Raw genomic sequence first — 144,179 nt, forward strand, 5'->3', positions numbered from 1 at the left:
ATTAATTTCTTGGTCTTCAAAATGTATGGTTTTTTTTAATTCCAAATTCACAGTACTAACATGTAGACTAGATAAAGGAAAATTATTAATTAAATTTGCAATTTTTAAGGGGTGTATGAAAAAATAATTAATAACTCTAGGGTTATGCCAAATAATCAATTAATATAATTAAGGCCAAATGATTATTTCCCATCTAAGGTTTGGTGTAAATTTAATTTTTCATGTGGTAATTATTGAAAATCTAAATATTCATCTTTCTGTTAAGTTTTATTGTTATTGTCAAGGATAATTGTTATTTAATAAAAATATTTTAAAAATTATAAATTTATTACATTTTACTCTATCAGACTTTAAAACTAACAATTTTATCCCACCTTCTCTTACCCAAGGTTTGAAAAATTAAAATTTCCCTTTTAGAGTTTTTGCAGCAGTTGTCGGTAGTTGAAGATGACGGTGTTTTCCCTCCCTCTTGACTTCTCTCTCAGTCGCACTCTATTTTCAGCCATCTTTTCCCCTCACCAACGGTGCGACGAAGAGACTCAAATTTTTGTCTCTTTGTTGCATTGTCAATAGGGGGTGAAGACGGCCAATGATGGTCAGAAATAGACCTCGGTTGAAAGAGAAACCAATAGGGAGGGAGAATATCGTCGTCGTTGTCGTCTCCAACCGTCAATAATTATTGCAAAAACCCAAGGGGTAATGTAAGTTTTTCAAAATTTTTGATAAGGTTGACTTTGTTAATTTTTAAACTTAGGGTGAAAATGTGATAAAATTTTAGTTTTTAAAGTATTTTTATTAAATAACAATTTTACCATTGATATTAATAATAAAATTTAACAAAAAGGTAAATATTTGAATTTTTGATAATTAATAGGTGAGAAGTTGTATTCATACTAAACCTTAAGTGGGAAATAGTCATTTGGACTATAATTAAATACAATATTATGGTATTGTGGTTTTGGAGGTTTACTTTGGCCCTGGTTGGACTTGAAGAGTACATATGTATAAGCATGAGATTTTTAGACGAAATGAGGGTGAATTTTCGATGTTCATTCAATATGTTTGAAAGTTTAGTTTATAAACCCTAAATCATAACACTAAAATTTTTGAAATAATATCCCAAATAATGGTGAAACTTCAAAATCGACACGTTTTTTCAATTACTTATAAATTTGAGGTGTATACGATTTTAATCAATGTTTTAAAAGTTATAAAATATAACCAAACATATCACATAATTAAAAATTTTTTGTCATCTCTAGCATCCAAACACTTAACAAAACCCTAATATATTGCATTATGTAGCTCTCAATTTCAACAATCTCATTATCAAAATCTATCAATTTAAAACATATTGTAAGCTCCATAATCTATAACAAAACTCTAAATGTTTTTTGAATCTAAAATATCATTAAGATATAACAGCAACGTTACTTATATAACCACTAATATAATTATAAATAATTTCTCTCTCATCCACTAAATGATATACATTCAATGATAAATGTGAAATTTTTTGAGTAAAAATTTGTAGATTATTGATAAAAATATGATTTAGGAGAGAGAGAGTTGGGGACTATTTGTGGAAGAAAATGTAAATTTGACATGAAGAAGAAAAATTTTGGTTAGTAGGCATGGTTTTATAAAGAGGTTAAAATGTGATTTTCTATATAAGTATGTTGGTAAAATTACGCATAGAGATAAATAATATTTTTCAATAGATAAATGAGAGAATTTAAAAAAATATCATTTACCTTCTGGGCGTAATTTTATCTATTAAAATTATATTTTACTAAGTAATATTTAATCATATGATAACATATTATTTGAATATCTAATTTTGTATTTAAAATTATATATATAACATTACTCAAAATTTTTTATACAATACTTAACATTATATGAAGACATGGCCATTTAATCATTTGTTTATACTATTTACTGAAGTTGGTATTTATTTATTTAAACAAAGGGAGACAAAGTTTATATATAAAATTAATAAAATTATATGTAAAAATATACCAATTTATAACAAATTAGTTTTATTATTAAAAATTACTTCACTAATTTATATTTTATTATTTACATTATTTTGTTTAATTTATAAGTAAAAAAAATTTTGATAATATTTTATTATCAATAGTGATATGATAAGTAATATAAGAGATAATTTACCATATTTATCTTACATATTAAAAGATTATTAAAGATAATTTTGATTTTATTATAACTATATTCTTCTTTATTAAATTTTGTAGGATAAAAATAATTTTTATTTTTAATTAATATAATAAATAATACAAAATATATTTTAAAATAATTATATCTAAGGTTATTTAAGTAAAATAATATATTAATATTTTTTTATTATGTTCAATCAAATATAATAATGATTTATATCTACCCATTTTATTAAATTTTATCATAATAATTTATATATAATAATTTCAAGATAACCTATCTTTAAAATATTTTTTCAATTTTAATAACTAAACATCCCTTAAGGGGTGTTTGATTTGGTAATGTTTTATTACCAAAATAGAAAAATTACCTTAAAGATAGATTACTTAAAAGATTACTAGGTATAAATGATTACTGTGTTTGATAAAATTTGGTAGGTATAAATAATTATTGTGTTTGATTAAAGATAATAAAAAATTACTAAAAAATTATTTTACTTAAATGCTCTTAAATATAATTATTTTTAAATTGTTTGTCATATTAATTAAAAATAAATTTATTTTTATCTCAAAAAATTAATAAATAATAATATAATTATAATAAAATCAAGATTACTTTGATAATCTTTAGATAACTAAGGTGAAAGTGATAATCAGATTATCATCTATATTACCTATTACGTCAGTATTGATAATTGAAGATTACCGTAATATTTTATTACTGATAAATCAAATAAAAAAATAAAAAATAAATTATCAAAATAATCTTTAAAAACTGTAACTAAACTACCTTTTAATGTTATTAAATATTGATTTGATAATTTTGGAAATTGCTTTTAAATTCTATACCCCAAGTTGGACCTCATGATTGGGCCAGACTGATATGCCAACGCTTCCCACAGTGGAACAATTATGTGGCCTAACGAAAGACCATACACCGTATCTGCGTGTCATTTGTTTTTCCACGTATTCGGATAAAGCTTCCTCTGCCACCGCCCCCTCTCTTTCTCTTTTCTCTCTCAAACTCTCCCCAACTTTCCTCTCCAAGTTCCCGCTAACCAAACAGCTACAGTGCTACTGATTTTCTCTCTGTTTCATGGCAGTTAAATTACATCATCAGTCCTTCGTTTCTTCCTGGTATTCTCACTTCCTAATTATTTTTAATCCTAATTTCCGTTTATAATTCAGCTTTCTGTCTTCGTTTTTGAATTAATAAGTGAAGTTAGTTGAGTATCGCGTTATGAATTGCTTTTGAAATTCTAATTTTAACTATTAACGATTCACTGTTATTGATTATTTGGAGAGGAATAGTAATAATTTTTTTTCCTGAATTTTCTTTTCTTTTTTTTATTTGAAAAACAATGGGAACATATTATAGTGAATTTAGTGTTTTCTAGAAAATAATTGTTGATTACAATGCTGAACACGTTTTCTATGTTTGTAATACTGAAAAGGTGTTTGAAAAATGGTACCTAACAGCTTGTACTTACTATTCTATTTCTTTTCCGTGACTTTCACACTAGACAAACAGGAGTGTGTTCTTTATAGTGGCTGTTATTTTTATGTAAACCTTGTGAATCAATTCAATATTACAGATTGCTTGTCCGTTGATCATTTTATATGTTGCCTGTAAGCATGTTGTTGTGGTTATAATAGAAAGAAAAAGGCCTTATTCTTTAGTCCTAGTTTGGTGGAAACAAGGTTATGCGAGGGACGTTATGAACATACACGTTGACTAATGGCTTATTTTAGTTATAGAATGGATTAGGGAAACCTAATGAAGGAAATAGAGAAAGAAATAACATGTTATGATGCAAGCTATAAAAGCCCATTGAAGTAGTCTTATAAGACTAAATTGTTTGCTTAAATCCTAGGACTGAGACCACTCTTAATCATAGCTTAATCTTGAAATTGTATTCGCAGTTCGTCAAATCCATGGCTTTCACGAATTTCGATCAGAAAATGTATTTCCTGTAGAAGAGGAGCTGGGTTGGATTACCCGTTTAGTAATTGTGGCAATGCTAGGAAGAGAAACTTTCGGAGACTTTCTATCTTAGAGAAAGGAAATTACAGTCGTAATCACCATTTGGTGGGTTCTAGGAAGAATTTTGTGAACTATTGTAAATCAGGAAAAGCGGGAGATTTCTTGCCCCTTGCATCTTCAGATGACAGTGTAACTGTCAATGGGAGTCCTCAAGCAACTACCAGTACCAATGTTGAGGAAATGAGGGTCAAACTAAAACAATCACTGCAGGGCAAAGATTACTGTGATGGACTTGTTGAATCTTTGCATGATGCAGCCAGAGTCTTCGAGTTGGCTATAAAAGAACAGGGCTCACTGTCCAACTTGGCTTGGCTATCAACAGCTTGGCTGGGTGTAGATCGGAATGCATGGATAAAAACACTCTCTTATCAGGTTTTTCTATAAACTTTTGATACTTATTGTTTCGAATACATTAGGTTTTGGTGCTTCAGAGACAAGCATGCACTGTGTCACATAGTTACTATGTATTATCTACTGATTGTTGGCTATATTTTTTCATTTCATCTCCACAAAGCAGCACATTTTGTTATATGTTTGTCTTAAATAATCCATATGTTGTAATTGAAAGCGTTCAAGTGTTACATCACTTTGTGACTTCCCTGGTAGGGTTTTTTTTTGGAAAAAAAGCATTGCCATTTGGCTGTATTTGTTTATTTGTTTTTCTTGTGGGAAGATATGATTTTCATGTTCTTGTTTTTAGATGACAAAACCTTACCTCAATGTCTCGTATCTGTTATTATGCCATTGATTTGTATGTGGGTCCTAAATTGTAAGAATTTTTTATTCATATTTCTTCTGTTAATTGTTTAGTCTATTACTGTTTGTCTTTGATGTTTTTGTGTCTTGATGCTAGCACTTGGGAAAAAAAAGTGTTTTTTGTTTGGTTATATTTGATTTTGTTTTGTTAGAAAAGAGAAAAAAACTAAGAAAATCTACATTATTCTTTCATGATTTTGAGTCTGACCACATAATCCTTTAAAAGTTTCATACATCTTATATGTTTAATTAGGTGCACTGTAATAGAACTTTAACACTATTATTTATTTATCTATTTTGCTTGTCTTTTTATTCTGCTGTTGGGAATTGATTGTTGATTCTTTGCGCCAATTGACAAGTTAAGGTTTTAACTTATCCATTATTTGCTTTATATGGTTGCAAACATCATAAAATTTATGGAGTTGCATGAATTTCCAGGCTTCTGTATATTCATTATTGCAAGCTGCAAGTGAGATTTCATCCCGGGGTGATGATAGAGACAGGGATATATACGTTTTTGTCCAAAGAAGGTAGTGAATCAATTGTATATGAGGCCATCAGTCCTCATATGTTATTGGCATTTAACATATCAGCCTCTTGTCGGGTTTAGTCTTTTCTCTGTCCAAAACTTTTTCATCATTTATCAGAAACTCTCCTAACAAGAGCTTTTGCTTACTGGCACTTAGTGAGCTCCCTCCTTTTAATGACACAAGAATATGACATGTGTTTCTCTATTTGAATACTGATTCTTATACATATTTTACGTCATTATTACCATTAATTCTTTGTCTTTCTAGGCTCAGTTGTTAGGAAGTTTGATTACGAAGTTTTAGAATTTTGTAATGAGCATCACTGGCATTCACTTTTCATTATCCTAACCCTGGCAGAAACTTGCACTGTGTTAGTCAATGGGACTATCAATTATTTTGTGCACTTATGGGCTATGTTTGTCCCTTTTTTACTTTAAAGTAAAATCCAATTGTAATGTTGATTTTTGTGTTTCTATTTGCTTCTAATTTTATATCATTTGTAGTGTGAGATCCAATTAGTCATTTGATCTGATCAGTTTGATTTTACCATTGCACTACTGCAGCTTATTCCGACAATCTGCTCCTTTAGAGAGCTTAATTAGGGATAAACTGTCGACCAAGCAACCTGAAGCTTATGAGTGGTTTTGGTCTGAGCAAATTCCAGTGGTGGTGGCATCCTTTGTGAATTTTTTTGAAGAGGACCAGTGTTTCACTGCTGCTACTGCTCTGTGCGTTTCTACTTTCATGCTACTTCTTGTTGAAGTTTATAAATTCACTGATGATTGAAAGTTTTTGTGGTAATAATTTTGCTATTATAAATTTGAATTCAGGACTGGGAAAGGCTTGTCCTTGGGATTGGGAAATGCCAGCGACATTTCACTCCTTATGCTTGCATTAACTTGCATTGTTGCAATCTTAAAACTTGGTCCGACCAAAGTTTCTTGCTCTCAGTTCTATTCCATGATCCCAGATATAACTGGTAGATTGATGGACATGTTGATTGATATCATTCCCTTACGCGAAGCTTATTATCTTGTAAAGGATACTGGTCTCGATAGAGAATTTCTTGTCCATTTTGGTCCTCGAGCTTCAACATGTAGAGTGAAAGATGATCGGGGTTCCGAAGAGGTTATTTTTTGGATTGATCTTATACAAAAGCAACTTCAACAAGCTATAGATAGGGAGAAAATATGGTCTAGACTAATGACATCCGAAAGAATTGAGGTTAGTGATATGCTTTTAGAGACCATATGTGTGTTTGTCAACCTTTCAAAACTCAAATGGTGGCTTATTAAATGAAAATTTTGAACTAGGATTTGTTTGATACTAATAATCTCCTAGGACAACATAAGTGTTAGACCTCAATCTAACGTCCTTGAAACATAATTTACTGTAACGAGGAGACTTACTGATTGTCAAAATAATCACTAACATATGTTGTTAGTCATCTTGAAGGAATAATGATTAGGATGTATAGGGAAGAAGAAAAGGGAAAAATAGTAGCAGATAAATAAAGAAGTGTTGTAGCCCCATTCATTCTCTTTTTGTTTTAGGGGTGGATTTGAATTGAGCCAGTTGAGCTCGAATAGGCGTGCAGCTTGATTCAAACTGAATTCAAGTTGGAGTTTCAATTTGGTAGTTCAATTTGAATCTCCCTTTAACGATACTAGTCATCTTGTTGATAATACTATTCATCCTGCTGGCCATGTTATTTATCCTGTTGGGAATACTATTTATCTTGCCAATGACCCCTAACGACATCTTCAACCAGTTCGAATGAGCTCGAGCTCAAACTTGAAGTGGTCATTTAGGATTCAAGCAAAACTCGAGTCAACCCATATTTGAGCTCGGCTTGATTCGACTCGACTCATATTCAACTCTAATTTGTTCACGCATATCAATTTTAATAAAATTCTAGTAAAAAATGTGCATATGTACCATAATGCTTAAATTTGCATACAATCTTTGGATGTTCGCCACCCATTACTTTTCTTCCACTAGTTATATCTCTAAGCTTTGTATATTCTGGTAGGCCTGACTAGGAAAAGAGAACCTAAAAATGTTCTAGAATTGGAAATGGAAACAGAATGTTTCTCCTACGTCCTTTTATTATTTAAATCTTCTTACACCACATGGAAAAGTTAACATAAAAATTACTTTTAAAAAGAAATGGTTAAAATGATAAAATGGCTGGTGACTATGCTGAATTCCTGTACACTTTTGCATGGATCTACTATCAATGCCTTAAATGTGTGGAACCTGTTATCAGGTTTTGGAGAGAGATTTGGCAATATTTGGATTCTTTATTGCCTTAGGTAGAAGTACACAATCCTTTCTATCTGTAAATGGATTTGATGTCATAGACGATCCTCTTGAAGGCTTCATTAGGTAACTTTTGGTATATCACAATTTTTGTTTTCTTTCATGTGTATTGTTGCGTTATATGGTTTTTGTTGGTACTTATTGTCTGGTTCCTTGATGTAGGTACCTTATTGGAGGCAGTGTGTTATACTATCCTCAACTTTCATCAATAAGTTCTTATCAATTGTATGTGGAGGTCAGCATGTATGGTTATTCCCATATCATGAACATGCTTTATGCCAAATTATGGCGACTCATTCTGCTTTTCAATCAACAGGTAGTTTGTGAAGAGCTAGATTGGCTTCCTTTCTATCCTGGTAATACTGGCACCCCAAGACGGTCCCATGGCCACAAAAGTAAACGAGATGGTCCCCCTAATGCTGAAGTTATCCCCCAAGTGTTAGATGTTTGTTCTCACTGGATGCAGAGCTTTATTAAATACAGTAAATGGCTGGAGAACCCTATAAATGTTAAGGCAGCAAAATTCTTGTCTAGAGGGTAATTATGCTTACGGTTCACTATTTATAGAACAATGCAGGATCAAATATAAATAAAGTGATTTTAACAATCTTCTTTCTTTAATGTCTAGGCATAACAAGTTGACGGACTGCATGAAAGAACTTGGCATGTCAAGGTAAGTTGATTTTTCTTCAAAATAATTCTCTCTTTCACTTTCTCTTGTATAGACATAGAATCACTATTTCTTTCAGGGATATGATACTGAGTCAATAATATATCATCTGCATGTGTGAACTGGTCAATTTGATATTGGTTACGCATCAATATTTTACAACTTGGTAGATACTTGAAGAGCTTTAAGAATGCTTTACTAGTTTGGGGGTGGTTGAATTTAACTGCTATGAAAGAGGCAATATGCTGAGAGTTAGAGGAGAGTCCTAGGAAGATTCTAAGAGGCAATGTTGTTCAATAGACACACTTCATTTTGAATTTCATGAACCATTTTTCATTGTGGTGATCTCTTTCTTCTTCTTCTTTTCCCCAAGAGTTCTTATTGTTATTGTTCATTAATTTGCACTCTGTAGTATGGAAAATCTAGTAACTCCCTCTTTTTAAATAAGTGTCGCAATTATAGGAACTTTATGCTTTTTTAATTGTTAGTGCTTTCAGACAATCCTTACTCAGAAAATGTCATGCAGAAGTGAGGTGACAGAGAGAACTGAATCTGGAACTCATCAACCTGCTGAGAAAGATTCAGATTCTTTTGATAAGGTTTTGATCTTTTCCCTTAACAAATATTTTCTTTTGAAAATCTACCATATTTTATAATGACTATGCTGATGTGAAATTCAGAACTTTGTTATGTCTCTTCTGGCTAAAATTTAGCAAGGGATTTCAAAATGTCAATACTAGCTTTCTTGCTGATCAATTAGTCATGAACTGTGCATTATAACCTACTCTTTAAAATAATTCTTGAAATATAGCTTAACTGTTGTGAATTAGCCTAATTGTTTAATCAGATGATGTGTTGCCAAACTATTTGAGGAAATTTTTTTTTCATACATTGTAAATACGAACGTCGCTGATTTGTTGAAATTGTAATTGGAACTTTGGTGTGGTTTTAGGTTTTTATATTGCTTCAATAAATTGATCTGCAGAAATTCTGGATACTTTATGTTAGGAATATAAATAGTCATAAGCAGTTCTGGTAGTAAATACTTATAATTTTTTTTTGTTGGGTAAGAATATGATGCTTATGTTGTAATGTATTGGAAAATACAACTGGAAAAGCACTACCTGCTCTAACTGGGTAGAAGTTGATTGTTGGTTTCTGTATTGATGGTCATACAGGATATACCAGTAGGTAATAAAATCCTTCACAAGCTGACCATCATTGTTTAGCATTTATGCTCGTAGTATCTTCTTTCATCCTTATTTTATACATTTTTTCATGTGCTTTTGCAGATTTTTAGGACCATTTGATGCCATTTTCTCTTTATTATGTGAACTAAGGGTTCACTAGGTTTTGTGACTAGGCATACATTAATTTCCATCTGGAAACAAAATCTTGTTTAAACACTCCGAAATTGAAAGGTCTTGATCAGAAAGTAAGCTACATGAACTGCTGTGTTGGGCTGCTATACCGTATGATGGATTTAATATTATAATAAAGTACTAGTTAATGAACTTTTATCAGTTTTATTTATTTACATATATTTTGATATTAAAATTTGCGTATTGCAATGTGCTATATATTGATAGCCTTTCATGGGGTGTTTAACCTGCATATTTGGGATTATCAATCCTATCATTAGTCCCTCTGCCATGCCTTATATAATTATGTGGTGTTATTTACATTAAATTTTAGGCATTGGAGAGTGTTGAAGAAGCTTTGATGAGACTCGAAAAATTGCTTCAAGAATTGCATTTGGCAAGTTCTACATCTGGAAAAGAGCAGTTGCAAGCTGCTTGTTCTGACCTTGAGAAAATAAGAAAACTTAAGAAAGAGACTGAGTTCCTAGAAGCATCTTTCAGGGCGAAAGCAGCTTCTCTCAAGCAGGTATTAATCACCATTTTTATTTTGCAATCATGCGCCCAAAAACATTATTTATTGGTTTATTTTTCCAGTTGAGACATTCATTTTCTCTTAAAAGTCAATATTAGTTGTACTTCAACAGCAGTCTGTAATCTGTCTATTACATTTATTGCTTTCAGTAGCATGATTTCATCGAATAAATTGCTAATCATATACCTGAAGACCAAGAACCTACTAGGTCCAATACATCCTCTTTAGAAACTTGATGTTGCTATTAATAGTTTGGTTGCTCATGTGACTTTTCCTACACTTTTCAAACTGTGATTCTAAAGACAATTGTCCTCATATCCAAAATTTTAATGCTTCATCCTAATAATTAAGAAAAAATAAAGAGAAAATAGTTTTTCACAAATTTTTCATGGTCATTTATGTGCATTCAATATCTTTTATGAAAAATGACAATATTTCTTATTGCCATTGTTACACTGGTCATCCAGGGAGATGATGACAGTGATTCCCAGTCTTCTATTAGCGGACAGAAAATATACTTGAAGGGCAAAAAGGGAAGTATTAACGTAATTCCGGATAGGGCCAAGAGGTTTGAAGTTTCTGCAGTTGCCAATGTGATTCAATCTTCCTGTTTTGGCCATTGTTTTTATGCCATACTGAACTGCTAATTCTTCTACCTTTTTTATTTTCAGTGAATCTCATGGATTCTGGAGCTTCTTTTTACGCCCTCGCACCAGGAAGCCTGAGCCTAAGTTATCCGTTGTTGATGAATATGTATGATCAGTCTCCTTAACAAGTCATTTAGCATTATTCTCTTTGCAATAATTTTTTCAGTATCATATTATATACTTTTGTAATTATTTTCAAAAGTCTGTTGCCAATTGGATTAGCAGAAATCTTGAAATTCTTGTGTCAGAGCCTCCTAATTGCGGCCTGCATCAATATATAGATCTATCATGAAAAGCAACACCATTGATCTCTTTGTCTGATCTGTGTTGTTGTGGATCCTAGATTATGGATGAAGCTTTCCTATATTGCTACTGTCCATCAAATTCTTAATGTCAACTATCTGCTCAAGTATTAGAATTGATTGTTATTGACTTGCCATTTATCTTAATGTTTTTCATTCGGCCTTTGGAGGTTACTTGCAAATGTTCAGTTCTGCTTTTATTGAATAGGAAACATAATATATATTTGTCTCCAGATATCCTATAATCATCATAGTCTAGATATTGTTAGAGCCTCTTTCCTGATATGTAGTCGTTGAGTCCAAATTCTACATTGTGGATTGACTAATCACTTCAGTTGAAGTTGAGAGAAGCTCTTTTCACATGTAATTTTCTCGGATAAGTCAACAATATATACTTAAGGAAGCCTAGTACTAACTGTACATTGCTTTGGAGTGCTTTAATGAAGTTTTATCAGCTAAAGAAAATTTTCTTCAGTTCATGGCATAATGAATGTTGATGCTGTAGAGAAAACTTTGTTTAATTTTATTTGGTTTGTGAACATTGGTTTATGAAATTCAAATATCATTTTTCTGTTAATATCTGGTGAGCTTTGTTATGAAAATAGCTGGACTGGCTAGTCTGTGCAGGGTAATGAATATATTGATCTGACAACTTCAAACAAAGGTGTTGCAAACTCAGAGTCCAACGAAATTTACCGCTTTGAGGTTCTAAGAAATGAGCTCATAGAACTTAAGAAAAGAGTTCAAAGAAGTGCTGATCAGTCAGAAAATGAGGTATATCCCATAAATTTGAGAAATAAGATTTTTTATACATTGAATTGGTTTTAGTTATATTATTAGAGATGTCACTTTGAACACTATACATTATGAGAAAAGCAAGGAGCTTTTTCTTGTAATATTACACTGTGTTAACATTCATATTATTTTTCAAATTAGCAATATTCTAACATTTTTTTTTATGCATTTCCGTTAATAATAGTCCTTTTGTGAACTTTAAAGAGATTTGACCTAATGGAATATATGCATCACTTATGGTGTCTCTTCTATTTTGATTGAATATTCCTATATGCCAATTAGTTTTGTAAGTTCATTTATGAATTTGCACCTGATAAACAATAAGTTTCAGTTTCACATAATCCTAAAATCCATACACCATGTCACACCTCTTGGGATATTCTACCGATTAATTTATTTGCAATTATATTAATATCATTTATGATTTCCCCCATTATTTGTCTTTCTCAGATAAGCAATTTTTCTCCTTGGCATCTTGGTCTCCCCAATTCTCTGTAGCAGTTGTAACTTAATGAAACCCTTAGGATTTAAATGAGTTATGAGATTGTTAGTCTGCTTCCCTTATTAAGTATAAAGCAATGTGCTCTGATATTCACTAAGACTGGTAGGGAAATATATGATCACTACCAAATTCCTAAGTCTGAAGCATGTGCAGGATCTGGTGATTTATACGGACATAAACTTAGGAGATATATGTACCAAATTGTTGTTTTTTTCCAGTAAGTCATTGTTGTCTTGACACCTAGGTAATGCCCTCTTGATTTGGCCTTAGGCACTGCTATCATTTAAGGAGGGCATATCATCCAAGCAAAAGTTCTGTTACCTTATTTAAAAAAAGTCTGTTAGTGTGAAGGGTAAGAGAAATGCGTATGTACTTTTGACTTAATATTTTTATGATTTTGGCAACCTACTCTAACTACCTAATTATAATTTTTCCCTTTGTAGGATATCAAGATTATGAATGATGGTGCTAACCACACTACTGATGAAGCTAGAGACACTCAATCAGTCCAGGTTGAGAAGAATGAAAATATCATTGAAAAATCAATTGACAAACTAAAAGAAACTAGCACGGTATGCATAACATACGAATTTCTACCTATCAAAAGATGATTGTTGTCTGATAGTGATATTGTGGTTTTAGCTTTTAAAACTGAAATAGATAATCGTGCTAAATGCATTGGGGAACTGGACTATGAAAAGAAGAGGTGGAAACTCTGAAAACCATTTGTTGACACCCCATAATTTTCATGCCCATTAACGCATCCATCAATGCAAATATTGTGCTTGTTCCATCTTTTAGGAACCCTGAGATGAGTGTTTGCTTTTATTAAGCTTTATTCCTTTGGTGAGGAGATCATTGAGAATTGAGCCTTAACCTATCCACATATGGGCACTTTATTTGATGTTTTGTGTTGATTATTCATCAAGTTGATCTCTGAATTTAGAGTTTTCTGGGTCTTAACCTTCAGCGTCTATTCTTAGATGTGTCTGCTGTGAATCAATGAGCAGGATATCTGGCAAGGAACTCAGCTTCTGGCTATTGATGTTGCTGCTGCGACAGGGTTGCTTAGGAGGGCACTGGTTGGAGATGAATTGACAGAGAAAGAAAAGCAAGCTCTCCGGCGAACTCTCACTGACTTAGCTTCTGTAGTACCTATCGGTGTTTTAATGCTTCTGCCGGTAAAATTCATATTCTCATTATTTTTCTTCTGCTTATAATCATTCTTTGTCCTCAAATTCTCTTTAGTTGCTGTGTCATGATTCATTATTCTAAATCTTAACCCTGGTTATTTGAGTTTACTATTCTCTTCATATTTAAGCAAACAAAAGGACCATATTAACCCATTAATGTGATTACAATTTATCAATGTTTTTAAAACTGGAGCGGTGATCAAATCGGTTGTCTCACTGATTTTTGGTTTGATTTGTTTAACTGGAGAATCAACCGGTTCAGTTTATTATCAAATTATAATGAATAGATTTTGCTTAAAAATTTGTAAAAAATAAAATCAATCAAGATACTCACACCTACGAAAATTAGAACATATCCGTTTTAAGGAGTAACAATTATTCATTTGATTTTAATGAAACAAGTAAAATAAAAAAGTCTCAATTTTATAATACAAAAAAAAAAATATAATTCTATAAATTATTGTCTATAGAAGATATTTTAATAGATATGAGATTTTTTTCTTCTTTTTTATTTTATTTTTCCTTAGAAACCTTTAAAAATTCATCCAATCTAATAAAAAATAATCAAATTACTAAAAAATAATTAAAATTCAAAATTTTGGTCAAACTTGGTCAAATTCGGTTTTTGACCGGTTCAACTGGTCAAACCCAGTTTTGACCGGATTTGATCGAGTCAATTAAAAAAATAGTATTTTTATATCAACCGGACCGGACTTGGAGCCAGTTCTCGGTTCAACAGGTTGAATCGGCCAGTTCTCGGTTCAACAGGTTGAACCGGCCAATCCGATCCGGTTTTAAAATCATTACAATTTATGTGTTAAATTACGGTTCTTTTACCTATCTGCTTGGGTTCTCAAACGAAGTTCTTAGATCTTAATAATTTGGGATGTTGAACTGTCTAATATTGCTTTAAACACCTCATGAAAGGCAGATTTAGACAAGTTTCATTCTGGTGGGTCTTTAGGTTCTTGATGATTATACTTATTTAGAATTAGCTTATCTAAATGCCACACACCACATCCTGCCCTTTTGGTCTATTAACTTTTGTTACATGGCTGTAATAGGGCCTGTTGTACAGTTCCTTAATTGATGGGTACTTTAGTTTCTTAATGCTAAAGCATTAAAATAGTATACAAAAATGAATTTATGTATAAAGTTCTAATTTAGTTGTGTGCCAATCTATGCAAAAAATGTATAATCGAGGAAACTCTATTTTTACTTTACAGTCTCTTAACCATTGATCATTATGACATAATCTGAAGGAAACCTTTGTGCCTCAGGTTACTGCAGTTGGTCACGCAGCCATGTTGGCTGCTATTCAGAGATATGTGCCAGCTCTGGTATGCATTTTCGCCATGGCAGCTCTTTTGTTGAAATTCTTTGAAACTTCATGTCCATACATCACAAAGCCATTTGTGTTGTTCAAACAGATACCTTCCACATATGGACCAGAAAGGTTGGATCTCCTGAGGCAGCTTGAGAAAGTTAAGGAAATGGAAACCAGGGAAGTGGACCCCGATGAAAATGTATGAGAAGCACTGGCGCAGTTTGTTGCAATACATCCCTAAAATTGAATCAAACCCAATACGAGGTAATTTTTCTACCTAGGTGAAATTGCTTTGTTTTAAATTCCATGGGTAATAGGTAAAAATAGAGAAGCTCATTCCATTTATAGTCACCAATGGCTGTAGTCTGGGGGAGCATTAGCAGGAGTGCCTGGCTCACAATTGAACGAGGGGTGACTGTTGCTCCTGAACCTTCCTGTTTTCATTTCTCATCTGTTTGATTGCATCTGAAATGAAATGATTGTTGAGGGGCTCAGCTCCGAGCATTGTGTAGATTCTTAATTTCCTTTTAGAGAGTAGAATGCTATAAAATTTATGTGAGGGAAATGATAGATCGTACATCTTTGAAGTTATATCTTCATTCCACCAACGGTCGTTGTTGAAGATTAGGATATCTGCTCCAATCCATTCTTTTGGAAAACCAGTTGTAACTTGTAGACCCTAATGGTCCTTGGAACTTCATGAGATGAGTTCTGCAGTGGGCGACTGATGAGGACTAGGAAAGGTAGTCTGTAATATTACTGTCATATCATATTCATGATGCATATAGAGAAAGCCCTTATGATTAGTTATGGGTTTTCCATTTTCTTCATATGTTGTAGACTTGTTGGGAACTGCTTGTGCAGGCATGCATATGAAGGACTCCCATTGGTCTCTTCCAATGCCATTTCCACTTGGTTCCTAAAGATCACTGGCATTGAACCTAGAATTTGAAGGAAGAAAGCAAATAGAATATTTAGAGATGATCAAAAGAGGAAGATGAATTGCATTTTCTGCCTATGAACACAATTTGAATCCAGCACAGGAAATGATATTTAATCATCCGTGGCAGAATTTTCAGTTCACAGGAGCCCTATTATGATTCAAAGTAATTTGCTTGATAGAGATACCAACCAAAACATGACCTTTTTGTATACCAAAAGGTCATGTTTGAACTGAATGGAAAGGAAAACCAAAGCAGGCAAAATATTAGGGTCTTCCAGCATGATTACAGTTCAGTTTTACTAGGAAGTTTTTGTACAGGAGATGTTTCATCTGATTGCCACAGCTTTCAACAGGCATCCTATGAACACAAACATTAACATTTCTACCGACGATGCAGTGATTGCTTCAACTTCAACTGCTCCAGGAATGACAAACAAACCATTAATCAGCAACAACACAACTTTTCAGAGTCTGAATCTTTCCTCTACAATGCCATTGGCAAGCCTTCCTTGCCTTTCAAAAACTACCGGGGATTGTGAACGAAGCACATTGTCCACACAAAACCGTGTCTCACCATCTCAACTTCCTCACATTCTGGCCATCACCTCTGGACTCTGCTAGCCTCGACTTCAAAATGCTCCCAGACACCATAGGAGGCCGCTCATGAGCCACATTGCCTTGATCTTGTGAAAGACGTGTTGGACTAGCATATACTCTGGAAGTTCCCATCTGAGAAATGGATGAAAACTGGTCCCTAAGACCTTTTGCTGATTTAAACCCGTGTAATTCATCTCCATAACCTTTTACTTGGGCTTGCTTCCCTGGTTCAGCCGGTCTTCCCCACTGTAAGTCATCTCCTGAATTTTGGAGCCTTTCAGCTTGGATTCCCCAATCAACTCCATCTGATATGCTCCGCTGCAATGAAGTGTTCCTTCTAGGTGCTTTGCCAGAGGTAGACTTCCTCCCCTTGATTGCCTCTTCGTCAAATGGAGGCAGTCTTGTATCATGAGTAGCTCCAGGATCATAAGCCCACTTGTAGCTCTTATTATTATCCATATTTAATTCAATGGAATGTAGATCACTTTCAGCCGAGTCTTCTTCACACTCTACTCCATCGTCTACTTCTCCATCATCCTCATTTTCTTCATTCTGATGAGAACCGAAATGGGTTCTGCTTAAATAGGCTGCAATCTCCTCATTGGTTGGTTGGTTTACAGAAAGACGCCCTTTTTCTTTTACCTTTTTGGTTCCTGTAAAAGCTTCAAGTTGATCCCTCATTTTATCAATGGCAGCATTCTTTTCTTCAAGTTGATAATTAGCCCCTGCGAGTTTCATTTGAGCTCTCTCTTCACGCAATACATCAGCTAACTGCATCATTTCCCTTTCTATCTCAACCTCTTCATGAACTACAGCAGATTCTCCCTTAAGTTCTTCCACTTCAGATTGATCATCACCAATGCCTTTGGCTATCTTGTCACATACTTGTTCAATAAACACTCTTGCCTTCTTCTCACTCTCAAGTTCTTTCACTGCCTTAAGAAATGATGCTTTAGTCTCAGCCAGCTCTTTGCCTAGCTTCTTGTTCAAGCTTTCAAACCGTCTCCTCAACTTCCTTTCTACCTCAAGTTCCCCCACAATAGACTCAATAGCGGCCTCAACCACTTCCTGCTCCTTGCTTTTCCATGTTGCCTTTTCTTCAGCAAAACACCTTATTAGATGGTTTATCTCATTCTGGTTGGAGCGCTGTTCCTGGATAACCTGATTAACTTGGAAGCGTGCTCTTTCTAGCTCGGCATGTAAGGCTGAGATAAGGGACATGCTTGAAGAAGGCTGATCTTCTCGACCACACATGCGGTTAATAATTTTGAGTAGCTCTTTAGATGTCATCAACGCATTGCTAGCATCCTTCAAACGGTTCTTAACTCCAACAGTTGATCCATTAGGAGTCTGGGCTGGAGATCTTGTCTCAATCTGCTTCATTCAACAAAGAGATTAGAACACTTATCCATACGTAAGTTTCCAAATAAAAGGTAGACAAGATCTGCTTAGCTCACATTTCAGAATATAACTTTAAATTTTAGAACTCTACAATCTAAGTTTAATCCTCGAAAAAATAACATTCAAGAGCTAAATATCATCCTTTCAAAGACACAGTTACCTCCATCAAACTGGCATTGCTAACAGAATCCAATGCTCTCCCATTGTGTTCCATAAATCTAAGTATTTGAGAAACGGATGACCCTCTTTGATGGCGACTACCCATTCCAGATCGATCTATCCTCTACAAAAACACAATTAATTTCACAAAATCAATAACCTCGATCCAACACCCCATTGACAGCAAAAGACAACAATAACAAACATAATTCTGTTGCATCCCATTGTACTGTGACTGGCCCCTGCAATTCCAACCATTTGACTGATTTTATGTTAATAGAAACCAAGGTTTATTTGACATATATCATCAACTTAAATAACCACACAAACCATACCCAATTACTCTTCCCATAACAAAAACAACCACCTATGTAGATCCAAAAGATCATTGGTGTTCTGTCAAATCTACAGTAGAAAACATGACCTTAATATAGCACAGAATTGACAATATCACTATGAGATTATTTTATTTGATGTCAACATCAAGGATTTGAGATTTTAAAACTTTTGAAAGAGTTTGTCATGTTAAAGAAATCAAACCACCCCCATCAAATCTTCAGTGAGATGACAATCCAAATCACTATGAAATTAAACTACTTTCTTTCCAATATCACCTAAACCCAGAAAAACTAAAACTTTAAAAACCCAACCAAACAAAAATTTAAAAGCAAACCCACCTCAGAAACTGGACTATGAGAAGGATCCGACAAATGCGGAGGCAAAGAACCCGAATGCAAAGACCTCGCCGCTGCCCTTTCTTTCTCTCTCGCTCTCGCCTCTCTTCTCAATCTCCTCTCATCAAACTCACCACCGCCATTCTCTTTGATTTTCGGCGACGGCATCTCGTTCATTTCCCACAAAGTAGCCGCCAACTTCCTCACGGAGACCTGCTGCTGCAACTGCTGTTTCCCTTTTCCGCCGCCGCTGCCGCTTCCACTTTCACCGTTCGAGTCAATGGTGCGTAATGCGGGCTTGGAAGAAAACTTCCGCATCAGTCTCCATGCGGGCACTGGTGTACTGGATCCCCCCCTTTTCCCAATCAGAATCGCGCGCTTAGATCGATTATTCTGAACGATTGATGATGAAGTCGAGGAAAGCGAAGATGAAGAGCCACGTTTTCGGATTTTCCCAGGAAGAAAATTTGAGTTGTTTTGTCTTAACATTATTGAAACTTAGATCTAAAACGCGACGCAAACATGAAGAAGAAAGAGGTGGACAAAATTAATGAGTGAATTGGAAAAGGCATGATTTTTCGTTGTGCGGAGAAGACTAGAGGTTAAAGAAGGGGGACAAGAAAAATGAGGAAATTGAGGTGAATCGAGAAGGGTTTGATGGCTTCCACTAGTCACAGGTACAGACTGTACACTGTGTAAAGAAAAGAGTAAAGAGAGTAGGAGGAGTATGGGAATCAGAGATGGTCGAGATCATGTGAGATTAACACGTGGCTTTTTGTTATTTGTTCAACTGTTCAAAGCAAGGATTTTTTTTTTTTTTGGTTAAGCAAAAGAAAATTCAAAGCAATGATTTGGTAAATGCCTTTCAAATGATTAATACATAAGTAAGATGTTATGGGCTTCGGCATTTATTATCGAATTAATAAAAAATTATCTTAAATTAATGTTCTTGAATATCAATAAACATAAATTAATAATATGTTTGGACAAATTAGGATAATTATTATCTTCAGTTGATATTAATAAAAAATTAAAAATATTTAAATAAAATATTATTTCGTTATTATTAAATAAAAATAATAATTATTTATACACAAAAATTTTACTAAACATAATAATAATTTATATATAATAATTTTTGAATTAATATATTTTTGTGTTAATATTTCATTTGTATTAATAAAAAATTATATGAACTAAATACATTAAAAATATCTGAAATATTTGTGTCTAGTAGATTTATGCGTTGATCAATCCACACAGATTTGTGCATCACACAGACTTTGGCTGATGAATTTGACGGTCAGTCTTCGATTGATTGACGATTCATCCTTTTTTGGTAAATTGGAGGGCACGTTGGTATGAGAGGTTGGTTAGAGAATGATTGCTAAAGAATAAAAGAAAAAATTAAACCTTAGGGGGGAAATTGTTACTTTTCAAAAGTTGGGTGAGAGACTTAGTAGTTTTTAAATCTAGGAAATAATGTAATAAATTTTTGGTTTTTTTTTAATAATTTTATCTAAATGACATTTTTACCTTTAACTTTATTAGTAAATTTTAACAAAATGATAAGTATTTGAGTTTTTAAAAGTTAGTGAGTATGAGTTTGGATTTTTACCAAACCTTGGGTGGGAATAAGTGTCCGGTTTGATGCAATTTAAGAGATTTTTTTAACTAAATTAAAAAAACGGTTTAAAAATTTTTCAAACCAAACCAAAACATTTTAGGTTTCAAACCAAACAAAACTGAAAAAATACGATTTAGTCCTGTTTAGATTATGATTTAAACCATAATTATCAGTATCTTACGATATAATATACATATTATGTCTTACGATATGATACGATACAGATAGAAAATGATAAGTATCATAAAATATATTAAATTAATATGATACAGTAAACATATTATATGATATAATATGTATCTTGCGTTACAATACATATTTCCTATACGAATTGATACTTTTTTTTAGAGAAAATGAATGCATTAGGGGTATATATAAAAAAAATTTTAAATATTAAAAGTGTTTGTGATGTTTTTCAAAATAATGATGTCTCAATTATAATATTTTATTAATAGTTTATTATTTTAATTTTCAAAATGTATATCATATAATCTAATACAGGATATGGTAAATTGAGTTTTTGATATATTATATGATACACAATTTGACTATTATGGTTTGAATATTTTAAAATTATATATATCATTTAATAAAATTATTTGAATTATAATTTTCTAAAACACAATATACTCGTATAAAATAAATATACAATATATAGATACAGAAAATAACAAAATAAATATTAAAAACAAGTTGTGCACATAATTGTTTATTAGAAAATTTTGTCAAACATATATATATACACTTTTTTAAATATGGGTTACAGGTTGATTTGAGTTAAAAATTGCTCAAACCATAACCTGAACTAAAAAAAAAAAAAAAATAGCGTAGAAAATTTTAATCCAAACCAAACTATTTTATAAACTAAATCAAATCAAACTATAATTTTTAAACGGTTTGATTCAGTTTTACAGTTTGAATTGAATTATGCACAACCCTAGTGGATAGGGGGGAAAAATTACAGCAATCAAAGTTGGGGGGTTTAGAGGAGAAATAGGAGAAGGATAGGGCTGAACTAGACCAAAACGCACTTCTCTTAATTTGTGGTGAGACTTCGTTAGATCAATGGATCGTCAAGGCTTGGTGGACGAGATCAGGTGGAGAAGGGCCAAGTTTGTTGGAGGGTGGTGGCAGTAGTGCGGCAGTTCCATTCCATTTCCATATATTAAACTATTTGTTTACATGATATAAATAAATAATATCAAGGTCAAGGGCTAGCAGTTGTTAGGCTATTCTATTCTGTTCTATGTATGTTCAGCAATCACAACTGTCATTTTAATATATATTATTTATTATTTAATTAATAAACTAAACAATCAATAATATATATAAAATGTGCATCAATAAGTTGTGATTGTTGAACCATACAAATTCTTACAAATAGAATATTATTTATTATTTAATTAATAAACTAAATAATAAATCATTCATATTAAATTTGCATTAATACCAGTCAAATGGCCCGTGGAGATGGTTGTTTATTAGGTAACAAAAAACCTTATTTGAATTGAATTGTCACATTAACATTGAACCAATCACATTAAGTAGGATAAATCAATGAATTTCATCTAAGTTAAACTAGTCATATTACAATCGAATCAATCAGATCGAGTATAACAAACTTTGGATTCAATGATTGATCTTATAACTACTAAACTAAATAAATTAAGAGTTTAATATTAATATATTGTCAGAGAAAATTTAAACTCATGCTCTCTTACATATAAAATTTCCCTTTTTATCATTTACACTACCATTTGGATAATAATATATATTATTTAATTAAAGTGAATATTATTTATTATTTAATCTATAAATTCAAAATTTAAACTAAATGTTGATTTGATCATGTATCAACAAAATTGATCCTGGTCATGATCAAACGATATTGATCCCTACTACCTGCATGGAGAGAAAAGATGGAACCCACTTGAATAAAAGAAAAGAAAATCAATTATTTGATTTGATTTCTCTATTCGTTTTCTTTCAACCTGTCCTGTTTGTTTCAAAGCAAGATTGTTCACGAACTTATAAATGAAAACTAAAGATTCAGATATTTAACATTAGGGTTTTAGACAAACAAGCTTAATATATTTTCAAATAATGTTTTTTAAATAAACATATATATAAGCTATGCTTTAGTAAGTTGGTTTTAGTATTTATTATTTTATTACCAAACATTATATTATACTATTTGGAATTATATAAATCACTTTATGCTATACATTATTTTTGTGTCAAACAAAATTTAACAATATTCTTTCATCTTTGTTTATACCAATAATTAGAGGTGTCAATGGGTCAGGTCAGACTAACTTTAATGTGGCTCCTCAGATTTAAGACTTACACAATTGTAAGCTTTTGAGGGGGGCCTTGAAAAGTACATAAAGGCCATAACCCTGGCCTTAAACATGTTAGCCCGTTAATTTAAATAAAAAATAATTTTTTGTATTGTAAATATTAATTAATTAATTTTTTAAATAAGTATGTATTAGTAATGGATCCGGCTTTGCCTGCTATAGTACCGAGCCAGCCCATTTGCCATGTTTACCAACAATGAAGGAGACATCGATTGGTTCACTCACAACATCGGCTTCATCTTCGATGCAACTTCTCCTTTCAAAGCCCTTCTCCTTTTTCTTGAGCTAACTCATCTTCTTCATTTGTATATATAGATCCACATATATGTATGTTTGGTTTCCGGGAAAATTTTGCAACTGCAACACATGTTTTATGGGAAATCTATCACGTTTGGAGGTGATAAAAAGATTGTGTATAGCAATGCAAGCACTCTTGGAAATTTATGTTTGACGCAGGCGTTGGCGGATTATGCAACTTTAATTATTGATTTGAAAAATAATTTGTCCACAACCGATTCTCTAGTTATGGTTTTTAAAGATTTTAAATTGGAAATTAGATTTTATCTATTCAATATGGTTAGCTCACTTATAAAAAAAGGGGATAACTCGAACAAAATTTTTCCTTTTAAAAAAAAAATCAGATAACATAAATTTATTTCTTAATTTTATAGATTTACTTAATTTTTGTATGCCTATATAAAAATTCATTTTTATTTCTTTAAAGAGGGAAAAAGAAAATTTTATAAATATATTATTCAATTTATTCCTTATTGACAAAATTATTATATTTTGAAATTGAATGTGGATTAGATAATGCTGGCATAATGAATTTAAGAATTGAGGAAGAAGGGTGTTGAATTTAACTTTGACCATTGACTGGGATCGCAGATGTGTAAAACACTCAATGATCCGACGACTTGAAATTGACACGTTTGGCGAAGTTGTACGGTGCAGCTAATTTACTATAATTACAGCGGAAGCGCCACGTGTTTTGATCTAGGCGATGATTCTGATCCTTTTCCGATCTAGACGATGATTATGATCCTGATGGTCTCGCAGAATGGACTTTGTGGGTACAAAAGATTTTTCACTTTCTCCGGGTCTCTAATTCTAGGCTTCATTCAGCCTTCCACTATTACGTGGCACCTGCACTTTATCTTTAATCCAATAATATTGGTCCGTGTTTGAATTTAATTTTAAATTTGCAAGTCCTAACCCAATTGAATGGCATGGGTCTCAGAGTAGTAATTTGAATGATAAAAATAGTTTGAATGAGAATAAGGATTTATTCAATAAATCACTAAATTTGAAATTTTATTTATTCGATTTAATTGGTTAGAGAGTGTATTTCTAGTTTCTGAATAGAGATATACCAATGGAGAAATTTCTACAAATATGTATTCGATGTTGAGCCCAACCCAGTTTGATTACCACTCAATTTGGTGACCATGTGGGTATCTATATATCTAACTTTTCATTTTCCATTTTTGTAGTTGTTATGTTTTAAGGCATAATAATTTTGTATTGAAATTGAACAGAAAGTTCGAGAGGGTTTTAATTAGATTTGGAAGCAATATCATCTTCTCTAATGACTTAAGAGATCCTTAGAGGCGTCAATTGGGCACAGGTTGGCTTGGCTCAAAGTCTGGAAAAAACTCAACACGGAAGGGTTTGATCTGTTATTGCAGTAGGCGGGCCCAACCCATGGGCTATTAGGAGTAGGTCAGATTGTGAGCCTAGACAAAAGATCTATAGATTGATCTATTACTGTTGACGATTTAAGAAAACATAATTTAAAAAAAAATTTAATTAAAAAATACTTTTTAAAAAAATTAATAGGTTGGCTCGTAGACTTGACCAATTACTATAGAGTCTAACCCTACTTTATGTATATAAGGTCGGACTGTGAATCTCATACTTCCATCAAACCAACCTAACTTATAAGGTTCGCTATTGTACAAGTCTTAGACCCAACCTGATCCATTGTCACCTCTACTTGGAGTGATGGACAGTGTGAATCAATTTCATCTCTCTCTTTCTCTTTCATTCAACCAAATCATGTGTTCTTCTCTCTTATTCTAAATTATTGATGATTTTCAGGGCTATCAAGAATTTTTCCAGTAGCATATTTGCCATTGTTGTCCAACAAGGTCTGTAGATAAATCACATGGATTTTGCTCTCATATATTTTTATCAATCTCCTGAAATTGATTTTATTTTATAATTTAAAAGAATTTACTCTTTGTATAAGAAATAAATTAATTTCCTTTTTTTTTTTCATATTTTGTGAGTAAACCACTATCCATACATACATGTCAAACTCATTTTTATTTTTTGGATCAACCAACCTTTTTTATTATTTTAAAAAACAGAAAATTCATAAAAGAGTACACTTTCTAATGTTAGAATTATGTTTGGGCAAAGGACTTTTTCCCACCCAAGTTTTCACTTAATCTCAAAATGACACCGGTATAGTTTAAAAATTCAAACCCCTATCTATAGATACTTTGTCGTCCAGAAGCAATCCTCCTGTCATTCCAATCACCAACGATTCACTAGATTTGTTGGTTGGAAAAGATTTTCAAATCTTAAGAGAGAAATAATAAGTTTTTAAAATTTAATTTTAAAGAAAAATTGTTAGTTTTCTAAACTATAATAGTAAAATAATATAGTTTTTTAGAGTTTTAAAGTTTAGTGATAAAATGATGATTTTATCTTCGTCTCTAATAAAAAATTTTAATAAAAATTAGTTTACAGATGAATATTTGGATTTTTAAACTATTACAGATATCCTTTTGAGATTAAACTAAAACTTGGATGGAAAATAGTCCTTTGCCCATTATGTTTCTTAATCTGAGGCTCTGTCACAAACGTGCACAATGAAGTGGGACACCTGAGAAATGGCCAGTCCACTTAAGATGCAGGACACTTTGTGTTTAAACAAGAACTATAATACGAAAAAGGTTCCATTGTCTCTTAATCGTCCAATTACACGGTCTCTAACTAAAGCATATAACAATTATAAATTGAAAAGATTGGCCCTGTAGCTTATAAATTGAAGCTCCCAGAAGATTATAAATTTCATCTTGTGTTCCATGTCTCTTGGCTTAAGAAGAAGATTAGAGTTTATGTAGGAGTTTATGATTGGGCTATTGGGTCTCTCACTGTTATTCCTCGCGCCATTCTTGAAAGGAGGAGAAGAAAGAATAGAGAAGAAGTCTTGGTCCACTGGCAAGGCCTTTCTCCATCGGATGCAACTTGGGAGAATCTCCAAGACCTATAAATTTGATTTCCTGGATTCTTCCTTGAGGGACAAGGAAGTGTTTTAGAGGGGAGGAATGTCATGTACGTGCGCAATGGTTAGTCCACTTAAGAGGGGAGGAAAACATAAGAGCTACAATAAGAAAAGAGATCCATTTTCTATTGATCGTCCGAGTACATTGTCTCTAACTAAAGCACATAACAGGCTCACCATGTAGACCTGAGATTTTCAACAAGTGAAGATGCAAAATGGCTTCAGGATGTGAGGAAAACAAAAGTCAAGATTATTGCAAATTGGATCTCTCAATATTTCATGACTTAGCCCATCCTTAGAGACAAACATAAACCTTAATTGGAGAGTTAATTTGGGCCTGTTTGGGCCTTTTTGATTTGCAATAGAAAGAAAGCACAAAGTGATTGATATGATCTAACTGATTTCTTAATTGGAGAGTTAGAAGTCTTAATTATTCTTTGGATTATTATCAAAAGTGACTCAAAATTATAAAATTTGAAGTAAATGATAGCCAAATAAAGAGGTAGCCCATCCACCTAACAAACTTGAAAGAGTGATTAATTTAATTACAAGCTTAAAAGGTACTAATGTTAGCAGATTAGGGAGCATGAAAGATATTGATATCAAGTGTTAGGCTAGAAGTTAGGCATGAATGAGACAGTCCAATAATTCTAGACTATAGGAAAGTGGGTTTGTGGATTGTGATTATTGAGTTATTATTTGGACAAATCTAGTCAAAGCATCTGCCTCCTCCCTCATAATTTCATGATTTAAGCACTTATCCCATTTTAAAATATAATTTAAAAAAAAAAAAAAGAAGAAGAATGGTAAGCCAATGGTATGCTTTCAGAAACGTGACAAGATTGGCTATTTACCTAGCAAAATGAAATGACCGTCCTCCACAATCACCGCCAAAACCCTATACCTCAACCACCACGTGTCAACAACCCAATATTTTTATTCTGATTGTGGACTCCTCCTCCCACGCATGCCTGACGCTCTGATTGATTTGATTTTGATTGATTTCATGAGGTTTCACAGCCAACTGCCAGAAAAACAGTAGACGTGGCCTCTTCCTGATTTAAATATACAAATATGTGGCCTTGCTTGGAAACTGGATTGTTTGTGATACTCAGACACATGCCTTGGGGAATTGTTATTTAGTTGTATTAGGCTTGTTTTATGGACTATGAGCGACAATGCCAGAAATTTGGTGAATGATGAACTGTAGAAGGCCAGATATGGGGAGATCTGCTGTCTATTATCTGTCAGAATTCAGATTTTGCTGTGTGTTTTGGTAAAAATTCTTCTTCCAGTATTATCTACCATCAAACTCAGATTTAAACAAAGTTAAAATTCACAGCATTATTATTATTATTATTATTATTGTTGTTGTTGTCAAGTCTAGGATTTCGGCTCTGAAAGTATATCTAATTTTAATTTTATTATCATAAATAGCATATGGCTCAGAGGAGAGATGTAATTCCGATACAAGGAACCTCTGGAAAGAAGCATTTATACAGTAAAAGCTTGAAAGCGATGAGCGACTGGTACTTGTGACCAAAGTGCACTTTAATTTCCTCCATAACTCAACACAGGTACTTAATTTTCCTTGCATTTAATGGTTTACCTATCTTAATCAAAGCAATCACAAGCATTGTCTCCCTTCAAAATTTCTACTTTTTTAGGGTTTTATTCCTTTAATTGATTTTATTTTTTAGGGATCAAACTCATATATTTTCTGACAAAATTGTTATTCAACCTAAATTTGATCGGTTCAAATTGATACTTTTGATATAAAACTAAAAAGTAATACTTTGTATATCTATTTTAATTATATAAATGAATATAAATTTATATATATCATTACATAATTGAGTGTTTTAATTCAAAGTCGTTCAATCATATAATAATACACATAAAATATATATTCATTTATGTACTCAAAATAAGTATGTATAGTTTTTTTTAAACTAAAAACATAACAAAACTTATTAAAGAGAGTTTAAAATATCATTACTAGATTCCAATCCCAAAAGTAATATCACTTAATTTTGAGTAGGTTTAATTAAGATTTTTGAACAAGTTTTATAGGAATTTTGATCACACCATATAATTTCACTACTTATTAAAACAATAAAATTATGTATACCTAATTTTAAATATCTAATTAGATATATTATTATACTATTAAATTATTTTAAATTAAGAATAAAATAACACTCAATCATATAATAATACTATTTAAGTACCTCATTAAATACTCAAAACTGGATAAATATAACATTGTTTTTACTCGAAATTTTAAGCTTGAATAAAAAAAACAATAAAAGAAAATAATATTTATCATCATTATAATTTAGCTAATTCAACTATAAATAAATACAATTATTGTAAGAGTTTATAGTTAAAAACCCTTCTCTAAAATTGTTTTACCTCTTATATTAAGTGATACAAACTTCGTGATAAAAATTTCTTACATAGGATATTTGCGTGAGATCTATATATTAATAATTATTATTATTATAATAATAAAATTATGTACATATATATTTGATGTAAAATTAGGTTATAAAAATATTTTATCATCATATAATTAAATACTTTTAAATTAAAAATAAAAAAATATTAAATTTATTTTATATAAAAATAATATTAATTCAATTATTTTTCATAATTGAACACATCATGTTTAGTTGGTAGATTGTTGGATAGCGGAAAAAGAATTTTATATATAAAAGTAGCAGCTATATATATTGAATCAAAATTTTATACGTCGGGATTCCAAAAAGTTTTGGTCGATTTGTAGTAATATTATTACTTTTTTGGTCGACCTAAATTAATTTGGCATATAAAATTGTGCATCATCAATGCCCGTGTAACCAGACATAGCTTGTATTCTTTAAGTACAGATCTTTGTTTTTTTTTTTTTTTTTTGAATTATGTATCATTGTTATTACCCGTTTCTGCTAGTAAATACAAATTTGACAAAACTTTTCTGTATTGAAAAAAAAAAAATCATAATTCTTCCTTTTTTTTTAAACAATATGCTAAGCAAAAGTCTAAATAATGCATTATCAAATCAAACAATCAACTAATAGGGCGAAAAATAAAAATATAAGAATTTACTTAAAAGACTTAAATTGAGAAAACTCTAAACTTTAATTAGCACTTTAGCAAATCTCTCTCTCTCTCTCAACTTTTTAATGAATTCACGAACAACAAAATTTATATTTGCAATAAAATACTGTTTCATTTGATGAAACACCTATAAAAGATGAAACAAAAATATTTTTAATTGAACCAACTAAAATGCTTATGTAATGACTAATAAATAGTTAATAGAACGATTTCATTCTAAATTGTTACAACACCTGAAATACCTATTCACCTCACCGAAATACCTGTTTTGATATTGAAACTTTCGATTTTTCATCTAGAACATCTCTTTCTAAATTTAGGTTACTATATCTAATAATCTCTACATAGACACGAATTTACAAATACAAACTTCAATCTTCAACATAATTTTGCACCTTCTACAAACCCTCTACGAGCATATCTCAACATGGAATATCAGTCGGGTTCCAACAATGCTTGAACTTGCTAATAAACAAAAGCTTGGCGAGCATATCATATGTATTGTCTAAAGTACTAATCATAGTGTCTTTATAGTTCTTATAGAAAGCAGACAATAAACACAACAATAAAAGCGCCTGATCTTCAATCTTAATTTTCACATCAATTTTACTCAATTATGTAATAATAGAAGAAACTCAGCTAGATGTGAATTTAGTGATGTACTTTCTAACATCCACAAAGTGAAGAGATGTTGCTTTAACTGTAACTTGGTGATTGAGAGATTTCTTTTAGTATTTATCTTCCAATTTCATCCATGCTCTTGCAACAGGCTTTTCCTCCATAACTTCTCTAAGCAAGTTTATACACAAAACCAACTAAATCGACAGAAGAGCTCATTCATCTATATCACCCCATTCATCATTGTTCATATTCTCAGGTTGCTTTGCTTTCCCAATGCAATGCCTTCGTGGTACTGTTCTTGATCAATACTGCCATAATTCGAACATGCCAAATTGCAAAGCTAGTTGTACCATCAAACTTCTCAATTTTTAACCCTAATTAATGATGTTGAAATAAACACAATTAGAGCCTTGCTCTGATAACACTTGTTATACGAAATTCCCAAGTAAATCATAATGAAACCAAACAACCACAAATAGGGTAAGAAAAAAAAAAAAAACAAGAATTTATATGAAAAAATCTAAATTTTTGAACTGCAAAATTTATATATGCAATGTAACGATCATTCCATTTGAGGAATGGTCATTTGGATGAAACAAACCCGTTTCAAACTAAAACAATCAAAACATATGCTTGTGGAATAACAATAAGCAACTCGTTGAGCAATCTCGTTTTGACTTGTTATAATGCTTGAACGCTTCTTCTTCTGAAACACATGTTGCAGAATTCAAGTCACCATATTTAACTAGGAAAAAAAAAAGTAATACTATGTGTACCTATTTTGGATACATAAATATATAAATACTCATATGTATCATTACATGATTAAGTGTTATTTCATCTTTAATTAAAAATTATTTAATCATATAATGATATATATATATATGTGTGTGTGTGTGTGTGTGTGTGTGTGTGTGTACACATTTGTATATTCAGAGTGAATACACATAATTTTATTGAAAAAAGAAAAAACGCACACTCTAAAAAGGACTACGCATATGTGTGTATACACAAACATTGCCATATAATTAGTTTATACAATATTATATCTTTGTTTATACTTGATTATTGAAAGATATATTACTTTGTAATACATTGGTTATTTTTTAAATATAAACTTTCACTTATTAATATCTTAACATTTTAATGTGAATCTACGAGTTGAATGATCTAAAGAAATCACTAAAATTTCAAGTTGAGGCTATCCATTGATGATATTATTTTAATCGTATAATAACATTACCTAACACCCTTATTTTATTTTCCTCGAAAACAGATGTGTAATGACGATAAGATATGTATAAATTTAATTGATTGCGAATAGAGAGCGGTGGACTTTAGTGAAAAAAAGTCTCAGAAAATTGGACTCACTCACGTAGTTACAAGCTTAGCCAGGTGGGTTTTGCTTGGGAACTGAGGAAAAACCAAATATAGAAATAAATTAATTTTTGTTCATTTATTTATCTCACCAACTTTCCATATTAATCTCATGACGTTGTCTTTTTTCCCAAAATACATTTGAAAAAAAAAAAGGCTCCACGAATTGGATGGCAGATGGATCAAGATTCCTCTCTCCAACCCGGTTTAGTTTAGTTTTCTTTACAGTCAAGGATTCTCTTACTTGGCCAAACAAGTATCTTTCAGAAAGTTTTAGAAAATTTCAGGTTTTGAATTTACACATGTATAAAATATATTTTATATTATTTTATAGATGTTTTAGTCGTTTTTATCAATTCGACCCTGCTCCCAAGGGTTTGAAAGAGTAAGAAAATAGTAAGATTCCAAACATAATCGCAAGTATTTGAATTCTATAAAAAAAATGTTTAAAATTTTTTTATTATATTTTAATATTAAACTTTTGGTACAGTAGTTGTGAGGATAAATCCGACTCATCAAGAAAAAAATGATATATATTATCACATATCATTATTAATATATAAATTATTTTAAATAATCATATTGAACCCATATAACCATTTTTCCCCTATAATTTTTTTATAAAAACTAATTTATCATTTTACTAATATACTACTATGAATGATGACATAATGGATTTAGGGTTGGCGGTATTCATGATGCAATTTTTAAATTTTGAGGGTATATTTAATTGAAAAAAATATGAAAGTTGAAATAAATTTGGGAATCTTCAGGGTTTGAGAAGAAAGGTTTGGGAAGGCTTTGGACCGTTGGATCGAAGGTGTTAGATGAGTCGAGTCAATGAATCTATGGCTTAGATGGATTGCAGGGTGGTGCACATGATATCCATAATTAAGCTTTTTGTATGATGGAAGCAAAATTGTACCTGCCTGCAAATTAAGAAGTCTTGGGTGGAACACAGGCATTTATAACTTGAACATAGTCATCTTTTTCTTCGTTTTTTGCCTTGGGTGGAATATGGACAATTGTTGAACTTAGACACAAGGGCTTTTGAATCTTTGAAAAAAAAGGGAAAGAAAATGGGTTAAATTAAAACTGTAACAAAAAACTTATATGCATCTATCAAGGACAAAGGAAGTTGCCCTGGATAGTTTGATACGAAAATTGAGAGACATTTTGTATAAAAAGGTGTAAATTTAAATCTCATTTGATAATATTTAAATATTAAAATTTTAATTTATTTGATTCAATAATTTTAATTAATAAAACAAATATGGCCTTATTATTTATTTCGTGGGTCTTAAAAGATAAATTATTTTACAAATTTGAAGTGATTAAGAGTTTGTTTCGGACATGGAAAAGATAAGAGTGAGATGTCAGAATGAAAGTTGTCTGTTTTTGAGGAATGATGCAAGAACAACCTCCATTATATATGTAAGATTAACAACTACTCCAACCTTTTGTAGGGCTGAAAAGGGTGTCTGAATCTACCTGGTAATTAAGGTGGGTTTTGTCTGAAGCTACCAGAAACAGACGTTTTTCAATGAATAAATAAAACATGACATGAAGATTGATGAAGAAGGAGAGGAAAAGAAGAAGAGGAATATATAAATATAAAATGAAGTGAGAAGCAAACACCCAGAGAAAGAGAGAGAAAGAGAAATGTGAGGAGAAGATTGAAACACGTACGACTTAATAAAAAGAACAAAAAAAGGGCCAAATTAAAGGGTTTCTAATTCGACAAGGAAAATCTTATCTGATGGTTGTGGTTATTGGAAAATGAAAGCAATCAATGGGTCGTTTAAATTATAAAAAAAAGAGATTTTATATCAAAAAAATATAAATTTAAATTCTTTTTAATAATATATAAAAATCAAACTTTTTATTTATCTGATTCAATAGTTATAAAGTTAGTTATTCAATTCAGAATTTATTCTACTCAAACGGATTTCTGTATTTAAAAAGAAAAAGGCAAGGAAAGTATATGGTTTTATTTCAGAGCTTCCAGTGGTTTCATTGTTCTCCCTTTTTAAAACCAGGAATGGCCAAACATCAATAATGCTGTCATGCACGAGACTCTTATACTATTCTCTCTTCTCTTCTATTCACATCTATTTACACGGTTTAACTAATAATTCATTCAATGTGTACCCATCTAATTTCAATTTGGCCAAACGACTATTTCCCACCCAAGGTATGCTGTAATGACAAGTTTCCCCCCTTTAACTATGGAAATACCAAACACCCACCCATGGCCAGTTAAATTTAACAGAACCCTAACGCCTGAAAATTTTATCTCCTTTTGCCCCCCTAAAGTTTGAAAACAAAAATTTCCCCCCAGCCTAAGTTTAAGAAAATGGCAGTTTCACCCTAGGGTTTGGTTTTGAAATCTCCGGCGACCTCTCCGGCTCCGTTGCCGACGGCTTCTCCCTCCCGAAGAATCCTCTCCTTCCGGTGATCGGTTTCCTCCCATTTGGAGGCCCGATCGTCGCCGGAAAAGCGGTGGGAGACGAAGAACTTCGTCTTCGTCTGGGAAGACGAAGAACTTCGTCTGGGAAGACGAAGAACTTCGTCTTCCCCGACGAAGTTCTTCGTCTCCCACCGCTTTTCCGGCGACGATCGGGCCTCCAAATGGGAGGAAACCGATCACCGGAAGGAGAGGATTCTTCGGGAGGGAGAAGCCGTCGGCAACGGAGCCGGAGAGGTCGCCGGAGATTTCAAAACCAAACCCTAGGGTGAAACTGCCATTTTCTTAAACTTAGGCTGGGGGGAAATTTTTGTTTTCAAACTTTAGGGGGGCAAAAGGAAATTATATTTTAGTTTATTTTTTAATATTATAGAGAAAATGACAATTTTACCCTTAACCCCGTTACTTTTAACTGGCCATGGGTGGGTGTTTGGTATTTCCATAGTTAAAGGGGGGAAACTTGTCATTACAGCATACCTTGGGTGGGAAATAGTCGTTTGGCCTTTCAATTTACCTAATGACCTAAATTAAAAGCAAATTCTTAAATGAAGGGACTTGAGTTTGAGACTCACCAATAACATATCAAAATAAAATCTTTGATAAATTTAATATAGTGATCGTAGATTGATTATTAGATTAAAAATTTTATTTATTTGATGTAATTAATTTAATCTCAAAATACTCATCCAATTCAAATAAGGTTGGTTAAATTTATATAAAGAACACTCCTTGGAAATATTCCTAACACACCCACTTGTTCTTTTATATGACCTTTCTCTCAAGGAGATAAATAAGTTATCTTGATCGCATGCCTCTAAATATTTACCCTAGCATTAATTTTCAAACTGGTGTTTCCAAAGAAAGAAGGGAGAGGAATGAGTAAAATTTTTTTAATTGTCGGATAAATGTCAGAAACCTTTGAAATCTGGTTGATTTGTGAATACTAAATTCTAACGTCATACGTTAAGAGATTTTGTCTTGTAAAAGAAGTGTTCACATTTAAAAAAAAAAAGTTGCCATAAAAAGAAATTACCCAATTGGTTAACAAAAGAAGAAGAGCAAGAGAAACCCACATGTAAGTTGTTAATTTATTTACCTGATTGGTGAATAAACGAAGTCTGAACAGCCTAAAAGAGAGCACAGCCGTTGGATGCAAAGTGTCAGTTTAGACCCCCTCGATCTATCTGTTTGTCAATCTATAGTAACATGGCCTGTTTCTTTCTACTTTTTCTAATCTCCATTGGATCCACATCTATTTAATTATATTGGGTCATTAAAATTTTCGTTATGCTATAACACCATATTATTCAATTTTAAAATAATTAGTTTAATTTTTTTCCTATGAAAGATCGCTCTTAAATAAAAAATTTAGTTGGATTAATTTGATATAATAAAGTGTTATAATATAACAAAATCTTAAATTAATTAATATAATAATTACGAATCTCCGTCATTTTATCATAAAATTTATTTGTTTGATAAAATCAAGTTAATTTCTTAATCTAAAAAAATAATTAATTTTTTAATAATTTTTTATAAGATTTTATAAATATAAAAAAACTCAAATTCACCTAAAAATTTTAATATTTTACTAATTTTATTAATATTTATTAAAAAATTAATTATTATTATTCAACTCTCTCTTTCTCTCTCAAGATTCTTACATATTTTCCCTAAATTAAGTAAAATTATTTACTAAAGTGAGATAATTTATTTATTTAATATCTTCAAAATCTTGAAATACATGAAATGAAATTACACTGAAAATAATGATTGATTTTTTCATCACGCAAAACCTTAAAGGACTCTCGTACTTACAATTCTTCTTACCTCTCATTCGGTCATATCTCTTCTCTTTGCTTCATCAAGTATCCCAACCCTTTCTTCATCTAAACCATATTCATCACTCTTTGCCAGTTTATTTTCCTTCTCACTTTCTCGCCTTCCAAATATGTCCATTAACCATTTCCCCACTGACTTACAAGAAACCTCCTGGACTTCTCCCCAACAACAACAACAACAACAACAATCCTTAAATATGGAGCCAACCCATTATCACAACTCCTCTTCAAACCAACAACAACAATTCAGTTATTGGCCTTCTCATCAACAATTCTTCCTCCACCGCCATTATCCCACTATGTTTCCTCCCCACTTCCATTATCAAGCTTTGAACTTTAATCTTAACCAGGAGGGGCAGGATGAGGCAAATGCCCCCGCTGACACCAGCCGAGATCATGAGGCTGAGGTTGAAAAAGAACCCATGTTTGAGAAACCCTTAACTCCCAGCGACGTGGGGAAGCTCAACCGTCTGGTGATACCCAAACAGCACGCAGAGAAATACTTCCCACTCGGCGGCGGCGGCGACTCGGGGGACAAAGGATTATTACTGAGCTTTGAAGATGAGTCCGGGAAGTGCTGGAGATTTCGGTACTCTTATTGGAACAGTAGCCAGAGCTACGTGTTGACGAAAGGGTGGAGCCGATACGTGAAGGAGAAAGGATTAGATGCTGGCGATATAATTCTTTTCGAGCGCCATAGAACAGACGGCGAAAGGTTGTTTATAGGGTGGAGACGCCGCGGCGCTACGGTGGCTTCAGACAGTCATAGTGGCAGTGGCTGTGGTAATGGTGGCGGCGATGGCGGTGGGTGGAGCAGAGGGTTGTATTTAGGCTCACCACATCCTTATCGTCCTGCTCAACCCCATGGAGTCACTGTGCCACACCAACCTGACTGTCTTCATGCAGGTCTGTATTTCTTATTATTATTCTCCTTTATTCCAATTTTAGCTTTTATGTTACTCTGATGACGAGGAGGGTAGGTTCAAATTTTTTTGATGATATTTTGAGATTAAAGTAAAACAGTGACTGTGGACCGTCACTGTACTGAAGATTTTACCTTGTTAGTGTACTTATTTGTATTTACATGCACGCATTGTGCCATTTTAGGGACCGTGGCTCAGAACCCAGCTGGGAATTCGAAGACTTTGAGGCTGTTTGGGGTGAACATGGAATGCCAGCTTGATGGTTTCAAGCCGCTGATGTCGAGCCATGGTCAAGCTCATGGTTACAGCAACCAGCAGCAGTTCAATTACTCTCAGGTTTTTTCTTCAAACCGTCGTAATTACATGGTAGGCAGCTAAAATTTTATTTAATTTTTTTTATCAAGGCAAAGTTTAAATGTTAAGAGTGATAAGGTTGTTTCTTCTAACGAAACAGTGAGTTTAATAAAATATGAGGGCCAGATTGTAATTAAGATTAGGTAGTTTCCTTGATTCTTAAAATCCACGTTTTTGTTGTTTGATAATTACCCTGGGATAGAAATTTGAGAAAGAAAATAAAATTAATGAAATAATACTATTATTGTTATCATGTAATAGGATCTCACTTTGTCCCAAGGATGTCAACCAGATGATGAGAAATCGCCAAGGATAAGATCTGGGGGATGTGACGTTCAGGATTTGACTTAAATTCAAACCCCACTTGGGAGATCAAGAAATTTATAAATATTTTATCAGAAGAAGAAAAACCCAGAAAAAATCATAAAAAAATTTATAAAAAAAACCTGATTATGAGGATGGGTGGGGTCACATACCCCAGAAGATGATGGGATGATGAGAAGAGAAAGAGAGGAATCTATTTGGAACTGTTGAGATTCTGCCTGAAGATTTTTCCCATAGAAATTTGATGAGGGGTGGAGGTAGTGGGGTGGTGATGGGCGGTGGTGGTGGTGGGTAGGCTTTGAATTGATGGGACTACAAGCCCATTCCTTTCTTTTTCTTTGTTTCTCTTTCTTTGTAATTTTCAATAGTGAGAGGAAGAAGGCATTAAAGGTTTTGAAAAAGAGAAAGCAAACTTACTTTTTCTAATTTCTTTCATCATCATCACCATCATCATCATATATTTCTTTTTTTTATTGTCATTCTTGTTAGTCAGAATAAAAATGGCTCAACTTTTCACTCCATTCTATAAGTGATTTGGTTCTACTTTGAATTAAGGTGTAAAAAGTAAAATTTTAAAATATAGAAAAAAGTGATATTTATTGACCCAACCACAACATCCTCTTTGAAAGAGAATTTAAAGGCACTAACAAAGTGATAAACTCAAATTAACGGATAGTCAATGTTACACAAAGAGCAAACCTAAAAGTTGCAACATAAAGAATGACTTGATAGCCATTGGTCAAATCCAGTCAAGCTACTCCAAAATCACCTCTCATTCTCTCATCTTTTTTATTACCGAAGAATCTATGTTCACTTAAGTGATTAATCTAACCAAATACAATTAGTGGACGTTTAATTTGGATAACAAAATTTGATAAGTATAAATAATTATTATGTTTAATTAAAGATAATAAAAAAATACTAATATATCATTTTATTTAAATATCTTTAAATATAATTATTTTAAAATATTTTTTATATTACTTATTATATTAATTAAAAATGAGATTATTTTTATTTTAAAATATAATAAATAAGAATATTTTTATAACAAAAATAATATTATACGTATTTATTTTAGATATACAAATATATACACTTATAAGTGTTATTATATGATTGAATGTTATTTTATCGTAAATTTAAAATCACTCAGTTATGTAATAACACACATAAGTATATATATATATATATATATATATATATATATATATATATATATATTTATGTACCTAAAATAAATATACATAATTTTATTGATAAATAAAATCAAGATTCTCTAAGTAATCTTTTAACATTTAAGATAAAAATTATCATTTATATTACTTATTATATCACTATCACTACTAATAATAGAAGATTATCATAATATTTTAATACTAACGAACTAAATAAAATAATATAAATAATAAATGATAAATTCCCAAGGTAATATTTGTTTATGACCCTTAAAGTTTATTTCATTTTCTCAAGTGAGATCACTTGCAATGAAGTATATTCTTCATAAAGTATCATAAACACCCTTAAAAATGTTAAACACCTCTCTACAAAATTTGAAAAACACTCCAATGAGGTATTCAATGCTCTCTTGACAAAATAGATGCGGTAAATAAACCTGATAAATTATGTAAAAGGCCTCCCTTCCTATGGTTTAAACTTATCCTTAAGAGTGAACGTCAAGGATAATTACCTAATAAAATGAAAACTAATACCTTGGCAATGGCTTGTGTAAGGGACAACGGGAAACCCCCTTATCTTATATCCCTAATCCAAAGTTTTGAATATGATATCACAAGAACGCCAAACTTAAGATTTTACAAAAATCATTAATGCTAACATAAATTGCAAAATAAAATGGCAGACTTGTAGTACAAAAACATAGATGATGGTGAAATGTTGCAAGTCTAAAGTTAGGTTTTCGATACTAAATGGGTAACCCTAAGAACAAAAAATAAGAAAGTGATTCAAACCATATAGAATCATGAAGTCTAAAGCATATCAGCAGCCAAGAACAGTTAATCCAACTTTGAGTTTTGTCATAACTCAATTATAGCATTACATGAAAAATCAATCTTAAGAGCATATGCATTGTATTTGATTAGTGGGGGCAACAAAACTGAACTTCTAATCAGAGCAAGAAAATCATCCAAGAGACCAGTTTGGACATGGATATCCCAACAAACATCACACAACCAGATATATTGATAGGGCCTCAAAGTCTCAGACCAGAAATGAGATCCAAAATCCTAACCATTGGTTCATTCAAAGTTCTGTATTCTGAAATCTAGCTAAGTGCTTAACCCACCAGGTGAACTATTCTGGATGCTATTTCCATGCAGAGCATTGAAACACACTGACCAGTAATTGATACAAATAGAAAATAACGGAATCAGACACAATTGGAACAATTTACAGCTTAGGGCACATGGATGGTGTTTACGTATTTGATAGAAATTTCATATTGTTAAATTCAAATCAACATCTTGCCCTTCTAAATGACAATATCTATCAGTGGCCAATGCTAGATGTGACCCATCAATGATTAATATTAATGAATGATGCAGCACACCAACTAACAAAAGTTTGGCAATTCGTGAACTAAAACAAAACAATTACTAATCATTTTGGGTAGGATAGTGGCTACAGGCTTTAGCATGTGCGAACATGTTATATATACCTCTCAAGTGAATTAACAGCAAACAATATAGGCAGATGAATAGTGACAAAATGTGCAGATTTTATACACTACCTGTATGAATAATCAAACACAGTCCCAAGTGATTATCGTGGCCCATATTGTTTCAATCAAGAGACTCGTCCGTTGACCTTTGCTGCTGATGGCTCTAATGTTTAGTGACTCTGCTAGTGGGAGGTCCCCGAACATGTGTTATCATTGGCATTACTATGGTGACCAATCAAAGCATTGAGGGGCTCCTCCTTTGTAATGTATTTGTCCTGTGCAAATAATTCAATCATGCATGACTCAGTACAGTAAAAATCTAGAAAAGCCATGTGAGTACATCTTTATCCCACTTGCCTTTTTGTCTTGTCAGTCCAGCTGCCCTTTCGAAATTGGAGCTAATTGTTCAGCCTTACCTTCACCTCCTGCACCTGTCAAGGAAAAAGGAACTCTTTTCCCTAACTCTAATCAACTCAGGAGCCAAAAAGAATAAATGATGTTCATATGTGCCTTAGCACTGTTAAAATCCAATTGATATTAAGAAAAAGGCTCGACATCATTGAGATAGTCACAGAAAAGTGAAAAGCGATGTTAGTAGAACCTCACTTTGGTAAAAGCTGGCTTGATATCTTAAAGAAACCAAAACTGTTCCAAATCCGAAAAGGCATATCTGTAGGGGTAACACCAAATAACCACTAAAAATCCAATTGATATTGAGAAAATATATTTATTATCTTGAGTCCTTGTACAAAAGGCTCCCTGGCAATTTGCAACAAAATGTACAATTTATCATGCAAACAGATTTTAGTTTCATGTTCCTTGGATTACCTAAAAGCAAGGCACAAGTGCTAGAAAGACTCCAAGAAAGTACCAGTCATGAGGCAGATGCTGGTATTTGGAAAACCCACCAATGCAACGATATATCCCTACAATATTGTATCTCCAGTAATAGAGTTCTCCCTTGAAATAGTAAGAGCTACTTTGTTAAAAAAGCAGAAATGCAATTTGTGCAAGCAAGTTAGCAGTCAATAGTAAGAGTCAACTCCTAATTTTGAGGCCTTAAGCTCCATGCTTCACCCTTACATCTGACGACACATGTTCAGCCACATATATTTCTACAAAACCTAGAAATCATCTCAATAGATGATTCAATCTTAAACAGGTAGTTTTACAGAAAAGACCAGGACTACCAAATTCCAGAAAATGCTGTGAAGAGAACAAAAAGATATTAAACTGAGAGAATCAGTGAGACAACTCCAGCCATTAAATGTTGTGGGATTATCCAAGTCTGACTCTATTCCAATAATTAAAGAAAAAGCTGATTAGAAGCACTCAGCACACAAGCTTAAATTATATCTTCCCATATTATGCCCATATAATTGCAACTTTAGTTATACAACTCTAGCAAAATAAGAAAATGTAGAGAATCACCACTTTTTTTAATTTTCACCATTAAAGTTCAGAATTTGTCTCCTGAATGCTCCGCTATTTCCATCAGTATTAGTCTGTTTAGCAGAAAGAGCAACAACCATTAGAATAAGGAGAGAAAGAGAGATTAAATGATAATTAGATACCTCAAAAGTAATGCTTACATCAGCTTCTGAAAAGAGTTGAAGATAAGAATTCCACACCATTAACAGCAATCTCACTATTTAAAAAAATTTATTGCTCATTTTCCCCAACATAAATCTTTAACTCATGTTGCAATCAACCAGTGCCATTAAACTATAGTTGACATGATACAACTATTTGACAACGAAGTTCCATGAAGTAATTTTGGTCCCTGATTTAAAAAAAAAAACCTAATAATACAGAACAGAGGTGATAACTGCCAATAAGCCAAAAATTACTTGTGTGAAACATAAATATCAAGGACAGTATAAGGAATGGAAAAAATAGAATCCAGAAGAAATTATAAGAAAAAATTCAATCATATTCATATACAGCAGAGTAGAACCCTCAAATTGGCAGGATTACACTGGTAAATTCCAGCACCCAGAAGCAGGAAATTGTTAATTTGTTCTCAATAGTACATTGCTGGAGTGATACTCGCATATACTGCCAAGTGAAGAATAGTTGAGTTTTTGGGATATCGCCTTCTTGCTGAGTTTAGCATTCTCCTTCGCCATGTCTTACTGGATCCCTTCTTGATACCCTGCTATGAAACTGTTGGGAGCATCATTATATGTGGAAGCTTCTGTAATGTAGATTCAATGAGAAGCTGGCCTGAATTTCTCCATTCCTCCTCCAGCAGCCACCGCTAATAATTTTATACCAGCAAACATTGTCCAACAAAGCTCTGGACAAATTGCACAGAGCAAAACAGTCCATCCAGCAATGGTCATTATTTAACAGGGATAAAGACTTCTGTTATATTTCCAGTATGATGCAAGTATGACAGCCAAACACCATATTTAAGCCACAAACCTTAAAAAGACACAAAAATGTATATCGAATTGACCTGCATTTCCATTTGACTAGCATTTACGAAATTCCCTCCATAAAAATCCCTTTATGCTACTGAAAACACCTACCTTAAACTCCCATGAGAAACTATTCTGAACACCCATTTTCAAGTACATCCGCTACCAAAAATTTAAAAGCCAGATTTATACGTCACAAGTTTATATAATTTCAGTATAAAATAAATAGATTAATGCTTAATTGAGCAAAAAGATACAACAAAAACCAAAATTTTAGTTGAAAGATGATTAAAAATCATTTTAAATTTTCTGATAATGTGTGTACCTAGAAAAATGGGTGCACACAGTGTTTTCAAGAGTGAAAATAGTCTCATCCACAGAAAAAGGCTTTTGCCTTGAGTCAATGGCCTATGCCAATCAACTACAGATCAAAAAGCTTAAGCAACTCCATGATCTCTGTACAGTATTGTCAACGCATGCGCCTGAGAAAACTCATAGAAGGCTAAGGATTACAAGTTTTGTTGTTAGAAAGGAATATAAACAATGCTTTAAAATTCTTAATGGTCGTGCAAGCCTAGTTTTCAACCCACCGAACAAAATCCAAAATTAGTTGATATCTGCAACTTTTCTTCCATTCTCAAAACTGACCAATGATCATATCCCCTTGTAAAATTAATTCAAAGCAGCAAACAACTCACACATATCCTTAGAATCATTTATACCAATTAATATGATTATTACTAACTAGCCTCTACATGACGAATCAAACACTTATATTGTAGACAGGTGAGAGCACATAACTGGATAATGAGTGGAAACTTATGTTATTCTTTCAAATCTTTATTTTATTCTTCTTCTAGGAAATTTTAACAGAGTTTTGTCTTTAAAACAAGCAAAATTCTTCAAAGAAGCACATAAATGGTCAATTTCCTATATTTTTCAGGGTCAAGTATATATGAAGTGCACATGAAGTTAATATTCAAGCATTTAAATACAACCTTATACAGACTGGGGTAATATGGACACCGGGTACAGTTGTTAGCAACTAAATATAATCTACCTAATATAATTGCTAAGAAAATAAATAAAGGGTGTGCTTGTAATGCTTCTTCAGAAGCACTAAGAATTGTTCTTTTTTTTTTTTTTTTGAAAACCACCTATGAAGTGCTTTTCTATCAAATACTTGCAGCGCCTTTCTTAGCTATAACCAGATTTTGAAGAAAAGAGCTCATCAAATGATTCTTCAAAAAGCACTTAAAAAAACACATCTATAACTATTAAACAGTACAAATTCACCATAAATCATAAGAAAACACTAATTAGGTTACTTGTAAACTTCGTTAGTTTAATGGCGAAACTTCTCACCTATAAAGGTGGTTTTCTAAGGCTTTTGCTTTTTTATGTCTAAAATGTTTTATAGAAAATCACTTATCAAATGTTTCTCCAAAGACCATCCCACTCAAACATCAAAATTAACAGAAAAAACCACAAAACACTTTTAAAATGGTGTTGGAACCGCACTCAAAAACACTATAAACTATAAAAGACGAATAGTTAAATACTTGAACTTAGCATATATGAGATAGAAATTGCTCAACAAGATCTTCAACCACAGATGGTTCTTTTTCTTTAGTCGCAATTTTGCCACCATTAGCTCTATTAACATCACTCTCGTCATCCTTACAATCATTTGGGTGAAAATAAGGACCAATATCTCGTACCCAGCTTGCAGCATAAAGCCTTGAGGCCTCCTTCAACACCTAAACAAAAAAATTCTCATCTGGGTTAAACTTATTTTAAGCACATGTTCTGAAAAAAGATGAAAAAAAAGTAGTGAATTCAAAAGAGGAGTTATTACCGCCTAGAAAAAGCTAGTTTCAAGTCAATTTGCGAAGATTTTTAATGTGAGAGGGTCGGGAACTGAAGAGGGAAACACAATTTCTTTCGAGTCATAGCGAATGTAATCGTACACTTTTTTAAACACTACTTTCACCTTCATTCTCTCTGCAATTATTGACCTGGACAAATTGACAGACACTTGGAAGGCATTCATAAAAATTACCATAACCTATAACTTGAAAAGCATTTTTAAAAAAGCGAATTCAGTATCGATTAGTGCGACTTCGAAAGTGAGAAATGACAACTTTTAGAAGTGCCTTGGATGCCCATTGTTTTGTTGTGCTCTAACATTCACTGATGAATAAGAATTGGAATCGTTTTCTGTATGATACAACACAGTCTGGCAACGGTCATTAAAGAACTGGGGAAAAGCTGCATTTCAATGTGGGTTTTTAAATAAAAAGGGATGTGGTTGTGTAAGATTTACCATTATTTTTCGTTATAAAAATAAGTTGGTGGTGATGAAACTACACGAAAAAACAGCTGAGGGGTGAGGAATCAGGTGAACTAAAAGAGGATCTTCTTTTGAAAAAATCCATGCACAAATAAATGTACGAACATTTCTTCGGTGCTCCACTCTTTTATATTTTTTTGGAATCTCTTAATGTTTTCTATCTGTAAAATCTTCTTTTCTTCTCAAATCGTTAATCTGTTTTTTGAATATAATTGAGGTTGCATCAATTAGTTTCAAAACATTCGATCTTGCGAATGGTGAAAGGAGCTAGTCACCAAGAGCTCAAACGTGCGCTAATATAGATAGTTCAGGAGGCGAAGAATAGGCGGCAACGATTACTCAAAGAGTTGATCTACAAACTTAAGAACCTCATCGGTGGATTCAGCATGCAACAATCAAAGATAATGTCCAAACAGAAATGGGTGGATCTAACTGAGGAGGAAGACCCTGCTTCGAGAGCTGATAAGTGGAATTCCTGGAAGTCGTTCGACAAGTTGGAATTTCTAAGGTCTAGTGTAGAAGAGTTCGATGGGAGACAATAAAGATAATTAGGTTAAAATTGCAACGTTACAAATGGATAGTAAAGCCATTCAATGGCATTAAGAATTGATTAATTAAGGCTAAGCAATACCATGGGAAGAGAATGTGCAACTCATGGGTGCTCAGTTTGGAGTTCATGCATACGATGATCCTCCTCTGATTTGAGAAACTCAGAGGCAGGTAGGATGTCTGTAAGACCGCTTAGATTCATTTGATGAGTGGTATCCCAGAGCTAGGATCCGGTAGGACGAAGCTAAGAGGGAAATTATATTAAATCAGTAAAAATGTTTATTTTTTTTATTCTTAAATAAAAATACCTAATTTTTCTATTTTTAAGTAAAAGTGCCTTAAATATTTTTTAAAATATCAAAATTATCTTTCATGATATTTATATAAACTTTCTCACTTACTCTTATTATACACACTTCTCATATCACTCAAATACTCACTTTCATTCTTATTTTTTCTCAATATCAATTACTATAGATTTGTTTGAAAGAAAAAAATTCGTATTTTTAAATTCAAATTAAAAAAAGTCAATTCATAAAAAAAAATATTTATACGAATCTTAACTCAAAACTTAATTTTATTTGTTAAATATAATTTGTATATCATGTAAATAGAGTATTTGAATATTAGATAATAGTTTAGGGGTTAAATAAAATGTTAGATAAATACGGAGAGTATTTTGATATTACACATTATATAAAGGATTTAAATAACATGTTAAGAATATATAGGTATATTTTGATACAAGACAACATACAAAGGTATTAAATGAAGTATTAGATAATTATGAGGGTCAAATAAATGTTATAAAAATATGATGGGTATTTTAATATTAATCATTGTAAGAGCATTATAAATGAAATGTTAGGAATAAATAGATGTATTTTGATATGAAATAACATACAAGAGTATTAAATGAAATGTTAGGTAATTGTAAGGGGTAAAATGCAATATTAAAAAATATTGAGAGTATTTTGATATTACATTATATATGAAAGATTTAAATAATATGTTAAGAATAAATAGATGTATTTTGATACAAGATAACATACATGAGTGTTAAATGAAAGGTTAGATAATTATAAAAGGTTAAAAAATTTTTAGAAAATATATATTGGTATTTTGATATTACATAATATATGAAAGATTTAAATAACATGTTAAGAATAGATAAATGTATTTTAATACAAAACAATATACGAGGGTATTAAATGAAAGGCTAGATAAGTATAGAGGGCTAAATGAAATGTTACAAAAATATAGGAGGTATGTTGATATTAAACATTGTAAGAACGTTTTAAATGAAATGTTAAGAATAAATCGATATATTTTGATACAAGATAACATACAAGAGTGTAAAATAAAATGTTAGATAATTATAGATGGTTAAATGAAATATTAGAAAAATATGAGGGGTATTTTGATATTAAACATTGTAAGAACATTTTAAATGAAATATTAAGAATAAATATATGTATTTTGATACAAGATAACATACAAAGGTATTAAATAAAATGTTAGATCATTATAGAGTGTTAAATGAAATATTAGAAAAATATATGGGGTATTTTGATATTAGACATTATAAAAACGTTTTAAATGAAATGTTAGTAATAGATAGATGCATTTTGATACAAGATAACATACAAAAGTATTAAAAATGTTAAATAATTATAGGGGTTAAATGAAATATTAGAAAAATATGAGAAATATTTTGATATTAATCATTGTACGATTGTTTTAAATAGATATTGCAGATATTTAGTTATAAATGATTATTTTTTTCCAAAATTTGTCATTGTAGGATTGATGATTAAAATATACGGTTATGCATCGGTTCGTTATCAAGGAGAATGGATTCAAGGTGATAACAACACAATGAAATATATTAGAGGATCTAAACTATTAATTAAAATTTTTTGTGAAACAACATTTGAGGGATTTACTCAGCCTTTGAAGGAGTTTTGTGGTCTTGATCTAACGAAAAACTACCTTTAACTATTAATAAAGTCAAGAAAACTTGAGCTCGACTACCCCATACAGATCCAAAATGATGAAGATGTCTAGGGTCTTATTGATATGTCTCAATATTTATAAAAATGTATTCCTGTTTTTATTACATGTATCTCAATTGAAGGACAAGAGGAAGAAAAAAAAGAAGAAGATGAAGCAGAAATTAGTGGAGTGAAAAAAAATATGATTTGGAAAACTTGATTGATTTCAATAATGACCCATTGTACATTACAAACTCATGAGCTCATGGAGAGAAAGATAAGGGTCCCGACTGGGGTAACTTTGATGAAAATGACATATCTGATATTCCTTTTAAAGAGATAGAGCCTAGTATAAGCCATCTGTTACTGAGAGTATGAACAATTTGCAGCTTAAATGGTCTATTTTGGATGGTGAAAATTATTCTGAGTTATTTTTTGATAATATCCCAACTGATCCATTTAGGTGACTTCTTGATTTTTCTCCACAACCATCAATATCATTAGGTGATATATCCTAAAATGACAAAAATCGAAAAAACGGAACTGAAATTCAAATTCTATATGTTGAAATATCCTAGAATATCGACAATTAAAAAATTATTCGAAAATCTGAAAAATACGAGTTAATATATTCTAAAACAACAAAAATTGAAAAAAAAAACTAAATTTTGAATTTTATACGTTGAAATATCTTAGAGTGTCAACAATTAAAAAATCTGAAAAATACAAATCAATATATTATAAAACAACAAAAATCAAAAAGACATAACTGAAATTTGAATTCTATACGTTAAAATATCCTAGAATGTCAACAATTGAAAAATCGTTCGAAAATCTAAAAAATACGAGTCGATATATCCTAAAACGGTGAAATTTAAAAAAAACGAAACTGAAATTCGAAAATACAAGTCGATATATCCTATAAACGAAAAAACCGAAATATCGATAAAAAATTTTGTTATTACATCATAAAATATGTCTAAAAATGCACAAAAATGAAAAAATTGAATGTCAAATTCAAAAACTATATCTCAAAAAATCCTAAAACAGAAAAAATGGATATAAAATTCAAAAATTACACATCGAAAAACCGTAGATGTGAAAAATATCAATTTACCCCCTAAACAAATTTCTATTATAAACAAGTCCAATATTTATCTCTTGCCCCCTCAATAATTTTCTAATCTCTTACAACCCCAGTAGTGTAAAAAAAGTCAATTTCCCCCCAACCCATGGTTTTCAAGGCATCAGCCCACTGTTTCATATAAAATTTTCATAAGGCCTCCAGTGGACTATCCCTTACCCCTGGTCCCTAGAAGTTTGAAAAAACTAACTTTTCCCTTAACCCACGATCGATCTATCTTGACCGTGGGAGAATTCATTTGGTTCGTGGGTTCCACTGTTCCCACGGACCAAGCGCCGATGGCTTCTAACCCATTTTCAAGCCAAAAAATCATCGTTCCTACCCTCAGTTTTAACACAAATCAAATTTATAAAGTTTATAACACAAAACCCCTCAAGAAATTCAACAAAAATAACTAAGAATCAAAACATTTTATGCATGGTTCAAAATCGAAACCCTAAAGTTTTAAACCTCAAAATTGCCCTCAAATCTTAATAATATAAATAATAAATTAATTCAAACAAGAGTAGAGAAGATATACTAACCTTCTTTACTATTTTTTATCATCGAAAAATACGAAAATCGATAAAAATCTCTTTGCCTATGGAACGCCGGTGGGATGACCTTGGGAAAGGCAAAATTCTTTGAATTTGAACAGTAAAACCGTGGGAAAATAACATGGGTTAAATGAAAATTTTTTTGTTTATATATAGGGGTAGTTTCATTATTTCACAAAAAAGGCATTTTTGCTTAACCTTAATTGTTTTGGGTAATTTCATTTAAACCCCCTTAATTTAACACATTTAATATAATTTCCCAAGCTAAGATCCTAAAGTTGTATCCTACGTAAGTGCCTAAATTCATATATGAAAACTCAAAATTATTTCAACAGTACTAAACGATATTGCTTAAATCAAGGTTTTATAAGGTATGATATCTTATTATTTTTAATACTATTAATTAAAAAGATATTGCATCTAATCTAATGAATAAATATTATACACCTATTATGTTGATTTAATTGCACATGATAGAATTAATAATTTAAATTTATCAGTCCTAATATAAGTAAAGTATTATATCACAATATTCAATATAAAATTGAATGTGTCTCCGTCCTAAGTCCTGTAGGGGTCTCATACACCTTCATGTGTCATCACAAGCCTTTCACGTGCATTCATGTGTCACCATAAATTCTTCACACGTTTTACTTGCCCTTTTATGTTATTTTACATGTTTTTGCGCACACCACTATAAATCCTTCACATATTGTCACATTGCCTAAAAAATCTATTGACTCCTCATCATAGATAGTTGATGCACCTCCTAAATATCTTTACGCACTAATACGTGTCAGTTCAGTCTCCTAGGTATGTTTAGGTTGTTTTCACTTTCTGGGTCAACTTGTAGGGTAGGGTATGCCCAATCTGATTAAGACATGCAAAATTGGATGAACCCTTACTATTGAAATCTAACTCATTGACAACCACACTGCTCATGCTCACTCTCATGACTTCCTCTTCAATTCAATAGTCGATTAGCTATTAAGGTGGATGGGAAAAAGACATGAGCACATGGCTCATGCTAGCGGTGGCTCAAACGACACCACCGTCTTATATTTTCGCAGCAAAATTATTGCAGATTTGGAAAGTTGCTACCAATGACAAATCATGGCTCAATCAAGCCAAAAATCCATATTTTTTTTTACAAAATTCGATTCACCCAGAATGAATTTCTATATGTAATTCGTATAATTTCATGTTATTATTCCTTAATTTTAAGTTTGATTTCTTAATTAAAAACTCTAAATTTGAAATTAAATTTCAAACCCTAATTGGATTTTCAACCCAACCTAATTTTAGAATTTTTAATCTTGATTTCAATTCTAAATTTTCATATTTTATAATTTAATACATTTACCTGTGATAACACATATAAGATTTATTTTACATAAACTAAATAAAATCAATCAGAGATAATTTTAGAATCTACACATAGGATTTATAATATTAAATTAAAAATTTTAGGATCATAAGAATACATGAAACGTCATGCAATCTAAATTCTTCGAACTACTGAAATTACCTTTATTGATGTGACATGTCTTTTACACTTAAAATCTTGCTGAATGATAACTTTCAATAAATAAAACTATACTATATAAGTTTCGAAAGAGGGACCTAAATAATATATTATTAAAATTATTAAACCTCATCAAATGTTTAATAAACCTTAAGATACACTAATACTATTTACTTATATCATTACTTTTAAATTTATTGAGTTTAACTTAAATTTATCTATAAATTATTATTAGCCAATTCAATCATCCAATTTTATTAAATCAAAATTATAATTAATATTAACTCATGTCAAAAAATTTTCTAACAATTACTTACTTCTTCCCTTTTTCATATCTTAGATGAAGCTATTGGAGGACTGTCAGACTTCTTATTTTTATGTTACAAATGATCGGCTCTGCTATAAATTTTACTCTTTTCAAATTTTTATATTGCAGGACACATTGGATACAGCTTATGTGTCATGAAAATGCAATTTTAATTAAATTAAACATCCAAGAAAAGGCTTGTAATTTTGGGGCTGATGCATATATTATTTGATCAGGAAATGGTTTATGGAATTATGACATATTTGAGTCTGTTTGGAAAATGCATGGTGTAGGATAATGTATCATGCAAACCTCTCTTAAATGAGAAAGATTCAATTGCAAGCTGCATTTAGCTTATAGAACAAAATCAACAGCTGTCTTATCATTTGAGGCGCTTCCTCTGTGCCTTTTCCCAATGACTTTCTTCAGAATGATTGAATCTGTGGATACTGATGAAGATTCCTACTGTGTTTCAACAGGATAAATGATTGAATCTGTGGATACTGATGAAGATTCCTATTGTGTTTCAACAGCATTGTTATCCAAGTAAGAGATGGCTACCGCAGCATGGAGAGCTGCTCCAATGGGAAGAACATCTTCATCAATAACCAAGTAGGGTGAATGCAATCGGTTAACCCCTTCGATCATTTCATTCTTTGTTCCAATACCGAAAAATGCAGCTGCCATCTTCTCTGAATAGAAGCTGAAATCTTCTGCTGCCATTGCCATTGGAACTAAATGCACATTTGATTCTCCAAGCAAAGACTCCCCAACCCTCTTTGCATGTTCATACAATACTTCATCATTAACAAGTGCTGGATACGGCCTCATTTTTTCTTCCAGGAAATCTATTGTAGCATCGCATCGATGAACTGCTGCTTGAGCTTCTATTATCTGTTATTTTAACAAAAGAAATTACCGTAAACTTTTCCAAATTCAACATCAACATTATCTAGAAAGTATGCAGAAAGTTTTATCTTTTACCTCTTTGATTCTTTGCTGAAGGTCAATGAAACCTTCCGTAGTCATGCTCCGAAAAGAGCCTCCAAATCTGACAATCTGTGGGATTACATTTAGCGCTTCACCGGCCTCAATGAACCCCAAAGAGATGACCTATATACAGGATTACATTAAAACGGATCCATCTCAACTTTTTGTAAGAAGCTTGTTAAAGTTTTACCCTGGCAACAAGAGGATCCGTCTCTCGAGAAATTATCTGTTGAAGAGCAAGGATGGCAGAAGATGTAGCAACAACTGGGTCTCTAGTATGTTGAGGCCCTGCAGCATGTCCACCTTTTCCTTTAATAACGGCTATAAACCTCCCAGAAGCAGCAAGAATAGGGCCTGTTCTTGAACCGATTTCTCCCGTGGGCATTTCCGGTGATATATGTAACCCAAAAATGCCCTGAAACTTGTCAAAACCACCCTCTTTTAACATGTGGTATGCTCCGCCATAGCCCTCTTCTGCAGGTTGGAAGACAAGCTTAACTGTCCCCTTTGAAATGAAAATCCATAGAACAAACAAATGCAAAGAGATTAGATTTATATAATTCCTAATTACGAATTTAATTGTTAATTACCTTTAATTTGTGTCTCCTGTACTGAAGTAATTTAGCTGCTCCAAGTAGCATTGTGGTATGAACATCGTGGCCACAAGCATGCATCTTACCCTTGTGCTTGCTTTTATGCTCCCACTCCACCAATTCCTTCAAATATCAAATGTGACATATACAAATATTACATCGCTATTGCCTATAATAATAATTAAAAAAAAAATCTTACTTGAAGCATCAAGAAATGTGAATAATTGTATATTTTATTAATTAGCAATAATACAATATATAAAACTATAGTACATTCCAATGAAGAATTCTAATCCTACAAAAAAGGAATACATAGATCACATCATAATAAAGAATACAAAAAAATAATAATAATAATTATCCTATTAACAAATATAAATCAACTAATTATTTAACATTCCCCCACAATTGTAGCGGGAGTTCATGGAGTTTTAAATAGAGACATAATAAATGGAAGTGTTCGCGAGACAATCCTTTGGTGAAAAAAAAAAACAAGTTGAGAGATCGTAAGAAAAAGTCGAAGATGAATAACCCTCGAACAACCAACGCATGAATAAAGCGAAGATCCATTTTGATATTGTTGAATGAGAGTATAAAACATAAGATTGGTGGTCATATGAAGAACAGACTGATTGTCACAAGGGAGTAACGGAGAGAAGTGTAAAGGAATGTTGAGCTCGTGCAGTTGATAACAAACCCATCTAATATCAACAACTACATGAACAAGGACATGATATTTAGATTTTGCACAAGACTAGGGCATAACAACTTGCTTTTTGACAGTCCACAAAACAAGGTTCAACTAAAAATAACATAATTGTCAATGATAGATCACCGAGTGGAGGTATTAACAACCTACTTAGCATTACAATAGGTTAGGAGATATAGGCCAAAGTCCCGATAAAAAGTGAGTGAATAAGATAAGATGCCTTTAATATACCAAAATATGCGCTTAATAGCTCACATATCTCAATGAGTAGATGCAGACAGATGTTCAACAACCTGATTCACAACATGCACGCCATCAGATCTAGTAAGAGTAAGATATTTAAGACTACTAATCATGCCACGGTAGCGAGTGGCATCATGAAATTAATCCTCATCAGTGGATTGTAATGTCTTGGTGGAGATAAAATAGAAGGCATAAGGAGCAAAAGTGTCTAATTGGAATCATCATATGAAATCCACCATGTAGTGACACTAAGAGTAGTACAAGATGTTGGGTTGTGAATAACTTTCATGCCAAAGAAAAACCAAGTGAACCCAAGTCCCAAAAAACAAAGGCAAAATAACAAGTAAAGACACTCTGTAATAAGTGATGAATCAAAACTAGTAGTATCCTTATCTTCCACATAAACAAACATCACAACAGAAATGATGTATAACAAATGAACAATAAGGAGTCAAATAAGGTATTCACAAACTCATAATCAAGCCAAAAGGAATACAATTAATTGTACCGTGCACGAGGAGCCTATTTAAGGTTATAGATGGCCTTAATGAGACAACAGACATGGATAGCCAACTTAGGTTAGAGAAATTGGGAGGTTGTTCCATAAACATTTCTTTTGTCAAATATCCTTAAAGAAAAACATTTTTCATATCAAGTTAACATAAAGACCAACCTTATATGGTGGCAAGAGCAAGAATGGTACAAATGGTGGTCGACTTGACAATAAGATTGAAAGTGTCCCCATAATCTGTATTAGGCTATTGATGAAAACCCTTGGCAATTATACGAGTCTTGTACCTTTCAACAAACCCATCATCTCAACAACTAATCTAGTATACCTAGCGATAGCCAATTGGATTGTGTTGATAAGTTGATAGAACAAAGACCCAAATGTTATTCCACATGAAAATATCATACTTTTCACACACTATCTAATGCCAATGAGGAAAAGATTGTGTCATTGGTCAACTTATGCAATACAAGATCTAAAGTCTCAAAAGTAAGAGCATGGGGAAACACATAAGGCAAGAAGGCTATGGTAGCATTGATACTATGAAACTTTGGATGGAGTAGTGGTGTCTCAAATTGATTTGATACAAAGTTCCCCAACGAAGGTCAAGTAACTAATGGTCAGATAAGGGAATTAGTGGAGTCTGATAGATGCTATAAGCTTAGTGTGGACTGTGGAGAACGATCAAAGGAGAAGACAATGGAGTAAACAGTGGTGGAATAGGAGAACCACTAAATTTTGACACAACCTATGTTAGAAGATATTTGAATATATTTCAAATATATATTTTCTTATGTTAGAATTTATCCTAAATATATTATTTCCTAGATTAGCAAACATTCTAAATATATGTTTTTCATTTTTACATTATTGTATTTCTTTATATAAAATCTATGATAGATACAAATCATGCATCATTCAGATAAATGAATATATCAAAAATACAATTTATTCATATTTTATCAACTTATAAGCTTTGGAAGGATTGTATTAAAAGGTAGAGAAGGAGAATTGGACAATCATGGACCAAAAGCATTAGACAACTGAATAGTCATTGACAAAACTGACAAGGAGCCAAAGTCCAAATGATCTACCAAGGAGGGATCAATAGTAGTATACTTGAGAAAAGTGGTCTCATGAAACACCACATGGCAAGAGATGTAAACACGACCAGTGGGGACATTAAGGCAACGATATACACAATGAGAGACAACAAACCCCAAAAAAATATAGGAACCCAACTAAGGGTAGTGGGCAACTTGTGTGCGATAATCAAAGTTAGTAAGGGATAACAAGCACAACAAAAGGTTTGTAAAAAACCATTATCAAGAGGATGGCAAAGAAGAATCTCAGTCAGACTCATTATTGAGAAACGATATGGATAACCTATTAATATAAAAACAATAGTAGAAAAGGCTTTAACCTAATAAGATGGTGTCATCATTTATTCATCTTTGTCAGTGTATCAACGACGGTTGTGTCACTAACATTCATACCAAGGTCAACTGATCATAATAGGTACCACACTCTCTCATTGTATTTAGACTGTGATATTATGTTTGTGAATATGTTTTATTACTTTGGTTTGTTAGAATGTAATATAATGTTCATATCAGAGTCTTCGTCATTCTCTTGTATAAAAATTTGATGTTCATCTAATTACCTATTTATAAAAGAGCTTGGCAATTCTCTTGTCACCCAAAAAACAAGATTCATTATTCTCTTTGATATACATTGAATAGAAGTACATTAGTGCATTGTATGTTTTACAGAATCAACTTTTGATCATAAACCTTATGATGGATGATGAGTTGACTTGAATATCCTCAAATGGATTTGTATATGGAATTAGATTGTTGAAAAACAGGTCAGTTAGAAAAATGATAATGAATCAAATTAAGAGAAAGCTAATGCAAAGTTTTTAATAAACATTCGAAAGAGACACTGCCCTGGTTAGCCTCAGCCCCTACTATAGTATTCATTGTCTCAGCTTCTAACAACATTTGGAATATTATTATTATAGGGAAGATTCTCATATATTTCATTTGTAAGGTCATCTTGATAAACTCGATCAGTGATCATTATTCTTAATTAAGTAATGCACAATTAGTTAATGTGATACAGAACCATGAATGGTTTAAATAAAGAATCTAATGTCAAACCAAATTGATAAAACTTCAAATTTTCTATTTAAATAGAAGTTTTATGACTTACCATTCTTGATTAGAGTCATGAATCTTTAGGTGTTGATTTAATGTTAAGTACGTAGGAAAATATGGCCAAGGATAGCTCGAAATTGAATTCCAAACGTCGTGCACGACCATACCACGTTAGGTCACAACCGTGCATAACAAGAAGGAAATTTGAGTTTGAACAAGTGTACACCTATACACTCAAATGTGTATGCCCATATGTTTGTCCCCTTGAACATAGAACTACCGATGAACAAATGTACAATAGGAATGTATGACCCTTCATAACCTAACATTAGTTCATCAACGTCATGCACATTTGTACACTAGATCATATACAGTCATACATGGTGGAATGGAATTATGTGGTTAACCCCTAAGGTTATATAGTGAAGAGAAAACATTATGAATAGTAAATGATAGGATATATAGTCGTAAACTCGTAAAAGGTATGCCTATTCATTGAGTAATATGACATGTACGCCCGTTATGCCTCAAGCATGAGCATACCTAAGAAATGATGTGATACGCCCATACATGAGCATGAGCATGCTTATTCATTATCATGCATAAAGGAAAAAGGCATGCCCGTGACGAAGTTATGGATGATCATACACTACATGATTTTGAATGAATTCTAAAAGAGAATTAAAGTCCGTTGAGGTGTTGAGTGGTGCCCTAGAGATAGAGAAATGAATTGAGCACATAGAATCAATAGATGAACCCAAGTAGAAATAAAAAGAATTAGATTGATAACTGAGATAGTTCTGAGTAATTGAGTATCGATAGTGATTAAAAAATCATGAGGAACTTGAGATGAGCCGATAAGTACATGACATAAAGTTATGAGATTATGAACTAACTTGAGGAAGTACTCGTGACCTACACACTCCCATAGATAGGGTATGATATAATCTTTCTATTGGTGTCTTTAGAGAGAGAATTGTCAAGACTACGTGACTGTCGATTGACTAATGACTTATCAAAACACCGATAGTTTAACGATTGGGGTCCATAGATTGAAATGTCAAGTCTACAAGTTTGTCGATTGGCAAGAGATAGGATAACCAAAATGAGAGAAAGAGCATTATAGATTGGTCACTTGAGTGGGCACAGATTTCCCTCCTTTAGTTGAGATCCAATCAGCCTTATACATGGAACAAAGATAGAACCTAAGATCAAAAAGGAAAGGGATAGATTTGACTGATTGATTGTAGAATAGATTACTCATATTTACTGAATGTTTTTCACTCAATCTTTTCCTTTTGATTTTGCAAATGAGAGATGTAGAGGTGACGGTGACAAGGCGGCTAGTCAATAATAGACATGACAGATGGACTCATTACGATTATTAATATTGATTCTATGACTATTATTATAATTATGATTATGATAGAGATCTATTAGTACAAACATTTCTTATGTTTTTTATTTGAATTGGATTTTTGATGCTTCGATTCAGATACTATAATATTATGGTCAATAATATTTGAGGTTATTCAGTTTATTTTGATAGTTATGTATGATGAGTTTCTATTTTAAGAATTGTTGTGTGAACTTGATCAAGAAATTGTAGCACTTGACCCTAAGTGATAGGACTTTCGGGGTGGGGTGTTACAATGAAATAATACACAAATGAAGCTTTTGATTAATGTTATGGTTGTTTCTGACTTTGCCCTAATGTTTATTAATGTTGTAAAGTGTTCAAGTGAAGTCAAGGACAAACATGTCATTGTTAATTTGTTGCAAGAGAAAATCAATGAGATTAGTCATCAAAATGTGGTTCAAGACATTACTGATAATAATAAAAACTGAAAAGGTGTTGGTGAAATCATTGAAGACATATTTCAACATATTTATTGGACTCCATGTGCAGTTTATACTATTAATTTAGCTTTGAAGATCATTTTTTCAACTAAAAATATGGAAGCTAATCACGAGACATATGATGAATATCATTAGATCACTGAAGTTCATGAAGATGTCATGCAAATCAAGAATTTTATATTGAACCATTCAATATGTTTACGGTGTACAACCAATTTAGTCCTTTGAAAATACCCTTCAGTCACTGCCACTCACTTTGCTTTCATTGTTATCATGCGTAAAAGATCTAAGCTAATTATATGTGCTTTAAATTCAAAGGTTTTAAGTGAACAATGAGAACTATACAAGGAAGAGAACAAGACAAAAAAAGATTTGTTTGTGAGAAGGTATTAGATAAGGATTGGTAAAAAAAGGTCAATTACATTTTTACTTTCACCACATTGATTTATTATATGATTCTAGTGTGTGATACAAAATAAATCATGTCTTTATTTAGTTTATGAGTTATGGGATTTAATGATTGAAAAAGTGAAATTAATTATTTATGAACATTTAGGAAAGTTATCAAATGATATTTCCTTTTTCCATTCAGTGGTCTATCGTATTCTTTATTACCGTTGGGTAAAAAGTAATACTCCACTTCATTGTCTAACCCATTCATGAAACCCAAGGTAAATTTCTAATTGAATTATCTATATCTTCCATACCTATTTTACACATTACTTTTTTAAATTGGTTATTAATTTGTAATCTTTTCGACATCTATACCTTTTGAAAGTTGCGAAAAATGGCTTCAAGGAGGGGAAGGTTGGGTGTTTCCTCATATGAACAGTGAAGTATCCATTGAGAGAAACAAATGTTTTAAAAGAATCTTTTCTTAAGATAAGCATGCTAATGCATTTGATGAGTACACTAAGATTTTCCTCAAAAGTGGGCCATTTGAGGATTCTAACTCTATTGGTGCTAGATAAAATACAATGAAATCTAGGAAGTGGTGGACCTTCTTTGGTACAAATGTTCTATTGCTTCAATAGTTGGCTCTTATAGTGTTTAGATAACATAGTCCATCCTCTTGTTGTGAAAATACTTTGAATACTTATATCTTTGTTCATTAAATTAGAATTAATATATTAATTGCAAATGTAGAGGACTTGGTTTTTGTTCATAACAATCTCAATCTTTTGCCAAGGGTCACTCTAAGTATTAATAATAAGATGTGAAATATTGGTGGAGTTGATTTTGGGAGTATGGAAGATGATGGAATTCTCAAGTTAGTCAACTTTGTATTAGATGATCTAGAATTGAACTCTGTATTTTCCAACAAAGATGTTAATGAGATTATAGAAAAGGAAAATGATTAAAAAGAATAAACATAATAAATATTGCATTATGTCTTCTACTTTTTGAATATATCATGTTTGTATGAACCATAATTTTGAAAGTTGGAAACAATGATTTTTATGAGAAATGTTGAGCTTTATATTTTTACGCAATAAAATTATATATATAAACAATAATGTATTATTATATGATATTATTTTACTTTTAATTTTTAACTATTCAATCGTTGTTAATAATGATTTAAGCCGAATATTTATTCACCCAAATTTGATATATTTCTCATATGATATGACACACTCAAATTTATGCTACATGTTTTTATACAAACACTTTGGTATTTGCATATATATATAAAAAAAAAAGGCATGTATTTTAAATATTTACCTGTTTCTCCATGTTTTTCATATGTTTTTTATTAAAATATGTTTCAACACGTTTCTGCGATACCTAGTGACCCACCTACTCCCAAAGACTAAAGATTAAAGAGCTCACGGAAAGAACGAGAGAAAGTGAAAGTTTCAAACCTGAATAGGAAGAGCATCCATGTCAGCTCTTAGACCGAACCACGGCTCCAACCCTGACCCAATCGACGCCACGATGCCAGTCTTGGCCACCGGCCACCTGTACTCAATTCCAAGTGAGTCAAGCTCCGATCTTACCAATTCACTCGTCTTTACCTCTTCGAAAGCTAGCTCTGGGTACTCGTGTATTCGCCTCCTAATCCTCTTCAACCACTCGAAGAACTCCGGTTCGCTCGCTGAGTTTAACAATTCCCGAGTCAGTGAACTCAGCTGCTCCGATCCGGTCCGAGTTGGAGTCGCCATAGCGTACCGTTCTGTGGCATGGTATATAACGAGCGTAGATGCAATGATCAGAATACAGAGAAAAGACATGATGGATTGGCACAGCACGAAGAGACTGGGAGATGCTTCCTTGGTTTTTAATTCATGTGGAGTTCGGTGCCTACAGGTGAAAAGTTTGACTTTTGCGATTTGGCCTATTTAGCTTAAAATCACCATTTCCCTGTAATATTTATGGGACAAAAAAACAAGTGCTTCCAAGGATTTCAGGGAGTGTCATTTTGAACAGATTTTGAAAGGTAATTTTTTATTATTAATATTATTTTATTTAATTGATAAATAATTTGACAAATAAGTAATATAAAAGATACATTAATTATTACCTATATTTTAGGTATCAAAAGATTAAATAATAATATATATAATTTTATGTTTTTTTTTTCTAATAAATAATTATTTAAACTAAACACACTCTAAACAATATACAATATTAAATAAAAAAGAGTAACCATATTAAATAGAAAAGAGTTATAATATAATTAATATTAATTAATATTAATTAGTATATAATTGAATGTTTATTAATTAAATATAAAATAGACCGGAAGATTATTTCTCACCAAAATTTTAACCTAATTTCAAAAAAATATTAATAGTAGTTCAAAATTCAAACACTTATTCATAAACTAATTTTTATTAAAAAAATTTAATTAAAAATAAAGATAAAATTATCATTTTATCACTAAACCTAAAACCTGAAAATCTATATTATTTTTCTCATTTTCTTTATAGGGTTTGAAAATCTTTCCAACCAACTAATCCTACAAAAGGATGACATCCGGATAAGAGATGCTTGCTTGGTTTTTAATTCGTGTGAAATTTGGTCAGAGGAGAAATGTTTGACTTTTGCGATTTGGCCTATTAAGCTAAAAATCACCATTTCCCTCCAATATTTATGAAAAAAAAACAAAGGTGCTTTCAAGGATTTCACTTCAGAAATTGGCATTTTTGACATATATTGAAAGGGTGAACCCATGTTACCCTATTTTTTATTATTAATATTATTTTATTATTTTAGTAAACAATACAGTTGATTGCCACTTTTGTATTAAACATTAAAAAATTATTAAAATAATTTTAATTTTATTATAAATTTATCTTTATTTATTAATTTTTTAAAAATAAAATATTATATTTTTCATTAATATAATAAATATTATAAGAAATACTTTATAATAATATTTTAATAATCTTTTATTACATCTAATTAAATATAATAATTACTTATATCTATTAATTTTTATTAAATATAATAATAATTTATATTTAATAATTTTTTAAATAATTTATTATTAAAAATAATATTTTATTTTTTATAATAAAAGATTATTCAAATAAAATCAAACATATAATAAATGACATATAATATTAAATAGAAAAGAAAAGGGTAACAATGTAAAATAGAAAAGACTAATGTTATTACTAATACTAATTTAAATACTCATGTTGGTATAGTTATATAATTAGATTATTATGAATTAAATATAAAATATTTTCTCTTCTCTTTCATGTCGTGCCATTGTTTACTTACTCAAGTATCGTGGCTTTGTCTAATTTGCGGTTCTACGAAAGCCATGACAAAATATGACGTTTTAAATTAAAAAACGAAGGCAAATGGCGATATAACTAGGAATGTTGTTCTAAGTTTTGTTTAGCTACTAAAGACCATTAGGCGAATAATGTATTATATCGTATAATAAAAAATTAATTTTTTATATCATATCGTAGTTTTTAAAAAATAAAATAATTACAAAAATAATAAAAACTCTAATTAATACGTCATCATTTTAAAAATAATTACAAAAACTCTTAAACCTTTAATATGTCTCATATACACCTTTATTATATTATTATTTTCTTTAATAAATGTATTGATTCATATCGATAATAGATATCGTATCATAATATACATATCATATCGTACGATACATAATTTGATATACCTTATGATACATATCGTCTTTTATTTGTATTGTATCGTATCATAAGATATATATCATGTATTATAAGATATTGATAAATATGAACTAGAGATAAAAATAATACTATTTATGGAATTTTGTATGGAAGAGACAAATCTAATAAAACAGAAGAGATAATGTAAGGTTGTTTGATCAATTTTATAGCGAATTATTTGTATACTGTGGTGGGACAAACTATCCTCTCTGCAAGTTTTTATTTAGAAAATTCTCAAATTAAAAAAATTACTAAAGACACATCTCCCTAATTGAATTGATTCTCCTCTTTTATGCCTTAATCTTGATTGGATTCTTGATTAATATCTCAGTAATACCTTAATATAATTCTATTATGTAGGATGCCAATTGGTGCTACAATGCATCTTCTATGCCAGTTGTGTGTAATTTTCTTAAGCACAATTCAATCTACTAGGTCCCTATTGTGTTTCACCAGTATTGTTATCCGAGAGATGGCCCCTGGGAAGAACTTTCTCACTAATAACAACGTTAACCCAATAAAACTATGCGTACTATTTTAATTATATAAATAGATACATATTTAATATGTGTCATCATGTTATTAGATGATTTTGAATTAAATATACACTAATACTCAATCAGATGATAACGCACATATAAATCTTTATTTCGTTAACCAAGTAGTGTGAATGCAATTGGTGAACCTGTTAAATCGTTCCCTTCTTTGTTTCTATGTAGAAAAATGCAGCTGCCATCTTCTCTGAATAGAGGCTGATATGTTCTGCTAACATTGCCATTGGAGCCAGAAGCTCATTTGAATCTTCAAGCAAAGACTCTCCCTTTCCGTGTTCAAGCAAAGGCTTCATTTTTCTACCATAAAATCTACTGTAGCGCTACTCTATGAACTGCTGCTTGAGTTTCTATGATCTGTTACCTAATTATACATATCTGATTGCTGGAGGAATTCAGCTTGAACATTATCTAGAGACTGCAAAAAGTTTCTGATTGTTCTAACTCTTTGATTCTTTGCTGAAGATATACAAGAGAAGTCTTTTAAATTTAGTAGTGGTGTCGTGCTCAGGAGACCACTACTAAATTTCAGTCTCCAGGATTACATTTAGTTCTTGGCTCACTTAAATGAACCCATCGTGCCAGTGTATCAGGTCGTGTGTGGTAGACCACGCTGGCCTGAAAATAGGTGAAGGCTTATGGCATAGCCTAAAAACCCTTAGCGGACCGGCCACAGGTTTTGATTAGGCCAACTTGCTAATTATTTATAAATACATATATTTTTTAATTTTAATATATAATTAAATTTAAATCATTTATATTTACTTTCAAATTAATTAAAACAATGATAATAACTTAAAAATTTTAGTAAAAATCTCTCACTTATGATAGAATAATACAATGGTTTTAAAGAATTCGGACATAGAAAAAATAAATTCAATTATGAAATATACAAGTTTTAATACATATTATATATTTTTACTTAACTTCAACATTCAAGTTCTTAAATTCCTCATAAATATTCTTCATTACGTGTTTTACAACTTGAATTTTACAGTCATTCAATCTTGTATGCGTATAATCGTTTCGATTATATTTGAATGTAAGCTGAACCGTTTATTATCCAATATGTATCTATTTACATAACAGTTTATTCTGATGATGTAGCAGATACCGAAGACACTAATAGAAAAATGTTAACGAAAAATGTTACAGGTTTTATAGAGGAAATGAAAAGAAATTGAAAAATAGAAAGGCCACAACCCAATAACTTTTGTCCGGTAACTGTTGGATCAGAATGGCAGGGGCTTCCATGGATTGATCAACCGGCCTGGCCCAGTCCCGTTCCACCTCTAAGAGTGATGCTTATTCCATGGATTCCATCTCAAAGACGCATAATTGGAATCGTTCTAAAAAGTCAAATTCTTTGTTTTGGAGATTTTTTTTTTTATTAACTATATATATAATGCATATTATATGATAAGAGTGATACTTATCTCAAAGACGCATATTATATGATTATACTATTTTTAGAATAGATTTTAAAACGTAAAAATTGTTGTGACCTGAAGTCTCATATCACTCCCGTTTTGTCTACTGAGCTTGTATATAGAGAAAGGTCAGAAGCCCTTAACTTATATGACGCATATCTAAAACCGTGCGAGCTAATAGGACCAAAATGGATAATATCATTCAAACTGTTTATAACACGTTATCAGCACGATAACGATTGGGGGGAGGGTGTGTTATGACCTGAAGTCTCACATCGCTTCTATTCTGTCTACTGAGCTTGTATATAGGCAAGGGCCAGAAGCCCTTAACTTGAATGACACGTATGTAAAACCGTACGAGCTAATAAGCCCAAAACGAATAACATCGTTCAGACTGTTTATAACAAAAACATTATTTTATTTTTTGACTATATAAAATTGTGCAGACGAAAACTTAATGACCTCTGTCTGTTAACTCCAACAACATTTATTAAGGCCAAACAACATAGTCCCATCCTAAGTTTTTTTTTTTTTTTTTCATCGGTTATATTTTAAAATTTTTAAAATTTACTTATATATTAAATTATATTATTTATTATTAAAAATAAAATTATTATCTTAAAATTTTATTTGAAAAAATAATAATTTATCCCTATTTTTCATCTTATTTTTAAAACTAATAATTTTTCTCTTAATTTAATTTTAAAAAGTTATTTTTTCACTCTTACAAAATTCAAATATTACTCATATAAGCTCAAAAATTTATTTTCTCTTTTCTTTTTTATAATTATTTCAAATAATTGTTAAATAAACATCATTTTTTATATTATTAGTTACAACAAGATAAAAAATCATATATTCGAATCACAAACCTAAACTAGTTCAATTTAACTAAATATTTCAATTGATTCAAAATGAAATTTTTATTTAATATAATTCAGTTTGAGTTTGGTTCAAATTCTTATATGATAATATTGTTAATTTTATCGATAATATTATTTACAAGTTGTTAATATTATTTATCTATTGGTAACATTATTCATTCTAATGATAATTTCAAAGTAAAATATTTCTCATATTATTTAATATATTAATTAAAAATAAAAATATTTTTATCTTTAAAAATTTATAAATAAAAATATAATCATAATAAAATTAAAATTAATTTGATAATTTTTTAATACCCAAATTAAATATAATAATCAAAATATCTCTTATATAACCTTTGGTCAATAAATTTGTGTATTAAACGTGTTTGTCATATTTAATCATTTTTAACATATTTAGTTGTTTTGTTGATCCTTAAATTGTATAAAATATGTATTTTATATACTTATTATATTAAACCTATCCTATATATTGTCATATTTTTTTAATTTTTTTATAAGTAATAAAATAAGAATGTTTTATGATATATAAAATAACATTATTTTATATAAAATACATAAAACTCAATCCAAACAACGACTAATTATGATTTTTTTATTTCAAAATCCAAATCCATTACAAGAGAGAAGAAAGCTGTAGTTTATTGTGAACATGAATGAATTTTGCAGGGAATAATTGATTATAAAGTAGACTCCCATCGCGTAAAAAAAATAATATTTATTAAAATAAGAAAAAGGGGGTTGCATGGTAGCATTGACCACTGAGTCTGAGCTCATTTGTTGGGTGGAAAAAAAAAAATGAAGTACTCTTCCAAAAGCAACTGAGCTGGTTTCCTGCCCTACTGCCATGCACCGACAATTATCATAAAAGAGATCAGTACGGCTCTGACCAATCTGGGTCAGGCCAGTATGAGCTGGTTTCCATTACAAAAGAGATCAATTATTACTCGATCGTTTGGTTATGAATTTTAAGATTACTTTAGTAATTTATCTTTTATTTTTTTATTTGGTTTGTCAATAAAAAAATTATAGTAATCTTTTATTATCTATACTGACATGATAAATAATATAAGTGATAATCTGATTACCATATTGACTTTAGATGTTTAAATATTATCAAAGTAATCTTGATTTTATTATAATTATATTAGTATTTATTAATTTTTTGAAACAAAAATAAATTTATTTTTAATTAATATAACAAATAATATGAAAAATATTTAAAAATAATTATATTTAAAGACATTTAAGTAAAATAATTTACTAGTAATATTTTATTACCTTTAACCAAACACAATAATTATTTATACCTATCAAATTTTATCAAACATAGTAATCATTTATACCCAGTAATTTTTTAAATAATCTATCTTCAAGGTAATCTTTCTATTTTGGTAATAAAATATTATCCAAACCAATCGCCCTCGTAGGGACCGATTAGTTCTAGTTAAGATAGATTACCTTGATAATCTATCTTTTATTCCCTTATTTGATTTATTAGTAATAAAATATTACAATAATATTCTATTATAAATACTGACGTGACATGTAATATAGGTGGTAATCTGATTACCATCTTCACCTTAGGTATTTAAAGATTACCAAGGTACTCTTGATTTTATTATAATTATATTATTATTTATTAGTTTTTTAAAACAAAAATAAATTTATTTTTAATTAATATGACAAATAATATAAAAAAATATTTAAAAATAATTATATTTAAGGGTATTTAAGTAAAATAATTTTCTAATAATATTTTATTATCTTTAATCAAATATAATAATTATTTATACCTATCAAATTTTATCAAATATAGTAATTATTTATATCTAATAATTTTTTAAATAACCTATCTTTAAGATAATTTTTATATTTTGATTCCAAACCAAATGTCCCTTACTGTATTATAAGAATTATTGCTGCAGAACAAAAAGTGCAATAAAATGAAAACCGGCCATCCTGGCGTGGACCCGTTCACTTTGTTGAAGCTGAATGGCCGTGACCAATCTAGCGACTCAGGCATATTGGGATATTTTTAAATAAAATTATCTAAAATATTTTTAAATTTTGTATTCATTCAATTAAGATTTATCTAATTAATACATAAATTTATTTAATCAAGATATAAAACTTATCTATTCACCTAACTAAACGTGAGAAATAAAGTAAAAATGTGAAAATTTTCTACAATTTTAACATTAGAAAGGTTGGTCAGGCGTCAAACACCTAACCAACTAATTTATTTTTAACCAATTTATAAAGTCACTCTACTTATCCATAAACTGTAATGTGTTCAATGCAAATACAAGGCATTGAAGAAAATAAATTTGTGAGACTTGCTATGGAAATAAAAATAAAATAAAAATATACATATATATATTTTTATATATAATTTAGTTGTATCGATTATGTGTCATCATGTGATTTAATAATTTTAAATTAAAAATAAAATAATATTTAATTTCATAATTATACATTATCTATGTATCTAAATTTTGTATCAAAAATATATACACATAATTCACTCAGACTTATCATCAATCATCACAATCGACACCCCCTTTTATCTTTTCAATGTTTTTCAACATAAAAATTACTAAAAATTTGGTCAAAATAGTCAGATTTGTCATGGCTGGCTCTTCTGTTTTTTTTTTTTTTTTTTCCATCTTAACAATATTGAAAAACTAACGTAAAGATGCCCAAATGCACAATGGAATCAAACTTGGCTGTGCGGAGCGTTGACTCTAAATGAAGCTAATTTATACCTTTGCCCAACACAAGTGATTCCATACTAATGAGATTTTGTCTGCATTGAAATTACGTACAAACATGTTCAACTTAACTAAATGAATAAACCATTGAATTGTTGTGGCCCCAATATGAAATTAATAAATAAATATGGTTGTTTTCGGTTATGTGGAGCAATTAATCAAGTGCGGCTTTATAATAATGCAATAATGTGGAATTCGGTCACCAAATTGATTGTTTGGATTTAAATAGGCATTTTTATAATTTTAGATAAATACCATATTTTTTAAAAAATATGGTATTTTAAAAATGAGTAAATCACATGGTTCCACTCAAGGTTAGTCTAAAAGCTCTTTTCCACCATTATATAATATAAATAACATTTTTCATCCAAAATCAAACTTTATTTAATAATAATAATAATAATGTATAAGTAAAGACTAATTTTGTCATCTAATAATTAAAAAAAAACTCTTTTTATAGATCATCTTCAAATGTTTTAAATATGATAATTTAACTCTTAAAAAGGTTTAAAAACTCACAAATCAGTCCTTAAATTTAATTTAAAAACTCTAGTCGTTAATACTACTTCTTCACTATCATCATGATTTCACCGTTGTTAGACCCCACAACTTTTTTCTATCAAAATATGAGTTGTTATCAATGACAATATAAAATATTCAAACCGAGAAAGAAGATAAAGAGGTTGAAATGAAATGGAACAGAAGAAGAAAATGAAGACAGTGGAATCAATGACAACCTGAATCGGAAGGAAAGGAAAAAGATGGTAAAGATGAAAGAAAAGAGAAATAAGTTGGTTCTTATCAAATTTGTATATTTAGAGTTAACAAAAAATCTTGGAATTATATAGTAAATTTGAAAAATGAAACAATATTGATAAAATAGCTATTTTATTTTCTAATATTGTTTTTCCTTTTTCTTTTTTATGTATCAAGGGATAGAAAGGTGTTTTTGACAAAACCTTAGGTGGGAAAAGTAATTTACCACATTAAAAAAATATAACAAAATACGTCTATTAGCTATTTTTATGATTAAAATTGTGTTTAATATGATTATTTGTGTTACATATGATTCATAGTTTAAGCTCACAGGAAGCCATTATTATTTTTTTAAATAATAACGAATTAATTACACTAAAAATCCCATCAATATCGCTCCTAATAATCTATTTGAAAAAAGGGGCCCATGCCCGTGACATAATTTGATCACAAGTAATGGATATTATCTTATAATTTAGGGGAATTCTCATTTATATTAATTTAATGTATCATAGGGAAGTACTCTTTAAATTATAAATAATTAAAATAGCAGGATGATTTGTTCTTAGTTTGAGAATAATATTGGTATGATATTTTATACATATGTGTTGTAACTTTTAATGTTACGATGTGGGGATCAAGTAAGTTAATGTGTATATTGTAGTTCGGTTAAGGTTGTGAAAGGTAGAGATGACAACGAAAAAGAGATCTCAAATTTTGTTTTTCTCTTTGTAAGAAATATCAAACTTCATCTTTGACTTATCTCTATTATAGAATAAAAATGATTTTTCGTTCCCTCCATGTGAAGAATAATTCACACCCTATCCCCTTGTGAAAAAAATTTTTGGCCATAGAAAAAAAAATCTTTTTTTTCTTTTTCATTTTTACCAGTAATTGATTGGATGTTTATTTTCATTTTTTTAAAGAATCAAGATTTTTACTTGGATTGATGTTGATTGAGTTTGTTTCTTGAAAACAGACAAATTAAGAGTGGCCAAAAGACTTACCCCTACGCAAGGTTCAATGTATTTTCAAACTCTCATATGTAAGGTTTTAAAAATTAAAATAGTTATTATTATGTTAAAATTTTCAGTTATGATTAAAGGTAAAATCTCACTTAACAAAAAATTAAAAAAAAATTGAAATATCAAAAAATTAATAATTTTTTCTCACTTAAAATTTGAAAAGTTATATTTTCCCCAAAAAGTTTGATTTTTTCCAAGTAATCACTTTTCGACAACCAATTTGGGAAGGCCATCGACCAGCCTTCCTACCACCTCTCTCCCCAATGGTTTTTTGATATGGAAACCACCTAAAATCTAATTAAAATAGTCAAACAACGTTGCACGGATCTATGTGTCATAACAAATGGTTAAATGACCACATATTCGTGCGATATCGCATTGATCTGTATGATGTCATTTGACTAGATTTTGGATGGTTTTCACACCAGGAAATCACTAGAGAGGGAAATGGGGGGAAGGTTAGTCAATGGGCTTCCCATATTGGTTATTGAAAAGTGATTATTTAGAAAAAAATAAAACCCTAAGGAGGAAAATACAATTTTTCAAATTTTAGATGAAAAAAATTATTAATTTGTTGAGTCAAAGGAGAAAAATAAGATAAAATTTTAATTTTTTATTAAATAATAATGTTATCTTTAATTATTACTATGAGTTTTAAAAGAGTGATGAGTTTTTGCACATGAAAGTTTACAAATACGCGAAACCTTGAGTGGGGATAAGTCTTTTGGCCATTATAAATCAGACAGGCACCGTTCAACTTTTCAAGGTCTCCTCCTCTTGAAGATGGCAACCACATCCGTCCTCACTGCAATCACAAGAAGGTCAGTAAATTACAGCAACTGAAAGCAAAGTTTTAATTTCTTCATAATCGTTGGATCATTGTTTGAATTTCTTTAAATTTTCTGTAAAATTTTTCAAATTTCTACCAAAACATATTAGTCAAGCATGTACGGTGGTAATATAAATTCAATGAATCTCCAAAAACTGGCGATCTGATGTCCGACGGCGACCTCGGCCTCAACGAAATTTCTCTTTGCATGAAAGTTATGATATGATACCGGAAAGCCAGTATTATCTAATAAAAAACAGATTAAATAATTTATGTTAATAATTTCTGCTCGGAACTTACTCTGTTTCAGATCAAAAGTATCATTTTTGGGATTTTTTTTTTTTTTTGTTCATGGATCGAATTTCATTCACCACCTTTGCTTCATTCAAATTTTTTTTACTAAAATGTTTATTATATGAATTTTAGGTAAAAAAATATTTGTGCTTTTTTTTTTATATTTCAAACCAGCTACCTTAAATTTCAATTATTTACCTATAAATATAGTAGTCTTCTACTCACTAACAGGGAGTGCAACAGTGGCTCTCCGGGGACTCCAGTCGTGGTGAATTTTTAGATATTCTTTTTTTTTTTCTTCACTTTATGTAAATTTTAATTTATTATATACATTTTAGTTATTAAAAATTATTTTTCTCTCAGTAACAAATAATTATAAATTCTTAACTCTCTATTTTTGAAATTAAAATATGTTAAAATTTTGTATAAAAAATTTATCCGTCTAATATTATTCTATTATTAAATACATATAAATATTATATTTTTATCTCAATAAATTGGTTTAGAAACAAACTTTAAAGTGCTCAAAGAAACCCTTATTTGACCAGGTCCTTTCCATTCTGAGAGAAAATTTTAAGACCTATTTTCTACTTTTCAAAGTTTTTACTACGACTGAGGATGACAAAACAAAGATAATTAAAAGAGTAAAATTATATATATAAATAAATTATATAATCTTATTTATATAAAATAAAATAATATTTTATGATTGGATAATAAAATTATTTACTTTTTCTCGGGGGTGGATCCAATGGGGAGCTACGGAGGGTTGCTTGATCTTCCTTAGGTTTTAAAAATATGAGTTATCCTCTTAGTATAAAAAATTAGTACTCTTTTAGCTTGAAAAAATTATTAGTTTAATACAATTTATAAAATTTTGCACCTGCCCTTTTTCGATTTCATTATTTTTTTTATTGACACTTTATATTTTTATTTTTTTCAACTTTTACCCTTTTATATTTCATCTCTAAGCCTGTTATTATTTTTTCTCTTAATTTAAAATTATTTAATAAGAGATTAAAATATCAGATTGTATGAATATATTGTCACAATTTGTTTGTTTATTATGTATTATTCTAATTAAAACCTTGTGCCCAAAGCACAAAAATACTCTTATATTGTCGTAACATTAGCTTATATTTATTGTATATTTACTGAATTAAATTTTTAAATCATATTTTATGCTAATATTTTATTTATTGTGTATTTATTTATTACAATTTTTATATGTTATATTTTTTTTGGTAGTTATTTTTATATTTTATATTTTTTGGCATGACATGAAGAAAAATAAACGATCAAAGAGTGAAAGAGACCCTTATAAGCAGGTTCCTTAGTTGGGTAGTCCCATCACAATAAATCTAAAGTTTTAGTTGATGCGCAATTGTGCAGATTAGGGGGGAAAGTGGCAATTATCACAGGAGGAGCCAGTGGCATTGGTGAATCCGCAGCAAAACTCTTTGCAAACCATGGAGCCAAAGTTGTAATCGCCGACGTCCAAGACCAACTTGGCTATTCAGTAATCGACGCCATTGGCTCATCAAACTCCTCCTATGTTCATTGCGACGTAACCGACGAATCCCAAATAAAAAGCGCAATTGACCAAACCGTTTCAACTCATGGCAAGCTCGACATAATGTTCAACAACGCCGGCATCGTTGATGAGAACAAGCCACGCATAATAGACAACACAAAGGCCGATTTCGAGCGAGTCCTCAGCGTAAATGTCACCGGAGTTTTCCTCGGCATGAAGCATGCAGCACGTGTCATGATTCCAGCTCGCAGTGGAAGCATAATTTCAACAGCCAGCATAAGCTCACTAGTTGGTGGTGCTGCCTCGCATGCTTATTGTTCTTCGAAACATGCGGTTTTGGGGTTAACAAGAAATGCTGCTGTTGAGCTTGGACAATTTGGCATTAGAGTGAATTGCTTGTCGCCCTATGCTCTTGCAACGCCTTTGGCCACAAAATTTGTGGGGCTTAATGATGAGGAGCTCGAGAATTTAATGCATTCGCTTGGTGTGTTGAAAGGTGTGAAACTTAAAGCAGAAGATGTTGCAAATGCAGCTCTTTATTTAGCAAGTGATGAGGCCAAGTACGTGAGTGGGCAAAATCTTTTCATAGACGGGGCTTTTTCTATTGTTAATGGGGCATTTGGGATGTTTCAATATCCCGATTCTTGATTGTATTTATTTTAAGAATTTTTCATTTCTTTGAAAGTTAATGTTTTTGCAATAAATTCATATTTTGAATCTCTTAAATATTAATGAATTGATGATTACTTTAAAATAATCGAGACAACAATTGGTAATTCGTCAATTAAAGACGGCCATGAGCCATAATCAGAGTTGGATTTAAAACGCTGAAGCCTCCATCCACAACAAGATTCAGCCCAGTTACATAATTTGCTTCATCACTAGCCAAATAGAGCGCGGCCTGAGCCACGCCCTCAGCTCTCAAAACTTGCCCCTTGAGATTCCCCATAGCACTCGATGCCGCTTCAGCTTTTGCCGCTTGCTCTTCACTGAGTCCTGGAATGCTATTAATCACCGCATAAGGCGACACACAATTTACCCTAATACCAAACTTTCCCAATTCAGCTTCCAATCTCTTCGACAGCCCCAATATCCCATATTTCGACACTGCATATGCCGGCGTTGAAAGCTCCGCAATCGATGTGCAAGCACTAGCAGTGGAAATTATGCAGCCTTTGCGCTCCGGAGCCATGACTTTGCTGCGTGTTTTGCCACTAGAAAAGCTCCAATGGTGTTGACCGTGATAACTCGTTCAAGATCGGACTTTGGGGTATCCAGGATGATGATGACGGATGGACGGTCGACGATGCGGGCATTGCTGAACATGTTGTCGAGTTTTCCATGGTTGGCAAAGGTGGTGTCCACAAGATTACGGATATTGTTACATCACAATGAATGTAGCTAACGTTTTCTCCAAGCTCTTCAGCAATGGCCTGGCCAAGGTCATTATGGATGTCGGCAATGACAACTCTGGCTCCACGTTGGTGAAAGAGACGCACCGTTGTTGCTCCTATTCAGTGGGCTCCGCCAGTGGTAATTGCCACCTTTCCTTCTAACCTGATAAAGTGAACAAATTAAAAATAAAAATAAAAATAAAAACTCGTAAGGTTAATTGGAATGAATGAATGCATTAGATTCAGAGAGAATTCCTATTCATGTTGGCCATGTCCTTGGACCTTTTCAGGGCAAACAATTAGATGTTTAATTCATACAGGCATTTAGTTTTTTCGAATAAAAAATCCTAGAGATGTTTAACATGAAATCAAACAATTATTTGACAAAGTCAAATCGCCCATGTGTATACATATGGCCAATGTAAGTGTTGTGAAAAGTATCCTTTGTGGAACTTTGGATGTGCTTTCTCATCAAACAGCGACAAAACGATAGGATCACGCTAATAAGATAAAAGTGCTTGCGGTTCCTTAAGGCAAGGTTTTGTTTGTGTTGAATAGCTAATCCTGAAAGTGACTGAAAATTGATTGACCGACTTAAACGTGCCGGCCATTAATTTTATTCCACCTGATCTTCTTTGAAGAACCCACCAAATAAGACAGACTGAAAAGACATGAGAGTGAAACAAACAGACAAATAAATAAATCGAGGTGAGAGGACTATTTCGGGATATTAATTGTTGTAACCTCTATAAATATAAAAAAATTTTTTGATTAGATATAATCGTAATTACAACAGATTTCCGATTACTCTGAAACAACTAAAAACTCTAAGTTTTGAGTTTGATTGGATGGACTGGCCGACCAACCATGACTGAAGTGGGTTCGGTGGAGAGCCAAGTGTGTATGAATTTACCATACAGATGTACTGAAGAAGAACGTTGGTTTTTCAAATCAACAATGAAAGGAAAAAATAGATGAACTAAGAAAAGGGCCATGGAAAGCATAGGAAGGTGAAGTAAGGTGAAGTGTTAATAAACCATGTGAAAAAATATGGACCAAGTAAGACTGGAGCTCCATTCGATAAACTGGTGCTAGCTACTAAAGAGTCTCATGATTATAATTGGTCACCTTTAAGCAGAAAAAATTTATAGCCAAGAATTTGATACCAATATATATATTTCCGGGGGTGATACCAAAAAAATTTACAGATTTCTGGTGCTCTATCCTTTAAGAAGAGGAAGATGAACTGGTTCTAGTTGTGTGTTGGTGGGTGTAAATTTTCAAGCCGAGAAACACATTCCAACACTGCATTCTTGGTTGCCAGGAGAGTTTTATTTGTCTTGGTTGTATGAGTTTGAATGTTTGGCTGGGTGAGTTTGAATTTCAAAAGGTATTTTAAATTTTTTGTGTTAGGTTATATATGCATAATAGAGAAAAAGGTAGTTAAATATGAATACAAGAGAAAAAAATTGGCTAAAATAAATAATACCCCCTATTTCCCACCCAAGTTTAAGCCTAATCTCATAAGCACATTTGTGATGTTTTAAAAATCTAAACACTCACTCATAAATTAACTGTTATTAGAATTTTCGGTGAGATTAAGAGTAAAATTGTTATTTTATTAATAATGTTAAAAAGTTAGGGTTGGATTTGAGCTAAGCTGAGCTCGAGCTCGGCTCGGTTCATATATGGGCGGCTCGAGCTCTGCTAAGGCCGGCTCGTTTCAGGCTCGAGTTCGGTTCGGCTCATTTTTCGTTATCAAAACGATATCGTTTTTAATATATATTGATCAAAACGACGTCGTTTTGTATAAAAAATTTTTAAAAAAAATCTACCCAGTTAGCTCGAGCTCGGCCAAGCCCGGCTCGTTTCTGGCTCGACTGAGCCGAGCTCGAGCTGGCTTGGCTCGAGTCCAACCCTATAAAAAGTATATGAAATTTATTAAATTTTTCCTCCTAGATTTTAAAAATTAACAACTTTACCATTGTCAATCCCTCTGGTCACCATCTTTAGTGTCATCGACCTCCCATTTCCACCCTAAATAGTCATCGTCTCCATCTCTTCACCTTTCTAGCCAAATCCACTTGTCGACGGCGCAAGATGAATTGTCTTGATATGTCGTCCTCTAGACAATTTATCTAAATTTGATGAAAATTGTCACTGTTGACAAGTGGATTCGACTGGAGAGATGAAGAGGCAGAGACAATAACAATTTATGATGAAAAGGAAAGATCATCGGTGTCAGAGATAGTGGCCAAAAGTGTGAAGAAAAAACCTTAGATTGGGGGGGGGGGGGAATGTGACTTTTCAAAGTTACAAAACTTTAGATATATTGAAATTATTAGTTTTTAAAACCTATGAGAAAAATATAATGAATTTTATATTTTTTTAATATTATTATTAAAATGACGATTTTATCTTTATCTCTAACAGAAAATTCTAACAACAGTTAATTCATAAGTATGTGTTTGAGTTATTGAAATGTTGTAAGTATGTTTTTGAGATTAAACTAAAACTTAAGTGGAAAAAAGTCCTATGGCCATAAATAAATTCAAAGAATTTATAATAATTGTTTGTTATTGCTTGGACAATTGCATGCAAGTTCATTTTCAAATTTATAATAAATAACATGGTGGGTTTTGATTAATTCCATTCTAGGCAAATTTATTATAATAAATAACAAGTTAATTCTCAAACAAACTTAGTCATCATCTGTTGAAGAGTTAATCTTGCCCCTAACTGATGTGTGTGTTAGTTTTTTTTTTTTTTTTTCTATTTTATTAATGAAATTTGGAATAGTGTTAATTTTTTATATTTTATTAATAAAAATTGGATTTAAAGAATTTTTTTTTTTTTTGGGGAGCAAATTGAAATCTAACATGTTTATGGTTTATGATTAGACCCTTCATCTCTCCTTTTGTTTTTCATTTTTACCCTTGTCACTTTGGCAATTAGGAAAAGCCACTTTAACCCTTGATCTTTTTCCATTTTATTAGCTATTTAATTGGTTTAGAATCCAATTATTTTTCATTAGGCCAAAAGACTTATTCCTATCTAAGATTTAGTCCATTCTCAAACCCACCTACTAAGTTTTAAAATTTTAATATTTACCCATAAGTTATTAAAGTTAATAAAATTGGTTAGTTTTAAAAATAAAATTATCATTTAACCAATTATATTAAAAACACATTTTATTTTATTTTTCTCATTTAAAAATCTAATAGTTTTTACAAACTTAAATTTTGACTTTCAGATGGCACTGTAAATAAGTTCTGATGGCCTTTTTCGGTCAGGGGAGTCAATGCTCAGTCACAAAATTGAGGTCCTGACTAAGGAATAAAGATACATCGTAAGCTTTGAAATCACATTTGGTCCAAATTGCAATCTCTTGGTTGCTAAATAAAGCCCATGGCATCATCAAAACGGCGAGCTAGTTGACGTGTCAGCTAAAAGGACTTGGACACTTTTAACATATAAACCCAATACAATACAATTCTAAAAGGCTTCCCAATGTATTTTGTCATTCCGACAACTAGGCCTAATTCAATTCTAAAGGTCCTCGGCATTCACCCACTGGTATGCCAAAGGCACTTAACAGTGAAATCCCCCTCAATGCAAAATTTGGCTTGCTCTAGAACTCAATGGCCTACAACAAACAATAAGGGAAATAAGGGTAAGTACTTTTTGCCCTTTCCCAAAGGCCAACGGACCCAGGCAACTTCAATGGGACAATTTTATGAGTTACACTATGACGATATTAGAGCACCCAACTAGGTCTATTGGATCAAGATGTTTCTTTGAATTAGGTCCACTTGAATGGAAACTGACTGGACATCTTGGATCAATCCATCTCAAATAAACCCAAAGGAAACATACTTTTGAAACCCAAAAACCATATTGGTCCAAACTGTCATTTACCAATCCAAGTTATTTTAAAAATTGTAAGAACTCAAGCGGATAAAATGAGATTCTAGGCAATAACTCAATGGCTTAAGTACTCGAAATTAGAGACGTTGAATTGAAAACGACTTTTAGAAAGTTTCGAATTTTAAAGATGTATATCATGTACCTAAAGTGAGAAGAAATCTTATTAACGGAATTTTTTTTAAGTAAATGTATATATTAACAAAAAAAACAAAAATACATCTTAAAGAAGATTCGGAGACAAACTAAACTTAACTTAATCAGAGGAAGATCAATAAAAAGTCATAGACAAACAAAGTCTATAAAAAAACATAAAATCTAACTCATATTCTCTTGAAAACCTATCATAGCATCTATCATTTTATTAATAAAATTTCTCTCTTTAAAAAAGGAATAAAGACGAGTAACATTAGAAATTTATGATATACTGTAAGAAAAGCAAACACATTTCAGAGTGTATCAATGGATTTAATCCTGAGTATCAATCAGCATCATTAATATTTTTCCAAGCTCCATCAGAATTTACTTGATAATTTACAAGCCCTCATAAATCCTCCATCCACAACCAAAATTTGCCCACTCACATAACTTGCTTCATGACTAGCCAAATACAGTGCTGCTTTTGCAATGTCCTTAGTTTTCACTTTTCAGAACCTCTCCCCTCAAATTCCCCACCTATGGAGTTTAGGCCAAAAAACTGTTTCCCACGCAAGGCCCGCTGAAATGACAATTCTCATCCTGTAAGTTTTGAAAATCAAATTTTCACTACTATTTACCTCTGAGAGTGAATTCTATTAAGTAAAAAACCTAGAAAACTTATTTTACATATATTTTTCAATTTTCCCCTTTTTTTAATTTTTTACATTTTCTCTTTTCTCCTTATTATTTTTAGTTTTTATTTTTAATTTTTTTTTCTACTTTTCCTTTTTCAAAATTTGAGAGTAAATTATAATTTTTAAAAATATTAGAAATATTAAAAACTTTTTTAGGGGTTTTGGAAAATTTGAACAAGTTGGGGGTTTTTTATTTTTAAAATTTTAATATGCCGCTCAATAGTTTCAAAATGATTTTACACTCTAAAGAACCAACTAAAATACAACATTTGAAAGTTGATAAGAGTTATGATAATTTTTAGGAGTTTAAATAATAAATTTTTAAACTAGTAATGATAAATTGATAATTTAACATTTATATTAAATGTTAATTGTAGTTTTGTAGTTTCAATAAAAATGATAAAACAATCATTTTTAAAGAGACAAATTCACTAATATAAGTAGATGAAGAGTGGGATTTTGGTTTCTTGAAACTTAAAAGATGGAAATTTGTCATTTTATCAAACCTTGGATGATAAATAGTCATTTGGTCATTTAAAATGTGTACGTAATTTAGTTCAAATCATAAAACCGAATCAAATTATTTAAAATTATTGTTTGGTTTGGTTTAATTTATAAAACAATTTAGTTTAAGTTGATAAATTTTAGAAAAATGATTTATGGTTTGTGTTATATTTTGCATGATTTCCAAACTGAACCAAACTGTAAATCATAATTTTTTATTAATTAGATATACCACTTGTTTTTTATATATATTTTGTTAATTTCTTTACATGTTTATTGTTCATGTATTTCATATTTTAGATAAACATAATGTAATCATTATTAATTAAGTACCAAATATTTAAAAGTGAATAATTTTTAATAGTTTTAAACTTTAATCTAAGCCACACAATCATATTTTTTTAGTTCGATTTTATTTGATTTAAAATTTAAAATAATTTAGTTTGATTTAAAAGTTTTCAAATTTTTTAAAATTAATTTTAAAAAGTTTTTAAACAGTATTAAATCAGACTATGCCCATTCTAGTTTAAAAATTAACACAATAATATCATAAGTGTTGTGACCTGAAGTCTCACATCTCTCCCGTGCAGTCCACTAAGCGTGTATATAGACAGGGGTCAGAAGCCTTTAACTCAACAGACGCGTTTTAGGAGCAAAACTGTGTGGGTCTGAAATCCAAAGCGGACAATATCTGTTGGGCTTTTTATAACACGTTATCAGCACGATTCACAATGGGGGGGTGTGTTGTGACCTGAAGTCTCACATCGCTCCCGTACAGTCCATTAAGCGTGTATATAGGCAGGGGCCAGAAGCCCTTAACTCAATGGACGCGTTTTAAGAACAAATTTATTTTTAGACTTATATTTTTAGCCTCAGTACAATTCTTTATCCATTTAATTTTAGCCAAATCTTATTTCACACAGAAACCCTATATAAATCCCCAACAAAACCCTAACCCTAAATTCTCCAGCCTCCTCCAAAACCCTAGTTCCACTTCCCGTAGAGCCTCTCTCACGCTCTGATTCAGCCCCAAAAATGGGTCGCGTCCGTACGAAAACAGTGAAGAAATCTTCGCGCCAAGTGATTGAACGTTACTACTCTCGCATGACCCTCGACTTCCACACCAACAAGAAGATCCTCGAGGAGGTTGCAATCATCCCCTCTAAACGACTGCGTAACAAGATCGCCGGTTTCTCCACCCACTTGATGAAACGGATCCAGAAGGGTCCTGTTCGTGGCATCTCCTTGAAGCTTCAAGAGGAGGAGCGTGAACGACGCATGGACTTTGTCCCAGATGAGAGCGCCATCAAAACGGATCAAATTGAGGTTGATAAGGAGACTCTTGACATGCTTGAAGCTCTTGGGATGAATGAGATCCCGGGTATAGTTCGGGTCGACCCGGTTTCAACACCTGCGCTCGAGTTCGCTGTTGGAGCTAGGAGGAGGTATTAAAAGAGAGTGGAATTTCGTGGGTGTCTCTTTTTAATCCTTATTTTTAATGTTTTTGTTTTAATCGAATTTTGTGGCAAAATTTTATTCAGAATGAAGAGTTTAGTTTTGCTTTCTCGGAACACTTGGTATTATGCTGAACAAATAGTGTTAATTTTTTTATTATTTTTTATGTGAAATTATTAGTTATAAACTTGATTGATGATACAAACTTAGGAGGTTTATAGTGATAATTTCTGCCGAAGCTAAAAGTTTGGAAAGTTGCAAAGTCGAAAGAAAAATGCCATTTACCTTTGATTTTATTCTAGGTGATAAATCTTTTCTAAAAAGAATAGGTGGGAATCTCAGTAACATCTGTGAAATTTGCTAAGTTCATTTGAAACTTCTGTTGGCAAACCTTTCGGGTATTGTTTTGAGTTGAGTTTGGCTTAAAATCTTGTTAAATCAAAGAAGATTATTCTTTGAAGCTGGCCTTACTGCTGTTCTAGGACAAGGAGCTAGCATTAAACACAATAGATTTAAGTAATGATTGAAAAGTTTATAATGCTGCTTTGTTCTCTGCAACCATTACTTGAGCACAGCATGTATTCAGTTTGAGCAATTGGGTGTTACTTTATCTAAATTCAAAATCATTCAATCCTATGGTGACACACATCAAGTGTTTACTTATTTGTGTACTCAAAATGGATATACATAGTTTTATTAATGTAGTTTATAGTTGCTTGCATCAAATCTGCCTGAAATTTCTGTAATTCGTAGCTACTCTGTTTCTGCCTATCAGGATTTCATCTTTCTTTAGCTTTGAATCCTACTTGCCGGTTCAATTTTACACATTACTGCAAATTTTCATTAGTTAGAGACCAAGTTTTTGTATTAACACAGTAACAGATTAATTATGCCAAAAATTCTTCAGCCATTCCTCCAGTGGAGGAAATTCTACTTCTTCAACCATATTCCCCTACTGGAGGAAACTATACGTCAGTTAGAGGCCAAGGTTTTGTATTAACAGAGCAAGTGACATCAAGGACAATATTATGTCCAGAAAAACAAATTTTAAGAGATTAGAAATTTTATTAAGAAGCACTTCTAATCTGCATTTGTTTCCACTAAAAACATGCAAAATAAAATGGGGTTTATCAACATACCATAAGCAGCAGAAAAGAAACTTAACCAACTGGCTTTTTCAAGTTTTTCCTGATGCACGATTGGTGGTGCTGAAGCCACCATCCACAATGAGGTTCAGCCCGCTTACATACTTCGACTCATCACTTCCCAGGTACACGGCTGCCTCAGCTATATCTTCCTCCTCTAACAATACCTCTTTTAAGTTTGCCTTGGCAGAAACCAACTCCTGTGCTGCCTTTCTGTCAATTCCTATTGCATTCCTCAGTGTTTGCGTTGGTACTCCAAATGGGGAAATGCAGTTAACTCTAATCCCGTACTGCCCTAATTCAGCACACAAGTTCTTGGTCAATCCTACAACAGCATGCTTTGATGCCAGGTATGCATGCGGAACATCACCAGCTATCACTGAAGAAACACTGGCCGTGTATATAATGCTGCCTTTCTTCTGTGGAATCATTACTTTTGAAGCATGTTTTCCCATCAAGAGTGCACCATAAACATTTACACTGAAAACCTTCCTGAAGTTTTCATAATCAACAGCTAAGATTTTTGGATCACGCTTCCCGACTATTCCTGCATTGCTGAACACTATGTCAAGCTTACCATACTTTGAGATGACAGTGTCAACTGCATTCTGCACATCAGATTCACTGGAAACATCACAATGAACATAAGAAACGGAATTTTTGCAGCCAATTTCATCACATACAGCTTGACCCAGATCATCTTGGATATCTGCAATAACAACCTTGGCACCGTTTCGGACGAATAGCTTCACGCTGCTCTCGCCTATGCCTGTGGCACCACCCGTAATTAATGCTACCTTTCCTTCTAACCTACATATAATTCACTGATTAGATAGTTGATTCATCATCAAGGCAATGGAATGACAAAACTAAGACTCATAAGACAAATATTGTTATTGTAAACCAACCTCTTGGCAACAGAACCTAACAAAGTAGAGCCTTTCATCCTGTTAAGCTTGAATGTGCGTTTAAACTTTGGTGATACATTTCTTTGTACGTATATATACACATCCGATTTGATCAACATTGCTATTGAAGAAAGAAATTAGACTTTGGAAATAAACTAGTGCGTCCAAAATTGGGCACTTTAGCGTATGAATATCTTATCATGTTAATTATTGACGGAAAAGACAAGTAGGTAGGTGAAAATATTCTTTTTCTTGGACAATGTTAGCACAAAGGGAGATACATTCCAGAGTTTTGTCGTTGTAAAATGTTAAAACTTCAGCAAAAGAATAAATTTAAAAATTTGTTTGCTCTTTCTGACATTTGCCTATTAGCATTTGTTTTGTTAGACAAGGCTAAATGTAGACATAGCGGTGGATCCAGTGCGAGAGGGCTGTGCCAAGGCCCATCACTTGACGGGTTTTTATGCTGGAGTTACTCGACAAAATCTAAAAGCTTAAGGCACAATCCAAAAACTTTGAATCGTTCTTTTATGGGCCCTCAATGGGCCAATTTGAAAAATGAATTTCTTATTTTTAATTATATAAAATTAACTTTTTAAATTATTTTAATCAGTTACAGCATCCATAAAAATTAACACAAAAAATTAAAAAAATTAACTCAACCGTGTTGGGTTGACTCACAGACCTGACATGGGCTTCTTTTTTTTTTTTCAGACGGAAGCGGGCTGTGACAAAATTTCAGCCCACAGACCAGCTCGACACAGATGAGGTCTTTTATGCAACTGGTAAATTCAGTTTTGTTTAACTAAACGGCGGTTCTGGCCAGCTTCGTGAAACAGTTAACAATCATATTTGGTAGAAATGCACTTTCTAATGCAAAACATAAAAAAATATGAAGCCCAGACCATGTTAAGCATATGGCGGTCCTCTTTAAATCTCTCTGATACTTTACCCTTGACAGCATCCTGCTTCTCTTTCTGTCTTCCTTCAGTAACTCCCAGCATTCTATCACTTTGGATATATTCGGTTGGTCTTGGAAAGGGAAGGGCTGCCGAATGTGGTACAAGCCAAGGTATGCCCTAGATCAAAGCCCACCGAGAGGAAAAGACCAAAGTGATTAATTCATCCTTTAAAACCAATTCCATTGGGGATTCTCGCCGAGCTGAAATTCACTGCACACTGCCCATACAAGATGGCAACATAAATCACTTGCACACAAATAACCACAGCCAGATTCATATGCTTAAAATTTCCAAAACCATCAAAGGTACTCACTCCCCCATATAAGTCTCCCTCTGTTTAATTCAATAAAACTATGTTAATTTATGATTTGACCAACGTGTCACTCCCATTGAAATATCTATTTCACTCTTTTTTAATTTCATTATTATCAAAATAACATAATTATTTTTCAAATTAATTAACCGTCATTGCAAAAAATACAAATTAAATAAAATTCACAATACTAAAATTCATTAGTCACATCATTACTAAAATTCATCAAAAAAGGTGCTATCACACTAGCACTAATACATCAGATCTCATCAGAACTCTAAAGTTAAATGTGTTTGGACACTAACAGTGTTAGGATGGGCGACCTCTCCTCTTTTTGTCTCGATATGTTTTGTATTTTGATTTTAAGGGTCACTAAAACTAGTGAAATATTATAATTTTTAAGGTGAAAATTTAAATTTGAATTTTTGTCATATTTGTAAAATTATAACTTATTTGAATCAGGTCATTATGTCTTGGGTTTACCCATCCAAATACTAACGGAGCTTCGGATTACCAAAAAAGAATTCGCCAAGCAAACCCAACAATCATATCAACTTCACCATCTCCTTCATTTCAACTCATTAGAATCATAAACTCACCATCACATACATGCAAAAAAATCACAACTATAAAGTTAAAAACCCACTATCAATTAATATACAGTTGAACTTTGGATTTCTACATATTTTTTCCGTATGGCTTTGTGTTCTTAACGTAAAAGATGTCATAAGAGAATCAAAAACATTTTTTGCTGGCCTCCTACAATTAATTCCTCATTTAATTTGGTCCCTCAATATCAATGGTTTACTGGGTTATATTCATACTCATTCAAGACCTTCGAAATTCAAAATTCCAGTTCCAAGTTTAAAAGATAGAATAAATTCATTAATTCAACTCAATCTACCGTGATTCAATTTATAAATTTCAAGATAAATTAATGTTGCAGTGGTTTGTTTCCTCAATAAATTGGCATCATTTTCTCGCTCACCAAACATCTTATACCTAACCAATTTATTTATTTTTCTAACGGCTTCCAAAATTATTATTACTATAAATGGCATATTGGTACATTTACATTTTAACCATTATACTTGCTCTGGCCAACCCTCCAATGCGCATTTAAATATTCTCATTGCTTAAGAATGAAGAACAATTATGATATTAGATGCTGCAAATTTTTGTGTTCCAACATTAATTACATTGGGTAAATGGAGGTGAGTCTTTTGTTTTTTTTTGGGTAACAAGGAATCTTGTTCTAACTAGATTGTTATATTAAGACTAAACCAATTATATCAAACAAAATAAATTTCAAATCTAATGACTGTCCCACAACCATTAAATTAAGTAAGTCAAAAGTTTAATCTTGATACGTCATCAGAAAAGAATTGAACACATGTTTTTTTATACATAAAGTCTTTTCTTTTGTTACTCAAACTATCTCTTAGGGGTCACCCATTAGAATTTTCTTACACTATATTAAATAGAGAAAATTTGTTGTGTCTGTAAATAATAACGAAAAAACGATATTATGTATACCTACTTTGAATACATAAATAAATATACACTTATATGTATCATAATTGAATGTTATTTTATCTTTAATTCAATATCAGCTAATCACATAATGATATATATTAAGTATATATCTATTATGTACTCAAAATAGATATATATAATTTTATTAATAATTAAATTAGAGTAGTTGCATAAATAAATGCAATACAAAGTGAATTATCTAGTTTTAATTGGACTAATAAGGTAATAAAAAAAAAAAAGGTGTTCCATAAAATTTATATTTCAGTAGTGTAGTATTTAGGGTCGAGTCTCCAGCGCTTGGTTTTTTTTTATTGCAAATACCAAATGAAATAGAATAATTACATTTGCCACTCATAAGGTTATGTGAAATGACGCTCATCTCCTTGTATTTTGCAGAATGATGTCGTCATCCTTATGGTGAGATGACGTTAACATCAGTTTGAAATTGACCACATTTGACCATTTTGAATTAAGTAGGGTTCTTTTTGTGAGGATAGCGTATTTAACTTTTAGCTACTCCAAATTACATGGTTAAAAGGAATCCCAGAAATAATTAAAAGTAATATATATATATATATATATATATATATATATATATATATATATATATAAAATAACTAACTAGTGAATTATACGACAATAATTAAAATGTGACACATTATTAATGGTATCATTTTATTAATTTTATTCCTAAACAAGCAAAATTGTAAATCATTACATGTAGAATACCAAAGTGTAATGATATGAGGTGTTTGCATACAAGAGAAATTGTGGTTTTCTTCACTTTATTTAATTGAAAAAAGATAAAGTCAAAATGGGTCAATCTAACTATGACGGTGCAAGGTCAATATACAAGTGTGTCTTATCCCAAATTAATGTTCATCAATGAATCTTATCCATTTTTAAATCCAAATAATTATGGATTTTACGGATAGGATAAAGGTTAAATGCATATTCGTGCATTGTTTTTATATAAAGAGATGCGATTTCACAATTTCACATTCTTTTTTCAATACATATTGGTCACGATTGTACATCTCAAGCTCTCATTTGTTCACACACGTCTTAGCAGAAAATTTGTGTTTGTTTTAGTTTTTGATCATTCGTGCTTTGTGTGTTTTGTTTGAGCTCTCATGCCCAAAAATGATGAATCTTCTATTAATTTATTATAGTCTTCATATATATCTTAATAGGACTAATCATCACCTTTTTAACAACCTTCTCTCAAGGACTTTGTTCGGTTGGTGTTAAACTATATCGATTACTGTACACTATTGTTTGATAATCTCAAATCAAAGAATCACATGTACTACCATTTACTAAGAGGATATATTCTATAGATACTAGAATAACTATCCATATGAAATTTTCTTGTTGGATTTGTCTGGTTGACATATTTACAATATGCATCTTTGTGTTACACCATGTTATCTACTAATATCTTTGACAAGTAAGGTATGTCACAACTTTTTAATGGGGTCGTTCAACATTATGATAGTTCTTACTATATTATATGTGTCATTGATCAAGGTAATATCAAAACTATAAACGTTCCTAGAATGACCACCTTATGTTAACATAGAGTCCTCATGATCAATTGATACATATTAATCTTTTCGTCACGATTTTACCGTTCTAAAGACATTTATATATTTTATACGTAAGATTAAAGATAAGGAAAGTCATTCTATTAATTCAAAATTATGATTACAACTAATTATACATTGATGACAATTGACTATAGGGCATTACCCTAACAATATATTATGTGCATGGAAAGAGGGATTGCAATAGTTTCTTCTTCACATAGTCAATGAGATACTTCATACATATGGTCGCAGTAAGGACCACCTTTGGGTGACTTTAGTAGTCTATGTATATTGTATGCATGGAAATGGAGACAAGGAGATATTATTTTCTCATGTGGCTAAGGTTTCTACGCATTTGCAACCTAGTTCGATCGACAAAACTAAGTAAAGGAGGAGAAATGCTTGAGATAGACTTGAGAAGTCATGCTTTCATAAGAAGTAAAGTAAAGAGATGAGATGAAATATATTGTTATTGTCAAAAGAGACAAAAGATGAGCCCTAATGACATTATCTATGTGCATTAATATGATAGACATAATAGAAAATGATTGATAAGATATATAAAATGACCTACATGCATGTGAAGATACCTTATAAGTCATCTACTAACTAAGATTTTAACACCCATCGTTCCTTGTAGTTGTTTTGTAGGTAAGAGATAAGTCAAGGGGTTTTGGAAGTTGCGAGTGTTAGCTTATGTGAATGCATGAAGAGGGATTTGATTTCATTTATGTTATGTCTTTATGATCACATTATGTATTTTGAAATTAGGTACCATGTATTTTTTACATGTTACTAGATTATGAGTTTTGATTATAATTTTATATATATGTAGCCACTCTAGCATGCTTTTAATAAGGTTTTTATTCATGCTTATTCATGCTTATTAAGTTTATTTTCGTTGCATTGAGATTTAATAAATGGCATGTTTTCAAGTAAATAAGCTAACATGTATCTTCAGATGCATATTCTCTTTGGCCTTCGTCTGAAAAAGAGTGTTATACTTGCGATTAGGGCAAATTTGCATAAGATAAAACAAACCTCAACCCCATAAAGTGTCGATTTCCCTTAGCAATATTGAATGTGTCAATACACTGTTGAATCTAGTGACATCACAATTGAGGAAGGGCCCATACATGTCTTCTTAAATAACATTTACTTATGGTTGTTTAACCTTATCCATATTTCATTAATCACCTATTGCTAAATCCAAACCGTCACTTACGCTATGAAGTGGTGAGAAGGTAGAAACTTCTCAAGGATTTGCTCTAGTTATGTAGCCAGTCGTTGAGATTTTTTCCAACTAGATACAATGGTTTGCAAACTAATTCCAAAAAAGTGGTTAGTAGCACACAAAAATAAAAATATTTGAATTTTATCAAATACTTATGGGCTATTATTAGAAGGTAAGAAAAATAAAATAAAAAATCCTCAATTTCATATCTTACCTTGTGCTAAACTTTACAAACAAAAAAACTGTTCTCAAGTTTTTTCATATCATAGTAGAACAAAATTTATTTGGCGCTCTTCATTTATAGAATTTGCACATACACCCCAAATTATAGTTTCTAGTGCTACTATAAAAAAAATTATGTAAACCCTCTTAGTTTATGTATCTATCAATTATTATTCTCCTATTTTCAAAGTTTGGTGTATATGCTAAACTTTCTTCAAAGTTTAGTATGAATTCTTGGGTTTCTAGTTATACATTAATATAACAAATTTTACATATGCTTATCTTAGAAAATATGCACATACATCCCCAAATTAAACATTCTCATGCTCGGAGTGACCAAATTATCCATTCAAAGCTAAAACTATCAAGTATCCTTTTGTCGGTTTTTAGTTTCTACCCAGAATTTTAAAAAATAAGGTAAGTTTTGAGAAGCAAAATAATAGAATCGACAAGTCTAGAGTTTAATTCTAGTTCCTAGTCTTAAGAATCAAAAGTAAACCAAAACTAACATAAATATTCTTACAATGATACTTGGTTAGGTACTCGACCTAATCCATATTTTTTCAATATATAAAATGATATCATTTATATCCCGAGTCTAAGTTTTCTTTTTCTCTTTTTATTCTTCCTCATTTCACATTTAGGCTTTCTCATTGTCCCTCTTTTCAAACTTCAAATTTTAGAGTGAAAACTTGGGGTTTTTTGTTAAACATGAATATTAAATTTTTTTGGATCCAAATGCTTAAAATATTTTCACATACACCCCCAAATTATACATTAGAGCGTTACATGACAAATTACTATACATCTCATAGCTTTCAAATCAAACTTTTTCTGAAGGTTGGTTCAGGCCAAAATTAACAATCTACCATTATGAATTCATTCAAATCCACTTAATTTACTCAAAAAACACTCTAAACTCCAAGAACCCTAAAAAACACAATTTAATCATCTAAACAATCAAAGAAATTGTAACTTTCATCCGGAAACCCAAAACACAAATTTTCAAACATAAACCCAAAATAATCAACAAAACACAACATATTTTCGTAAATATGTAAAATGATTGCAATAGTTTATGAAAGTTAACCTTTTCCTCCATTTTTAGGCTGAAATTTGGGATTGAAACCTTGAAAAAAAAAAAGCTCAACACGCTAAACATAATGACAGTGATGAAGTGCAATGACGAAGGAATATGAACAAGAAAATGAAAAAAAAAAGGACTAAAAACTCTTGTAAAGTTTGGAATGTGAATATGATAAATTAGTAGACGGATTTTTGGCCTAATAGTGGACAAAAACTAGACTGAAGTTTTAAAATGTTGGACAATGGACTGAAAATTTTATTTATACATAGAGAAATTTTTGTCAACTTGCATTTTGTTGATTATATTGATTTTTTCCTTTGAATTTTGGCTAATATGCTCTAAAAAATATGGTTATTTTATCTATCAATAACCCTAAATATGTCCATTCTCATTATTTTGCCCTTTAATCAATATATTATGTCTTTCTAGGCTTTTTTCATAGAAAGAGAGTTCTGTCAATACACAATTTTGCTTTGATACGATAAAGAGTTTTGATTGCGGATGATTTATTATTATAGCAGAATCGACTGCAAAATATGCATTAATGGGTTTCTGCCTATATATGCTATTTAATCTATTAATTAGTTTATAGGTAGGAAGATTTATTTTCTCAAGAAAAACTTAATTATGTTAGAAGACCAGAACTCCTTATCTTAAAATCTTTAATATTAATTAATATGAGTCGATTGTTGGTCATTATTTGCATTATAATTATTATCTTAGCCAAATGCCAGTCACAGTGGAGAAATTAAAGTTTGCTATTATTCACATTGGAGTTCATTTAATTTCATAATACATAATAATTGTAATATCTTATATATAAAAAATATTGCAATATTTCACCCCCTTTGCTCACCGGTGTTTACAATATGAGCCCCTGAATAAAGATTGAATCGCTAACCCTAGAGTCATAAAATGTTGACAAGTAATTAGACTGTATTGTAGTGCTATCTTTGAGGTTTGAACTCACGGTTATCATACGATATGATATAATAAATGTATTATACGATACGATATATATTACCAATACGGATTGATACACCTTTTAAATAAAATGATGATGTAGAGGTATATATAATAAATTTTAAATTTTTAAGGGTATTTATGATTTTTTCAAAATGTTATAATTTTTTATTATTGTATTAATATTTTACTATTTTATTTTTAAAAGTAGCATCTTATGATACACACTATATAATACAAAAAATTAAAATTTTAATACACAATACAATATGCGAAGACCATGCAAAGCATGCATGTGTCGGATGACTACAAACTTCAACTATCTTGGCTGACAACTTTTAATCAATTGACTGGGCATAAAAATTCGGCATTGCTAGTGCAAATTTTCCTGCTTTGACTCGATTAGGGATGAACTGCTTTCTGCTGGTGATGGTTTGAAATTTCTCCCGAACAGTTAGTAGTTTTTGACAAATAGTTGGGAGTTTTCACAAAGTACATCAAACTGAAAAATACTGTATTTAAAGGTGATGACAGTATCCACCCAACTTAACCGAACTCCTGCAAAAATTTGAACTGACACTTATTTAAGCAAACTTTTTTCTTGCTGAGTTGGTTGTCTTTCAGAAGTTTCACAACCACCATTTTATATATAAAATTAGTTCTTCTTTTACGTGAATAATTAATAAATATTAAAAAAAAAAAAAGAACCTGAACCTGAAGAGTTAATTGAATAATAATATGCATGCAATGCAAGCTCATAAAAAGCAAATGGATGAAGCTTCAACTATGTAGTTATTCTCATATTTATTTTGTATAAATTTTAATATTTTAATTTAAGAGAGCATCCCTAAATGGATGAGATACTTTATTATTAATAGAACATTAAAAACTTTGCAGACCGTTGTTACAGTCTCTTCATATCTTCTGTTAAATCGTTTCCTCTTTATCATGCAAATTCAATAAATTTCACCTACACAGTGTATTTATTTATTCTATCGTCAAAATTTGTCTGTTTGCCATGTTATTTTCAACAAAATTTATTAAACTAAAACTTCCATATATTCTTGAGAATGAACTCCAACATGAGCTATAATTTTTTATATACATTTATTGTGTGGTATTTCCCTGTTGGCAAAGCCTCTCTTCGAAAACCGATCATTTACAGAAACAACAACTCTTGTATCGATTAATGGGTAAATATCCTTTGATTAGAGAATATAATATTCTGCTAGTTAGAACCATTTCCATATCATTTGGCTACAATGCACATCAATAACTTTATCTTATCAGTCTCGATTGTGATTTTATTTCTAATGTAATTATTTAGAAAGATAATATTTGAATTTTTATATTGTAACCAATAATATAGTTACCCTAGGGATAGATCCGATTCAAACTGGCTCATTTTGAATCCATTGCTCAACTTGAATGAGTTGGTGTAATATCCATATGAATGTATCAAGGTAATTTTATGTTATTTCATGGTATAAATAAGTTAATACGATATATGTAATATGTTGAAATTGGGTTGAGTTGTAATTATTTGTAGTATAAGGAAAAAAAAAAGATTATTATAACCATTTTATATGTTGGAACACCCGTTCCATATAGAGATGGGAAGTACGACCACAGAAATGAGAATGCATGTATTGGAGGAACACTATGAATTGTGTGATTGAATGATTGTTCCAGGCAAGAAGTGGAATGATTGTTCCAAGTCTAGAACCTCTATTTTGAGGTCTATTGGAACACTATGAATGGTGTCATTTCTATAATTAGGAGAAATTTAAAAAGTTCTATGTAATATAAAAGCATAAGAAATAAATATATGAGTCTTAAAAAGTAAGAAATAATGGCTTAAGTATGATTAATAATGATGTGAAAGTACAGTACGAGTCATGAGTTACATGTTATGTTGGATTGAGCATAGTTATAAATTGCATGGAAGCATGCTGAGTGTTTAGGCATGAGATAAATTAGTCATGTGCATATGCATGTTTTCTATGATTGTAACTTGTTTCCATAGTTGTGTGCATGTGGGATTCAATCCTGTGAATTATAAAGGCTTTACGACCTCTCCATATAAACATTTTTTTTTCATGATTTAGTATGTTTTCATGAAGACTATTCGAGAAGGAGCACCAATGAATTCCTTCATACACATACTTGTAGTAGGGTACACCTGTAAAAGGGTGAGTGGCAGTTTGGTAGTTGTGTGCAAATTAGGTTGTGTGCATTGTGTGCACGAAAGGAGAGATTGCCTTAATTATGTTAGATCATATGGTTAGAGTACTAAATCCATGTCTTAGCCTAGTTTAATAGATACAACTTTCAAAAATGTTTTTGATGAAATGCTTTCACAAGTTTTAAAATATTTTCAACATGTCATGTCATCATAGTTAGGAATAGTATTATTGACTTCGCTGATGAAATTATGAGATAAGACATTTAAAACTAAATGATAAAAGAAGTGTTAGGAAAATAAATTGAAGGTACCTAATTCTTCACCTATTTATTAAGTGTTTAGTGTTTATTCGTTTTATTATATGTTTTACAGGTAACAGATGAATGACAGTTATGAAGACTTGAATTAGCAAAGTGGGTGTATGAAGGGATATTTATTATTGATATTGTCATAACTTTTACACATTACTATTAGACTGTATGTTTAATTATTATTATAAACATCTTTTGCACCCTTTTGTTTTATGATGTGAAGTTATGTTTGGTGACATATTTCAATGTTGAAATTTTATTAATTCTTCTTAAGATAAGTTTGAGTATATGCATGTTGGATGTAAGTCCAAGTTAGTCATGCTAACTCTCTAGATGTGCATTCTCTTTGAAAAATAACTGTTATAGTTAAACTAAAGCAAAATGAGAATCAATCGTTAATGTTCATCAAGATCCAAAGAAACCTTAGCCAACCCATGATGAACATAACACGTTTCATCAGGTTTAAGGAAAAGTTGGAATGACATGACTAGTGCGTAGCTTGAAGCATACAATACAATGATTTTGCTAGCTAAAGAAACCTTATCACGAAGATCTTGTGAATCTCTACATGATATCAATCCAAGCAGTTAGTAGAAAAAGTTTTCAAAGTCCTCCTCCCACTCCAAATACTATAAGTCAATTATCATGCAATAGTTAATTTCCTAAAAGCGAAGCCTCTCCTTCAAAAACAACCATTTGTAGAAGCAATGACTTATGCATCAACAAATGGATAAGCAATCCTTTAACAAAGAATGTGATCCACTGATTGACATCCTGTCCATGTCGTCTACCTAAAATAGAAAAAAAATAGTTTTATATCTTATTAATCTCACCGTGATCTTATCCGTAATATAATCATTTAGGAAGTTAATGCATGAATTTGAATTTTAAGTTGTAACCGATAACATTGAAACATTTTTCTTGAATCCTATAAGTATGAAGGATTTCTAAATGAAAAGGGGGATACAAAACATAAATAAAAATCAGATATTTCATCCATACTCGCACTCAGTTTCGCTTCTTTCTAAGTGAGATAATGAGACTCTTAAGTCCAACAATTTTTCTAAAAACTCTTTTCTAAAATCAAGTCACTTTTAAGACTCTACTTTGCAATTTTTGTTATTTTGTCAAAGCTTTCTCTTAGAGCTATTAATACCATCACTATGAACAAAGGTTCATAAGCAATTGGTTGAAAAACCTATCATGTATGTAATTTTTTTTTACATTTATTTCATACCATTATTGTGATAATCCTCGATACCACAACTATAATCTATCCTTGGTAAGACCTTGAATTATGTACATTAGTTTATTTTAAGAAATTTTTTCAATCATTAAGAGTAGTCCTCTCCTGCTGATTATTTTGATATGCTAGCTGTCCAATTAATAACTATTATGATAACTATAAATAGTTAAAATGGTTTGCAACATTTTCCTTAGCAAGGTTCACAAAATCTAAATACACCTAAACTATGACACCCTTTTGTCTAATTATATATTCTTTTTTAATTTTATTACTTCAATTTAATTTTAATTATAAAATAGTAATATTTTTAAACCAAATTTATATCATGAATTATAAAAAAAATAAATATATGAATAGTTAAATTATCATTTATTTATGTACGATAAACTAAGCAATAAAATAAAAACTAAATTCCATTAAATTACATACTTAAACAAAAATAAAATGAGAGAGGAAAACTATAATAAGATATTAAAGTCTTTCTAGAACAAAATTTTAGATTCTTTTCAATTTTATTTTTTCCAATTGTTTGGATGTATTTGTTACTTTTTAAACCCTCAGTAAATTGTTGAGTTTGCAGTTAAATGGAAGCTTTGAAATTGCAGTAATTTTTAGAGGACAGAAAAGACAGAATAGTCCATCTGAAAATTAAATTAATCCAAACTGATGGAGTCCGATTTAATTGTTAAAAAAGTAATCATATTATCCACTCACATATTTTTTATTTTTTCATATACCAAAGAATTTCATCCGAATTTGATTAATTATATTAAATAAGACAAATTTCGGATCCAATAATATATCTCGTAACCACTTAGCCATATTTTCCTAATTTAGTAGCTCTATGTAGGGCTGGATTCGAGTCGAGCCGAGCTCGGCTCGTAGCCAGCTCGGGCTCGGCTCGGTTTTTTTATGGTTGGCTCAAGTTCGGCTCGAGCTGAACTCGGCTCGAGTTCGGCTCGTTTATGGCTCGGCTCAGCTCGTTTTTCATATCAAAACGGCACCGTTTTGTATATATATATGGATCAAAACGACGTCGTTTTGTATAAAAAATTAAAAAAAAAATTACCGAGCCAACCCGAGCCAGCTCGAGCTCGGCTTGAGCTCGATCGAGCCGAGCAGAGCCCGACTCGTTTCGGGCTTGAACCGAGCCGAGCCGAGCTCGAGCTCGAGCTGGCTCGGCTCGAATCCAGCCCTAGCTCTATGTATTCCCTTTCTTAGAGGCATGCTTCTTCTGTACACACCATTCATATCTCTATTAATGCCAACAATTAATCTTCTTTAGAAAACAGCTAATATCTTTGTTAAATTATTTAAAAGTTTGCAACTCTCGAAACAAAAATTGATTGTCAATTTATTACAATGAATGTAAGAACAGGTAGAGTTTTTACAACTCAATCCATCCAAATCATTTTTTTTTTAAATTACATTTTGTTTTTACAAAATTAAAAAAAAAAAAACTAATTGACTTAGTTGGTGACTTACTTAGATTATATTACAAAAATTATTTGATAATGTTACACATACAAAGTTACTATTCCAATTTTGTATTTCAATTTATGTGATAATTGATTTAATAGAAGACAAGTGAATTAATTTAACATAGCATTGTTGATTTTCATTTTCTTTCAACTTTTTTACCTCTAGATTCAATTTGCTGATCTGTTGAAGACTGGATCGGATTTGTAATTGGTCGCATTGGTTTTTTTTTTCCCCTACATCGAATCTTATTAAAAACAATAAACTTATGTATAATTAATTGAATATTCAAATAATACATTATTATATGAGTAAGTTATTTTAAATTGGTTAAAAGATTTATTCTCATCCAAAGTTTAGTGTAAACTCAAACTCATATTTATTAACTTTTAAAAATCTAAATATCCATCAATCTATTAAATTTTGTTGCAACTATCAGGGATAAAATTATTATTTAATAAAATATTTTTAAAAACTAAAAATTTATCATATTTTTACTTCTTAGGTTTAAAAATCTAACAAATTCCCGCTACCAAAGGTTAGTGACTTACTTAGATTATATTACAAAAATTATTTGATAATGTTACACAGACAAGTTACCTTTCCAATTTTGTATTTCAATTTAATAGATCATAAGTAAATTAATTTTACAAATGATAAGATTAAATGCAAATTTCATTTTCTTTTAACTTTTACATATAAATTTGATTTGATGATCTTTTCAAGATTGAATTGAAATTGTAATTGATCGCATTAATTGATTTTTCCCTTGCATTGAGTCTTATTAAAAATAATAAAATTATGTATATTTAATTAAATATTTAAATAATACATTATTATATGATTGAATTATTTTAAATTAAAAATAAAATAATATTAAATTATATAATAATTTTATCTAAACAAATACTCAAAACTAAATACATATAATATTGTTTGTTCAACGGACCAAATAATGGATATAACTCTTAATAAATTGATGTACAACACTACAACCCACCTTCTATATCATTATATACATCTATTTTTCAGTATTTTTATTTACATGTAGTAATAATAACAAAAGCAATTATAGATATATATTGCTTTTTAATACAGAATAATGAACAGAAATGGGGAATGTTTTTCGACGAAGGTACTGTTCTATTGCTTGAACAATTGCAGAGTGAAGTCAGAATCGAACGGAAACTATGATTCAGATGATCATTGTCAGTACAACTGGCAACAGTGGTAAGGTCTCAGTTTGTCTATATAAACAAGAAGAATTAATGTAAAATGTGTGTGTGTTTTTTTTTAAGAAATAAAAATAAGGTATTATTAAGCTGAAAGTTCTTGCCTAGGCCCTTTCATTGATTTTACAGTTTTTCAGTTTCAAAGATGGAATTTTATATATATATATATATATATATATATATATATATATATATATATATATATATATGCATAATCTTGGTAAATTTTATAAGGACATCTTGATTAAAAAATTATTATTATTTTATTAAAATTCACTAGCTCAAATAAAGATTCTAAAATTTTAACATGGTGATATGATTTTTTCTTTTTCAAAGAAGTGAATGTCTAATTGTGGACTTTTGAATAACATGAATAAATATTTATTAAACGATTTCATAATTTAATTTATTTTTGGGCCAAAGGACTATTTTCCACCTAAGGTTTAGTAAAAATGTCAATTTTTATCTGTTAATTTTAAAAATTTTAAATATTTATTTATCTATTAAAATTTATTGTTAAGATTAAGGATAAGAATGTTATTTAGCTAAAAATATTTAAAAAACTAAAAATTATCACATTTTTCCCCTAAGTTTAAAAATATAATAATTTCTCCCACCTAAAATTTGAAAAATAACCATTTTCCTTTTAGGATTTCATTTCCCCCTAGAGTTTTTTTTTCCCTTCTTCAATGAGCATCTCGATTCCGACCAACAACTGGCCTTCATTGTATATTTCTCTCCCACCAAAGATCAGGAGATAATATACATTTTCATCATATTAAGATGAATTGTCTTTGTTTGATAATTTTGACTAAAGATTGACATGTTTTGACTAAAGAAGAAGAGTCTAAAAAGGTCGATGCTTGAAGGTTGTCCTCGAAGAAGTAGAAAAAAACTTTAGAGGGCAAATAACTACTTGTCAAACTTTGGATGAGGGGAGATTGTTAGATTTTCAAATTTGGGGGAAAATATAATAAATTTTTAGTATTTTAATATTTTTAGCAAATTGACATTTTCACCATTAATCAATAAATTTTAATAGAATGACAGGTATTTAAATTTTTAAAAATTAATGGATGAGAATTTATCATTTCACTAAACTTTGAGTGAAAATAACCCTTTAATAAACTATTGTAAGACAAGTGCAAGAGGATTTACAAATATTGTCTGGATTTTAAGCAAATTAATTATTATTTTTTATTGTAGATTGAGATTAAGCAAATCAGAAAAAAAAAATTAATTGCTAACATGTACACAAAAATAATTAACGTAAATTTTGATTTTTAAATTATTTTGTGCAAATAAAAATGAAAATCAAATATTCAGTTATTAACTTTTTTATTATTGATGAGTTAAATCACCTTCTGACTAAAGCGTAGATAGGATAATTAAATGTGTCAAAGGACAATTCAAATTAATATTTTATGACTATGTAAAATATTTCTTTATTAATCTGCCAAACTTTAATTAAATTATTTTTTTGAAATTTACAATTTGTCATAATGGAAATTTATATAAAGCTGGCTTGAAATAAAATAGAATAATGAAGCTGTTTTGAACCTTTTGGTAGCTCTCATAAAAGCCATTAAATCAAAGCACCTTATTATTTATTATTTTTAACCAAATAATCAGATCTTCATTAATTCAACATTTATAATTTATTTTCTTTCTCAAAGGGAAGAATTAACTTAATTCAAGCAACCCATCTACCTCAAATTAATTATGAATTAATAGGATTATTAGATTGGCAATTAAGATTTGATTTTCTGTGGTTAATTCTATCTATTATCGAACAAATCATGTGGGTTCAATAAATCAGCCCATCTAATTAATTATATTATTTTAAAAAAAAATATCAAAAAATATATAAAATATTAATATAGCTTTTCCAAATGAAATAGGAAAAGATTTTTATCATCATTTTTTATTATTTTACAGAACACTAATTCTTATAATTATTTTATTTTATTTCATTTCAATCCAATAATACAATTTAAATGACAAAAGAAATAAAATAGAAAATAATTATCCAAAAGGGTTTTTTGAATTATTGATTGTTATTAATTCAAACCTATAGCTATATGATAAACTATGAGTAGGGATACCACAAAATAAAGCAAATGAAAATGACAAGAGAAAATGTTTTCATTTTCAAAAAAATAAAAAATAAAAAAATTTGTTTTCATCCCACATGGGGTGTGACAGCATCATCTAAGTAAAAGTCAATAACAATTTCATAAAATTAAATTTAATAATTAAATTCATAACACCTAAATTTAATAATTAAAATGTAGGGGAGGTCCTACTCAGGAGATTTGGAAGGCTCACAATTTTCTACATTATCTATTACCCCGATGCGAACATGATATAAAAATAACCGGACTAAGGTTGAATGTTTTTATATAAAATTTAGTTTGATTCAATTCAATATAATTTGAAATTAAATCAAATTATGTTTAAATTGATATAAAATATATTTGAATTAATTCAAATTATTTTGAATGTTTTGATAAATATTGCCCGTAAAATATGTTAGGAGCATATTGAAAAAATGTTAAAAGAAAAAATATAAATAACATTTGCATATTGTTATATTTAGTCTTATTATTATTGATTTTTGTCTTCATTTTTTATTTTTTTAATAGTGAGGGTAAGATTTTGTTGCTAAAATGATAAATGTGGTTTAAAAAATCTTAGTATGTAATTTTTTGTATTATTTGTACACGAGACAAAATATGATTTTGTGAATGATTTCAAGTTAATTCAGATTATGTTAGATTAATCTGAACATAATTTAGGTTGGATTAAGATGAAAACTTTTTAACACTATTTTAATTTAATTTAGGTTAGAGTTAAAGGTTTTCGACGTAAAACTGAGTAAACACAAACACTATCCAATAACATAAACCGTCTGAATCTATGATTTGGTCTTGTATTCTTATGAAAATGGATCCACCTTTGAGTTAGTAATGGTTACCCACAAGAGAGGGAGAGAAGAGTTCCAATGCTAATGTGTGTATGTGGTTTGTTGTGTTTCCAGAATGTGTTGGTAATAAATATAAAATTTATAGTTGGATATTTTAAATAAGGATTTAATTGCAACACAACTTTTTGATTGGTTGCTTGCTATTTAATTTATTGGTGTTTGATAATGAATTCAATTCATAGTTGTTCTTTAAAAACTGGGTTTTGGCCATAAAAGCCGTTGGGTTCACAATCACAACACCGACTCCCAAGCAATGAATGAATCCATTTGCTTTTGCTGCACTTTGTAATTGCAATATTTACTCCAATTTTCCCACTTCTGCATACTTCTTGGGATTTTTCCTACCATTAATTCATTTCCTGCCCTCAATTTACACTCTTCTTCTACCAATACTTCAATTCAATTCTCTCTCCCTCCACCTCTTCCCTATAATTTAATTAAGCTTTAAATAATACTCCCCTTCAATTCCCATCTCCCTCCATTCATTTTTCTTATATATATAATGCCCTTCTAACCTCCAAAACTAACACCCCACCTAGCCTTTGGCTTTCTTTTTCAGCTTCATATAAACACCTCTCATCTCCAAGGCCGGTGGAAAACCTCTCCTACAGGTAATTCTATTATGATTTTATCTTGGCAATTCTAAGTTTTAAGTTTTTTGTCTTGTGTTTAAATCATCAATATATTATTTTTACAGACGGTATCAAAAAAATGAGTCGCAGAAACGGAAATGTGCCGAAACTAGAGCTGAAGCTGAACCTGTCGCCGCCGAGAGCTAACCGGAGGATGGATTCGCCAAACCGATCGGCCACAGCATCGCCAATGTCTCCGCCGACCTCATGTGTGTCGTCAGAGAACCAAGATGACACTCTCAGAAATTCCAACAGTCCTGAGGCCACATCCATGGTCCTGGTGGGGTGCCCCAGGTGCCTGATGTATGTGATGCTTTCGGAGGATGATCCTAAATGCCCCAAATGCAAGAGCACCGTTTTGCTTGATTTTCTTCATGACAACAACATCTCAGCCACTGCAAAGACAAGGAAAAGCTAGAATAGTAGGTCCTGAAATCTTTTGGTACTTCTGTTGTTCCCCCTAGGACTTATGTTATAGCCTTTTTGTCTTTTCTTTTCTGTTTTTTCTTTTAATTTTTTTACCTTTAGGTTGTGTTATTAGTGCTTCATCTTCCCCTGTTCCAAATGTTCAAAAAAAAAAAAAAAAAAACAAGAATAGCAGGGGGGCTACATTAGACAAATTTAATAGCAGCCAGCTGCCCTAATTTTCTGTTAAAGCATTTTAGGCAATTTCTGCGTACAATATTATATTTACTTTTCTGGTTTAGTAATTTACCTTGTATAAAATTTAAATACGGATGTGACTGGACTATGACTACAGGATAGTAGAAGCAAAGTCCAATCTAGAGTTCAGTTTGAACAGTAAATGAAGTACAACAAAGTGAATATCAGTGAATTTACCTGACCCCAAAACTTGGGTTAATTTGTCTCGACTCAAAAAGTACAAAAAAAAAAAAAAAAAAGCTGTTATAGAAGATACCAATGGTGTGGCTTGAGCCCACATTGAAGTGATTGGCCCCCCATACCAAGTTGGCATATTTCCCCCATGGAGCCAAACCATTTACGCTCATGAAGCCAGCCAAATATATGAATTGTCCTAATTAGACGGCAAAGCAACTTCCTTACAAGATAACTTGTGATTAGGTGATTTAGGAGCGAAAGAAAAAGTTTGCTTATACAATTTGTCTGTACTACAGTTTATTCAAAGAAAAATGCTCACTATAGACGCAACTTAACGAAAATATGCTAGCCGGGATAAACAACATGATAGATTTTCTGTTAAAATGCCAACTGAAAATCCTGATAGTTTGCTATGGAAGATGTATAAGACTATAAGAATGTAATGTAAATATGGTGGAAAAGTGATTTTGGAGAAGGAAAGGGGTAGTGAGGTAAATGAGAGAAGAGGGAGAGGGAAAGGGAGATGGGTAGTTCGTGCATTGAAAAAAAGAGGACTATATTAGATTGAAAGACCATTAAAAACACATAAATGCTAGAGTAATTGAGACGGTTGAGAATAATGAGGGCATTACGTCAGATGATAAATACAAATTTAATTCCACCTTTCACCCCTCCATTGTTCAATCTTTTCTTTGCCTTCCTTTTCACCCTCTTCTCATCACTCACTAAAAGCCACCTTTCCGCTGCCATCTCTATTTTGGTAACCCTCTTGGTCTTAGCCATCGACCTTTGTCCATGTTCTCCCCATTCAATTCTGTCTAACTCTCTTACTTCTTTCTCAACCTCCTCTCTTAACTCAAACCACATGGCCACTTTCTATTTTACACAAAAACACTCGTATTGTTAATTTTCCTTTTTTGAAGAAATCGTATTCCTTTGGACTTTCTTTGTGTGATTTTATAAATAAGTAATTTTATATACACAAATAATAACGTATTACTATATAATTTGATAGTTTTAAATTAGATATCAAATAACCTTGAATCATATAATGATATTTCATTATTTGTGTACATAGTTTTATTATTTATAAATACACATACTTAAAGTATATCCAATCAATTTGGGAAACAAAATAAAATCTAAAATATAAAAGAAAAGAAATAATAAGAAAAAGTAGAGAAATAATGAGAAAAGAAAAAGAGAGGAGAATATTATAATAAATCTATAATATACTGAGGAAAGAATCATAAATTTCTTCACTCCCCTTCAAGTTGCGTAGTAAATATTAGTCATACCCAATTTGAAACTCAATTCTTCGAAGTAGACACATGATATAACTTTAATGAAAATGTTGACGATCATGAAGTTTGTTAGAGAATATGTAACACCATTTCAGTGAAATAATTGTTATGCATACTTGTGCATAAGGGTCGAATGATTGTTTATGGTGGTTGAATCAAAAGATCTATAGGAAAGAGTTTGATTTTCACAAGCCAAGTTTACAAATTTAATACATATTTACAAACACAATGTTAGAGAGTTTTAAGGGTTGTTCGCGAGACCGTTTACCGAATTTAAAAGCTTGAAGACTTGCATTGCCGAAGGAAAGGAAAGTAGGATAATCATTCCATAGCAACAAAGGAGTAGCATTCTAACATTAAGAACTATCATCCATATTGGTAACATACTCATTATCATATAGATAAAACGTGCCTTTATACTTCCACATCAATTTCATACTACAAGCCAGTTTGTCCATCACAAAAATTGATCCAATTACCTAGAACACCAACATAAAGCGAAGGACGAAAGATCAACAACGAATCATAATCGTAGTAACATGCCTAGACTATCAAACATGTTGAAAGGCTCAACAAAATTTTTGGTCCCATATAGTGGCGGGCCCAGGATCTTATTGATGGGAGGGTCACTAAGTAAGGGTGGATGATAACAGAATTGAGCCCAAATATATTTTGATTTTAGTTTGGTTCGAAAAAATAGTTCAATTTGAGTTCAACTTAAGTTTATTGAGTTAATATTAATAGTGGCTCGAGTTCGCTCAAATAAAAAATAATTCAGCTTAGTTTAATTTGAGTTTAACTCAAATTCATAGCTCAAATCGGTGGTTTAAATTTGTGACTCGGTTTTATTCGAATTGATAATTTGAATTCACAGCTCATTAGCAAAATGATTACCCAAATAATAGGTAAAACAACAAATTTGAACTATAAATTTGAATAACCAATTTAAGCTATAAATTAGAATCGAATTAAGCCACGAATTTGAACTATCGATTTAAGTCATAAATTTGAGTCAAACTCAAGTCAAATCAAGTTGAATACCTTTTAACGTGAATTCAATTTGATTTAAAAAATGAATCAAATATTTCAATTTGAATTCAAATCAAACGAATTCGAATTAAGCTTAGTCAACTTTTGAGATCACTCTAATTCAGTTTGGATCTCATTATACCTCCATGGCTTCGTCATTGTTAATGAATCAAGTAATGAAAACTTGAAAAAATAAAAACCACTAATCCTTGAGTAAAGGAAATAATATAAAAAAAATACAATAACACAAATAATTTTTTGGCCGTAAAAACCTTGTCAATGTAAAAGGAGCATAAAAACCACTAAGGATCTAACGATCGACTTAAATTTTACATAATTAAAAGTGTTTACATCTATAGCAACCCAAGAAAAATATTTCACACAAATTTAGAGTTCAATCACAATTTTAATACAAATAAAATATACAAAGGTTTGTAACAAGATTAATTAAATTTATCATAGAAGTAGTCGATCTTAAGATTTTACAAAGCTGGATTCAAACCAAGCCAAATTTGAACTCGGCTTGGTTTGCATATACTAAAGTTCGAGCTCATTGAAACTAAGTTTGAACTCTATTCGAATTTGGTTCGACTCATTTTGAACTCGAGTTTTTAACTATTTCATTATTAAAACAACATCGTTTTAATATATATTGATCGAAACGATGTCATTTTGTATAAAAATTTTTAATTGAAAAAATTGGCGAATAGCTCGAGCTCGGGCAAGCTTTTATAGAATTGGCTTGTTTTGGGTTCGTTTAAATTGAGCTTGAGTTTGAACTCGAATGGACTCGATTCGAATCTAACCTTAAGATTTTATAACTCAAAATTCAATCATTAAATTAAAACTTAATCATCTAAATTAAATAACCACGTGTCTCACTGTGTTTTGTTAAAAAAATAAAGTTAGAACAATATATTTAAAATTTTAAATATTTGAATATTAATTATTTAGTTTAATAACATTTTTTGAAATACTAAAAACTATGAATTTAGAAACAAAATCTTAAGGTATAGTTGTTGAAATTAAGTTAAAGCAATTGATACGAGGATTTGGGTTTTTATGCAAACGTGGTGTTTGAGTGATTACCTAATTCAATTTTAGGTTTAGAGTTTTATTTTACATCGAGATAAGTATATCATTTAATTTTAATTTGAGTCCCACTCGAGGGTAGCCTAGTAACACATCTTAAAATTTATTTTTTTTTTAATTTGAGAATGAGTTTAAATAAATTTTTTTAATATTTTATAATTTAAGGTAAGTTTGGGTCTACCCTCACAAAAACCCAAGTTCGCTTCTAGTCCCATATTCCCGTCTAAAATGATATGTTATCAACCGAATTCTTGTAAAGATCTCAAAACTCAACATCATTATATATTTTAATCGAGAACATGTTTTACAAGATTGAAAGATTAATCCTACTTGCCTTGACACCCTGCTACAAGTTTTTCTGTAGATCTTTTATTTCTTTTCCATTGATACCAGCCAAAATACTCTCCTCTTTCACTGGTGAATAATCCAAGCACATTGTAATATTGCACTCCTTCAAAGTTCTCTTCTCCTCTCTGTCTTTTTCTCTCAATCTTATCTGATAAGACGTAATGTGGCAAGTGTTAAGAATTATATAACACAACCCCTTATAAAATTTTACTGTTAACGGATGTCACAATTGTACAATCTAATAATGCACGGTTGTACATCCATTAAACTTGCCTGACTTGACATCTCTCTTATTATGTTCACATAGCAAGTTGATGAATGGGCATGCACCATAATGAACAATCGTTTATCAAGCTAATTTTCATAATCTTAATCTTAAACATTTTTCAATTCCTAATCGCATATCCAATATTTGAAATGACTAAAATGCCCTCAGATCATGCCTATGAATGTTACAATGCCCAATAAGAACTGACGACAATTTAAATCGTCGTGAAACTCCACTTGTATGATATGTTACAAGTAAAAATCTTGATAATCTAAGTGTCGTTTATCTTTATAAAAAGATAAAAAGTTTTTGAAGCTCTATTAGCATTTTAGATATGTGGTCAGACTTTATCTTAATCAAATGTACAAGAGTTTTATTGACAAAATGACTAGTTATATGATTAGTGACTAGACATGTCATCTACACACAATTCACTCTGAAGTGCTGGTAAAAACTCTTTTTATCCAAAAACAATATAAAGAATAGCTCGTAAATTTCAGTCATTAATGATCTCCATGACATGTTATATTCATCTTATATTATCACAAAATCACATTTTATTCTAATTATCTACCTTTACAAGATTGCAAAATTACCTCTAATTTCACCAAGATATCGTGATCAACTGATGTTTTTAAATGTCTAGATTTATTGTACTAGAATATAATTATATCTATGTTATTACATTATCATCTTTTCCTCTTATCTTATAATATATGATTGTACAAAAACAAATAAACGATACATTGTATTTTCTTATTGTTACTTACCAAAAATTTCACTTGAAACTTAACAACACAACAGTGGGTGTGAGATTTTGAATAACAAATTGAATCACTTTAAAAATTTTTTGTTTATAATTATTTCTTGCGTAAGACTAAATTTGTGGTCTTGTGTACTTTCCCATTAACAAAATTTTCCCAGCCAAGTATGATAACATACACTTTTTCTCTCATCAAACACTGGATAACATTGCATATGATCAAATATGCAATATAGCGACGTACAAATTTGTTAATTACTTTTAAAGTTCTTATCTTATAATATTATTCTTTTGTTTTTTAGGAGGATGTTAACATATTCCACTTTGATTTTTGCTTTTGGCCCAAACTTGTCCATATCCTTGTAGGCCCAAACTTATCCATATCCTTGTAGGCCCAAACTTATCCACAGGCTATCCATTCCTTTTCAAAAAAAAAAATCCACTTTATTCTTAAAGAGCCCATCCATCAACCATCACAGCTATTCCAAATTAATCTAATGGTTGATTTTACTTAGGATTTGATTTGAATCAAGCTTAATCGAGTTTGAGCTCATATTTAATTCAAATAAATTTAAAATGAGCTCAACTCAAAAAAGTTTGAGTTCAAGTTTGAAAGTTAAATATATTCAAACTCAAGTTTGAGATTTAATGGTATTCGGTTTGTTAAGCTCGTAAACTTAAAAAATTTGAAACAAATAAAGTAAAATAACGTCGTTTTGACAAAAGAATATATTAAAAAATATCGTTTTAGTATTGAACAAAGATTAAAACTTGGTTTGAATTTGAATTCGAGTTTAACTCCTTTTAAACGAATTGAACTCAAACACCTCTAAAGTGAGTTTGAGCTAAAGTTTAATTCAATTTGAATCTAGCCTTATTTTTCTAAGATCTGTTACTTCTAGCTTTAAACATATTTTCCTATAATTATGAAATTATAGCAAACATTTATCACCCTTTATATCAACTTATGGCTATGTGTGTCACTTTCCTAAGTATACATATCATTTGAGATAAAAAAGTTAATATATTTAGTCATACTATGTATGTTTATAATAACTTAATAATTTCCAATTTAGTTATTAATTATGTGTTTTATATGAGTGATGATTATTTTATGATAAAATTACGAACATTTATAATGAGTACTAAAGATGATATGTCAATATTTAATTAAATAATTTTAAATTAAAGATAAAATAATGTTAAATCATATAGTAATATATCATTATTATTACTCAAATTTGTATTCATTATAAATATATATAACATTACTCGTTACTTTAAACTTAATTCAGAAGAACAATGTTATATATACACATTTTTTAGTATATAATTGGGTAAACATATTATATGTTATCATATAATTTGATGTTATTTTATCTTTAATTTAAAATTATTTAATCACATATGACACATCATCTGTATACTTAATTGTATACTAAAAAATATATACATGTAATTTTATTGAATTTAAAATTATTAAATCACATAATAACATATTATTATTAATATTCATACATAATTTTATTGTTCTGTGTATACATTTTTAATACAATAAAATTATGTATATCTATTTTAAGTATATAGATAGGTATACATTAATGTGTGTTATCGTGTAATTAAATGATTTTGAATTAAAGATAAACATCCAATTACACGATGATGAACACAAATGTATACATATTTATATACTGAAAATAGATATGTATAATATTGTTTTTTTAAATAACAAAAAGTGATGACATCTTTTAATATTCTAACTATATTAATGACTTAAATTAGAGTACAAGTTTATGAGCATTAATCTATAAACAATATTATATGTACATATTTTTAGTATATAAATTAGGTATACCGAAAAAATATTATTATTTGATTAAGTGTTATTTTATTTTTAATTTAAAATCGTTAAATTATATAAGATTAAACGTTTAATTTTTCTGATTTAATTATTATAAATTTTAATTACTGAATCTAAGATTTATTTCAGTTAATATAATTGATTCTAACCAAACGTGAGATATACATATTTCGGACCAAAATATTCTTTCTTTATTTAAAAGCCTCAAGTGACTTTGATCATTGATAAAAATTGGTCGGTCCATATCAAAGACAGTCCCTATCACCGAGTCAGTGACCATTGATTAGAATTCGACAACAAAACAAACTCTTTTGACTTCTTTGGGTGTGTTATGACGAGTTATCCAAATCATATTTGCGTCACGTGCTAAATAATTTTCAAAAAAAGTCGAATTGCTTTGCGTGACTCGTGGTTTAAGCCCAACACTGATTTGGCCCAAATCATGCTCCGAGACTTGATCGACAAGACCATAGTTGTGTCTGTTGACGTCTTTGGCACTAAAAAATTAATAGGTTGTTTCTGAATTTACTATAATTTCCATTTTTTCTTAGGCCAAACAACTAGGTTCCACCCAAGTTTTCACCACATATCAAAAATATATATCATAGTATTTCAAAAAAAAATCAAAAGCCCACCTATAAACTAACTAATATTAAAATTTTTTATTAAAGATGAAGATAAAATTATTATTTTACTATTAATAAATTCTTAAACAATTTCTTTTATGTAAAAACCATAATTTTTAAGCAGTTTAATTCAGTTTTATGGTTTGAATAGAATTATGCACATCCCTAGCTCCAGAAGACTCTTAATAAATTCTTTTATGTAATAGAAATAAACGTGTTTTATTTATGGTAAATAACTTAACACTTAAATCTTTTGAGATTTTGTCACTATTTTATTGAGTATTTGTGTATTTTATTTAGTGTTGGATCTAAATCGAGTTAGTTTGAGCTGAAAAGTCGACTTAGTTTGATTTGACTTAGTTCAAATTTGTTTTATTCGAATTTGCATCGAGTTCAAATTAGAAGATTCAACTTGTTTTAAAATTGAACTAAATTTGAGTTAGAGAAAGTTCAATTCGGTTTAGCTCAAGAGATAGGTAAACGACTCGATTCGGTTAAAACTTAACTCGTGACTTAGTTTGAATTATATTAAGTGATTATTAAATAACGTTATTTTGTTAATGAGTTACGAATTTAAACTATAAATTTGAGTTACATATTTGAGTTATAAATTTTAACTATCAATTCGAGTTAAACTCGAATCAAATCATTTTATTTAAACGAACTTGAATCATTCTTAATGTTAACTTGACGAATTCAAACTAAACTATTTTTCATTCGAGCTAAATTCGAACTAAGAAATGTTCGAACTTGGGTTACATAGAATGAGTAAAATGAACTAGACCCTAATTCATTTTATTCAAGTGAGGTTAGGGTAAGCTTTCTAGCTCTTCAAATAGAGTAACAAACTTTTTGAACTTGATTTGAGTATACTCATAAGACGCTTAAAGTTGAGTTCAATTTTACATAAGCCAAATCATGAGTAACTTATAAATGGTTTAATTTAATTACAACTTTAATTTGTATAGATAAATTAATTAAAACAATTAGTAAGTATAATATAATTCATGTCCGGCTCGGGTAAAATACCTCTTTATTAAAAAAAAAAAAAAAGAGGTAATTTTTTCAATATCAAAACTATTGGGATGTTTATATTTAAACCAAAGTATAGGGACCTTATAAAATTACTCCAAAATCAAGTTTCTTTATATTTTTCACTCTCGTCTCGACTGCCCTCGTATTTTCGTCTTTTTTCTTTCCTTATTTTCTCACAGATTCTCTACCTCTTGACCTCCCTCTCTTTCCCTCAGATCTCTGCAAACCATCCATTCGAACACATCCATGACGCTTGGCTCAGGAGGATCTAGTGTCGTGGGTAAGTTTCTTCAAGTTCTGACCTTCTTTAATTTCTTCTTCTCTGATCTTGTCGTTTTCGCCGTTTCTTTTCATGGGTTTCATAAATTTTCTTGTTTTGTAACTTTTCCTATACTGGGTTTCGTTTCTTTTGTGCGATTGAGTGATGGGTATCAGTGGTTTCTAATATTCATTCGTTCATTTGTTTATAGCGATATTGATGTTGCTTTGTTGTCGGTTCTTGTTTTTTCGGCTATAAATTTATGGGTTGCTTTATTTGATTTTAATTTTGGATTTAATTTTAAGGAATTTTACTGTAATTGAATTATGTATGTGTAATTTAAAGTTTTTAGTTTAGGGCATATCCATGAATAATTTGGGTTTTACTTTGTGTTGGTTTCTTGGATTTATGTTTTAGTCTGATGATCAAATTGTATGGCTAAGTTTTGAGCTTGAGTTTGATCTTTAAAATGATAGTAGGGTTCCAAGGGACTCGGTTTTTAACTCAAGTTTGGATTTCTATGTTACGAAATTCAAAGAGATAAGCTAGTAATGCAGCCATTTTATTTTGTGTTCTGAATTACAGGCTTATTATGGTTGTTTCAATCCATTGAGTTGATTAAAGTTTGGCAATTGGAGTTAAATTGTGAGCTAATGGGTGATCTTCTTGTTTGGATCACTAGTAGTTTTGCATGAGCTCACAATATAATCCTGTTCTTCTAGTTGTTAGTGGTTTTGTCTAGTTTTATTGTAAAAGGTGATAGCAAAAAAGGAACTCTACGTACAAAATTATATGTGTGCATGTGTACTTATGTTCTTGTCATGTTTTAGTGAAGTTTGACGATGTTTACTTTTGATATTTATAACCGATGGAGTTTTCCGGTAATTGATGATGGCTTTGATGCTTTATAAAATTTGAAGCTTGGGAATATGTAGTGATTTGCTTGGTAATTACAATTTTTTTTGTATTTGTGCATGTGCAATAATTTGCATCTGTTTACACATAATTGAAATTTTCATTGCAGGTAAAATCCTCTATGTTTTATTTTAGTATGATATTATTTAACTTTGAAGCAATGGTAAGAGATATATTACTAACGAAGAGCATTAGACATTTTTGTATGTTTAGAAGTGATTTGCAGTTTAAGTTGGCTATCAGCCCTTTTTTGTTCTATTATCATTGTCAAGTATTGGTGTCACTAATTATTGGGGTTTGTGTGCAGTTCCTCGGAACTTCAGATTGTTAGAGGAACTTGAACGTGGAGAAAAAGGTATTGGAGATGGTACCGTCAGCTATGGGATGGATGATGGAGATGACATTTACATGCGCTCCTGGACTGGCACTGTCATCGGTCCTCACAATGTAATTGCATCTTCATTTGATTGATAAATTATGTATGTTAGATAGACGTTCTATCAATTGAAACAATACAGTTGTGTGCACACTGGCATAGATATTAAAAGCAGTGAACTTCTTATTGATGCAGCAAGTATTAGCTTCTGTTTATGACCTAAATAGGCAAGGGATATAATTTCTGACTGATTTATGGATTAATTATCAACCTTAAGCCCACAATGTCTCGTGCTCTTGGGATTTGCTGCGGTGAAGGGTTGTGATCAACGAAGTTCATGTTACTATTGATTGAAATTCACTTTTGCTTTTTTGTTTTCTCAAATTCAGTTTTCTGTATTCTTGTGGGAAATCTAGAACTAAGTTTCAAGGTTTTTATAAATGGTGGATTGGAGTAGAACTGGTGTGGACTTTTAGTTGTACTGCACAAAAACACCTACACATGAATGAAAGAATGAGGAAATTTGAGGTCAGTGTGTACAGTCAACTTGTTCAATGAAAAGATTACCAGATAGTAAGTTTTTGAATTTATGTCTGTCTGTATTGGTTTTGGATGAAGTGTACTGCATACTAGGACTTTTGCATAGTGTTCCTTTTGAACTGAATCACTGTAGTTGGGAATTGGGAAATTTCTCAGAATAATGTATCCAGTAATTTCCCTATTTTCAAATAGAATAAGAATACTTTTAGAATAATTCTTTATACGGTTTGTATTTGAGTGAATTTTATGGAAGCTAAATTCTATGTTGCAGAGGGGAAGCTTCGTTGCTCATATAGATGTGTTTTGATTGTTTACTTGTTTGGATAGATTTTATGTTAAATTACATTTTTTTTCTTGGTTGGGTTTCAGACTGTACATGAAGGTCGGATTTATCAATTGAAACTGTTCTGTGATAAAGATTATCCAGAGAAGCCACCAAGTGTTCGTTTTCATTCACGGATCAACATGACTTGTGTTAACCATGAAACTGGAGTGGTATTGTTGCATATTCTTGGCACTTTAAATTGTGTTTTTGCAAATTCTTTTTAAAGATCTTTAGTTTGTGCAATATATGTATTGTTGCTCTGTTATGGGTGTTTGTTTTATTTTGCTTCCAATTTCTGTGTAATCGGGTTACTTGGCAAGAATCTGATGACATTCAATTGCTGCAGGTGGAAGCTAAAAAGTTTGGACTTCTTGCAAATTGGCAGCGAGAATACACAATGGAAGATATACTCACACAACTGAAGAAGGAGATGGCAGCCCCCCATAACCGGAAGCTGGTTCAACCTCCTGAGGGTACCTACTTCTAGCTTCTATGATCATATAGGTATTAAGGGGTCTTATTGCATATTGCAATGTGCAATATATAGTTTGTCATGATGTGTTGATCCCCTCTTGATGTTAAGAACATATAGGGGATGCCTGAAAAGGCTTCTCCAACTACCCCTCCCATGGCTTTATCAACTTTTTTTGTCTTCTTTTATCAAACTGTATTGTAAGGATGCTGCTTGATTAATGGGATTTTCTGTGTGTCAAAATATTAAAAATACCATTTTAGTAGTATGGAATCTCGCTGTATTAGTGTCTGGAGATAGTCTCTCTTCTCCGTTGGATGCTTGCTTTATTTTCTAGCATACTGGAAGAGCAAGAGTAATGAAGTTGCTAAAATCATCTTTCTGTGGTGATTTTTGTAATTCGGCATTTGGTTCCTGCGGTTCTCTGGTTGAGCTAATGAAGGGTTAGTTGCCAAGCATGCAATCTTATCCCTGTCAGATGTGCAGTAGAGCATTGCCTGTTCTGGTGGAGGCTATTGATTTCTGGATTTTGAGTGTTGATCTCAGATTCTTATTATTGCTGATATGCCTATGGTGTCAAACTATTTAAGTATCAATCAGAAGAAGGGGTGCTGTTTGATTGAAACTGAAAGGTCCTGATATTATCATGCTAGTAGAAATCTTCTTTTCATGATAAACCCACAGAAATGCAACAGTGAGGATTTATTTCACTGTCTTATAGAATTCTGTTTGATTATCCGAGTTGTCTGCTGCTCATATCAGCAATATGCTCCATGTTATTAGTTCATGCTAAATTTATTGAAGTCTTTATCAGTGATGTCTTGAAAATTTTCGAAGTTTTTATACTTTTTTTAAGACTTTTAGTTTAGAATTATGAATAATGTTAAAACGAGTACATTTAAGTTGATTCACATAAGCTCTTATAGTTATATTGAAGATAGTTATGTAGATAGTGAAGAGCAACATTACCCTTAAAAATTGATGCAACCATTAAAGTTGTTTGATTTATTGGGTATCAATTTAGGGTTTAAATTTCCTCAGAATTGTATATGAAAAGACAAACTCTTATAAACTACACTTGTAAGTACAATAGACTGACTTCGTATAAACTGAATTCTTTGTATAGATGTTAGATATTCTAATTTAAGCAATGAAGATATGATATTTGGCAATTTGAGGCTGTCATAGCTGAATGTTGATGTGCTTATATCTAAGTGTGAAATTTATAACTTTTTATTTTAACTGAAGGATCTGTTCAGACTAGGTGGATGGAGAATATTACTTTTGAAAGTTAGAAAACTTTAAGTAAGGGTAAAATTATTAGTTTTTAAAACTTAAAGAGAAAATATAATCAGTTTTATATTTTTTTATTATTATTAATAAAATGATGATTTTACTTTTGACTCTAACAAAAAAATTTAACTATAATTGATTTATAAGTGAGATTTTGAGTTTTTCAAACCCATAAGTATGATTTTGGAAATACATCAAAACTTAGGAGGAATAAGTTTTTTGGCCATATTTCTAACCCTAATTTGATTTCAAAAATTTTTGGATTAATCTAACGCGATTCGAACTATATAATTGATCATATGGTGTCAAAATGCAATGTGTAATGTACAATTGTAAATCTTGGCCATAAGATTTGTACTTTATAATATGGATAAGAACAAGATATTGTGAATTTACTGCTAAAATATTCATCAAAACATATAAACTAATAAGTTAATTTGGATGAAGCCAATGTGACAGTCTCCTAATTGTGATTGTGTTTTGGTGGGGTCTGCTTGATTATGTTGTACTGTTGGATTTTCTGATTTTGTAGAAATCATTCATAGGGTTAGCCAATAACTTTACTTTTTAGAATTTTTAATTACCAAATTATAACTTATAACCAGCACAACACAACACACTTATTCTCACCCAAATTGTATTGTAACCTCGTATTCACATTTGTTAAGTTTTAAAAATCTAAATATTTACTTATTTGTTAAATTTTATTTTTAATATCAAAAATAAAATTATTATTTAAAAACTTTATTTAAAGAAAAAAATTTATTTTATTTTTTCACCTTAGTTTTAAAAATTAATATTTTTTTAATTTAATTTTAAAAAGTTACTTCTTCTCCCCTATTATTTAAGGTTTTTATATTTTAAAGTAAATAATTACCCTCTCAAAATTTAAAATATTATATTTATATTTTAAAAATTTATTATCTTTTTTTAATGAACATTCTTTTTATAATTTATTTTGATACATCGCTAATCTATTATCGGTATATTTTCTCTCTCTCTCCAGTGATTTTTTAAGGACAAAAAGCATTAAAATGACCGGATTTGTGCATCAATTAGTAGAAATCATTCTTTTGCTTTATTATTATTATTAAATTACATGGAGAGTTTATGTTATCATAACAACCGCATGCGGAGATATATAAGGGAAATTATTATTATTATTATTATTTATTATTATTAACCCAATTTATTTAATTTTTAACATTTTTAAAAACTTACCCTCCACGTCTCCCACCGAAACTCGTTATTTAAAACTCTCTGTGTTCCATCGAACCCTAAAAATCAAATCAATTCAAATTATCTCTCAACTCCTTTTTTTTTTTAAAGAACTCGATCTGAATAAAAATTATGTGTGCTGCTAAACCTCCACCGTCTTCTCCGCCGCGTCAGATCGTGATCCGTTCAGTATTTGCAGAGAATGTGGAGGCCGAACTCAAGATTATTGGATCTTTAGTTGATACTTATCCCATTATTTCCATGGATACGGAGTTTCCGGGCGTTGTGGTCCGATCAGAAAAAGATTTCCGCCACCAGGATCCGACTGAAAACTACGTCAGCCTGAAAGCTAACGTTGATTTGTTGAAGCTTATCCAAATTGGGCTCACTCTATCTGACGAAGAAGGGAATCTCCCGGATCTGGGGTCGGGTTCGATGTATTATATATGGGAGTTTAATTTCAAGGACTTTGATATCACGTATGATGCACATGCGCATGATTCGGTCGAGCTGTTAAAACGCCAGGGGATTGATTTTGAGAAAAATCACAAACTCGGGATCGACTCGGTACAATTCGCTGAGATGTTAATGTCATCAGGTTTGGTGTTAAACGACGCCGTTACGTGGGTGACATTCCATAGTGCGTATGATTTCGGGTACTTGGTAAAATGTTTGAAGCAGCGAGTTTTGCCTGAGAACTTAAACGAATTCTTGAATGTATTGAGTGTTTTCTTTAGGGGAAGCGTCTATGATGTGAAGCATCTGATGAGATTTTGCTCGAATTTGCATGGCGGACTGGATCGGGTTGGGAAGGCATTGAATTTGGAGCGGTTAATTGGGAAGAGTCATCAAGCTGGGTCGGATAGTTTGTTTACTTTGCACGCTTTTTTGAAGATCAGAGAGAAGTATTTTGGAGGAGATGATGACAGGCTTGAAAAGTACGCAAACGTTTTGTATGGTTTAGAAGTTCATGAATGAATAAATTGATTAATGATATGATCATATTATTTCATGTACACAATTTCGTTGATTTCAATATTAAAAAGTATTAGTTCAGTTTTCTTTTGGTTACATATAGGAAGTTCTCAGCTCCGAATTTTGATATAATTATTTGTTTTATTTCTCATGTAAGTCGTATTAAAGATTGTAGGGTTTAGTAAGGGAAAGGAGTAAATCTGATCATAGTGTGTTTGGCAGTGTGAGAATCAGTGAATTAAAAAAGTTCAGTCTTTTTGTGTTTTGCACATAGAGAGTATGCATTAGGCTTGTTTGATTATATCAATAATGAATGCGATTTCCTCTCTTGGTCCTTTTTAGTGAAAGATAGAAGGTTAGCTCAAGCAGAATTTATAGGCTTGAAGTTAACTGGATCATTTTTGCTTGATTTCATTATCTTGATTGGTATGCATGATGGATAATTTGGTTGCTAGATTGTGGCTGAGGATGAATGTTGGGCTCTCGTGTTACATCTTTCGATGGCAAAATTTTCTAGTTATCTTCTTCAAACATTTTGCTGATTGATAGAGAAATTTGCTGATAAATGTTGTTAGCAGTGCTTATTTTAGAGCTTGGGAGTTGAAAAGTTTGAGGTCTATCTTTCCTAGATTTTTTAAGAGGCCAGAGGAATTTGTAGTGGATTTTGTTGACACAACAGTGGATCTTGGTATTTCTTTTTCTTGAATCAGAAGTTGGTATTTAACAAAACAAATTGGATGAGGTAATGAATCAGCAGTTTTGTATAAGATAGATTCATAGAACTTTGATCTGAATAACAAATTTAGTAATTAATATGACACCATGTGCACAACAATGTTATCTGTGTGAACTGAAGTAGCCCTTTCCAAGGTAGAATGGTTGCTTGTTCAGATTCCTTAGCTGTGTGAACTAGTGTCTTCTAAAAAATGGCTGCTTCCTCTTGACCATATTGCTCATATTTTTAAGCACTTGTTGCAAGTCATTTGAATATTCAAACTGACTTGAAATATGTATAATTTATGTTTCATTGTGTATAAGCTTTTACTTACTATATGTGCTGTACTCTATGTATAATTCAGGTTACATGTCATTTAAATTTCATGCCTCAATACTGTGTAATAAAGTGACAAAACTGACTTTGAAACATGTTTGATCATTTTCATTGTATTCAAGATTTCCTTTCTATATTTGTTGAAACCTATTCATTATTTAGGTTACAATCATCTTACATTCTAAATGACAATTTCTATAGGGTTGATTTGTAGTTGGCAAGCAAGGAAACTGGGATTTATTTAAGAGTTCCAGAAGGGATGAAAAGAGGATTGCCTTGTTTTATATGAAATTTTTAGAAGAGTAGTTTTAAGTTTCACTGTATGGTGACATAATAGGTTAGTGATAGTGGTTGTGGTGATATTGGTCAGAGGTGGCAGTGAATTGTAATGGAGTGATTATGGTACTGTTGTGCAATATGGTAAAAGAAATGAGACAAAGTTCTGCCTTTTCCACAGAAAATAATTTGCAAGGAACATTTTTATGGTTTTTAGTGTTTGGTAAAATTTTGGAAAATAAGTGAATGGAAAATAATTTTTGACGCTATGGAAATTCAAGCTTAAATTTTGTATAATGACTTATGATTTGAAAATAACCATTTATTTCTAAAATATGTTAGAAATCTTCATGGTAATCAAACCACTGCAATGGTCATTGTATCATTAACAATCAACCATTTAATGGTGCAATCATGAAATTAATTAATATTGTTGGTGTCCAACATCTACTGTGACTATTTTATTTTTTTGTTCTATGTTAAGAAACAGTAACCATTCAATGGTGTGATCATGGTATCAATTAATGTTATTGGTGTACAACATCAACTGTGATTATTTTTTTTTTAACTGTATGTCATTCAAATTGTGGCACAATCTGTTTTGGTCTTCTAGTTTATCTCGAATGGTTCAGAGGTCATTTATTTTGTCGTTTATGAAGGTCTTTTGCGCATTAGAAGTGAAGCAGCAGGTTGTGGAATTCTGTGGCAGCAATTTAATAGGAGGGTTCTATGATACCCACTTCCATCTTATACTGCTTTCTTGATTCTACTAAGGATCATTTTTTCTGATGTATAAACATATTTTAGTTAAATGGAATTGGATGCTATTGACATTAGTAATAATTAATTGGTAAAAGGGCATGTCTTGTTAATTCAACACCATAATGCTATTGACATCAGTAATAATTAATAGGTAAAAGGGCATGTCTTGTTAATTCAACACCATAACCATCCATAGTTATACTAGTTCTTCTAGTTCTGTCTAGAAACTTCTTGCCAGTTGCAGTTCTGAGATCTGCTTTCCCATCCATGTAGTAAATTCTTTCACAAATAGAGACTTTTTTAAGACTTAGAAGAATGAGCTTAATGCCTGTTTCTGCAACACGTGTTTATAGTGTGTGCATTGCTTAGGAAAGAAGATTATTGATATTGGTTGTTTATATTTATTTATTCAGAGAATGGAAATTTTGTTCTTACTTAGAATTCATGAATCTGCTTTCCATAACATCCTCCTCTTGTATTGTGTAAAGGATGGATTTCATATATTATTCTCATAATCCTTTTTTGTTGAATGAGCTCTTAATAAAGTTTGTGCTGTGTTAGTCTTGGTAAAAGTTTTGACTAGATTCATTAGATGCCGTTCTTTTCATCATTATTGAGTAAACATGTAAATACTGTTTGTAATTTTTTTTTTTTTGTAGAAGCTTGTTATAGTTAGCTTGTTGATTCTTTTGTGTGTATTTTTGATAGGAATGTTGATTTTTTTTTTGTGTATTATCATTTGGTTTGCCAAATATAATATTATTTCATTTTGATTTAAAACACTTATATTTTTTAAGTTCTTCCAACAATAGACTTTAAAGAAACAATTGTATGTGTAAGTGATTAAGGTTAGCTTTGTGATTGAATATAGAGTTCTATAGAGTCAAGGACTTAACACATGTATATTTTTTAGACTTCGCTATCTTAGTAATGAAGCTAGAGGGAGGGTAATAATATCTTCTGCATCATATAGCAATCATGAGTTAATGAATACAGCGACACTGTGGGTTTATTCACTAAAGACATTGTTACTTGAATGGCTATGGCATACGAAGTGAAGGGATCTTATGTGCATATCACTTCTTTTTGGCGGAAGCTTCTCTCTTAAATTTTGACTTTCATATTCACCTTTGAAGTCAGAAGCTTAAGAGGGCACAAAGAAAATTAAACACCTTAATGTGCCATGTTTCAAATGAGAGAAGTTATGTCTTATAAAGATTTTGTTAGAGGATTAAAATTCTTGCTTTGAAGAAGTATACATCTTTTTGTCTCTATGAAATTTATATCAAAGTCTTTTTGTTGACAAAGTTCCAGAGAGCAATATATATACATATTATTAGCAAGTCTTAAATTATCTTTGTAATTTCTGGTTACTTGAGCATAGTGTTATTGTTAATTGCAAGATCGAATAATATTCTTTGGTCACAACCAAATCTTAATTGGCTGTTCTTACTGACAATAATAGTCATAGTATATCTATCTGTGGTGAACAACCTACTGGGATATCTGAAAATCTTCTTCAGCCTTTACGGAGGTAGGCATGATTATATGATATGAATATTGTAATTTTTAATAGCAATATAAATTATTATTGTCTGATGACCTCTATCAGGTGCCTCACCAACTTATGGGGAATCTGGAGCTTGATATCCGCAGTGTGAGAATTTCAATTTTCTGTTGATGCCAAATTTAAGAGATATATTTTCAGCATTACAGAGAACACAGGTTACCATTTTCTGAGTATCCCAGTTTGCAATGGCCAGGTGGTATTTTTTCCTCAGGGGAGCTTGATGTTGGAGAATATGAAGGTAAACTAGCATACTTGGGTATTTCCTATATTAACATTTACATTACATCTGTAATTTCTCTTCTTTCTAGGAACTCCTTTTCCTTTTAATTGTTTGTGTATATCTGCAACAATGTGTCTTTTAGAGGGGAATTATGAGAGGAAACTGTATATAAATGACCTTGGCTTCTGGATGCTTCTGGGATTGATCATTTGATTTAATTTGAGTTCCTTTACAGCTTTGTTCTAGATTATTGGGCTCACCTAAGCTGATCTTTTATAAACTTACATGACTTGGATTGTTTTCAGTGGAAAGAGGAGCTAAGGAAAAGTAGACTTGGCTTCTGTCTGAAGTGTGGAAAATGGAATGGGCTCTCTACCTTGCTCAACTGACCCATTGTTTATTTGGAAGAAGAGAAAGGTAAAAAAAAAAGATGTTGAAACCTTAGTGAATAATTTGCCTTGTCTTATTCTTTTGTCACCATATTACACAAACTTTATGCTTTTATAACTTAACTATTCCTTGATCTAGATTTAAAAGAGAAGAAGGAAAAAAAAATAAAATGGGGACATCAAGAGTCAAAAGCTTCATTTTTCTATATTCAGTCCTCAAGTCACTTGAGAAAACTTGTAACGGCCTACTTTTGCTTCCACTGTTCCATACATATCTCTTGAACTCAATGCTTTAAACCTTGACAGTTGACAGAAGGAAAAAAGTTCCGCATGCTTCAATTAGGGTTGAATCATCCATTGGCTTGTCATCTGTAATATGAATTAATTAATAAAAAACTTAATCTAATATAGACTCTAAATTATTTTATCTCAATATCGATTATTTTATTTAAAAAAAAAAAAAGAAAAAAGATTAACTAATCTGTGACATTGATATGACACAGCTAGTATTGCTGTCTTTAAATTGTTGAATGTGGCTATCTTGAAATGTTAAGTGTTATTTCTTGTATAAGCATGTGTAGCTCCTGAAATTTAAGTTATTTAAATATTATCTTTTTCAAACATAATTTTCATCTGAATACTGATGAGATGTAAATTCTCATTGAAAGATGAAAGAGCATGTGGTCGTGACCACTTGGTAGCGGGTTCAAGTGTGTTTCACCGGAGTGATGTTGAGTGCCACACATGTGGGGTTGATTGGACCGTTACCTTGATCATTGTAGGGTTAAGCAGTTCAACCAGCTGGGGCATCCCTTTTGTTAAACTAGCTGCAACTTATTTATTTACAAAGTAACTTTTTCTAAATTTGCAACCATCTCATTTTATTGGATTAATCAGGGAAAAATCAGGCTTTATCATTTCACTTTGAGCTTTATTTTTGGTTGTAAATATGTTGTTTAGGCTCTATGCTGTGGGTCTGTGTTGCTGTATTTTCTTATCTGTGCAATAGTTAGATAAAGTTCTTTTGTTTGATCTAGTTCAAGTCAGTATCTTCTAGGTTTGAGTGGAATGATAATCCTGAACAATTTTTAGTGGGCAATGCACATTTGTTGTTAAGCAACGAATAAAGGGTTAAAGCAGTTTGAGTCTTATGTGCGCACTAAGAGTGATAGTCAATTTGAGTGTGACAATGAATATCCACTTGAAGTAGGTCTGTTTCTGAAGTTGCATTTACTGGTGGATTCATCTGAATCAAACAGATAATTTTACAATATTTAAATTGATTGGTATTTGCAGAATAATTGTTTCAGCATCTCCTAAATTGGACTATCAAAACATGTTATAGAATACAATAAAACTGTGCACCCAGTTTTGAGTACCCATGTATATCATCATGTGATTAGATGATTTTGAATTAAGGATAAAGTGACATTCAATCAAACGGTGACACATCATTTAAATATGTAATTGGGTTTTCAAAGCTGGGTGTACATAATATTGCTCTTTAGAATATGGCTGTTGTGAACCACTTTTAGGTATGCTCATCGCTCAACCTGCTCTTATAATGAAGTTCTCTGAAATTGCTCTAGACATTATCACTACTTGCAACTGAAAGATGAATAGTGAATTTGCAGAAATTTGCACGGCATTGTCATGTCCATTTGTTCATTTCCTCAACAAGACTCTGTAATTGTGCTCTAGGTGGTCACCCTCCATTCCACATGCAGCAACAACTGCCACTGCTTCTAATAATGGAGTAACTGCAGTTTCCACTCAAGGTACGTCAACCACACCCACAATTTTAGTTGCAATTCTTCTCACATGGATCTAATTTGTGAATTAGTATGAAATAGGATTTATATTCATTCTGTCAGTACGCAAGCCACAACTAAGCATTTGCTAGTCTCTTTCATTGTGGTGCAACACAATTTTAATGTTTGGAGAAAGGCGAATCTAAGAACATGAATGTAAGATTTTAGACCCGTGGGTCCTGTCCAACTGTTGTTCCATACTGAAATGATTTTCCATACTCCAGAACTAATGGACTTCATTGAGCTTTAACTTGTCAAGAAGAGCAAGCTCTACCCATGTCACAAATCTCACATTTTGTTGAGATTTTTTATTGATCAATATCCAAATTTCTGATTACAGGTCCACCGAACAGTTGATATTAATCTAATGACAGTATCATACTAGTAACATAATTGTCATTCCCGAGGTTTAGTTGGAAGATAGTCAATCCTTCGAAGTTTTGGACTCTAAACTGGTTTCACGGTTGTTAGCTTTTGCCAAACATCTGCTTAACTTTAATCATCTTCGACTTCAGTCAGTGGCAGGCTCAAGATTTATAGTGGAAAGAGAGTCAATCTCTGTAGAATTATATTGTTTTGATTTGTGAATAACTTGTATAGGTGTCAGTGTTAGCTTCCTCGTACTAGAGTGGTCGTCTTCCTCATAAATTTCAACTTCCGTTGAATTGTGAAATGGCCACCATCTTTCCTGGAAAACAATAATTGCCATAAAAAAGTTGTAGCAAAATTCCGTGTGGGTTGACCAGAAGCCATGCTTTGAGAAAGTGAATAGGAGCAAAGTTTTGGCTGTTGATCACATGAAAATAGTTGTTTGCACGAACTTGTTTTATTTTATGTTTGAGATTTGAAGTATTTTAGATTGTTCTGAATTGTTTTTTTTTTAAATGCCAAATTAACTATATTTACTTTGATTATTATTTGATTAATAAAGATGAGTGGTATAAATCTTGAAGCATATTTTTGCTCAGTTAACTCCAAAAATGTCTCTCCAAATTTGAACTTGAATATCATATGAACAGAGAATGGACCACCCCTTATATTATATGATCCCTTTTGTTTATGCCAAGGCGGGTCAACCCTTTTTAAATCTCATCTCACATAGAGTAACATTATATGCATAAATAAATTGTATAAATTTGTCTATACAAATTAAAATAGTAACGTCTGATTGTGCGATTTTGAAGTAAAAGAAAAAATAAATAGTTAAATTACCCAATCACAAACTATCACAATCTTGTCTTTTATTTTATGAGCCTAGTGGGTATCTAGTTACCAGACGATAATGGCAATCATAAGGATAACATATACAAAGCTTGGAGGGGAGAGGCAGGCAGCCATGGCCACCAGTCATACATTGAAAGGTTGATTTTGAATCTAAAGAGGTGACATGATCGATCATGTTCATCTTCTTGGAATTTTAGGAGAAACAAAACAAACTACAATTATTATTATTATTATTATTATGAAAGACAGATTTCTGAAACTGAAAATCCATAAACAAATGTAGTCTCAATCTATCTTCTCTGGATTGCACATGATGCTTTCATCCCCATTTCAGTTCATTGTTGTTTGTTTTATATTGCCTTGTTCAAAAACTGTTTCTAAAAATTTTTCCTAATTTATTTTATATTTCTTCCGGACAATCGATGACTTTTTATTTCTTTTCATTAAATACTTAATGAGTCAGTTGGACATGTGGGCGGTTTTTTTTTTTTTCAACTTTGTTTTGTTTTGTATTCAAGAAAGGTAAAATGGGATTTTGATGTTATGTTTTTAGAACACAAGTTTTATAAGAAAATTTCAAACTTGGTTTTGTTTAAAAAATATTTCGGAAACAATAAAATTATATGTAGTTGTACACAATTTTTATATACAATTTTATGCACAAATAACAATATGTCACAATTTAATTAAGTTTTATTTTATTTTTAATTTTTAATTATTCAATCATATTATGAGATGTCGTCGTTTATGCACAAAATCATGTACAAAAATTGTATATATAACATTATTTTTTTGGAAATTAGTATTGGGCATTTTTTTCTATTAAAAATATTGATTTTATTTATTATTTTATAAAAAGGATTATTAAGGCTCTTTAATGTAATATTGAAAATTAAAACTAAGTTTCCATTTCCCACTTTGATTAAGATTGTTATTATTTTTAAGGCCAAAGGTACCCACCCAAGGTTTACTTTTCTCAAATTGCCACCCGTTAATTTTAAAAAACCAAAAAACTCACTCATCAACAGTTAAAGTTAACAATTTTAAAGATAAAATCGTTATTTAACTAATAATATTTAAAAAACTAAAATTTTATCTTTTTTTCACCCTAAACCCTAAAAAACTAATAATTTTTTATCAATGAGAAGTTAAAGACATTACATTTTCCCCCTACTAGTGTTTTCAATTTCCTCTTATCTTCTTTGGTGATCAGAGTTGGTTGAGAGCCTCGTCAACGCATCCTCTATTTGTTGTCGATGACCTGACTGGAGAAAGATTGCAAGACAGTGAATCGATGGATGAATTGGTCTTGATTTCACTAGATTCAACAATGATTCGATCAGATTCAAAGGTGGGAAATGCTTTCCACCTCTGAATTCGATCGAACTGCTGTCAAATCTAGTGAAATCATGACCTTTTGTCCATCGATGGCCTTTGTGGATGCATTCAACCATCCGTTGGTTCGTTGTCTTTCAGTCTTTCTTCGATCAAGGTCGTTGATGACAGGTAGAGGATGGGCTGATGAGGCTTTCGATCGGCTTCGGTCATCGAAGAAGAAGGGAGAAAATTGAAAACCCTAACAAGAGGAAAATGTAATTTTTTAAACTTTTGGGTGAAGGAAAATAGTTAATTTTTTAGGGTTTAGAGTGAAAAAAGAAATAAAATTTTAAAACTAATGGATTTGTTTAATTTTAACGGTTAATAGATGAATTTTTAGATTTTTGAAAGTTAATAGATAAGACTTGGGGGAAAAAGTAAACCTTGTGTGGAATAAGTCCTTTGGCGATATTTTAATTACACAACTTGATAATGGAATAAGCTAATAGAATCTGTTATTTTCTTAATGTATAAATTAAAAAAATGGTGAATAAACGTGCTCAATATTCAATCAAAAAAACCATAAAATAAAATCAAGAAAACAATTTAATCTCTTTTATGAATTATAAATTAAAAATAAAAAGAAAACAACTCTTTTATTCTTCTATATAAATATTAATATCAAACATATTTTGAATGCTTTTATTTTTTTAAAATATTTTTTTCAGATTAAAATATTAATTTAATTCTTTTGAGTTTATTTTAAAAAGTAAAATTCCAAACAACTCTCTCCATTGAATACTCATAAAAATATGTTTTGTCAATCAAATATATCAAATCATTTAATATGGACATATGAACCACATATATGATATCATAAGCTTTCTCAATTCAACTCGGTTAAACTAAAGTAGAATTGAACAAGAGCCATCATATAAAATTCAACATTCATTTTATAATAAAATGATTTCAGTTTTTTCTTTTAATTATCAGAACCTGTTTATATTTGTTAGACAGATAAACTTAGAGCATAATAATTATATTTATAATTGTTGTATTAGATGAATTAAAATTTCATAAATGTGACATAGATAAAAATCTAAATTTTTATTTTAAAAATTTTAATACTTTATCAATTTTGTAAACTCTTATGGTCAAACCTGTTGAGCTACTCCTGCATTTAAATTATTTTAAATTTATTTATTTACTATTTATTAAAAATTGGTATTGCAAACGGAGCCAATAAAAGAACTCTGACGAAAGAAACACAGTAGAATCGATAGAATTCAATGAGCTAAGCTCAACCGCATTAAACTTTTCATCTCAAAATTTATTACTCTTATAAGAATAAATTGAAGGTCCCCAACAACCAACCCTAGCTAACTCCCTTTATGCTCTTCTTCTTCCCAATTAATGCCTCCATAAATACATATATTTGACCCCCTGAAATTCATTTCAAAACTTTCACATCTTCATTTCCTTTCTTCTTCCAGACCCACATGGGCAAGAAAATGAAGCTTCCTAATTTTCTCTCCAAAAATAATAGCACCACAAGATTAGCAAGATCATCTTCTTGGCCATGGCCTTCTTGTCACCAACCAAGAACTCCTTCTTTTAGAACCAATTATAATAATAATAATAATCATATTGTTATTATTGATAATAACACCATCAATTCAGCCTGTAAGTTAGATTTGCTTGATGATCATCATCTCCAAGCAACTCGTGATTCTTCATGGTTCACCACCACTTCGACGGCCTCAGAGGAAGAATGGAGAGCGGTTGATTCCTCCGTGGAGAGTGTCATCAAAGGCTTGAAATTTGAAACTGAGAGGCTGTTTTTTGAGCCGGGTGAGACGAGTTCAATCCTGGAGGAAGCAAAGACAGGAGGGTTTCCGTTTAAAAAGAGTTTAGTTTTGTCAATGGAGTCTCAAGATCCTTACGTTGACTTCAGAAAATCCATGGAGGAAATGGTGGAAGCTCATGGGTTGAAAGATTGGGAAGATCTTGAAGAGCTTTTGAGCTGCTATTTAAGAGTCAATGGAAACAGCAACCATGGATATATAGTTAGAGCTTTCGTTGACTTACTTGTCGCTCTCGCTCTCTCTGCTTCTTCTTCTTCATCATCGTCTTCAAGTAAAACCAACACAGCTACAACTACTTGTTATTCGTCTTCATTAGCTTCACCTTGTTGCTGTTCTCGTTCTCCTTCTTCTCCATTATCATTTTTCACTTCTTCTTCAGAAGATTCTTCTTCAACTCCTTGTACCGTTTCTTTATTACAAGGCGATGCGGAGGAGGAGGAGATTGAACAAAAAGATAATACATCTTCTTCATCTTAATTAATTGCTTGTATTCATGATTCCCCTCTAATCTTTGTATATATCCAGACGTTTTTTTGTCTTTTAAGAATTAATTATGGATTATTTCTCATTTTCCACTATTTCGAAAGCAATAGCTTATGTGTTTAAATTTTTATATAGATAATATATTATTTGATTAAATAATTTTAAATTAATAATAAAATAATTTTCTATCGAGATATTATCTATATTTTCAATTTCATATTTAACAATAATAAATGACTTATTCTTGGGTCTCGATCAAATAAGGAATTTGTTACATTAATAAATAATTGGCTAAAGAATGATAAAGTTGACAATTTGTTAAATTAAAGGAAACATGCTAACAATAGGCCATGTCAATGAAGTACAAGTGACTATAACATATTTTTGCAAATTTAAGGACAAATTAAACAACCCTAAAAAATGCTAATAATTTATGCAAAATCAGGTCCAAGTGTTAGCAGGGCGATGGAGCAATGCCTACCATTGGATGAGCTTCAGTTGGAGAAATAGTTGATGAGAGATTATAACAACATTAGATCAAGGCCATTGAATTCGAAATGATTTATTCCAGGTGATAGGAACAAGTCCAGCGCAGAGATTTTGGCAGGGAGCTAAACTCCTATCCTGTGCAGCTGGAAACAAAACAATATCGTTGTAGCCCCAAAAATTGAGAAATAGCATTGTTTTGGTGTTGATAAATTAATCTCTCCATGTGACCATTTAAGGCACTTATCTACGGTTATAATAGTCAAATTATATATTTTATTATGCATAAAAAGATATCTAATTTTTTATATTTTATATTGTATGAGATCATGAAATTTGTCTTTAAAGTATAAAATAATAAAAGTTTTTATTAGCATATTATTATTTAAAAAAATATCATAATTATTTTTAAAATTTAAAATTTTTTATTACATCTTTACTATATCATCATTTAAAAAAAATTATATCGATCTGTATTTGTATATATTCGTATCATAAAATATATATTTTATCTTATAATATATATCCTATCATATATTATATGATATTGATAATTATAGTTACAATAATAACTAATTCTATACATTTTCTTTACCCTCCCTAAACTTTGCTCTTCAACCAAACATCCTTCCTTTTTCGCTCAGTATGTTTCATTCACTTTCTCTCCAACCAAACATCATAAATTTTTACCTAAATTATATGAAACCCTAAACCCTATCCCTAGTAACAATAAGGAGGACGAATGGCACTATCATCGAGTTGGCGTGGGGGGAGCTGTGTTAATTAAATGACAAACCTCGGGGGTGCATTGAGAGTGAGTTTAAAGCCTACAAACAAACCAGCCTGCAGAATCAGAAAAAACAGGAAAAGGAAAAGGATAGCCATGGGGCAACACCTTATCAACTCAATATCCACAAGAATTTTGAATGTTTGTCTCCATTAATTTCACAATCAGATGCAAGTAAATGCTGCAAGAAAAAACAAAGAGGGTGGCATGTTCTTAGTGGGTCAATGCATGGGACCTTTGAGTTATTGTAAGAGAGATTTGATTTTTCAATAATTGGTAGTTATGGAATAAAAAATCACCTTGTGTTGAGAAAAAGCAGTCAAGCGTCCGAGAATTTGTGGAGGGAGACAAAAGTAACATTCAAGCTGACTTTTTCTAAGCAAGAATTGCATTTGTGTTGTCGAGACAGTGCAATTCTGTTAGCACAAAGAAATGTGGTACAAATGTAACAGGCAAATTTCAACCTTCCACAATGAAATATGTATGTAACCACTTTTTATGGAATTTTTTATTTATTGAAGGCCCTTGTAATAATTTTGGAATGTACATTAAGTTTTGTTGATGTGATTTCTCGTCACTTACTAATATATGTAATTTAAAGCATTGCATAAAATAGGTTATAATAACAACATTAGAGTCTAGGAAGACTCAAATATGTCTACTATAAGTTTGAAGATTAATGTAAATATAGTGTATGTAAATAGAGTTGAAAAGAACAACATTAAGATTTTATGTGATTTGACTCAATAATCATAATACCTATATCTATGGTATTCTTACAAGTATATAATGTAATACAAGGGCAATAATCTTGTTATTCTCTTTCTGTACTCTACTCTCTATCTTTTTTTCGTTTGCTTTCTTTTTTCACATTTTTTCTTTTTACTTTTTATATATAAGTTTTTTTGAAAGGAAAAAAACATCCCTTTAATTTTACCCCTTGGAAAGTTAACCCATGATTTTAAATTTAAATGGATAAATTTATGCATATGTTGATAGTGTTACATTTATGCAAAAGTTAACGTCTTTATAAATTAGGTGATTATTGTGGTGTAAGATCGTGCTCGAGACTTCTTTTAATAACTACTAAAGGATTTTCTTCACATTTAAAATCACTCAGATCATTATTCAGTGTTTGCTAGTATCTAGGTTTTTGACATCTCAAACTAAAGTATTAAGTAATATCCACTGCATCTAGTTGTGCTTTGAGGGTTAAATCTTGAAGTACCCAATTTTTAGCTCATATCAACTTTAAAACGTCTCCAATTATACAAAGGGTCATTAGATGCCAAATCAATCACTTCTTTGACTGATTGCATCAAAACATTAGCACCAAATTACATTATACTTCCGTTGCCAAGCATTTCCCAGTAAGCAACAATCTATAAAAATCGAATCCAAGTTGATAATATCAGAAACCGTAACAAAACTTTGTGAAAAAATTATCTTGAGAAATCTATGAAAATCGAATTCAATTTCAACGGTAGAAGCCATTATTGTGAGTTGTGTCAGTGGGCGGTTCTTTGGCATGAGGGTGTGGGAGAACAAGGGTGAAACATTAGGCTTTTCTTTGATGGAGGGTTATTTATTTATTTATTTGTATAGATATATAAGTAATTACATACAAGTTAAAACTTTTAGTCAGGTATTAAAGGGCATTTATTCTTTTCACTAAATCTATCATAAATTCTTACAAATTTTGTTAACAGAACTGACATATGGGTGAAAATAGACTTTTAAAATTTAAAGGGAGTTTAGAGACAATTAGTCATTTGATCTGGTTACAGATTTTAAAACCCTTTAAAAAAATATTATATTACATTGCGACCCTGGAGTTCTTATTCTTACCAAACTTACCCTATTTTCAAATCAATAACTTTGTAATGCAATCCTAGTTTTATAGGCTTATTGACTACTAATTGGATATTTTAATGCTTTCACAATAAAATCAACTGAAAAGCCTAATGTGATTCAATCAATAGTTAGATTGATTGATCAACAGTCGAACTAATGAATTATTTCAATAAATATAAATATAATATTTAAAATAATTTTATATAATTAATCAGTGAATATAAAATCCAATGCATTAACATAAAAATGAACTTGGGTGAGATCATACATATATTATACCAATTGATTAGATATTGGGTTCAAATATTAGGATTTTACGAATTAGGATGGTTTTAACAGTTCGATCGTGGTTTACTTTGTTATGAAAAGGCCAAACGACTATTTCTCACCCAAGGTTTAGCGTTTTCTCAAATGTCCCCCCTTTAACTATGGAAACACCAAACATCCACCCATGGCCGGTTAGATTTAACAAAACCCTAACGGTGGTAAGGGTAAAATCGTCATTTTCGTTATAATATTAAAAATAAACTAAAATAGAATATAATTTTGCCCCCCTAAACTTTAAAAACTAATATTTTCTCCCAGCCTAAGTTTTAAAAAATCACAGTTTCACCCTAGGGTTTGGTTTTGAAATCTCCGGTGACCTCTCCGGCTCCGTTGCCGACGGCCTCTCCCTCCTGAAGCAACCTCTTCTTCCGGCGATCTCTTTCCTCCCATTTGGAGGTTCGATTGACGTCGGAGACTCTTTGGGAGATGAAAAACTTCGTCGGGGAAGACGACGGCTTCGTCTTCGTCTGGGAAGACGAAGATTCGTCTTCCTCGACGAAGTTCTTCGTCTCCCAAGGCGTCTCCAGCGTCGATCGGACCTCCAAATGGGAGGAAAGAGATCGCCAAAAGGAGAGGTTGCTTCGGGAGGGAGAGGCCGTCGGCAACGGAGCCGGAGAGGTCACCGGAGATTTCAAAACCAAACCCTAGGGTGAAACTGTGATTTTTTAAAACTTAGGCTGGGAGAAAATATTAGTTTTTAAAGTTTAGGGGGGCAAAAAGAGATAAAATTTTTAGACGTTAGGGTTCTGTTAAATCTAACCGGCCATAGGTGGGTGTTTGGTGTTTCCATAGTTAAAAGGGGGACATTTGAGAAAACGCTAAACCTTGGGTGGGAAATAGTCGTTTGGCCTTATGAAAACCATATCCTGTTTCGGGACAAGTTTGGACTAATCTTACCCCTGATTCTTGGTCGGATTAGTCCATGCAGCCAATCTAGTTTTCAAAGCAGTAGGGTGCTTCTAAATAGTCAGCTCAATCAGGCATAAGCATATATTAATTTGCATTGTATAAATAAAAAATATATAATCAAACTAATTAATTAATTGTCAACGCTCCATGTTCTAGATGCATTAATTTGTCTTGGCTTCAATATCTAAGAAGAGATTCTTGTTGGACTCGGCGAAGCTTCTAAACTTTGTGCCCAAAATTATTTTAATCTTAATCTTACAATAAGATAATCCTAAATTAATGTGGTTGAGTCAGGATTAACCAGTATTATATCTGAACAACTATGTTTAATTATTTTTCGGTGTTCAATTAAGATTATAATTAATTATGATTTATGAATTTGATACAAGGGAAACGGTGAAATTAAAATTAAAATTATATTTTATGTTGAAATATTTCGGATTTTAGATTTAATTAATATGATTAATCCGACAAACAACTATTTAATACATAAACTAGCTTCTCATAATTAGAATCTATATCACATTGTAGCCTTTTTATTTGGCCAAACGACTGCTCCCACCCGAAGTTTATTATATTTCTAAATTGGTATCTATCAACTATTAAAAACTTTAATGCTTATCTATAGTTTATTAAAATTAACAGAATCAATTAAGCTTTTAAAGTAAAATTATCATTTCACTAGTAATATATTAAAAATAATCAATTTCTTCTTTAGATTTAAAAGTCTAATAATTTTTTCTAGAATTAAACTTCGAAATATTATATTTTCTTTCTTAGGGTTTTTTTTGTTTCTCCCTCCCATTTTTCATGCCATCATTGGTCGTTTTTTCTCTTCCTCCCTTTTTTTGACGTCATCTCTAAATGAAGAATGTTGTCTTTATCAAAGATAAAGACGACTTTATCCAATGACAAAGATATTCTTTGTCTAGAGACAACGTCAGGAAAGGGAAGGAAGAGAGAAACCAATTGGTGATGGTGTTGGAAATGGGAGAGAGAAAATAAAGAAACCTTATGAGAAAAAACATAACATTTCAACGTTTAATTGTGAAAAAAAATTATTAATTTTCTAAATTTAAAGAAGAAATAAATAATATTAATTGGTTCGATTAATTTTAATCGTCTATATATGAGTGTTTGAATTTTTAATAGTTAATGATACTAATTTAAAAATAAAATAAACTTTGAATAAAAATAAGTCCTTTGGCCTTTTTATTTCTAAGAAACATAAAGAGTTCAATCAAAGAAAATGTTGAAACAATTCTATAAATAAATAAAATTTGTATTTATTAATACCCTGTAATATTATAAAGCTTATTATTTAAATTTTGCATTATTATTATTATTAAACGCATTATTAAGTGCGTGGATGCACCCCCTCCATGTATGATTTAATTGAAGACACAAACAAACAAACCCACTCTAGAATCTAAAACCCCTTTCTCTGCAGGCTTTTATTGTCAACAAAAAATAGAGAAAACCAATACAACAATTCACATTTCTAAGAAGAAATTAAATACAGATAATAAGTCATTAATGAGATCCTCATTTTCCAAGAATAATCAAAATCGAAATATTGCACGAAGATTGTGACCAAACAGCACTACTGAAGTTTGCGTTGGTCTAGTGATTTTAGATTTGTGTGTTAGGTTTGCATTAAATGTTATGAAGTTTATTTATTTATTTTTAATGGGTAACACTATATTTTTATGTAAAATATAATAACAATTGACCTTAGATAAGTGTGGTGAATGAAGTTGCCATGGTACTTGTCCTTAGCGTACTGTATTAAATTGATTTATTATAAAGGCTAATAATAAATTTAAATAATTAAAAGGCCAAAAGACTTATTCCCAACTTAGGTGTATTGAAAATTCAACCTTTTATCTGTAGATTTTTAAAATAAATAAAATTAATTAATTTTATAGATAAAATCTTTATTTAATAATTAATATATTAAAATAATAAAATATTCTCTATTTATCTCTTAGTTTAAAAAATTAATAATTTTTTTTAAAGTTAATTTTAAAATCTTACTTTTTTTCTTTTAGGATTTCTTTTTTTCCTTTTTTTGTGCAATCTCTAGCCAACTTCTCTCTCCTCCCCTTTTCTTACATAATCTCCGACATATTTTTCTCTTCCTTCCCTTTTTTGGTGTCGTCTTTGAACAAAACAATTGTTTTCATCTTTGTTTTTGATGAGAACAATTCTTTTGTCAAAGATGAAAACAATTGTTTCATCTGAAGATGATATCAAAAAAAGAGGAGATAAAAATCAGTTAGAGATGGTGTCGATAAAAGAAAAGAAAAAAATTTAAAAAAAAAAAATTTTAAAGTTTAATTTAAAAAAATTATTAATGTTTTAAATTAAAAAATAAATAATATTTAATTATTTTAATATATTAATAATTAAATAATAACCTTACTTTTAAAATTAACTAATTTTTGTTAATTTTAAAATTTTAAATTTTCAATGCTTTACGAGCCCCAATTTAGAGATCCAACCAACCATGCGTGGAAATATGACGTCTAGCGTAATTAAAAACATGAAAATAGCGGTTGATCCCAACAACAGAGATTGAATTGATATCGGAGTCTGTGAAATGGTAATGAATGAGACGAGACAGTCACTGTTTAAATTAAATTGCTCCGACAAACAATCAGGCGTTCTACCGTCGCTGTTTGCGTATGTCATTCTCTCATTACTTTGCGTGTTTTTTTAAAATTAATTTAATGTCCCTCAATCAATCCCTACCTAACTCAACCTCAACCGCAAAACCCTTATCTATTTCCCTCTTTCGGCTCCGTTTCTAATTAACATTGAATTGTCTATCTATCTAGGTGAATGATAAATTAGCCATTCAATAGTATATATTATGTCACAGGCAACATATCCCATGTCAAATCTCGTGTTTATAATTAAGTATTTTATGTCTTCACCCAAAATATTTATTTAGTTTGAGGAATTCAATTGAGTCTCAAAACTTATTTGCTAGCAATTTAATGAGATATTAATTAAAATCGGTGAAATTTTTTTCGCATAAACATTTTTAGGTAAATGTACAGTAGTTTTTCTTTTATAAACAATTTTTTTTATAACTCCAAAAATACCCTCTGACTTATTATACGTCTTTTTCAACCATTTTGTGTGTGAGATGTCAAGAGTCGTACAGGTGTGTAAGTGCATGCAAAGTGCATGGGTGCGTGCGAGTGCGTACAGGTACGTGAAGAGTGCGTGCGGGATGCTTGAGTGCGTGAGTATATGCAGGTGTATCCACACCCTCATATATATAAAATTAAATAATATAATATTTAAAATATATAATAAATATATATAATAATATAATATATATTTAAAAATTATTATTATTATTTATATATATTATATTAAATATTAAATATATTATATTATAATCAATTTTTATTTTTAAATATGTTTGTAGTTGATTAAAAATAATCAATTTTTTAGTTATGCAGTTCACGCACCGCGCACTCAGCACGCACTCAAGCATTCATTCCCGCACCTACGCATCCTGTATGACACCTACAGGCCGGAAGGGGATTTTTGAAATTACAAATAAATTTATTTATAAAAGTAAAATGACTGTACGTTTGTCTAAAACGGTTTAAACGGAAAATTTTTTACCTATTTTAATAAATATTCTCAATTTAATGTGAAATGTCACGTCAAATACTTGTAAAGTTATCTATGAAATTTATCTTTTATCCATGTTAATCTATTTTTAGAATCATAACTCACGTCAGTTTAAATCTTTCAATTACAAACTAAGCCTAGAATAGAAAATAAATATGAAGCATGAACCTTGTTCATTTAGATTTATTCAAGATACTAATTACACTAACCATTTTTTGAAGGGTTTGTACGAAAATAATCAACAACTTTAACCTTATACTTGTTCATGTTCCTGTTCACCTGCTCATTTCTGGTGCCACGGCAATCTCCTTCTCTGGAAACCTAGAGGTGTACCTCTCAGCCTATTTTTGCTCTTGCTCTGACGGTTATGAAACCTTGTTAAGGAAGATCTGTATTGATACAAATAGATTAGATAGTAAGAATTTGGTGCTCTCATTGTATTTTTGTGCAATTTCTTAGATATCTTTTTGTATAGTTATTTTCTTCCATATTTGGCTTTCTCTTTTGATTGTAAAGATGAGAATTATAATTTTTATAATTTATCTTCTTTTGAATCTTATCTTTATAAGCATTTAGATAGGTCTTTAAAAAGAGAGTAGGTATTTTGTTTTGTTGTTCTTGTTGTGTTTTTTGGTGAAAACCTTTTGGGTTTTTGCTTGTTCGATTGTTTTTATTTTCTTAGGATAAGGCGAGTTTACGTTGTTTTGAATAATTTCTATCTAGCCTATTTTTTTTCTTTTATTATACATATTTATTCAAAAAAAAAAAAAACCTTAACCCTATACTAGAATAATTATCTAATTTAATTAAATACAAATTTGTCATGGTCTCTAACATTTCAACAACCCTAAACCATATAAATCTCTAACTCTCATTACTTAGCATTATTCACACTTACATCGCGAAATCAAGTAGAAAAGATTAGTACATCCAATTATTAAGATTAACTTTAACTTCAAATTCATTCATTCTAAGCTAAAGGAAGTGCATTGTTAATGTCCACATTACTTTGATATTAAAGAGTATTTAGATGGTGTGATATGTGTTATTTATTATATATTGATAAATGGATTTACAGATTTAGAAATGTATAAATTGAGAAAGTGGTATGAAAACACAAGAGACCCAATTGTTGGTGTGAAACTCTCTAGTTTGTATGATTTTTTAGATCAATTGAGAAAAATACGCAAACAAGGGATTCACGTAAAAAAAAAAAAAGCAAACAAGGGAGTTTCGTGATTTTTTTTCGTGAACCTAGGGTTGAATTTGAACAGAATTGCAACCATATCATTTGCATGCATTTTGCCCAATTTGCGTAAAATAATAATAATAATAATAAAGCCAAAGCAATGTATATGTAATCTATACAACCAAGACACCTCTATTCTCTTCATGCCTAATAACATTCAGAATATTGATCACCAATACACTAACAAAGTCCATCAAAGTAACTCAACCAATAAACCCTAAACCTTAAATTAAACTTTTACTTTAAAAAATTCCATTTACACTTGTGTTTATGAAAATATGAATACAATGTAGCATGAAAACATTGCCAACCAACTTTATTTCCCATTTTACAGTCTCAAAATCAAAAGAAACATAAAAATTGGGGAAGAACAACAATGGAAGTTATTTACTGAAGAAGAATGACGAAAAAAAACTTTGAATACACAATGAATCTTCAAAGTGAAAGGTTGACTTACAGGGAATAGTTAGAATTTGGCCAAAATCCAAATTAGAGAAGTTGAAAATGATTCTTGAAAATGTAATTAAAGAATGAGGAAAAATTCAATTTATTTATGGAGATAATTTAGTCAAAGTTGAGTTATATGGTTATGACCTTGAACAATACTATATGTATTTACTTTGAGTATATAAATAAGTATACACTTATATATATTATTATGTGAGTGAATGTTATTTTATTTTTTATTTAAAATCACCTAATAATATAATGATATATATTAAATATATACACATTTATAAATACAAAATTGATACGTATAGTTTTATTATATGAACTTATATAGGTATAAAAGCCAGTGTATTTATGTTTGTATAAATCCTTTAAAAATTAGCTATGTCAATTCATATTTTTTTTCAGAGGTTAGTTTAATTATTATTAAAATTCGATTGATTTATTAGATCGATATCTAAATATTTTCTGTTACAAAAATATAAATTATTAACTATAATTTAGCACGATTATAGTGTTATAAAACCCATATCCTTGCATGAATTAAAATAGAACTCACTTCATGGGCCTGAGGGCCTCATCGTTTCAACACCAGAACCATTCCCTGAGAGATCCATACCTTCTTTTTTTCAAGTAATTTTCACAAAGTTTTGTAAGCGTGATAAAACATAGGTTTTTTACTTGAAAATTTTAATAATTTACTAATTTTACTAATCTCTGTTTTCAAAGATTCATATCTTGATGTTCGATAAAAGTTTAATTATAAATAATAAAACTATGTTTATACATTTTTAGATAAATAATCAGATATATGGATGGTATATAATCATATAAGTAAATCATTTTAAATTAAGAATAAATTAATATTTAATTATATAATAATACATTATCTGTATACTTAATTATGTATCAAAAAGTATGTACACATAATATTATTCAATCACAAATATCATATTCTTCTTCATTTTCTAATACAATAAAATTATATGTACACAATTTTTATTACATAATATATAATTATATATTATTTATATACTCAATTATGTACTAAAAAATATATATACATATTTCATTGCTCTTCTCTGATGTCATTCGCGAATCACATATCCCAAAGAAAATTTCTACCAAATAAGTATGCATAATCCAAAAAATATTATATATAAATATCATATATAATGCCATTTGAAAGTCACTTTTGTGAACATAACTTAAAGTTGGGGCAACACCAATTATAAAATAGTGTTGAAAGAGTTAGCAATTATGATTGGATAGTCAGGCTCGTGCTTTGCCTCCTTGTTAAGCAACAGTGAATTGGATTAGACGCTACTTTTGCCTAATGTTGATCTAAATAAAATAACACCCACTGTTTTGCTTTTGTCTGTGCGATTGAGCCCCCAGTGTCCCTATTCTGTCGCTTGAAACGTAGTCCGGTCAGACCTAACTGTACGAGTAAAGTTATACAAACAAAGTTGGAATCTTAACTTTATATACCCGTATAACATTGGAAAATTGAATTAAATACCCAAAATATACCCACACAAAACAAAAATATTCATCTTCATCAACACAAAGTAAAAGTACTCAAGTTATGCAAATTAACCGAAATGCCCTTATATTTTGGTGGTAAATTTGTTCTCTCATAAGTCTTCCAAGAGACGCACGAGATCAACAATTCTCTGATGATTTTTCCAGTTTGCTAGCAACGAAAATGATAAAAGAGATTAGCACATCGTCTCTTATCGTATTTTAATTATTTTGGTATTGAGATTTTACTAATTAGATGAAAATTTTAAATATTTTTAGTTAAGTCTTTGGTTTTGAATATTTAATTTTATGGGTCGATTATTGCTTGTTTTGAATGAAAAGATTTTGAACCTTTTGAAAAATTTTCCACTTCGGGGGAAAATGATTGGACATTTTCGCTTTAATTCTTGAAATTGGGCGTTTTAGCTTTAAACACATATTATATGGGCATTTAAATTAATTTCCCTAAAACATTTGCCTTGCCAAGTTAATTCATTTATTCCATCATTTTATAATTAAGGAAATGTTGCCAAATCATGTATATAAAATATATCTTTTTATGTGTAATATTATTGTTTTGAAAATTATTTCTATATATACTATTCAGAAATTTAACATTCTTAAACAATTGATGTAAAATTTTGACATCTCATTTATTCTTATCTTATTCATTTCGACGTCTATCTTTATGAACCAAGGTTTCAGATTTTAGATTTCTTAAAACTATTAGATGTTGAAATTTATTAGGAATGATTTAAAGATAGGGCAAATTGACGGCATCCCTGACGTTCGAGATTCAACAAAGAAAGAAATGGGGTTGCATGTCTTCATTGTGAGAAGGTAAGTTGTGCTTACTTACGCCCGAAAGTTTAAGTTTCACATGTTATTGACACTTATCTTAGGTCGTAGGCCAAAGAAAAGTTTCTCCAAATCAAATTGTTTAATTCAGTGGGCAAAAATGAATAAGATTAGTGTTTAAGAGTCCTCATATTTTGGGGCTCTCTTTCACCGAATTAAAAGCACTTTCAACTCTCAATTAACATATATATATGGTTAAAAGACTTATTTCCACTGAAGGTTTGGGTTATTTCCAAATTCCTACGTAGGGTTTCAAAAGTCTAAATATATATTATTTTTTTATTAGAAATAAAAACAAAAACGTTATTTAATTAAAAATATTTAAAAATTAATATTTTATCATATTTTTTCTTTTAATTTAAAAACTAATCATTTTTTTAATTTAAAATTTAATAAGCTACATTTTTCTCTTCTTTCAGTTATCATCTCCACTTCGATTGATAGTTGATCTTTCTATCATCTCCTTCTTCAATCAATCTTCTCTTTTTGGTGGTCTTTCTCATAGAATGAAAATTGAATTATTTTTATCCACCAAAAAGTGCCACCGAAGAGTGAATTTCGGCGGGGGAAACTGAAATAAATCCAATCTACTAGTAAAACGGAGAAAAAAATAGTTCATTTGTCGTTTTTGTCAACTCGTTCTGTTATTAACTCGTCTTTTAAGGAAAATAAATCACTCCATTGGGCCTTTCTTTTTTTTTTTTTTTTTGTCTTATCATCTTTTAAAAGCTAAATGAAATGAACAAAGGCAGAGAGGCCAAAGTCTCCTAACGTGGAGTTGCAGTGGCAGCTATGAATGAACATAATAACAAAAGATTGCAGAAGAGACACTGTTGGAAAATGTAGAACGTCTGCAAAATCACTGTTATTATATTTCCATATCTCTTATATTAAAAACCCCTGTTGCCGTCTTGGCCAAATCTTGTTCACTTCCATCCAAACTGATACCCTCGGCTTTTCAATTACATTTTTGTGTTAAAACTTAATTGTTTCATGAACTCTTAACATCACTTAACTGAAAAAGAGAAGAATCCTGTGGTCCAAATTCATTTTAATACAAATCCCAATACCTCTCTTTCCCCACCACCAGCTTCAAGAATTTGCCTCCTGGCACCTACCATTTCTTCACCAACTTACAGAAATAATATCCACAATATAATAGAGAAAATTATAAAAAGCTGAAAATTCTTTGAGTTTTTCCCGTTACATTTCCATCAAAAATTTTTACAAGCATTGACATATGAAGAGGCCCCCCACATTGGAAGCTCTGTAACAAAAATGGCAATTTTCTATTAGTCACGTGACCTACATCCAAACTGCAGCTTCGATGAAGCATTGTTATTAATATTATTTTTCTTCAGTGAGAAAACTCCACTCCAGATCTCAGTAAACGCCCTAACGATTACCTCATGATGATACGGAGAATTCAGCTGCAAGAAACAACTCAACAGCTCTTTAAGATCGTCCTTGGAATATATCTCCTTCTCTAGAATCATTTGCAACATCGAGTGCCGGAAATCCAAATACGGATCATCGGATTCTTTCTCTACCGCCAGGCTTTGGCCTCCGACTCGACCGAATCCTCGTACAGTTCTGGAACCGATCTTGTTGTTCGTCCGGGTGTCGGTTTCCCAGGTTTTGGGGGATGATATGGTGGCACTGGAAGTGTCGTTTACGGTTGCGTTTGTTTTGCAGGAAGAGGTGGTTGAAGAGGAGAAATAGAGGGAATGGGGTTTGGGTTTGGGTTTGTGTTTAGGGTGGATAAGAAGGGAGAGTTTTGGTTTCTTGCAGCTGCTGCACCCAAGGCTGACTGAGACACTGTTGAGGCGCAATTTTCTTCCCGAAGTGGACATTGCAGTTGCATAGGAGATGCGTGAGAGAGAGATGCGATGAGAGAAAGGTAAATTAGACTGATGCAGAGAGGAGAGTAGAGGAGAGCAGAGGAGAGGATCTATATAAATCCTGCATGTGATTTAAGGAGGGCCCCTGAGTATGATACTTTTGCCTCTCTGTCATACTTGGCTGTCAGGGCTTTATTTTTTCTATCCTATCATATAATCAAAGCATAAAAAGACCTTTAATTTAAACTTTAAAGCAGTTTCAATCATAGTTATTAAGATTTATGCAATTTTAATTGTATATGACTCTTCTTTGAGTAATTCAAATTCAAAAAAGAATAGTGTTATGTTCGTAATTTTTGTGTATTATGTGATTAAATATTTGAAAATTAAAAGTAAAATAACACTCAATCACAAGATAATACATTATTATTTGTATATAAAATTATGCATATAGTATTATTGTTTAAAAAATTATAAATGGATTGGATTTATTTTGACAACACAGATCTTATAAAATAAATTGAGGGTTGATTTTACCTTTATTGATTATTATGTAATATTTTCTTTTTGGTAATATCGTCAAAATGTTTCTTTGGAATTGAATCGGCCATAATAAATTGCTAAAATCTCAAGTTTTATAATCACTTAAATTATTATATCAAATAAATCAAAAGTTAGATTGGTAATATTTCAATCCATTGTCTCACGTTCCCGGGTCTTTCTTTTATTATCCATACTATTGTTTAAATTTAATTTATACATTTGCAAAAATTAATATCAAAGGGTACTTTTATAAGTTTATAAAATATATAAATATTATAAAATTAATATCACATATGCTTTTAAGTATAAATAAATTACTCTTCTCTCACTAATTTTAAAATTTATCATCTAAGTCCCTATCATTAATTGAAACCCTAACCCTAACTCCAACAAATCTCTAATCCATAATCACACCGACTATAGCAAAAATTAGATTATAATTGCATTAGAATGATGAGATCTCAGCGATACACTAAAATAGTGTAATATTATTGAAAACACATAATATAATTACAATTATATTGAAATCGCATCATAATGATGCAATTCTATTGAAATCGCATAATATTAGTGTGATTTTGGTAGATTTGCACCATTTTAGTGTAAATTTGGTTGAATCACATTATTTTAACATTATTTTGATATAAATCACATTACTCTGATACGATTTTTGTTATTGTTGATGATATTACATCATTAATGACCATTTTTAGTTTTAAAATTTATTTTTTAAAAAAATAAGGGTGAAAATGTGTAATAAAGTTTGGGTGTAAAATGTCAATTATTTTTAATAAATATTAAAAATTATAAAAGTTATTTTTATCTTTTCAATATCTTTGTACTGAAAATTAACTAATATCATTAACAATACTTGACAGAGGGCGAGAACTTATCATTTTAAGATAGTTAAAGAAAATTTGGGTGGGAAATATGTTTACCCACAGTAAAAATACAACAATATAAGAGAACAGGCTAGGAAAAGGGGTGTCTCGTAAAAGAGCAGCAATTGTTGAGTACTTTAGAATGGAGTCAAATCAAGTTCCAAAGGAATTTGCTCAAAAGACGCACTCAAACAACTATAAATAATCAACAAATCCACCCATTGTTTATATTATATATACAAATTAAAACGTAATTAAACGCAAAACGCCCATGATGATGTTGCTGGCAGTCCATATTCTTCCTTTTAGTAGGTCTAAAATGTTTTCTGTCTGCAAATAAAATATTCCCACTTTACTAATCCAATAATGCAGTACACAGATAATAACAAATATAAGTATGTACCTATTTATGTATTAAAAAAAGTATACATAATTTTGTTAATCAATAAAACTATTTGTACATATTTTTTGTACACAGATGATATATCGTAATATGATTAAATAATTTTAAATTAAAAATAAAGTAATACTCAATTATACTATAATGCATCATCTATATATATATATATATATATATATATATTCATATTCCTAGCCTAGCACACATAAGTACATAACATGACGAGTTCATTGAAATTATCTTACCATAAAGTACGATTAGTTTTCCTTGAATAGAAGTCAATTAAATGGAGAGGGAGAAAAAAAAACCCACTTGGAATATATAAATCCAAAGAGGATTTCGTAGTCTTGACAAGTTGCAAGATGATGTACCATGATATATAAATATGAATGAATGTGCATGACCATTAATTTGTCATCAATGTTGGTTTGATATTAATCAAAGCTCATGACCATACTAAATTTGGACTATTTCGCCCAAAAATCAAGGCTCACGGGGCACTACTACTACAACGATCTGCTAAAACCATGTCTCCTTGTGATCCCGCTGTCAATTTTGGCTGTTTCTACGTCAATGTTCAATCCAATCACTCAATTATTCTCACTTGATGGACGATTTAACCCCGGAAAGAACAAAGATTGAAAACACTCCAAGGCACTTGAAAAGTTAAAATAGTTAACCGATAACTCTGAACTATGTGATCTGCAAATGTAGGGAGGAGTAGGTCTAACGTTAACTTGAAACTTTTTTCCTTATCAAGGTAGCTACATGGCCAGCAACCCACGACAAACCAGCCTGGGTGCAACAGAAAGCACTTGTGTGGCCCTCCCTTTCAATTGATAAACCAGTATCTGGGACCCACTTTGAAATCCATGAATAAGGTTGGATTCGAACCGATCTCGAGCTCAGCTCGGTTCACATAGAGTTAGCTCGAGTTCGAAATCGAGCTTGATCGAGCTCGGCTAAGACCGGCTCGTTTCGGGCTCAACTAAGCCCAGTTCGAGCTCGGCTCATTTTTCGTTATCAAAATGATGTCGTTTTAATATATATTGATTAAAACGATGTCGTTTTGTATCAAAAATTTTAATTAGAAAATCTGATGAGTAGCTCAAGCTCGAACTCGAATGAGTTCAACTAAGACAGGCTCATTTCGGGTTCGACCTAACTGAGCTCGAATTAGTTCTGTTCGAATCTAACCTTATCTATGAACACAAGATGTACATTATAGACGAGCCTTTCTGTTGACACAAAAGTATTGTTCTACAATTAATCCCCAACAACATATTTATGGTAGCATTTCTCAGGCATTTACGATTAGCCCCATAAACAATAAACTGGCAGCACATATTCTGTCAGTTTTCTCCTTACAGTAGCAGGTAACTCATAATTCTCAGATAAAAACTGGTCACCAATAACAACTCATCTTATCCACAAAAGATGACTTAAGTGACAAAGGGGTGTGATATCAAGAATAAGAGTTTAGATTTAAGTCCTCTAATAGCATTTAAGATTATACAATTGATCGTCCTGGTCCAATGACGGTAGGTCTAATCCAGACCTGAAAATTTTCCAATTTGATTCAACAGGGAAAAAAAATTTAAAAAAAAAAGACTCATCTACATGCATTGTTGTGGTACAACAATGTGTACGCTGTACCCAGAAATTGACTAAACAAGCATGAGAGATACAATCATCACTTGCGGAGGAAAATA

The 144,179-nt window shown here is 30.9% G+C and overlaps 12 protein-coding genes, 1 long non-coding RNA gene and 1 pseudogene across 27 annotated transcripts; 8 read left to right on the forward strand and 6 right to left on the reverse strand.

Moving 5' to 3' along the window:
• Window positions 1-3,136: 3,136 nt before the first annotated feature.
• Window positions 3,137-16,244, forward strand: LOC123225988. 7 transcript variants are annotated; one of them, XR_006504237.1, is made up of 19 exons: window positions 3,141-3,317; window positions 4,104-4,596; window positions 5,419-5,510; window positions 6,074-6,238; window positions 6,341-6,734; window positions 7,780-7,898; window positions 7,995-8,067; window positions 8,149-8,369; window positions 8,461-8,505; window positions 9,029-9,101; window positions 10,198-10,389; window positions 10,863-10,963; window positions 11,067-11,148; window positions 11,963-12,118; window positions 13,085-13,213; window positions 13,652-13,822; window positions 15,115-15,174; window positions 15,265-15,425; window positions 16,026-16,244. XR_006504237.1 is itself a non-coding variant. In XM_044650410.1 (18 exons), exons 1-18 carry the CDS (start codon window positions 3,277-3,279, stop codon window positions 15,364-15,366), a joined length of 2,706 nt encoding a protein of 901 aa, XP_044506345.1. In that variant the 5' UTR covers window positions 3,140-3,276; the 3' UTR covers window positions 15,367-15,672. The 7 variants fall into 7 exon arrangements, 4 of the variants coding, with proteins under 4 accessions (XP_044506361.1, XP_044506345.1, XP_044506330.1 ...); XR_006504235.1 differs by lacking the exon at window positions 16,026-16,244 and adding an exon at window positions 15,510-15,672; XR_006504241.1 differs by lacking the exon at window positions 16,026-16,244 and adding an exon at window positions 15,526-15,672.
• A 97-nt stretch (window positions 16,245-16,341) lies between these two features.
• LOC123226014 lies at window positions 16,342-19,718 on the reverse strand. Its single transcript, XM_044650440.1, has 3 exons — window positions 18,939-19,718; window positions 18,263-18,385; window positions 16,342-18,075 (listed from the first exon to the last, which is right to left on the reverse strand). Exons 1-3 carry the CDS (start codon window positions 19,422-19,424, stop codon window positions 16,675-16,677), a joined length of 2,010 nt encoding a protein of 669 aa, XP_044506375.1. The 5' UTR covers window positions 19,425-19,718; the 3' UTR covers window positions 16,342-16,674.
• Window positions 19,719-35,603: 15,885 nt separating this feature from the next.
• LOC123215930 (B3 domain-containing protein At2g36080-like) lies at window positions 35,604-37,645 on the forward strand. Of its 2 annotated transcripts, none has more exons than XM_044636253.1 (3): window positions 35,604-36,549; window positions 36,751-36,902; window positions 37,182-37,645. In XM_044636253.1, exons 1-3 carry the CDS (start codon window positions 35,754-35,756, stop codon window positions 37,269-37,271), a joined length of 1,038 nt encoding a protein of 345 aa, XP_044492188.1. In that variant the 5' UTR covers window positions 35,604-35,753; the 3' UTR covers window positions 37,272-37,645. The 2 variants fall into 2 exon arrangements, with proteins under 2 accessions (XP_044492188.1, XP_044492180.1); XM_044636245.1 differs by having other exon boundaries at window positions 35,605-36,549; window positions 36,751-36,932.
• A 2,198-nt stretch (window positions 37,646-39,843) lies between these two features.
• On the reverse strand, window positions 39,844-45,466 carry LOC123214931. 2 transcript variants are annotated; one of them, XR_006501915.1, is made up of 3 exons: window positions 45,332-45,466; window positions 41,517-44,107; window positions 39,844-41,429 (listed from the first exon to the last, which is right to left on the reverse strand). It is a non-coding gene; the product is annotated as an uncharacterized LOC123214931 (long non-coding RNA). The 2 variants fall into 2 exon arrangements; XR_006501914.1 differs by lacking the exon at window positions 45,332-45,466 and adding an exon at window positions 44,206-45,325.
• Window positions 45,467-50,950: 5,484 nt separating this feature from the next.
• Window positions 50,951-60,177, reverse strand: LOC123229748 (IAA-amino acid hydrolase ILR1-like 3). Of its 3 annotated transcripts, none has more exons than XM_044655700.1 (6): window positions 59,686-60,177; window positions 52,336-52,461; window positions 51,936-52,250; window positions 51,740-51,868; window positions 51,272-51,649; window positions 50,951-51,217 (listed from the first exon to the last, which is right to left on the reverse strand). In XM_044655700.1, the coding sequence occupies exons 1-5, from the start codon at window positions 60,052-60,054 to the stop codon at window positions 51,272-51,274; spliced, it is 1,317 nt and encodes a 438-aa protein (XP_044511635.1). In that variant the 5' UTR covers window positions 60,055-60,177; the 3' UTR covers window positions 50,951-51,217. The 3 variants fall into 3 exon arrangements, with proteins under 3 accessions (XP_044511635.1, XP_044511625.1, XP_044511618.1); XM_044655690.1 differs by having other exon boundaries at window positions 50,951-51,185; window positions 51,240-51,649; XM_044655683.1 differs by having other exon boundaries at window positions 50,951-51,649; window positions 59,686-60,176.
• A 9,891-nt stretch (window positions 60,178-70,068) lies between these two features.
• Window positions 70,069-72,783, forward strand: LOC123230294 (secoisolariciresinol dehydrogenase-like). The gene is made up of 2 exons (XM_044656459.1): window positions 70,069-70,221; window positions 71,916-72,783. The coding sequence occupies exons 1-2, from the start codon at window positions 70,184-70,186 to the stop codon at window positions 72,703-72,705; spliced, it is 828 nt and encodes a 275-aa protein (XP_044512394.1). The 5' UTR covers window positions 70,069-70,183; the 3' UTR covers window positions 72,706-72,783.
• A 33-nt stretch (window positions 72,784-72,816) lies between these two features.
• On the reverse strand, window positions 72,817-73,622 carry LOC123230300 (annotated as a pseudogene).
• A 6,018-nt stretch (window positions 73,623-79,640) lies between these two features.
• Window positions 79,641-80,354, forward strand: LOC123212897 (40S ribosomal protein S17-like). Its single transcript, XM_044632129.1, has one exon. The coding sequence runs from the start codon at window positions 79,748-79,750 to the stop codon at window positions 80,162-80,164; it is 417 nt and encodes a 138-aa protein (XP_044488064.1). The 5' UTR covers window positions 79,641-79,747; the 3' UTR covers window positions 80,165-80,354.
• Window positions 80,355-81,251: 897 nt separating this feature from the next.
• On the reverse strand, window positions 81,252-82,348 carry LOC123212888 (secoisolariciresinol dehydrogenase-like). The gene is made up of 2 exons (XM_044632119.1): window positions 82,221-82,348; window positions 81,252-82,122 (listed from the first exon to the last, which is right to left on the reverse strand). Exons 1-2 carry the CDS (start codon window positions 82,337-82,339, stop codon window positions 81,345-81,347), a joined length of 897 nt encoding a protein of 298 aa, XP_044488054.1. The 5' UTR covers window positions 82,340-82,348; the 3' UTR covers window positions 81,252-81,344.
• Window positions 82,349-100,262: 17,914 nt separating this feature from the next.
• On the forward strand, window positions 100,263-100,907 carry LOC123217217 (protein GL2-INTERACTING REPRESSOR 1-like). The gene has a single exon (XM_044638056.1). The coding sequence runs from the start codon at window positions 100,277-100,279 to the stop codon at window positions 100,613-100,615; it is 339 nt and encodes a 112-aa protein (XP_044493991.1). The 5' UTR covers window positions 100,263-100,276; the 3' UTR covers window positions 100,616-100,907.
• An 8,576-nt stretch (window positions 100,908-109,483) lies between these two features.
• LOC123227994 (ubiquitin-conjugating enzyme E2 variant 1C-like) lies at window positions 109,484-112,504 on the forward strand. The gene is made up of 4 exons (XM_044653168.1): window positions 109,484-109,643; window positions 110,845-110,984; window positions 111,823-111,948; window positions 112,125-112,504. Exons 1-4 carry the CDS (start codon window positions 109,610-109,612, stop codon window positions 112,263-112,265), a joined length of 441 nt encoding a protein of 146 aa, XP_044509103.1. The 5' UTR covers window positions 109,484-109,609; the 3' UTR covers window positions 112,266-112,504.
• A 2,270-nt stretch (window positions 112,505-114,774) lies between these two features.
• On the forward strand, window positions 114,775-122,600 carry LOC123230038 (probable CCR4-associated factor 1 homolog 9). 5 transcript variants are annotated; one of them, XR_006505005.1, is made up of 6 exons: window positions 114,775-115,699; window positions 119,291-119,359; window positions 119,438-119,482; window positions 119,589-119,633; window positions 119,921-121,782; window positions 122,156-122,600. XR_006505005.1 is itself a non-coding variant. In XM_044656138.1 (5 exons), the coding sequence occupies exons 1-4, from the start codon at window positions 114,894-114,896 to the stop codon at window positions 119,614-119,616; spliced, it is 948 nt and encodes a 315-aa protein (XP_044512073.1). In that variant the 5' UTR covers window positions 114,775-114,893; the 3' UTR covers window positions 119,617-119,633; window positions 119,921-122,600. The 5 variants fall into 5 exon arrangements, 3 of the variants coding, with proteins under 3 accessions (XP_044512073.1, XP_044512087.1, XP_044512093.1); XR_006505006.1 differs by having other exon boundaries at window positions 119,921-120,853; window positions 121,639-122,600; XM_044656138.1 differs by having other exon boundaries at window positions 119,921-122,600.
• A 3,094-nt stretch (window positions 122,601-125,694) lies between these two features.
• Window positions 125,695-126,789, forward strand: LOC123193314 (transcription repressor OFP15). The gene has a single exon (XM_044606219.1). It carries the CDS (start codon window positions 125,856-125,858, stop codon window positions 126,696-126,698), a length of 843 nt encoding a protein of 280 aa, XP_044462154.1. The 5' UTR covers window positions 125,695-125,855; the 3' UTR covers window positions 126,699-126,789.
• Window positions 126,790-139,970: 13,181 nt separating this feature from the next.
• On the reverse strand, window positions 139,971-140,745 carry LOC123192493 (transcription repressor OFP6-like). Its single transcript, XM_044605078.1, has one exon. It carries the CDS (start codon window positions 140,653-140,655, stop codon window positions 140,095-140,097), a length of 561 nt encoding a protein of 186 aa, XP_044461013.1. The 5' UTR covers window positions 140,656-140,745; the 3' UTR covers window positions 139,971-140,094.
• Window positions 140,746-144,179: the final 3,434 nt, after the last annotated feature.

The sequence above is a fragment of the Mangifera indica genome, chromosome 1 (assembly GCF_011075055.1).
Source record: "Mangifera indica cultivar Alphonso chromosome 1, CATAS_Mindica_2.1, whole genome shotgun sequence".
In the NCBI taxonomy this organism is placed as follows: Eukaryota; Viridiplantae; Streptophyta; class Magnoliopsida; order Sapindales; family Anacardiaceae; genus Mangifera; species Mangifera indica.

Excerpts from the sequence above, each read along its gene's own strand:
- LOC123225988 (XM_044650395.1), top strand. The coding sequence starts at position 3,277 with ATGGCAGTTAAATTACATCATCAGTCCTTCGTTTCTTCCTG. Across the intron at positions 7,899-7,994 it reads CCTCTTGAAGGCTTCATTAG|GTACCTTATTGGAGGCAGTG; the intron begins GTAACTTTTGGT and ends TCCTTGATGTAG. Across the intron at positions 9,102-10,197 it reads ATTCAGATTCTTTTGATAAG|GCATTGGAGAGTGTTGAAGA; the intron begins GTTTTGATCTTT and ends ATTAAATTTTAG.
- LOC123226014 (XM_044650440.1), bottom strand. The coding sequence starts at position 19,424 with ATGTTAAGACAAAACAACTCAAATTTTCTTCCTGGGAAAATCCGAAAA. Across the intron at positions 18,386-18,938 it reads CTCATAGTCCAGTTTCTGAG|AGGATAGATCGATCTGGAAT; the intron begins GTGGGTTTGCTT and ends GTGTTTTTGTAG. Across the intron at positions 18,076-18,262 it reads GCAATGCCAGTTTGATGGAG|ATTGAGACAAGATCTCCAGC; the intron begins GTAACTGTGTCT and ends TGAATGAAGCAG.
- LOC123215930 (XM_044636245.1), top strand. The coding sequence starts at position 35,754 with ATGTCCATTAACCATTTCCCCACTGACTTACAAGAAACCTCCTGGACT. Across the intron at positions 36,550-36,750 it reads ACCTGACTGTCTTCATGCAG|GGACCGTGGCTCAGAACCCA; the intron begins GTCTGTATTTCT and ends GTGCCATTTTAG. Across the intron at positions 36,933-37,181 it reads CAAACCGTCGTAATTACATG|GATCTCACTTTGTCCCAAGG; the intron begins GTAGGCAGCTAA and ends ATCATGTAATAG.
- LOC123229748 (XM_044655700.1), bottom strand. The coding sequence starts at position 60,054 with ATGTCTTTTCTCTGTATTCTGATCATTGCATCTACGCTCGTTATATAC. Across the intron at positions 52,462-59,685 it reads TGGATGCTCTTCCTATTCAG|GAATTGGTGGAGTGGGAGCA; the intron begins GTTTGAAACTTT and ends TGATATTTGAAG. Across the intron at positions 52,251-52,335 it reads ACAGGAGACACAAATTAAAG|GGGACAGTTAAGCTTGTCTT; the intron begins GTAATTAACAAT and ends TTCATTTCAAAG.
- LOC123230294 (XM_044656459.1), top strand. The coding sequence starts at position 70,184 with ATGGCAACCACATCCGTCCTCACTGCAATCACAAGAAG. Across the intron at positions 70,222-71,915 it reads CTCACTGCAATCACAAGAAG|ATTAGGGGGGAAAGTGGCAA; the intron begins GTCAGTAAATTA and ends GCAATTGTGCAG.
- LOC123212897 (XM_044632129.1), top strand. The coding sequence starts at position 79,748 with ATGGGTCGCGTCCGTACGAAAACAGTGAAGAAATCTTCGCGCCAAGTG.
- LOC123212888 (XM_044632119.1), bottom strand. The coding sequence starts at position 82,339 with ATGTTGATCAAATCGGATGTGTATATATACGTACAAAGAAATGTATCA. Across the intron at positions 82,123-82,220 it reads TTAGGTTCTGTTGCCAAGAG|GTTAGAAGGAAAGGTAGCAT; the intron begins GTTGGTTTACAA and ends AATTATATGTAG.
- LOC123217217 (XM_044638056.1), top strand. The coding sequence starts at position 100,277 with ATGAGTCGCAGAAACGGAAATGTGCCGAAACTAGAGCTGAAGCTGAAC.
- LOC123227994 (XM_044653168.1), top strand. The coding sequence starts at position 109,610 with ATGACGCTTGGCTCAGGAGGATCTAGTGTCGTGG. Across the intron at positions 109,644-110,844 it reads AGGAGGATCTAGTGTCGTGG|TTCCTCGGAACTTCAGATTG; the intron begins GTAAGTTTCTTC and ends GTTTGTGTGCAG. Across the intron at positions 111,949-112,124 it reads TTAACCATGAAACTGGAGTG|GTGGAAGCTAAAAAGTTTGG; the intron begins GTATTGTTGCAT and ends CAATTGCTGCAG.
- LOC123230038 (XM_044656138.1), top strand. The coding sequence starts at position 114,894 with ATGTGTGCTGCTAAACCTCCACCGTCTTCTCCGCCGCGTCAGATCGTG. Across the intron at positions 115,700-119,290 it reads GATGATGACAGGCTTGAAAA|TCATAGTATATCTATCTGTG; the intron begins GTACGCAAACGT and ends TGACAATAATAG. Across the intron at positions 119,360-119,437 it reads CTTCTTCAGCCTTTACGGAG|GTGCCTCACCAACTTATGGG; the intron begins GTAGGCATGATT and ends GACCTCTATCAG.
- LOC123193314 (XM_044606219.1), top strand. The coding sequence starts at position 125,856 with ATGGGCAAGAAAATGAAGCTTCCTAATTTTCTCTCCAAAAATAATAGC.
- LOC123192493 (XM_044605078.1), bottom strand. The coding sequence starts at position 140,655 with ATGTCCACTTCGGGAAGAAAATTGCGCCTCAACAGTGTCTCAGTCAGC.